Below are 144,179 nucleotides of genomic sequence, written 5' to 3' on the forward strand. Positions count from 1 at the left end.
AATCAAATAATTATAAAAATAAATAAATATAATATTAATTAAATAATATCATATAGGTGAAAATACGTTGATAACTTATTGAATTATAAGATTATGTTGATTACAAAAATACAAATTAAGTGTCATTAGCTTTTTTACATATTTTTCTTACAGTTATCTCAAACTTCTGGCTATTATTATAGAAAATGTCATAGATAAATTTATAAAATGCCAATCTTAAATATAACATTTTAAAATGTATTATTCATACGGATAATGAATCTGCAGAAAAAAAGACAAAAAAAAATACACTTCAAAAAATGTTTACGAATTTTTCGATTTCCGTATTACAATTATTGAGATAAGTATCGGTTCAAACAGACCTGTTCTATTTTCTATTCTTCGATTTCAGTACAATTATAATATTTTCAATATTGCAACTTGCAAGACGTATACTCTTGGACCATCCAAAACAATAAAAAAATCTCACGAGACCACATATAGTGTTTGATTACAATTTATATTATTTGTAATATTACATTATTAATTTTTATACGCATTATATATTATTTATTGGTAAATTTTTTTTATATACTCCAATATGTTATGTATAGTCCAAAATGCCTTAAATGATTAAAATGCATCATGTATAATGTTATTATAATATTCTACGTACGTAATATTATTATGTACATGACAGTGCTAAATTGTATGAAATGTTACCGATAACCCAACAATTATTTAGATAAGATAATATAAAGAATAGATGACACTTAAAATATTTATCTGTATAATAGATAAAATATAACTAGGTTAAGTTAGGTAAAAAATATTGATTGCAACTTGCAATTGTTATTTTAACTTTTTATGCTATATAAAAAAGGAACATATTATGCATTTACTATAACATAATTCTTTGTCATTTAAAGCTTTTAATAACATCTAATAGTTTTGATATTAATTAAGTTGAGTGACATCAAAACCTCCAAATTAATCCAAAATAGGTTCAACTCAATAATAAATTCAAATATTGAGGCATATTGTTTTCAATAAGTTTGTAAACTTTACTATTAAATATTTATACACTATAAATGCGTATAAAATAACTTTTCAAATTAGACTGATATTATATTTATTTTATTTTACATAGTGTGTATTATAAGTATCTGGTTTGTGTATATAATATTAAGATAAATATTTACTGAAACAACATTATATATTATAAATTCAACTGTATTTCACAATTAATTTCTTTGAATTAATTTTATGATTATTTGTTTGAATAAATATAAAAGGGTAAGTTACCAAAAAAGGTTTTAGTCATTTAGATATTTTTGAATTTTAAGCATAATAAATTTGAGTGATATAAAATTATAAATATGGGTTTCAATTTCCCCAGACATAAAAGATACACAATTTTATTCACATTTCGTATATTTACAAATATATTTTTTACATATTTATATACCTAGTATGAAATTCATACTTAATATAAATTAAATATTGCTAGACCTCTTGAAATTTGAAATTTTGAATTATCCAACGAGGTTTTAGAAAATCAAAACTTGTGACAAATGATTCTTTTTTATTTACAAGAATTTTCAAATCATCCTTGATCAAACTTTTAAAGTTCCAAAGTTCATTAACCAGTTAAACAAGAATCCATGGGTTGACTAGTAATCTGAAAAATAACTTTTTTAAGTTTCTGACTTATGTTCAGTATAGATGGACAGAAAAGGATTTGGAATAACATTAGAAGCACAAATTACCATTATATTGAGTTATTTAGTATACATTGTATTTTTTTTTTATCACTACACTACTATTACACACAACTTACTGCTGTATTGTACAAAATGAAAACAATTGAGAATGAACAATAAAACACATAAAGAACTCAAATAACATACAAATAAATATGTTACAAGTAATAAATTAGAAAAATACTCCCCCGCTTAACAAAATAAAATAAATAATATTGAAGATCTTGTCACAAATAGATTATCTAAATAATTTATCCCTGATATCAATTTTGTTTAAATATACACATAAATAGATGCTTAGGATTATTTTTATCCAGATAAGATGAGAATATAAATATTATTATCTAAATAAATTATGTTTAGATACAATTATCTAGATAATGCGCACAGCACTATACAGATTGCAGTACGCGTGATACACCACACGTCGTCCGCACTCGGTGCAGGGTTCTAGTGTTGAGCCATACGTGTATGTATGGACGGTGTGTAAGCATTATTCCAGCCTTAATCCGAGCGCGTGTGGAATTAGCGAATACTGGAATCTAAACATTTGAACGATCGTCGATTTATATATATTTATTATAATGCCATTTTAATCTGCGGCGGGAAACAGGGTATCGTGACTAAAGTTTGGTGACTGGGACATGGACCTGCGCACGAACAAACACTAACGCGGCTTAATGCGTTTATTTTTAAAAGGGGTGAAGTTATTTTTTTACGAGCTTTATTATTTACACAGATAAAATATAATTTCTTTGGAGCTGGCCACCTATAATCAAAAATTTTAGTTCGAGTTTTCATAGCATTTATAGTGACTAGCATTTATAACTTATATCATTTTTTTTTTAAATTAGAATTTACTAGAAGTGGCTAATTTTATTATTTTAAGTATCTAAGGATACTTAAAACGAACTGGGCGTTAAAAATATATACATATTTTATAATTTTGTGTTTGCAATTCGGATATAAACTAATCAATCGATTAAGTTTACAACTAAATTATTTTAAAACCTAAGTCCTTTTTGATTTTGTTTTTAAAAAAATAGATGTTTAGATTTTTTCACATTTACTAACGCTAAAAATCCGAATAAAAACTTTGATTTCCGATGTACTCGTATATATTATTTGGAAATCCTTTAGTGTACCTAAATAATTAGTTATATAGCTATAATATTTATTTTAAAATGTATGAGCCAGCTTAACCTTACCGAATTAAATTAATAATATTACTATCGTAATTCGTAAAACTCATTATGAACCAATGTAATTCGATTTTATGATACCAAAAATACGTTGTATAAATATGATAATAGAAGCATTTATGTGGAAAATTAAGTATTAATATTTCACGACCGAATACACAAAATTGTTTAACTAAATCCAACAACATGATAAGGCGGTTTTTCGTGTGGCAAGAACGTTTTAACATTCCGGTTAACTGATATACCAAAGCTTGTCATCTAAACAATCAAAGCAAAAGGCTTTTTTTATACGTATATACACAAACGTATATGTATAATAGAAAGTGAAAACGATTGATATTAAGCTTATCATGGGTGTGACAAATCAGTTAGCTAACACAATTCATATCATATTGTTAACCCCGACGTGATTTCGTCTTTGTCCACTCTTTTTGTCTCATTGTTGTGTTTGTCAAAGGTCAGGTGTGTTAAGTAGCGATAGGAATACGTATACTTTACGTTCTATATCAATGAGAGGAAACTTCAAACTAACATTCACCATACTTTCCGAAGATCTGCAGTCACAAATAAAATCAAAGTCCACCATCCGTATTTTCATTATCATTCGTGCCAACCAATTCTTGACGATTAGGTTCTTCGACACTAACCTACCACCAAGCATCACAGCTGCAGATCCAGAGGAGACTAAAGCGGGGTTTGGGTGATTTAAAAAAATATATTACATCTAAACATATCTATCATAAAATTGCAACCATACCTACTATCAAAAAATAATGTGAAAAAACACGTCTCGAAAGGACCTTAACATCCTGAAATATTGTTTAAATCTATACTTATCAATATAGTTTCGTATACCCATAATACGTAGCGACGAATTTAATGGCACCGTGATCATGTTTTTTGAAAATAAACTAAAATCGTCTTTGTTAAATTTGTGCTTGCCGTTTAATTATATAATAACGTGTATCTAGCATTGTTGTAAGCAAATTGGCGTTTATATTTTATGACTGAGGGTGAGTGATCGGGTGGTGGAAAACTAGCACCGAAGCACGAAAAACCTGACTACGTCCTCTGCACATCATACATAATATATAATAGTATATACGCATATGGATTTTGGTCGTCGTCTACCTACCATGGACCCTCCGTGGTAACAATAATACGCCCCGCATAAAACATTGATCCCTTTTCCGACTCCCCCGCAACGAGCGGCAGTGTGATTACGACGACCGAACAGTCAACTGCACGTGGTCCATATTGCTGCGGGAGAGGAACATCAAACATTTCAGCACACGTAATATCATAGCGCGGTCGGCGGGTTCGGAGACGTTTCAGTTCTTTTTCTTGTTTACCGGGTAATATAATATATACAAACTACACGCATACATACCTAATATTCATAATCAGTGCCGCAACTAGGTGTTTATCGGCGAGAGTGCGAGCGTATGTGCTTTAATGCGGCCCTGTCATTAAACATAATATTTTTAAACAATCCGTTTGGTATAGGCATATTATCAAAAAACACAGTTGGAAAAGGCACAAATATATCGGCAGATTTAATCGTTTACTCAATTTCGTTAATTTAAAATCGAACCAATCGGCCCGGTACGGTTTAATGGCACCACCGACGCCATCGGTAGTTGCGTCACTGATTATTATCATTGTACCTATATAGTAGCCCACAAGCAGAGAACACGAACGCAACGCGTTTTGTTTCGACGACTGCGGCTGCAACTGTTATTTTTGTTACGTTTTTTTTATTATTATTATTATTATACCTACTCACCATATTACACGTATCAGCGGATTCACTTTAGAAGAGTCTGTGCACACAGATCTGTATACGAAACCGTACAGCGTTTAACATTATGATGTACTCGACAATATATGAGCAATACCATAACTGAGCTCGCAATAATGATATACGTATACGGTGTATACCTAAGTATACGTTATAAATACACACGGTGACATTGTATATTATTATAGTCTTTGTATAATATCGACACGAGACAATCGTTATCTCGCTGTCTGTATGGTGAGAAAAAACAAATTATTATTATTTTACGGCGCATGAGATAGTAGGTATATTATGTTTTAAATTCTAACGATTCGGCATCGAATAATCACGGTGTGCTATATTATTATAATATGTGGTACGAAAACTATCACATCGTTAATATCTGTACTGCGGGTACAAAATGCGTTGATATATATATATATATATATATCATTTTGTAAAAACATTAGGTACTTTTAATATTACTTTCGCGTGAATAACATACATTTCTGTACGATATAAAATATGCAAGATTATATATTTTATTTAAGCTATATATTTATTATGACATTATAATGATTCAAACTCGAAAAAAATAGTTTGGACTAAAATAAATAACAAAGTGTGTTCAAAACTGTGTATTACAATACTACAACAGTTTTTGAATTATTTAATTTTGAAATTTTTGTAACTAAACATTATAAAAATCGATATGGAATATCTAAAGAGATTTAATTATACTAACGTCCGAGTTTCATATACATTTATTTATTTGATTCATAATAATTAATCAGTTTTTTATGTACTATTTTAATTTGTATTACTTCAAGTATTAAATGTAACAAACAATAATTAAATAAACAATAGAATATTACAAAACATTATTGTGTTATATACTATGTATGTATGATCCATCTATGTAATATAATTTTTTTTTTCATCCGTAATAACTATAATAATATAAAATCATGGCAAGATGAGATCTTTTGATTCCTAACGTGGTGAAATGCGATTACAATAATACGACCTTTTTTATGTATAAACAGCACTCAGGTAAAATGCGGGTCGAGTATTGTAAGTGAATACTAAGCCGTGGATGTGCCTATAAAATATGTATAGGACGTGGGTCAGGTGTTGTAAGTGCGAAACTGCCGTGCCGAGGTAAAACACAGGTAGATGGATTTTCGTCCAGTCAACGATACCGAATGTCGTTATAATATAATAAATCTTAATATACCTAACCTGGTATAATATGTATTATTATATATTATACAGGGTTATTCAAAATTGATGTTACAACCATTATAATATTATGTCTGATCAAAAATAATAGGTTCCCATTTAAATTTCTAAAGTTTACCCCTCAAAACCCCTATAAAATATTTAAAAAAATTATAAAATGTACAAATTATTTTAGATGTTTCTAAATTTAAAAAACTTTCGTATCATAAATTTTTTTCTATTTTGAATATCAATGTGTTAAAATGACTGTAACATAAATTTTGAATCACTCTGTATATATGTACCTATATTAGGTGAATACAAAAAAATATATTTTATTTTTGGGACTTAATATAAATGTGAAAAACACGTTTGGACAAATACATAAAGATAAAATATATCAACAGATTAAAAAATTAATGATAGGATCATATACGCGTTTGGAACTTTTTGTATTTTTTGAGTACCGTTTTCCATTTTTCACACATTTGCCAATCATGTAATAAGTATACCGTGTGGTTTAGTTAAAAAGTTAAAAGTGTATATAGGCAGATACGTAACTGTAGAATAACAAGAAAAAAAAACGATTTTGGTCTTGTAACGTATCTTACGTATCACACAATTTTTTGTAGTCACCAAATTTTATGCAATATTATTTAATGTTTCTACTTATGGTTATAATTATTTACTAACCACCGAAATTTAAGTGGGGCTACTATTGAATTTTACAATAAAATGTGAGAACGTGAGATCTATATTAGGTATGTATAGATTAGACCCGATAACGCACTTATTAGTATTATCTATAGGTAATATTATTTTAACGTTACAATCACAATAAATGATTGAATTATTTAACACTGCCAACATTATTTTACAGTCCTAAGCTAGTGAAAAATGGAATGGTTATAAATTATGTTTATATTATTATCACCTATAATATAAATTGGTTCTAACGGGTTCAAATGCTATTAACAAAATGTAAAATTTAGTTCAAGCCGGTTCGTGTTTCGCAAAATCTTCTCATATAACTGAAACAGTGAAACTTTGTATTTTAAGCTTAATGTTGAAACGCTTGAAACCTTAATTTCTGTGTCAATTTCAAAACTTTTGCGATAGCTATACACTATATAAATTAGCTGCTAAATAAATTGGTCAGTTGATATTGTCCAATGTCAAATTATAGAACAAAAGTTAAAAAAAAACCGGGAAAAACAGTCTAATGGAAAAAAAGAATTAAGTCAACAAATACCTGAATTTAATGTTAACATAGTTATATTCAATTAAATTATTAAATGCTTGTTATGTGATTTTATTATATAGGTTTCTACTTATAATTTATTATAAATAAGTTGTAATCGTTTGTTTGAAGACTACAAATATATTTTATTTTTAAATAACTTATATAATATATCGGGTCTTGCATAAATATACCATTAAAATCCTAATGACATTTTGAAAGTTTTTAAGCTGTTTGATTACTTCTCCTTGCTTATTAAATCTTATTTATGTTCAATTTTTTTTATTATTATTATGAGTTAAATAAATTCGTGAAGACATTTTATTTAATTTTTTTTTTTAATATCAATATGGTTTCTGTATTGAATTTTGTTTACCCACTGTTTTATACTTAACAAAATTCGTTTATTGTTGTGATGGTAATTAATCACTATATTTATGACGTTTTTGAATCGTGTATCGAGCGAACATGCCGAGTATAACGCAGCCGGTTTTCCTTGTGTTTCATGTGCGTTTCTAACAGCTATAATGTTTCCACAGCTGTCTCGCGTTTGGTTATTTATTTAAAAAACATGACGTCTTGCGTTCAAACCTACAGCAATAACTATTATCGCGCACCAGTGTATAGCACTATAGCGTAGTCTTTACGGCTCTTTAAATTCAATAATAGTATCGACGGTGATGCTGGATTGCGTAATATTTAAAAACAAAACGAATTATCAATAATATCGGTCCGTCAATGTCATAGTGTTTGTCTAACCATTATTGTATACGTCGCAAACCTATAAAATCTAATATTTTGGCATAGGTATATCTGCATACTAGCTGTGTATTTGTCAACAAAAGTTCTTCGTTTTTATTTATTAAAAAAAAAAAAATCAACGTTTAATTAGATGATATATTATATTGGGTATAATAATTTATATAGGTACGTCAAAATGATACGAACTCGAACTGAAATCATGCAATAAGTTTAATAATTTTGTACTGAAACTCCAAGCTTCTATGGTAGTTCGGTCTTCTTCGATAACTTTAAAACTAAAATAAAAAATAATCTATAGTAAGTGATTGAAGTACATAAGCGTGTTATTAATTCACTGGTTTTACTAAAAAACAAACGCATAACAAACTTATAAAACGCAAACTTTAAAATTGACATAGTTCAATTTTATTTATCTCTAGGTATTGTCCGATCTATGTTATATTTCCAAAATAAAATAAACAATCATTGTAATAAAAAAATATTACAAATAATACCGAAGTAATCATATACCTCAAAAGCAGGAATTAGGATATTCAAAGTAGCTGCAACTAGGCTTGAGCTTGGGGAAATAGTGAGTAAAGCCATCAAAATACTTCCATAATATGTCCTCACATATATACTTATACAGTTATACATTGAATACAATAAGTCATGAAAAATGTAACAACTGACAAGTGTATATAATTAATAACTAATGACTGACTAATTTTTATTATTAGTATTCATTACATATATACCTTTTTCATGATATCATCTGTTAGTTTATTTTTATTTAACAGAGTATCAATTTTAAAATGTTTTATAATATAATTTATATAGAAGCTTATATATATTTAGTTGTATTTTAAGCTCTTATTTATGCTTTTTTAGGCTTAGGACTGGCAGAGTATCACATTTACTGTCATGTTTTAACAAGTTTTCCCTTATGAAGCAATCTACCTACCTTTAATTAAACATTAACTTTTAAAGCATATAATATAGTGTACTCGTATAATTCTACTTTAATTTCCATCATCAAACATAATATAATATCTCCCATTAATTTAAGATACAATATATTTTCTAGCGATGTTTGTCGCATATGATTTAAAGTTGTTTTTACTGAAGAATAAACTGGAATTCCGGTCATTAAATTTAAACTATGATTTATTAAAAGTGTAAACTCATATCTCAAGAAAATGAGCTGGAGAATATGTTGAATTTGAATCGTTAATATTGTATGTATAAAAATCAGGCATACAACTCGATTGCATCCAATAAAAAATCGTACGTAATTTTACCTTAATTTAAATTTTGAGGTGCAATTTGAATGCAGCCATCCAGTAATAATGATACTTATAAACGTATAAACTTTTAAACATTAGAGTAGGTTTACCTATGTAAAACTGGCAACATTTTTCTATAATATATACATATTATTGTTATTAAATGATATTATATTATGTATAACGTTTAAATTTGATACTCGAGTAGATCGAAATAAATTGATCACAAATGGCACTCCAAAACAATGCAGTCGTCATAAAACCCATAATTTCGTTGACGACGCGGCGTATATAAAAACCTACAGCGCAAAAACCTAGTAGGTATATATATATATATATATGGAGTAGTTTGAGACGATATTTCGCGTTTAAAATTTCATTTCGCGCTCACGGTAACGTTCTGAGAATTTATATCTGTCGTTGTACGAATGCGACGTCTGCATGGTATAACGCTGCAGGGAGGAACAAGGGAATAGTCGTTTTACTCGCTGTGTGAGTGTGCCCTTCACGCGATTACCCGAAACAATGAAATAACTTCAGCAGTATACAGTGTACCTAGTAGGAAAATAATATAATATTATTATGTTCCACTCGGATAAATCATTTCGTTTTCCGCCTCGTATTCTCCGTTTTCCCGTCCGAACAAACGTCTATCTAGACGCGCCCGTATAGTTCTAACCGAAAGACCGCACACGGTTATTTTTTATGCGATATCATATTATGGTATACCTATATTCTTACTTCGATCTTCAACGAGATTGCCGCAGTTCCGGCGCGTAAATACGGATTTCGTCGGACGTCATCGAGCACTCGCTATGTACGATTAATCGTTCTCCGAGAAATATTTATTTTACTCTCGTTCCAATAATCTGTACTTATCTGAATTTGGAGGGGACACATATTCTTATTATTCTTACACTGCATATCGATCATCGTTGAATGCCGTCGATCATGTTTGTTTTCGTTTATTGTTCACCGACGACCGAGCGCCGTACCATAAATGATTCGCACCGTTTCCCGTGAACAGCTTAGTTGTGTGTATATAATTTATATATTATATAGGCACAATAATAGTGATAATTATATATTAATATATTATAAATATCGTCGGGGCGCGTCCAAATAAAAGTAAAAGTAACAAAATTTTAAAATTTAGTTTTCATCATTAATCCGATATTGTGAAATAGCAAAATATATCCTATTATAAACTATAATACATTGACGCACTGATTAAATACAATTTATATGCAACACCGATTTACAAGACAGAATATATGGTTCACCGGACTGGTTGCGGTCACTATATCAAACAAGTTTATTTTAATTTTAATAAAAGTGAATAAAAATGTATATAATTATTATTCCATAAAAATGGAAATATTCGTAAAATATTAATAGTTACACACAGTATATTGTCATATGGTATGCAAATTTATAATGCACATTTACAACACTATAATATGAATTATATTTTTAATTCATATATTATATTACGTAGAAATATAGTATTTAAAATAATGTAGTGTTTTTCGGGAGGTGGGGGAGTGTAACTGTGACTCTAGGGTGTGTGTTCGTTATATTTTTTTGGACTGGAAACGCAGTTATGTCCTTATAGCCTTCGCTTGATTTTTCACAATTCGAGCACTGCCTGCTGTACGTATATGCGCAAACGTCCGAACACTGCAACAATCCGCAATGGCACGTTCGGATGTCCGAAATCGGTTTTCGAGACTCTCCGTCCAACCCTCCTGCCCGGCAGTTGATATATCGCGGCCGTCACGAATTTGCTCTTAAACGGATTGACGGCGGCGGTCGACTGTGCGCGCGCCGAGCCGACTATACGTTTCGGGAGCGCGTTTCGTCGTGCGAATATTTCGGTTTTACGCGCGCGACACGTTCGGCGCACACCACTCGACGAAATACATTAGCACCGGATATATATATATATAATAATAATATACGGACAGTGGTCGTATAATTCATCACCTATTGTACTAACGCACGCACACACACACACACACACACACACACACACACACACGTGCGCGCATAAAGGCATATTATATATTATCGTAATACAAAATATAAAACGGAGAACGCGCTGTGAAAATGTGCCGCCGGTCGGCGGGCATCACGCGACGAAATTCTTCGCGTATATATAGGTTACCCGCCGTTATACACATATTATACATTATAAAATAACGTGTGTACGGTTGGCAAAATTTTTCGATTCCCAGACTTAATTTAAAATTTATTTCATTTTATTCTTTTTTTTTTTTTTTTGCGAGCGCGGCGACAGCCGGTATAATATTTTTCCTTTACGCGTCGCCGACGTTCTGGCTGTACAATAATAGTAATAATAATATTAAACTAACGCACCGCGACGGAATCCCACGAGCATATTATTATTATTATATTATTACGACCGTCATCGCTGCCGGTCGTCGTCGTCAGTGGTCGCCGTTGCTGTTGGTCGGTGGTCGTACCACTACCTCCCCTCCCCGCCCACGCCACAGTCGTTCTACCCGACAGGAGAAACGATTTCCCCCGGTCGTCACACAACGGTATCGTTATTATTATAATACTCCTGTGACAGAGGACGAGGGTTTTCACGGGAGGGCCGTCGTCACGGGCGGCGAGACATCGGATGTCGCGCGGACGATATCAAAATCCGAACACGTAGGCACACGCGCTCGCTTGTCACGACGCGAATAAGTTTATAATAACGTACGGGGAGATGGTAATCCGCCGCGGTAGATGTAAAGGAGAAGAGAGAAAAACCGAAACGGTAAAAAAGGCGTCTTTAATTGAACGAGCCGCGGAGAACTGTCGTCGGTTTTCGGTCGTCTAAACGGAGTATTCAAATTTCCCCGTTGATCGCGCGGTCGGAATAACAAAAACCGCGAACAACAATGCGCACCGAACTCAACACAGTATTAATATAACTATGTCGTATGAAATTATTATATGTGCCTCCTTGTGTGTATACCTATCTACAATTGTGCCTACGTACGTATAGGACATCAAAGACTTATATCTAATATGACCTCTTTGTTTTCCGGGTTTACTGCGGGCCAACTCGGAAGATCGGCGTCTACGATAGACGAAGTGAGCACACCGCTAGCGTTATTAATATAATAATAATAATGCATATTATATTATAATGTGATGTGAAAAGCGGCAGTTGTGTCTGAAAAATTATGATAAATGAACCAAAATCCCATCGCGCAGTCGACGTCAACATAATATAATAATATTGTGATAATATTGTTCGCTATTGGACATATATTATTTCGTACAAATGTAACGTAGTAGTATGATCTGATCATTTCTCGTTCCGCGCGGTAGGGCGCAATAATATTTGTGTATTTTTTTTTTTTAAGTTGAGAACCACGCTTCCAGGTGTAAAATGTTTTCACGAGACTTACCCCTACGCAGCATCGTCTATTGAAATAATCAAAAATACAGCAATCATGGCACTCGCATAGACGACTAGGGACAGCCTACCCTAGTGTATAAGCATGGATACCAAGAACCCCTAGTTTTTCGTACTAGGCATTACACAATATAATTTGTTAATTTTTTTATTAACATTTTCTTTATGGTATTTTCTTGGGGTGATCGCCGACCACTGTCCGTCAACCTAGACTTCACGTAATTCCTTTTTAGAAGCCGGCTTGAGCTGCCACTCTAGATTTCACGTTCTGGGGAGTCCCCTTCAAAAGCCGGCCGGAGCCTGTCACACTAATACAAGGTCCCTTATCGATTGGTTATCTCTCTCCCTGATCCTCTTCAATTCTTCTTTGATTGGAATTTGTTGTTATCTCCTTAACAGACTGTAGAAGATCCCAAACGAGTCGTCGGTGGAGTCTTGCAAAAGTCATCTCTTGTTTTTTTCATGGGTGAATATTAGTGTGAATATTGACATCAATATTAAACATTTTGGGTATTCGATTCAGGGAAAATGTTTTTTGTAAGACATACACGAGAATTTAAAGGTACATACTATATAATAATATAAATAATATTATACGCACTACCTACAATACCTATATCTACCTATACATAATTTATTATTTTGAGGCCACCCCACACGGGCATGTTCAGTGGAGCCCATTATCTTATCGAAGAATAAATCAAAATAATCATAATAATATGCTATGTGCGTTTCAATATTTTCGTCAAGTTTTTCCAAACTAATCTAATTTTCAGATGTAATAATTACATTTTGGCACAAAATATACATGGACAATTTACGAGAGTTTATTTGGGTAGAAACAAAAGCTCGTTTCAAACTCTGGCTGTTCTATTATGATGAAATATTGTATGTTAAAACGATTTATGAAAATGTTTTACAAGAGGGATAATTTTTTCGTGTTTTTTTGCGTTGTTTTAGTATTTCCACATCAATACGAACAACAATTGTGCCTTCTACCACACATATTCATGGAAACCAGTTAATATTCACGCGGGGATGCAGATAAAAATAAATAGGTAAGCTTAATCAAAAATTAAAAGTTAAGGAAAGTCACTTTTACGAAATAAACTCGAATCATTAAGTTTAAAAACGGGATAAATTTACAATACCATTGTTAATGAGTCATGACGAATGACAATTATTTTGAATTGATACTAAACAAAATATATATTAGTATATAATATATTTTTATTTATACGTTATTATTATAATAATTATAAAATATTTATGATAAATTATAATATAATAATTCTGCATGACGTATCAATATAATTTTATAAGAAATTTATTTACGAAATAAAATTGTATTTCAAAGCAATAATTAATTAATCACAGCATCTACATTTATTTAACTTTCAGTTTATAGTTTTATAAGTTAGTATTGATATGATAAACAAATATCAATTTTCAATAATATAATGATATTATATTATTTTCATATTATGAAAAATTTTCTAAAATAAAATATATTTTGATAATACGTATAACATAATATTGAAAAAATATTTATAATTTGCAAATTTTTCAAAATATGATAGGATTTGTTTCCTAGAATTAATATATTCGTGCCTACATATTTGAACCATCAATCAGATCGATTTCAACAAGATATCTATAGAAATATTTTTATACGGCAATGCTAAGATATTGTTCTTTAAATGCATTATTTGTGACGATACCATAAGAAAAAAAAATGTATTATTTACTTATACGCTCCCTAACGTATAATAATAATCAGATTCGTGTCATAATATTATAATATAATGTGAACAAAAACAAACATATCAACCATATCGTAAATAATTATAAGAATAAATTGTCAACCGTAGTATACTGATATACGTAATGTTTGTATTCACTCATTCACTCTAATAAAGCGAATTTAAGGCCAATGAAAATGTTTTTATTTATTCCACGCTCGCTCATTATTGTCCGGTACCAAGTTGATTTCTTAGGAAAAAAAAGTAGTAAGTAATGCGTAATATTCTCACAAATTCTTTTTTTTTTTTTATCTATTTTCAATAATATTATATAATAATTACAGTGTTGTGGTACGAACAAATGTCATATTACGCATTCACGTGCATTTTATACAATAATCCGACTAATAGGTATTAATCATTTTTTTGTGATTTTTAAAATAAAAATATTTTTTTTTAATTTGAGATATTTATGACGAAAATCTGAATTATTAAAAATCTATCATAATGATGTGCTTGGTTTTCTAATAGTTTTTAAATTGCCTCTTATAGTTTGTATTTAAAATATACCTATCATATATCAATTCTATATCTTAGAATAGCATTAAATGTTTTAAAAATGCACTGGTTAGTGGTTACCTCACGTTTGGGTTAAAATAATTAAAGGTAAGCAAGAAAATGTAAATAATTATATCAATTTAAGTTAATTGAACACAATTTCGTTAAGTTAGTAGTAAATAGTAAAAAAATTAATAAATTTAACTTGTAAAGTTTAAAGTAATAAAGTTAATATGATAAAAAAAGTTAATTTAGCTACTTAATTAAACTTTGGAAAATGAATCTATTTTTTAATTAATACGTAGATCACATAAAATGTATTGCTATCAATGCTATCTATGTACAATATTATTATTTATCAAGAAACATAATATTTTAAGTTAAAATTATAATACTATAATAATATTAAATTTTTTATAGGTTATGTATACAGTAACTACTATAATGTTTAAAACAATTGTAATCAATAATTTAAAAAATAAATTTTCAATAACATTTCTATTTGACTTAATGGATTATTTTTAAATTAACTCAAAAAAAAAACTATTTTAACAGTTAATTAAATTAATTATAAGTCGTTGAGTTAGTTGTAAAATTGACTAGGTAAATTCATTTTCTTTAACTTTTTAACTATTCAATGCCAACTTTGAAAAAATAATAACTATAGATTACTGTAAAACGAGTTTAGCTGGTCGAATGTACTAGCCTGTATACATATACATATTATACTTAATGTTTAGTCTTATCGGAGTTTTCTGTAATAATTCGTAACGTGAGTGCAGTGTGCCAGTGTGTGTCGTAGTAATATCAATTTAAAACCATCAGAAACATTGTCTGACCATATTTATACACACACACACACTTACACATAATATATATATATATATATATATATATATATATATATAAATAATATATTGTGTTCGGAAATGTGTATACGATTTTAACAAATCGATTAAAACTGTCGTATTGTACGCGGCAGCGGACATTGCAATTGAAAATTTACGACTGCGCACGTATATTATTATTATCTATATCAATAACAGTCGTACATAATTGTAGAACATCGTCGTCATAATTTATATGAAACGCTCACAATTCCTCTTCTAAAACAATATTGCGCCATCATCATCGCTGTCGCGCGTCTCCGCCACACCGGCTGCGGACTTCCGCTCTGTTTTTCACGACGACCCACAGCCGACGACCATTCACGCGGTCAGCGAGTCGTGGATGGCGCAGATCAACGGAACGCAACGCCCAACGCTATAATACATATATACAATATACATATTATAATATATTTTAATATTGTAAATAATAAAAAAAAAAAAAATCACCTTATCTCGCCAGTGTTGTGTACAATATTTTTACATCAATAATACAGTGTTATTATAGGCCGGCGAAGCGTGTCGCCCGCGCGCATTGCAGTCCGTCACTCTCCGTCATCTCGCGATCTGTCGCGTTCGTTATCAGTCCGCGGACGACTCTGCTTGCGTGGTGTGTATGATCGGCACTCGGCGAAAAAACAAACGAACGATTTCGGTCCGCACTCGACTGCCGCTGTCGCGCGCGTTGTACCCGTACTCGACTCGGCCGACGGAGAGCGCGTGCACGCGCCAATCCAACCACCTGTGACGACGACTTACGAAATAATATTATGCACATATTGCCCAGGTAACGTAAAATATACGTAATTATTCAAAACAGTATTGTATGCCGTCCCTTGTGCCTTGCGCCCATCGGTCTGAAGTGGGAGACGGTAGTCGTCGAACATTTTTAGAGGAGAACGCTCTCGCCGACGACGGAAAACGTCTCTCACACACATAATATATATATATGTGCGCGACTTGTACGTCATATAATAATTTTATTATATAATGCACATACGCAAACGACCGTCATCCGCGGACCTGTAAAGTAGAGATTAGCGCAGACCTAACATTAATATATATTATTATTATTGAATAGTAACGGACACCTGTCTGAAATATATTCGCATTCGCTGACAACGATATCGCGGCACTCTCGAACCAGTTCCGTACCCTTGTGGCCTCATCCTATGACTCGTCCATCTCTACACTTATAATATTACAGTATTGCAGTACTGTACGTCGATAGTTTTTATTTTGCGTTTTTTTTTTTCAGTCTGATTGAATCGAAAACGCGTCCAAAGAGGACCGACACGTGTACGATGGTTTTGACGTGCATGATTCGTGCATAACGTCTATTTCTATAGGTACCTATATAATATTATGCAAAATAACCACTATGATATCACAATAATATTTCATGCGGAATATTATGTCGTATTCGCGAACGCGCACGATATCCCTATCGTAATCGATTAACCGCGTTTTACACTTAAAAATGGTTTAAATTTTAGTAATACGTGCTTATTGATTAATAACAACACGAACGTAGGTGGGTCATAGGTTTGTACGGAAACTGAGCGTTTGGCTTAAAATATTTAGGTATAATACGCGATGTACAGGTCGCTTTTGAATGTACGCGCACTGCAGTAACGAACTATATAATAAAATAAACACCAGCCGGTCTTAAGTATACACAGTATACACACGCCGTTTTGAAAAGGCAAGCACACACGGCGATGAGAGTGTAATATATTTTCGTGTAAAATGTCTTCTTTAATTACACAACATCATGTTTAACTACGCACGCGCAGTGGACGGGAAAAGATTACAAAAGGAATTATGCGGATCGTAAAAATTATTTCCATAGTAAACTTACTTGGAATATTGTGTTAAACAGCAACAATCGCTATAAAATATCAAAATATCTCACTCTTTCTGTCTGTTTTTCTGTTTCTCTCTCTACACATACAAAGACGTTTTATTGTGCTCTCAAATAATTATATAACAATATTATCATTTTATGGATAAAATTAACTATGAGATTAATGTTTTTATTTTTAAGTAGCTACCTCATCGACTGTAATAGAAATTCCGATTATGCTATATAGTGACATAGGTATATTTTTATAAAAATATATTTATTTATTTTATGCGATAAAACGCCCGTTTTTTTTACCAGATTTTAATAATATGTCGCTATTGTAAGTGAAGGATTAAACGGCTTTTTTTAAATCAAAAACTAAAAACTAATCTAATTTTGTTTAGCATTTCGTCAACCCCATCGCGATTTTTGACATACATATTAAAATAATATTATATAATAACGTTATGAATAAATAGCATTAACGGATTTATGGACGAAGCGAGTAGGTAGCATATTTTAAAAATGATCCTGTTGTATAAGCTTGAGCGGTGTTCTTCTACTCTATTTTTTTTTCGGACGACTGAGTATTAAAAATGTCGGAAAGGTTTAGCGGCTATAACCGATTATTGCTGCTGCTGCTGCTGCTGCTGCTGCTGCGTTCTCGACGAATTACGTTAATTAAATTTGACAGTCGCATAGTATTGTACGGAAACCTCATTAGGTCTCTACGGCTTTTCGAGCGTCTATGTACACACACATATTATATTTACGTAGCCTAAATACGCCCAATCCGAAGCTTGAAAGCGTAGTCCTAATCCATACATGATTATATATCTATATATTATTTAGGCTACATAGTATTATTATGTTATTTTAACCGGTACTTTGGCCTGGATTGGACGAAGCCAAATAATTCGCAAAGTTGTGTCTTCGGTGGAGCGAAGAAACTTTTCTCCGGTGCTACGCGTCCACCAGATTAATGCTATTTATATTATGTAATATTTATATAAATACACACTGCTTTAATCGGATTTCGAGTTTTATGATATAATATATGTATATATATATATTGTATAATATTTTGTTCAACATAAGACACAAATTTGGGCAAACGCAGTGACATTTTCGTTGGGTGAAAAAAAACCATAACGAGGTTGATCCTGCGTTTATGTAATAACTTATGAGTAGTTATAACTTATATTTTATAAGAAATAACTAATGGGTATTATAATAATATACTCAATAACAAGTCAAAATACTATGTTTTACATTTATCATTTTTTTTGTCGTCACGAAAACAACGTCATTATTTTACAAATAACTCGTGTAGTCGTTTGCGAGTGTTTTATAAATAAACCCTAGGTATTGTTGTTATTATATTATATTGTTCATATTCGTTGGACATATAATATAATTTAATTTTCTTTTGTTTAAAAAATATCGTAAAATCGTTCTAATCGTTTTACACGCCATATAATCATTGTTTGAACGTTAAAATTATCAAATTAAAATTCGTTACAAACAGTCATCGTTATAAAAACCGATAGTATATACCTATTTTATTTATTGTTTTATTTTTTAATAAAAATAAACCGTGTCAGAAGAACAATACTACTACTACTTATTATATAGGTTTAATTTTCACGCTTTATAAACAGTTTTATACATTTATTTCGCAACCATTCCCGTCGAACTTATACCTTTATGATATTTAAATATGTTAAAGTAGACGAAAACAAAATAAAATCACTTTAACGCGCATTATAAGATTATTTTATTGTTTTAATTTAGTGATAATCTAATATTATACACAGTTAAAAACTTATTGGTTAAATTTGATTACACAATTTCTAGTTTCACAAAAAAAAAAAAATCTCCAATCATCAATAAACTACAAAAAACATGACATTTCGTCGGAATAACCTACGTATAAAAAAACATTAACATAACCCATACATTTTTTAAATTTGATCATAAATGTCAAACTGTCATAAAAACTCATTAAAACGTATGAACACAAAATTAATCACATCATACTGTAGTTACCTATATATTATTATAGATAAAGACTACAGTGTCTACAGTGTGATACGATATGTTGTTTTGTATTTGTAGTTTCGTTTTTTTATTTTTGGTCAGTGTTAAATGTTTTTGCTCATTTAAAACATTACTGTGGAATTGTGCAACATTTTTGAATAGTTTTATCATTAATTAAATGCATATAAAAATATTTAATTAACTGTTTTATTATTATTCTGTATAATATATTATTATGTTTTATTCATATTATTTATATTATTGGCCGCAACTCGTGGTAAACGTTTTCGTGGACATTCGTTTATCATCACTACCATCAACTGTGCGCCTATATATTTATATATAATGCAGTTGAAAAAACAACGGACGTTTCGGACCCTTATTATATATTATATTATATACATATAGATTTATCGTTCGGAAACGTCTCCGCATTCCGATATTGTCGGCCGGGATCATGACTTCAATGACGATAGTATAGTAATAATATGACCCACGCACGTATACTTGAAGAACCCGTCTCGTCGCACTATATATACTATATAGGTATACGTATATTGTATGTCGCGGGGAGTTTTTGTGTCGTCTCAGGAAGTCGTTAAGCGCCCAGAACGCCAGTGGGCTAAACGATAACGGGTCTTCGGCAAAAATTCGGACGAATTCGGAAATCGTTAGATAGGGGAAAAAAATCACCGCCCCTACATCACCCGCACCGCCGCCGACGAAACAAAATAAAATAAGAAGTGTACTGTATATAATATGCGGACACAACGAAGAAGCGGGAAAAGTTTTATAGTCGGTAATGGGAAAAAATAACTATATAGACGCGGAGGAAAATATATATATTATATATTATATTATATAAACTGTGCGGATCCGTCGTCCGATTTCGAATATAATTGATAGCTTTTTCCGGACTTTATTTCTTGCTGTATATTAAATGTGTACAATATTTGAGTCTGTTCTAGAGAGACTGAGAGAAAAGAATAAGTAAAATTTTTACCATCGAACAATGACGGTTTTCCGATTTGAAAAATAATAATAACAATAAGCGACACCCTCCACCACCGACGTTTAATAATGACCCGACAGTGCGCGACTCCGCTGCTGCAGTACCCTTATACATAATATTATATAGTTGATGGCGAACACGAGGGCGATAATATTTTTGTAATCGACTTACGCGCCCCCGCTACCACCGCCGCCGGCCAGTTTAGCATGACAATACCGACGTTAACGACGAATGACTGAATGAGACGCGATATTGAAAACTGACGTGACTCTATTGAAAAGTGAACTGAATTGAATGAACACTATATTATATATTATTATTATACGCGTGCAATTTATAATCGCATTATTCCAGTAGCCGTACAGTTACAATATATATTTATAAACATAATATATATATAGTGTTTAGGTAGGTACCTAGGTACACTCTATAATTATTACAAATAAAGCTCGCGGAGACGTTTTCAATATGACGTAGTTTCATTTTCCCTTCGAAGTGGAAATTTATTTCCAAGTTCACAAGACTATATCTACAGCTGATTTCCCAAGAGTCATTTGGATGATACAATATTTGCTTGTCATTTGTTCTACACTGAAAAAAAATTGAAGAAAAAAAAGTATTACATTTTCTACGAAACTTTCGATGTTTTCGAATATAGGTTTTAACTTGTATTATATAATACATTATATAAGTACTTTTACAATAGTTTATATCGGCACGTGTTCAATCGATATACGTATTTAATTTGAGACTTGGATCGCAATTTGAGTGACGAATAAAACCATTAAAATCATGAATTTTAAAATCAAAAATATTATAAAGTACATTGAAATCGCCATTTACGATAATTTGGGAGTTTTTTGTGAGAGGGGTGTAGATAATTTTTTTTAGCACGATTCAGTGGAGATCATTCCCTCTCTATCTTTTCCAAAATCGTATTATTATATAGAAATTCAATTTATTACAGTGCATAAAAAAACCTAGTTTGTTTGAAGACAGCATTATTAACTAAAAATTAAAATTTAGGAAACAACAGTTTTTTTCCAGAAAATGTGGAAGAAATTGATTAATTTAAACACTATACATTTCTGAGGAAACCTAAAGTTTTCGGAAACTAAAAAAAAATGTATGCTTAAAATAATTTAAAAGATCCCAAAAAATCCAAAATATATACGAAGAAACAATACGTTATTTTAAATTAAAATTATTTTTAGCTATAGATTAAGCTATAATGTATTAACTACAATAAGGTACTAATTCACTTGAAATAGTTTTAGTGTCGAAAATAAAGACAACAATTGAACTTTGATGATGCGCTATAATTTTTAGTACAGTACAATACAATACAGTAGTTGGAATCATTTTTTTTTTTTTTTAAATTATCTATCAAAATAGAAAATATAATAAAATAGTATACATATATGTACTGTACTTCCCGTATAGTAAAATGCCGAATGTATCGATATAATTAGTATAAAATTATATTATACAATTTTTTTATTAGATACAATATTAGAGTTAATCAATATTTTGTTCTAAAACTATCGTTATTAAGCCGGTTATTTCACTGGTAGGGCGTCATAGGTCGATCGACAAACTATTTCCTTTGAAGTTTACCGAATTTTTGTCAATTAGGATTGTTTTTTCAATCGATCAATGTCAAACTGCTGTATACTACCTTTATATATTTGTGTAATTATTTTTTAATTTTAACTTGTTGATAATGTTAAAATAATAATAATATATTTTTCAGCAAATTTCTTAATTTTTCTGGAAATACCAAATTTTTCTTTTATCGACGGATATTTAGATATGTACTTTAAATAATATTAACTGTGGCAATTATGGTAACCATGCTTAAGCATAAAATATTTATTTATTGTTACATTTTTTTTTTAATCACGTAAAAATACAAAATATATTGGCATAATTGTATCCATCAAACGCCAATTCGGTAATGAGAGGTGTTTGGGTGAGTTGGCCTATACCTCCTTTCTGTAAATACTTCATTCTGGACACGTCTTAGTGGCGGAAACATTTTAATTCCCTTGCGGTGTCCACTCTAGAGAGGTTTATCTAATAACTATATATTCATATAAAGCTGGAAACTACTTACCAAAATATAATATTACGATACTATACAATTTTTGATTGTATGACTTATTGACTGGGATACAATAATACTTGACCTGTCGAGTGACAACTGTATCCAGAATAAATATAATTGTGAGGGACAATATTATAATGGTCTCGGTGAACGGGTTTTTGAATAGAAATACTGTAGCGGACTACCATGACGAGTAGTTTCGAAAAACATAACAAATATATTGCTTTCGGCTGAGCGAAAATAATAACGCAATTTCAAGGAGTATCAACAATTTTTTTTGATATTATTATCAGTATATGAATATTATATAAGATCTATGTGCATATTGCTTTGTTATGTAGCATCAGCGAATGAACTTAAAAAAGTCATCACAAAGGTTTTCATTTGAAATATCGTAGATATATTATATTAGTATTCCTTGAAACTATAAAATTATTAGACCATTATTTTTCAATCTGAAAATTGATTTTTTTATAGTATATATATTTTTGAAATAGACGTGAACGATATTTCATCGATTTTAAAGCAATTATTATTATCAATTTATTATTGTAAAATTATCAAATACGCTAATTCGTTGTGCACAATTCATCATTAGTATTAAATACAAGTATTATTTTATATAATATTAATAAATACATTTTTTGCTCAAAATTAAATTTTCAGTGGTAATTAATATTATATTTGAAACTGGTTTTGTTATTTAATATTGTATTTGTGTTTTTGTTTTCTTTCTTTTTGTACTGTCATAATTTAATATTACTAAAATAATTGTCACTAATTAGTAATTATTATAAAAGCTAATCGAATAAAAAAATAAAAAAGTAAATATGTTATAACGTTTAATCAGAGTTTTTCAATCTCAGTTTAAAATCTCCTGCAGCCTTGTATTATGAAATACAAAATAAGTACTTAATATCTATATTATTTTTCATATTCAATTATCTATATTGATGGTAGTTCAAGAAATATAGTATTATAAAGTGGCAAATATAATATTTTATTTTAAGATTAATTATAAAGTTTTCTTTTAAATAAATTATTATTATAATAATTGGCTATTTGTTAAAATAAATCTGCATATTGAGAACGCCATAATTATTTGTGATGTAAGAGACTCAATTTTAAGTGCTTTTTTTTGCGTTTTTTTTATAATAAATTACCATTATTCGTTACTGTATTAAATAGACGGGGTAATATTTTGGTAAACTGAAGATTAATTATTTCGAATTATTATTGAAAACCATTTGAACTGACGACACTCGTTACACAAACGCATTTATTTAGTTTATAAATAGTATTTCTTATGAAATAAAAATAAATATTTATTAACTTTCGACAGCCAATATGGGAAATTTGCAACCAATAAATTATACGCCTTTGTGGGATTTGTTATAGGTACACTAATTTATTTACTCTATATGCTAACTGTAGTGCAACTACACTTTTATAAATACAATTAATAATTCAGATGTCAAATTTTAGTTATAGACTTATAGATGTTTAAAATAAAATATTTGTACACAAAATACAAATACAAATATTTACTATAACTTTTTAAAATTGCTTAAATCGTAGTTAATATTTAATTACTATTTAAGATTTACAAAGTTTTCGAATCTATATCAAGATCTCCATTTTTGTAATTTTCTATTTTGTGCAATACGAGTATTTAATTTGTATTATAACTAACTAACAAATTATTTGTACGAATGATGTTTATACATATATATGTTTTAAATTTATTGATTTATAGAACATAATATTATAAGTATTGTACAGTGCATTAGTTGATTAATTAATGTGTATTTATTATTTGTTAAAGATATTGACACACAAATTAAATACATAGAGGTTGACACTCAAAACAATATGAAGTAAAAAAATAAATTTTAAGTACAATTTAAATGAATAACACGAGTTTCGTATAACATTAATGACAAATATAAAGATTTGAAAAGGGTGAGTCTAAATCGGCTATCTCCATACAGCAACTATGGAGTTCATTATCTTCATTATAAGTAGCAGATCTAAAAATATTGAATAGAACCGATTGGAGTGTAGAATGATGAAAATGTGGAATACGAATGAACTTTTACAAGGACTTGAGATAAAAGAGGCAGGGACTGAGGATCAGTTTTATTGTTCAGAAGGTTATTCAGAAAATTTATACTGGCTGCATATTAGTAATCTAGCATCAACTAAATAGTTTAGAATCTAATAATATTTAGATAATGTTTACAATTTTGTGTAATAAGGTTGGGTTATCCTTTAATATTGTTGATTAAAAACTTTTAGGTCGTTCTACTATATTTCTATTAGTTATTAATAATATTTTATTTTTGTCTATGTGGATTTCAATAAGGATTTATAATTTTTTATGTTACATCGTAAGACTTCTGATCTCACATTTATTTCAACGTTTGTAAAGTGTTACGTGTTCTTGGCTCCATTAGACGCCACTTATAGAATTTAAATATCCTCAAGTGTGTTTCCGCGCTTTTATTGTTTGGTCACCGTAAACTAAAGGATTGTTAAGACTAATCAATAGAGTACAGAATCATTTCTTCGGTTTTGCCGGGTACTTTTTTAAAATATGTTTCCCAACTTGGCTACAAATACAGGTTTATAAATGAGGTAGTTATTGGTTTCGGGACATTATAGCTGTCATTTGCAAGGTATTCAGTCATCATTTCATTTAGAGGTTGATAGGTCGCATTGATTCAATGCATTTTTTTTTTACTACCTAGCATCCGGAACTTTAGGAATATTAAATTCACCTCTTGTATAACGGCAAATTATTGATAATTTATTAGATCTAGTGTAAATATGTATTTAAAAATATAGACCGTATCATCACAGAGCCCGTTGCGCAGCGGGTCGTTTCAAAATCGTACAAATTTGATTAATAACACGTGATCGTAATTAGTTTTATATTTTGAAGGGCTCTTTTCGCTCCATCACAATAACGGTCTTCATTTGATCTTAATTCTTTCGATTTAATTAGGTCACACAACGCACACGCGCACACGCTGACAAAATGCACAGAAAGCTGTAGTAATTAATATAGCAGTTCCACATACGATGTGATAATATTACTCGTGGAGCTCATATGGGTAGGTCGGATTAGGATTAGACATGACTTCACAGATAAGGTTTACGCGACTTGCCGCGATTCTCGAAAGTCGTATATAATGACGGTGGTAACCTACAACACGACGGCGGACGACCATAACGTTGCCGAAAATTGTCAATTATTTTACCCGTGTGTATTATTGTTATTGCGGACATGACTGCGCAGAGTCGGCCTGAGTTAGTGCGGACGCGCGTGATGCCAAACCGTATTATAATCTGCATATAGGTCGAGGAGCACGCGTCGTCGCGGGGCCCGGGAAAACAATTTATTTCGAAAGACGTTTGAGAAAACATATTACACAACACGCCGCTTCGCCCGCAACCCCCGACCATCCGACGGCAGCCGACACTCCGCGGCAACCCACCCACTCCGGCAAACAGGCCCCAGGACCGTATATTTCACCGACAACCGATTGGATAGTGCGCCTTTTCCCGTATATCCGTACGCGCGTACATATACACACACACGACGGGTTTTCTCTTTATTCACTTTTTTCTTTCTTCCTTTCTTTCTATTATTATTATTATTTTTTATATATATATATTATTATTTTCTCCTCTATCGCTTGCATATATATATCGGTTACTGCTGCTGCATTTATATATATATATGTGTGTGTGTGTATTCGTTCCGCCACTGCCACGCGGCGATATATTTACGGCAGCTTTTCACGACCACGCTTTTTTCTCTCCATAAATCTTTATTCTACATTTTCTGTGCCGAGTACACTCGTGTGTGTGTGTGTGTGTGTGTGTGTGTGTGTGTGCTCCGTTTCTTTTTACCATGTTTATACCGACAACGACGACCGCCGCCAATACCGATACTATAAAGAACCGCGGGACGTGGCGTAGAAGCATTTGGATTATTGAAATCCGACGACTGAGCACACGGCTGTTAAAATTCCACAATTTCTATGTAACTATTCACCCCGATCGAAAGCCGTTTAAATTTTTTTATAATTTTCCGAAATTCTAGTTCTGTAATCATATATATGTATATAAATACTTCAATATCTGTATTGTCGATTCACAATAATGGGAGTCATAAAACATTACAATGTAAATGAAGCACGCTTTGATCTAAAAAAATCTTTTTTATTATTATTATTATTATAATCAGTTCACGGTATATTTGGCCATTGAATGTAATATTATATTAAATTATCAATATTTTTATGTAGAGTAAAATATCTATATAGTAATATTTAAGCATATAATATAGTCTTATAGATTACATATAGTTAATAATAGTAACATCGATTAAAAGTAATACATCTGAGAATATAGAAACCAAAATAAAATAACATCATATTATATATAATAATATAATAGAGCTTTTGTATCGTGTTGATTCACGTGTTAGCATTACATTTGGCTGATTAGATGTGTTTCCAATAACAATCATTTGTTTGGAACCGGGTTAATGTTTTAGCTAGATTTTCGAAGATTCAATGAAATTATCGGTACCAGAGTATATTATATTTAATGTTATTTCTTTTTTGCCTTAATAGTATTGTGTGCAATATTGTACAAAAATGATACTTGTGATATGTTATGACTTTATGAGCTATTCAAATTTATGAACTACTATCTTGATAATATTATTATGTTCACTAAACATAAATTAACTTTATCACATTTCCATGATAACATTGTATTACCTATATGAAATAACAGAAAATTATTAAGTACGTATTATTAATGAGCGAAATTATGACTATATTATGCACCAAAATAAATATATCGTTAATAATCATAATTAATAAATAAACATTAATAACATAAATCATTGAAATATTATAAAATTGTGTTTAAAACTACTATAGAACTACCACTTAGTTTGGAAAAATATATATAACACATTTTTTTTACTACCTGTTATAATGTTATCATAAACATATTTTTCTATTTTAAAGTGTATTCTACCATACTTTTATATAACACTCAACAAAGTCTAAGCATAAAATCACAAGCCACGTAGATCATTCCAAAATAAAAAAAACTTGTTCAATACCTATCGATAACTTTTGTCAGTTTCGGCTTTAGGTACGCAGTACACCGTCAATCAAAAAAGTAGCACACTATCATGTTCATGACGTATATTTCTTTGGGTAGGTAATAAACAAAAACTAGAAGTAAATATATATGTTTTTTTTTTAATTGTGAGTCAATATTATTATTATAATGAAATACTAACAAATGCGATCGTATAATTAAAATAAGACTGGATTAACATTATAATATATTTTGAATAAATCATAAAATTTTAAGCTTTATTGATAGGAATAATAAACATTTTTAAACAGACATTAGGTAAGCTTAAAAACTTTATATTCTTTGCTTGTACGTTCAACCCTGGCTTTTAGGCCTATATTTAGGTCTTAAAATGTATCTATTTAATATTTAAAAGATTTGGAATTAGTCCAAAATACATTTTTGAAAAGAATAGCTTATTATGTCACGAATTCACCTATATCTAATAATTCCTTTATAAGCATTAAATTCTCAATAATTGGTTTGGATTCAATAAATCTAAGAAAACGACATTCTAATATTTATGTTATAATTCTTTTTATCTATTAAATACCCAAAATCTGAGTTATTCGATTTACCTAATCATTGTTTAGTAATTTTTTTTTTTTTGTATTTATTGTCAATAAATTGACCTTATTTCTTAATCATATTATATTTAAAGCGCTTCCGCTAGTTCAATTTACTAAATAAATATAATTTTATATTACGTCATAGTTCAGATTTTTAAATTACGAATTATTCACTGGTCTTTCATTTTAAGATAATATTATTTGTATTTTGTATGACCAATTATAATTTAGTAACACCTTGAAATGATATAAACTATAATTTTTTTCATCATAAATTTGTTCAAAAATAATCTCACAGTTTTATTAATTTTACGTTCGTTTACACACCCGAATCAGTAGTCAAACAAAGACAATTGTATAAGTATTTGCTATATCAATAATCATTAACAAGTTCATTATTATTGTGGACTGTATAAGAAAAAAAAAATTAAAATCGAATCCGTTTATTTAGCGTAAAAAATATGTTCAATTGTTTAAGTTCAACTTTATACAATCAAAAAGAAAGTTAGAGGAGATTCGTTTATTATTTTGTTTTACTATAATTACGTCATTTTGTTTTACACGTCTAATGGCAATGCAATTTATGAATCGTTAAATTATACGTTACATCTCGATGAATATAAATGTATACTGAACATTGTACAGTTTTTATATACACAAAAATAACAGTCGGAAAAAATGTTATTATTTTTAAATAACGTAAACTGTAAGTAAAATTTAATGAACGCGTTCAGTTTCGAAGAAAAGTTGAAAACAAAAACTTTCGTTGTTCCAGCTGCACTCGACAAACGACATTTTGTTGTTAAATTTGTATTTCATAAGGAGTCAAATAACAAAATGACATGCTTTTGAATAATTTCATTAAAATGAAGAATTATTTCATATGTAGGTACCTATGTTATGAATATAAATAAAGAAATATCATTATTTATTTGATCAATTTACTTTACTATGGCCGGCTTACTAACATGTATTTTAATGAGATATTCCATATTTCTATTAATATAAAACGATTAATATTTTAACATTTACACATAAATATTTTAAAATAAATGATAACTTAGTTATTAATTCGTTTTTTGTCAGTAAAATATCATATACAAAGGTACACAATAATTTATTTAAATCATGTTCAATGTGTACCTATTCATGGTTACCGAAATGCCGTTATTTATGTTATTTATGTTACTTAATATTTTAATATTAATATATTGCAATATTCTAATTTTGTACTATATAATATAGTTATGCTTATTTCACAAAAATAAATGTTTCGGCACGCGATTGAACTCAATTATTTAAGGATAATTGTTTAAATTTATAGAGAAACTGTAATCCTCAAAGAAGTTAATCCAATTTAAGGTTGTTTTATGACCTGTTTCGTTTACTTAAATGAATTTTCATCAAGTCAGTTTCTTCGAATAAACGATCAAAGTTTCCGGTTTTTATGTAGATTAATAAAATCTAGTTATATAAATAACAAAGTTTCTAAAACAAATTATCTTAACTGGATTGAATTATTAATATAAGGGTGGCAATGAGTTTCGATATAATAAAATATAATTTATACGAATAAACAAAAATATATGAAAACAAAAAAGCTATCGATAATTTTTGCAAAATCAAAATTATAAATTCAATGTTTTAATAATTAATATAGTGTCCAGCTAGTATCATAATTATTATAATGCAACTAATTTAAAAGTGTATAATTAATAAAATAAAATTGTATTAAATATGTATAACTATTAATATTTATATTAATTATAAGTAATATAATTTATTTTTGTATACCTATGATATTTTTTGGTATATATTTTAACCAAAACAAAAAAAAAAGGGGAAATTAGTAACTGCTCTTCTGTACAGTTGTAAGTGTCGAGTGTATCTCGTCATTGAGTAAGTTACAGACTACAGCAATGTATTTTTATCTCAATATAATTCAATAATAATTCATTGCATAGGTCCGAAAAACTGTAATGTGAGAAGACGGTTCATCTGCATGTATTATAGTGATACAAGTATATTTTATAATATATCTATTTTGCTATTAAAGTATTTTAATTAATTTTTTGAAAAAATTACTTCTGAAAATGCCGTATTGTGTGTACGCAATATAACAATACATGTAAAAGTTTCAAGTCCCCACTAATAAGATATTTAAATGTCAACAAAATAACCAAAATTCTTCGTTTAAACATATAGTTTAATCTAAACTTGAACTTAAACTGTCTATAAAAAAAAATATGTTTATGTTTTTTAGATTTTTTGGTCTCAGTATGAACTATTGATGAGGAAATTTGTATTAAATATTTTAGTTTTACCTATACAAATTGAATATCTTATACGTTTTTAACTACAAAATAATTTTGCATATTTATATAATTTGTATGGATTTGTCAAAATGTTTACTTAAAATGATTTTAAAAAAAACATTGTTGTACTTATGTATTTTTGATATTTTTAAAATGGTTTATGATCAATTTATGAAAAAACTTATATTAAATTGTCAAGCATTTTGTCGGAGTGAAAAATGTATTGAAATCAGAATCTAAAATTATACATTATAACAATATTATAACTGTATTATGTTTCAACACGGACCATTTTCAGAAGAATTTGTAAAATATGTGTACAGCATAAAACATAATATCTAACTAATTATGTTCATACATTATTTGACATATATTATAAAATATATCATTAAACGTGAGTCCGTGAATAAGTATTATGACGAACATAATATTGTAGAATCATAACAAATAATATCTATTTAACTGAAAATGTTGGTTCAACAGAAATAAGTATAATATATCGTTAACTTGAAATATGATAACATATTATTTTCGTCACAGGTTATTAAATGTTTGATAATAATAATTTTATTATATTAAAACTATATAAAGAAAAATATAGTTAATTTGTTTTTTGATAAATAGCCAATACACCATTGTTACAATATAAAATAAATCAAAGAAAGAATAATGATTGTTTTTATTTTTAGTCCAATCGATTTAAACAATTTAGATACTAATGGTGTTTGTTTGAAAAACATTGTAATTTCGTAGTTCTATCATATTTTGAAAGTTTAAGAAGTATACATCGAATAGGTAGGTACTTTTATTTTTAAATACTATTTAAAAATTAATGTTGGTATAATAATAAACTAGGAAAAAAATTGAGTACAGTAAATTATTACTAAATTTTAATGTCGTACTTCATAACATGTATTCATTATTGTAAACAATATTATATTACTTAATATTATGCTAAAAACCATAATTAACCTAAAACTCTTCAAGGAGTACCAATATAGGCAATATACATGCACTATTATAATAATTTTTTCATTTCTTGCAATTTATTTATTTAAAAATTTTAATTTCAGTAACGTGTTTGATTTAAATATTTATTAAATTGAACTATATATAACGCTATAGAAATTACTATTGAATAGCGGTTTAATATTATACAATATATTTATATTTTTAGTTAGATACATTAGGGTACTATATTTTATTACATTTATTTATAAAACTAATTTATTACCGTTGTTGCTTTGATTTTATTTATATTGAAATATAAAACAAAAACATCTGAGCATTAAGTAGATAAGATTATAGTGATTTACCAATAATGCTTAACCATCAATCTCTATTTTTACCTTTACTAATAAATGTATTCAAATTTGGGTTATTCTATTTTTAATTATTTATATTCTTCATACCTTTAAGCAATACCTAGTAGTAGTTCAACCTTTTTATCTATAAATTAAAATTAATATCTATACCATAAATAATAATGTTATTTAGATGATTTCTTTTAAAAATGTTTATACATATAATTACTAAATCAAATTTTAAAATAAATAGTTCTGAGTAATTAATTCTTTAATTATGATTTAGTTAGTTATTATTCCATTAAATTGTATTAACCAATTAAAATAATAAATTGTCTGAATAATTCGGCATAAGAATAAAAAAAATTAAATATATGTAGTATTATATATTTTAATAATAATTTTGATGGATTAATATTAATTACTATAATTTTAAAATCACCATAACATCAATATCTCCAAAACATTTTAAATCTATTACCTAATATTCTTTGTGCACAAAGTTAAATGACTCGCAACAACAATTTGTTTAAATTTTGATCTAGATATATTATTATTTTATAAAATTATACAAAATAACTTGATTAACAGTTTAAAATAAAAAATATAGTTTTCATTAAAAAAAAAAATAAGACGCTTATTTTCAGATGATATGGAAAATCTCTTATTTGAAAGTTCCTTAAGTTAACTTAAAAATTCTAAAACTTGAAAAAAATTGGGGTAAAATATTCATGATGAATAACCCTGTATTTCATAGTTTTCGGACACAATAGTGGTATGAAAAGGAAGTTAACCATTGGTTATACTTAATTAAGTATAGTTAATTTAATTAAAAAACTAATGTGTACCTATCCATTATAATTATAATCCTTATTTTTTTTCTGAAACTTAGTTTAGCTAATCTACATAATATTTTCATATTATTTATTAATGTCTCACTAAAACAATACTTGAATAAATATAATTATATTGTAGTTATTTATTTACATATTATTTTAAATTAACTTTAATAATCTAGGTTTCGTGTAATTCATATAAAATATTTTGGCTCTATATTTTTTTTTTAAAACTCGAAACGCTCTAAATTATTACCGATAATTAATTTTTGTATCTATTGACTTAAAATAATTATTTGTGAAAAAGATTTGAACTTTTTATGATATTTTAATATTAATTAAAAACTTTGAAAAGTAAAGTTAAATCAGATGTTATTTCATATTAGGCACAAACGCTTAAGCCTATAATTTTCAAGAAATATGAAATATTCATGATGTCTTTACTTTAATATATCTTCTTTGATAGTCTACCCTTCTCTTTCTATTATTTTTTCCGATTCTAATTCTCTTCTGCACAAGTTTCCGCCATTAACACAACAGTTTCCTCTATTACAATATCTTTATGTGTATTTTTTTTTTACTTTATATAATTAAAAATGCATTAATTCATTGTTTATAAATATTAGTAGTATAAATTTCGCATTACAGAGGTACAAATGTACAATAGTAATAAAAATAGAAGTAAATTCTCTAAAATAATAATTTTTAATTTCTATTAATGAAATCAAGGGTATTGCATACTATATTTAATAAAATTTAACGTTTTATTTTCAATTTCTTTTTTAAAATAAATTCAATAAAAAGCGATTTAAGTAAGTGGCTACTCATAAATATAATATATGCGTATATATTTTTAAAAATTCCTACAAACGTTATAGTAGATTAACCTAACCCAATTATTTTTATCGCAAATTTTAATTTAATTTAATATAACTACCCAATTGTCCCAATTAATTTTTAATCCATTTTTTTTTTGCTGTGTATAAAAAACAATATAAAAAATATTTAAAATTCAAATATAAATCTGTCAAGTTCTGATATTAAAATCAATGTTTTGGTAATAATATATACCTATAAAAAAAATGTTTAGTTATATGCACGATATATTTTTTAACATTATAATTTGAATGCATAAATTGTAAAATATTTTCAAATAACTACTTTTCTAGTATATTTGTTTTAATATTAAGATGATAAAAAAATTTAGAAATGTAAATTATAAAAAATATTATAAGCCTTGAAATTATCAAAAATTATTATCCTTACTTTAAATGTCAATTAATAGAACAAAAAAAAATAATACAAAAATGTCAATGCCAAAAAAACAATTGAAAAGTTTGTTGTTGTTTTTTAAAGTATTGTTGTTCTTTTTCTTTTATTTAAATAACACATATTATTCTATTACTTTGAAGTGACTAGTGGCTCGTATTTACGTGAATAAGATAAGGTATTAATTAAATAAGTATCTGTGTTAACCATAAAGTGAATAGAATATGGTGACTGGTGACTAACTGAAGTATTAAGTACCTTGATTTAATATACACGTATAATTTCAACTTTATTAGTTTAATATTGTTCTCATTTAAAAAATCATTATAAATCAAGTATGATAAAATTGATTGATAGTATTTTGTTTTATTTTGACCAGAAAATCTTCAAACCAATCTTAATAGGTAATCTATGTATTGTTCTTTTCACTAAATATTTACCATGCATTAAAGCTTCAGATAGGCAGTCATTTTATATAGCATCATTATCGCATTGTCTAATTGTCTGTAAACATTATTTATTTTATTTTTAATTTTTTTTTGTTTTTAGTTTAAATTTGTTTCAAGAAATTAAAGATTTAGTTGACATTTGAGAATCGTTTAGTTTATTTTGTGATATTAAAATAGAAGTTGACTTATACATCCGGATCAAAAATTACTTGACGTTCTTGTCACATATTATTAAACATTAGAAATATTATATTTGGATGATTTCCGTCCAAAAAGTAATACAATACGTTATAATAATAAATGTTCCGGAAATTATTCTATGAAACATCAAATAGTCGTACTAAATAATACTCAATACCTTTTATTAATCCGACTGTAAACTGTATTCATAGTACTACACAAGTGCTTTTATATTTTTAGCAACTTATAATTAAATAACTTATAATTCCAAACACGAAAAACCAACATCAAAAACTTGATTTTATATAAAATATGTATTATTGTTTAAAAAAATGTAAACTGTTACTCAACCTTTACATGTTTTGACATGCATGTCTACATGTTAATATTTACTTAGAAATCGTATGCTCAATTTACTTTATATTTATATTACAATCACTAAAGTGATGGATGTAATTTACAAATCTTCTTCCCTTTCATTAGGCATAATTTAGATCTGTTTGTTGTTTCAAACACAAAAATACATTAAATACAAAAATACTAGGACATAATATATTAGAGCTCCGGAGAGATATAGAGATATTTCTATTATAGAGGAGTCCTGTATTATTTTAGTTGTTATCCCTCTAATTATCTCCGTAATTAACCGAGTTTTAAATACTTATAAATTGGTATAGCTATTTGTATTTTTTTTTTATGTTCTATTATAATCTTGTCTATTATTTTTTCAAATAATAAATATATACCTACATATTCAGCCAGTTAGAAATTTAGATCCCACTTAATTTGATAACCGTAGAAAATATTTCTATCGATATAATGAAAGTTTAGTAAGTTATTGGACATTTAAATATGTAGCCATTTAGGAACGAAAACACTTTAAATTATTAATCACGAAGTTTTTTTTTATGTTTTTTAAGAAACTTTTGGTGTCAATATAAAAAAATGTTATAATGTATACGGCGGAGTTTAAATAAATAGGTACTTTTACATGAATGTACATATTTAAAATAACGTATGCTAGTTTCACTTATTGTATTTATAACAATAATTAAACTTATTTAAATTATTTATTACTTCTAAACTAAATTTAAGTATTAAATGTTATACTGTTTTAGTGATATCAATTAAGTAATAACATTTATTATGTACTTAGTGCGTCTCAATAGAATTTATTGTTTGGTAAGTATTAATTTAATCACATATTCACGTGGTTTCCACATGTAATATTGAACTTTAAAATATATAATTAGATTGATCATTGAGTTGGTGATTACTTATAAAATATTTTAGTAATTAATTGTCATTGTATCCCTTTCCTTGTATATTATGTTAAAGTGTAATGACAACAGGTAAAAAGAATAAATGAAGTACTCAGAAATTGAGAAGCATATCTAAAAAAAATGATTCGTTATTAATACGAGTGTCTTCTAACTAGCCGAACAACTAGAAAATAATTATATACAAATATATTAAAATTAAGATTTCTTTTTACTCAGAAAGTTATGTTTTATCACATAAATTACCAATTACAATACAAGAAAATATAAAAAAAAAGTAACAGTTTTTAGATAAATACTTATTTTAAAACTATACTGACTTGTTAGTTCAAATTTAACATCTAGCTTATAATTAATTAATAGCCGAGAAAATAATATATTTTTGTCATGAAAATATCATCGAGCTATTTAAAATTTAAATCACAAGCAAAAGTTATGTTTAACGCCAGTAAACTAATTTTAAAAATTATTTCGACGTAAAATGGATTAATTATCGTAATTAAAACATCCATTATAATAATAATAAAAAATGAATACATTTGTATACAACATAATATAATTATTTTATATTTAATGGATTCCGTGTTTCAGACGAATCGCGAATAGTTGACCTAATTTTAAAGTAATAACTGTGACGTAGATACAAGCATTATTATTCTTAAGAAATGCTTGTAGGAAAATATAATGAGTTAACACTGAACGAGATTACAGTAAAACAAGTAAAAAAAATTAAATTTTGTATTGCATCATAATATTATTTTTTTAGAATTATTATAAAAAAAACTATCACATAGATATGCATTTTTAATTACTTATTATTTACGCTTTTAGTATCACTCACCATCAATGTTAAAAGTGTACTTAAATGGCCATCGTATATTATAGGTGGGCATTACGCGTAAATCAATATTATAATATCATGTGTATTTTTGATGCACATAACACATATTATATAACTGTAATTGGTAAAAGCTACTCAATATAAGTGTCTAAATCAAAATATTTTGACAGACGCTTAAACAAAGACGGTCATCGTTACAATCGAAATGGTTTTCGTGTGTGCGCTCGTATGTCCCGTTAGGTTTTACAATTTGCAAAACGATATCTCTGCAGATGCGAAGGAGGCGGCTGCAAGGAGGAGTGACGAGTCGCCGAAAACAATAAACCACCAAACGCATTACACTGTTGATGGCGACATGTCAAAATATCCCGCCTAAAACTTTGACCGCTATTAAAAAAAAACAAAAAAAAATTTTGATTATAAACAAGTAAAATATTCGTACTTTATGTAAAATGATATAATATGTTAATCGTTACATTAATAATGGTAACGTTTTTTTGTATCGCGAGCTAACTGATTTTACTTTATTCAGATAATTAACTGTTATAAAATAGATTTTTTTTGAACATCTTAAAATAATTAGTAGTAAACACCTGTTATATAAATGGGAGTTATTGACCTAAAATAGTATTACTACTATATTTTAAATAATCAAAAATATTATTCAGTCTAAAATTTTACTAAATACTATTTTTTGCATTGTTATCGTGATTATAATTTTTCGTGAAATATTTTCCTAGGTAAATAATTTAGTTTTAGGATATTATCTTAACGCGGGTATTACGGCTGATATATTTTGATATCATCACTTTAGATACCAGATACATCATTATTGTTATGATTATGATATACATTATTGTACAATATTCACAATTTATATGCACACGCGCGCGCGCGCGCCCGCGGTCGATTAGTCTGGAAATATTATTAATCGTCTCCGTCCGGTGAAAAATCTTTACTGCCCGTGAGAAACCGAACTGAATTCGGCGGAGGCCGTGTGACGTTCGTTTAAATGATGAAAAAAAGCGCATGAAACAAAAAAAAAAAAAAAAACGATTATTATCGGACGAAAGGATACGATAACCGTGCGGCGAGCGTATCTGTTGTGTGCGCGGTGTACACATTCATAATATGCCAACGTCCTCGTCGTGTGATCGTGTATATGTGTGGTGTGTGTGTGTGTCTTGGACGGGAGCGATTTTCGAGCATTTTTTTCTCTTACAGCCTGCCTTCAATTTATTTCACATTATCTTAATGATACTGCCGACTCGGGCCCGAGAAGGTTTTGTGAGTTTTTTCTTCTCGTATTTTTCCCCGCTATGTGATTATAACGCCGGTGTCTGCTGCCGCTGACACCTCCTCCCCCCCTTGCCCACCCCGTAAACCGGTTCACTGGTAGTTCGTCTCCACCCCGACGACGAGTGTCGAAGACATCGCCGTCATTAGGCGCTACAAATGCGACGAGTGAAGGCGCGGACCCTTAAAATATTTCCTCGTCGGGCGGACGTACGAAAAAAGGCGGTCGATGAGAGCGTATATAATGACGCGAAATCCAAAGAATTTACATAGAAAAAATACATTACTCCACCGCGGCCAACTGGCCCCCGTAAAGCGTATAATATTTATAAATCTCACATAATATTATAATAATTATTATAGTGTGACGGGACATTAAAATATATAATATATTTAACGATTCGGACTCCAAAGCGAGTCTAACGACAACACTATTACGATAGAGAAGCTGCTACATCCGTGTTTGTTTTAATTTTTCAGAAAGACTCAATTTGATTGATAAATCATAGCTATAAAATGTATATTAAAATATCAATTAATTAAAATGGTTCGTACTTCGATAAAACTCAAAAAGAAACAAACTATTTTCGTATAGGCAAATCATAGGTAGGTTTAATATAATATAATACATATATGTTATTATTTGAACTTTTAAACGAGTTATCCTACAGCAGTCATCAATCATTGACTATATCATTATATATAATATTATTATGTTTATGAATGTTACACGATTGTATAAAATATTTTCAATAGTTTTTTTTGGTATAATTCTAATATTTTTTATTACAAATATACATATAACTTCTCTGTCATATAATGGCATAATAATAAAATAAATTATTCACAAATGTTTATTTTATAGGTGTAGTTATACTTACGAGCACGACATAACTGTAACGGTAAACTCGGTTACGTCCTACGCAGTTTGGCGCAGGTGACAACACAACACGGTCGTTTCGTATACGGATCGTTTTTCTACATCCGAGTAAACGAATATTAAATTTATTCGATTTCAAAATACACCTTTTTGCCCACGTCCCGTCACGTTTATTTCGACCCCGGGTGGTTTGTAGAAACGAAAATAAGCCCTGTGTAGAATTTAAGGCGAAAAAGTGCTAAAATCCTCTACGAACCATGTTTGTGCATGAAAATTGTTCTTAAAAAAATAATACATATATAATATATATAAATATACATATGATATATATGTACCTACGCACGAAAAGATGAATGGACAATTAATTATCCTCATTATACTTAAGGACTAAACATTTCGAATAACCGTACGTCTAGTTACGACCTTGCAAGATGTGTGGTTGGGTTAGGTTAAGTTAGGTGTGAATATTATAATATAATTGTTTGATTGTTTGTGTACTTACAAATACTATGAAAAACACTTAAAGAAACTTTGTCGGATGCCTGTGGTTATAAATTATAATGTGATAAATAAATTAGTCATCGTTACATTATACATAAACAATTTTTTTCGATATTTGCTATAAATCTACTTAGCTATATCAAAAAAAAAAAAGACACGAAATTGTTTATGCAAATACTTGATGATATATTATCTAAGAATGTAAATAGTGTAAATAAAAAGAACAATATTCGTTATATTATTATAAAATTATTATTAATAAAGATGTTGTTTTTCGTTATACTAAATATATTAAAATTATCTTAATTTTTTAGATATTTTGTATGTATAAATAATCGAACATAGTTTATAAAACATAAAGTCTAGATTTGGGAAGCCGGAAATTGAACACCATTACACTATACATTTTTTTATAATCTTATGATACAAATGTTATAACTTTTAAGACAAATTGCCCATCTACATACTATATCAGCTGGCCCGGCTGGGTCATAAATGTCATCAAGTCTAAAATTAAATAACATCATATGTTTGAATGTTTGTGATTAATTGTCATTTTTACAACATACCATTTAATAATTCCATAAACCACGTTCACCATAATTTACGTCGTATAGGCGTTTAGCTTAAGTATCAATGCCTGCTTAGACAGTTGCTATATTATTATTTATTTATTTATTTATTAATATTACCTATTTCGTTATAAATAAAACAAAATGTGTCAATATCTGTGTTACAAATTAAGGTATTGCATTATTATAACATTTACACAAAGCAATATTTGGAAATCTTTATATTACATAGACTTTGTTTTTTAAATTAATTACTTTTAAAGTGGAAATGACAAACGTAAAAAGTCCTAAGTAAAAATTTTAGGAGGGTTTTTCATTATTATGATCTTTCTAATTAGAATTATCATTCAAATACCACGTCCATTATAAAAAAAAAAACCCCAACTCACTCACTTACTTAAACAATTTAGACTCTTTTGGTTTCATAACCATTTCATTTCGTTCATTCGTTGACGTAATTATTACGAAAAAAGTTTTTCGCTTTCTCGATTCTTAATCGTGAATTTAAAAAAAAAAATGTTTAAAATTAATAAGACGAAAAATACCACATTTTTATAAAAACTTTGTGACTTTTGGTGTACTATTACTTTTAAAAAAAAAATACAAGAGTAGAGAAACTGGCGATATTTAATATTATTTATGTAAACATACTACCTATATATTATAAATTATAATAATACACAAAAAGAAAATCTTTCTTATGTTCAATGTTCATAATATAAAACAATGACCTTAAGAGCTGGAAAAAATACTGATGTGTAATGGTCGGCATAGCAGCGCTAAAGTGTGTAGGGCACTATAACCCAACTTTATTGGTTTCCACAAAGTAGACTTTAGAAGACCACTTAAATGTCAGGGACGTAATTCGTAGTTTACTCTAAAATGCTAAATCACGAATAACGACTAGTTTATTTTTAACTCGAGTAAGTGAAAACACATTTAGACTGCTGTTTTTTAATGTTTTATGTCTGTAGCCAACAAATTACCAGTTTTCTTACTTTAATTTATTTTAGAATTTATTTCATTCTTATGAATATTATTACTTCATAAATTATGCGTGATTTATGTGATATTGTATATGATATTGTAACAATAATACGTCTATAGAACATTATAATATTAGATATACATTACATATAATAGTATAGTTATATTATTATAAAGGTAAACTCTTGACGTTTTTATAAATGTATTTTTTTGATAATTTTATTAAACTACTCATTATTGAACAACAGAATATTTTTGCAAAAAGTGTTTTTTTTTTTTTATATATATCGTTTTAATATTTGAAGATTTTTGGTTATATGTATTTAAACTTTAGATTAGTGGAATTAAGTGCATCAGAAATACCCCACAAAACATTTGTCTTATATTTTATTCTCAGAAAAATTTTGCTTTGGTATATGAAATTAAAAAAATAAATCGTAGCTGCTACTTGATATTTTTACTGTTGCACAGAAAAACATTGAATCATATTAAATGTTTTTAAAATAATTATGATTAAAGAAAATATATAAATATTATCTATGAATTACTATGGTAATGTAATTATCGGTTGCTATTTAGGAAAAGCTATTTAAGAAGTATAACGCTAAATTACAACGTTATAACTACTGTAATATTCATTTTATATTTATTATCGGTTGTCGTGGCAACTGTAACAGTCATAAATAAAAATATTGTCTGTATTTTTAGCCAAAAAACATATAATATGTTAAAATTCTGTCTTACAATAACATAAACTTACAAATTAAAACAATAAAAAAATAGTAAAATACAAGTATAATAGGTATTTTATCAAAAATGTTGTTTTTTAATGACTTCAAAGAACAAATTATCTAAAAATATAATTTCGACAACGTTAAGACTTCAAAAAAATGAATATTTACTTTTTAACAATCACCCTCCATAACAATACCAATAGTATTCTGAGTTTAATTTTTTTTTCTAAACTTTAAATCCAATGAATTAAAAAGCGTCTTACAGATATAGTAGATACGGAGTCATTTCAAAAACTTTTTGAAGATAAAAAACGTTTTTTGTTTCGTAAGTAGGTACACGCCTTGTATTCTATAGGAGGTAGGTATGATAATTTATATAAAATATAGTTTATAATGATATATTGTCGTAGGTTTATGTAGCATGGACATGTATATAGGAATATTCGGAATTATAAGACAATATGAATGAACGTTCATTATTGTGGATAAGGCTACTTTACAATGGGTTCATTAAAACATATATATTGACCCGCAGTAACAGTATTATATAGTTTACGAACAGTGGGTATGTATATTATGTATAATATTGACTCAGAACAAATAGCGACGGATATTATGCATATATATAATATATATATTGGAACAACGTGGGGGTGATCCGTCGCTAAAGGAATATTTACAATCAATCGATAATACCGAGCGATTCGTTTGCTTGCATAATATATACCACATATATTATACCTAATTAATGATTATATAAGTTATAACTGCAATAATTATGTTATGCATGCGAATGACACAACGTTTAAAAAAGTATTGTTCTAGACCGTTTACGGATTAGCGTGGATATATACTTATATAAATAATATATTATTATGTTTACAATGTATCATACGTACTTCAACAGGGTTTCTTTTATTCACCGATAAATAAAAAATTCACAATAATCACGAACGATTGTGAGTTATACCTGTACACATGATGTATGGCTTAATTGAGGAAAACTTCTTAGGGATACAACAAATAATATATATAGTATACACCTTTTGCTCATTAAGATAAGTAATCCTTATTCCCATTCAACTCAATTTTTTTTTTTTACTACAGAATAGCGCTCAAATTTATTTTTAATTAACTTTAATAATTCTTTCCCATTTAATAATAACATACACGCAAAGGTTGTTAATCTTAATCCTATAGTCATTCATACTTTATACTCTATACAAATCATTAAATAAAATCAATACATATTGAAAACATTATTTTTTGAATAATTATTGTACATTTAAAAAATATATATATTTTTCAAATTTAATTTAACATAAATCAATAAAATTCGAATGTTCATTGTTTGGTAATACATTGACGAAATAATAATGAAAAGAATAATATTCTAATTTCTAATATGGATATATTTAGGGTTCGTAGACTAATATATATACACAAAACTGTTTTATATCATATTATTTTTAACTGTTCAAAAATAGCTGGAACGAAATCAAAACGATAACGTGACTATACACTCTAGTAAAATATCTGGGGAAATGTATGTTAAGTTTACCTCTCCCTCCAATTTGGGAAAGAGATTCAAAATCTTCACCGATATTTTACAATAGTTAATAATTGTGAGATTTCACGTACGCGGGGGAAGTACCTTCTTTACCACAATTACGCGCCACTGAGATATAACATTTTATATGGTAATAGTGTAATACTACAAAAGCATTCAGTTTAATATCGTCCGCTGTCCGTTACTCTGCACTCAGGTATAATACCGCGGTCGTGGTCACCACCGAAAATTACATACATGACATCCGACATTTTTCTGCGCTCTTCGGGACGACCACCGAATGCATAATTTAACGAAGGATCATCGTGTATATAATATACGACGAAATATAATATAGGTGCATTATTATGTAGACCAGGGGCATACTTATACTGTCTGACCACGTAATCGCTTGACAAAGTTAAACAAACCACATCATGATATACTGTCTATATTCACATAATGTATACCGACCGAAATTTTCATTTTACATGCGCAAAACGATAACACGAAAACAAAAAGAATAACACCGTAAAACATTGTCGAGATCTGTACGATTAACTATATCATGACAGTCGTTCGATTTTCTGCTGCTATTATAAAATATATGTGGTACATATATAATAAATATATTGTTTCATATGTATATATCGTACAAATAAAAATAAATCCACTAACCTTGAAACTTTTATTCATGCAGAACCTTATCTATCAGTATAGTTAAAAGTTATTTGAGTTGTCGAGTAGATCCATTGGAGTTATATTCTTATCAAGTCACGAATTCCGAAAAACAACATAAATATGTAATAATAATATATAAATGTATAATAACGTACTATACCTACAACTTTCTATACACGGGAAATGCATTGTTTTTTCTGTCTGTTCGATAGCCATAGTTATGGCTATTTCTTTTATGAACGTATTACAAACTTAAAGATACAAATGCAATGCATTTCCTTCAAGTTTTGTTCCGTCATAAGCCCGAAAACTCTCTCGGTTTTCAATAATATTTTTTTTCTAATACATAATTTTATCAGTCATCAATATTATCAAGTAATATACAAAAGCTAAAAGAGAGGTGGAATTATCGAATACAATTTATGCCACATATTATACAATATAATAATTAACAATAAATAGTAAACGTGTAGTGGATATAACGGATGCGCACAGAACGATAAAATATAGTTCTATTATTTTTATAATAAATTAAAGTTATTTTATAAACCATGTTTCAAACTTTAAGTTTCATACTCGACGGTCGATCCTCGTATTATAGTTTTGACGGAATAAATAGAAGGTGAAATCGAGCAAATACTCTCTGTGCAGGTAGTGAAATCAATACACATTTTTGTCAATGCAAAGACCCGTAAAACCAATGGAAACCCAAAAATTCAGAACCGTTCTGTTTCAGTTAAATAAGAACCGAAACATTTAATTAATAATTGATTTGCGAGGTATAAAAAATTAATGTACGTTTTAATGGATTATTATGAATAAAGAATAATATTATAGAACCAGCTGGTGAAAATGCAAAATTAAAATTTAAAATGGTCGTTAAATATTTGTTTGATAAAAATGATTTTCATTGTTGGTAATATAAATACCTATACATATGTACTTTTCTTACTAACAGAATATTACCATATTTTTATCGTTTTAAAAATGTTTCAAAACTGCGTTAATAGCAAAATTTGATTAAAAACGTTTTCTGAATAACATTATATAATGGGATCGTATTAAAATTGGTTTATCAGTCGTTCGCAGCGCGAGTGCTTAGGTAGGGGGAGGGCATAAGGAGCCTTGGGATATCGTAGCGATGAATCAAAATTACTAGTGTCTACAATGGTTTAATAAAAGGAAATTGGGACCACAAAATAACCACGAACTATAAAATCTGATGACTAATCAATAAGGGAATTTTTATGTGACCTACCGAACTGCATACGAAATAATGAACGGATAGGATGAGAATAATAATATACGAAATAAGATGATGAGGTCAATGCGTCTACGGTACATACATAATGTATACGAACAAAAGATACACTAATAATATAATAAATTTTCAACAATAACGTCGTTCTATCGTATCTAAAGTACAAAATAGTCGCAGAATAAAATATCGAAATCCAATAGAATATTCTTTAGTGGAGTTTGGATTTAGAGTTGCTTTGTGCGCTGTGCATCACTTTCTGTTCATGTCCAATGTACTTAATTTATATTATTATACTTAAATTAAATATTTGTTAGATTATTTTTGTCATTGCCTGAAATTATTATAAAAACTTTAAAAAATGCAGATGTTAATGAAAATAATTTTAACGTTTTATAGGGATTATTATATTTAAGTACATTCATTTTATTTTGGAAAGATAATTAATTTTAATTATTGAATTAATATATAAAAATAAATTCGTGTTTATTAAATGTATGAATGGTCTGAAATGGATATGTATATGAACTGGTTAAAATTAAATATACCACCCCCTCTAAATAAAAAATAAAATACAATGATAAAACAATAATATTATTTTAAATTAGTTATTAGTTATTACTGTTGTTTAACTAAACACATAACTATTTTTTTTTTTTTTTAATTGCTTCAGGAACTTGATTTTACGACCGGTTATACTAACATGTTGACGTCGTTTTGTCAATGCTTAAGCGCATTTAATTAAAATAATTATTTTACTAACGGCGTTTTAGTGAAAATAAATTGAAGAGTCACTGAAAGCCATTCATATTTATTCTAAAGTGTTTTCGTGATTAATGTCAGAAACTGGTTGCTGAGAATGTTTTGTTGACTAAATGTGGTGAAATATAGTTCCGACTTGACCGTTTTTCATTATCGTTTCGTTAATGGTGTTTTTGTGTGCCTATTTTGTACGTTTAATGCGATATAATCTAGTGCCTACCTATTATTTGTGGACGTCGCGTTTACTCCTACATTTAAACCGTTGCCAACCAGCAAATTATTACATTTACAATAATATTGTATAGGTATATACTATATATCCAATATGTCGAGTACACCCAATCCGCCAAAGATTCTAAGAGTTTTCCTCGGCGTCGCATTGCCAAGTGATAATAAATCTAATCGTAACGAAACCCATATATTGACAATATAATAAAACACATCGGTTGACCGGTATAATTCAACTCGCCCGATAAAAAGAAAAAAACGAATAAAACGGCGTTTGGTGTGATTATTAAAAAACGGCGATTTAGTTTTACTATTGCGTCGTCGCACTTGAACGGATGCGAAAAATTAATTATTGTGTTATTCTATTTTCATTGAAAAAAAAACAATACAAAACAAAATGCATTACAAACAATACAGAAAAATATCCTCGTTACTCTCTCACACACACACACACACACACACACACACGCACACACACGTGTAGGTGTACTCGCACTATATGCACTATATATGCAAATAACTGGAATAGTGTTGCGAGACTATTCTGGATTCAGTAATTTCCATTATGTATTATTTAAATGGACGTCGAAGTTTTGTGGATACGTTGAACCCATCGCCGCGGCGGCGACTCTCGCGAGAAACAAACATTCGATAAACTCTTTGCAGTTACACATTATTATTACGCTAACGACGTGATACGAGTGTGTATACACCGCATAATATACATACGGCTGATGTGTTGCGGAGACTGTACAGGTTCGGCCGTGCGTTGCCGTATATATTTCGGTATACATTATATTATTATTATTATGTGTGCGCAGCCTCTAACCTTGGCATGCGAGTAACTCGGCGTGAGGCCACACAGCCACGAAATCCGTCTAACCGACACAATGCCATTCAATTTAAAACACATAACATTATTTATCGTAAACTATACGGTTTTAAATTAATTGATTAGCTCCAACGGACCGGTGCAATTAATATAAAATAACGACGGCGGCGCGGCGTAGCAGTTACACGCACGTGAAACGGCCAATCGAAAATACCTACCTATTTTATTGTGGGTACCCATATAGTATAAAAGTTATAAAATTATAATAATATAGTGATCGAATATTTTCGATGTACGTCCTATTCGTTTTACGTTTTTTAATGCGTATTATTATTGTCGACAACTAGCAACAGACGATTATAGAGAGGTAATAAAATACCTACTAATAAATATTAGTAATTACATTGTAACGGCTTGTACCTATTCATAGAGTTTACTAACTATGTATATATATATATACAAAGGAAACCGAATCTATTATAAATAAATTATAGTACGCATTGTATAGTTAGCTTTCATACACATAACTTTATATAGGGGTTTTTAATTGAAAGCGCTATATGGATTTTAAGGTATGGATTTCACCGAATAGTATTATACTTATACATACACATAATACATACCAGTTTCCAACACGAATATTAATGTTAGTTAGGTTATAATATCTGTTTTCTATTTGGACAAAAATAGTTGTTGTTGCTGGTTGTTTTAAATAATATTTAAATAAATACTGAAATTAATGGTAGGTACTGAAGTGTAGTAATAACTTAACTCTAAATTAAAAAAAAAAGAAAAAAAAGGTATATATGCAATAACAATAAATATTATGATGTTTATGGTATATCTCAATTATCATTACACGTGTGTTTACAAGTAACAGTATAATATTTAAATGTTGTATAAATATAATTTAAGGATTTAAATAAAAATATTATTAAAAAAAAATGTATGGTGTGAAAAATATCGATTTTGCTTCTTCGTGATGAGGATGGGTGTTACGTCTTACGCTTATATAATAATATTAATAACAGGAATATTATACAAATATAGGTCCTAACAACAATATTTTTCATTGTCAATTATTGTTTCAAATTTAATTCGTGATGATTAGTTTCTATTACAATGAATTGCCTTACGATGAGTCTTAATCTATCTATATATTAATGATATATATTCTTATACACAACGGTCAACCGTGTAATGTAAATAATTATTGTTAATGAAAGACATCGTATAAATATTTATCATATAATTTTAAAAAAAATTCTCACTTCAATAGTAAAGATAACTTGAAAAAAGAAGAAAAAAATTTTGACTTTGGAACATAGCTTACAACTTTGTATACGTTTTATACATAATTTTCTTTATATTAGTTAGTTTTTTGTTTAAACACTATATACTAAAAAATATATTGGTAGATCTCGACACGTGACTATAATAACAGTTAACATAATATTATTACTAATGAACGAAGAATAAAAGAAAACGCGATCACATTTAATTTTTTTTCTCGTATCTCTATTCTTCTTTCTTTTTTTTTTAATCAAAGTTTAATATATATAATAATTATTTTTTTAATTTTTCGAACGCGCGGACGTGATAAATTACCCAGCAAGTTTCAATTCCCTCTCCGCGCGCAGTTCTCACTCAATCTCCGAATGTGCCAACGGCGTAAATCAACAGTTAATTACCCGCGTTGTTGTTTTTCCACGACTAACGGCAGCCACCCCGTTTTATGACGCCGTCTAATCCATCATGTCACGGGATATCCGTCTGCACCACTCGTCGCCACTGTCGCCACCGTCCTTTCCCCACCCCTTCCCGCACACACACAAACACACCCGAATTATTACAAATGAAATTGTCCATTCGAGTTAAGGGAGACGAACACGAGTGACGCACGAGACGGTGTCTGCACGCCGATGCCCTTATTATACGGCCATTATTGTCATCGTAATAATAATTTTTTTTAACGCTTGTCTATATCATGTTGTACGATAAATCAATGGGATTTGTCCGTCAGGGTGATCGTGTTCGAGAGTTTTTCGTAAAAAGCTCGTGCGATAAAAATCAGATCCCCAGGAAATGTAGCGAGTCTTTCAAACGGAGAAAAGAATAAAAAAAAAGATCAAGTGAACATATATATATAAGAAAAATATATGCACTCTCGTTTTGCACTAAACGGCTTAATATAGGTATTGTATTTATGACTACGCGGGTTATAGATTTATGCGTGTGTATAGGTACTTTACATACTGCAGAAGGATTTAATCATGCTCATTCAATTTTTCGTTTAATAGTGAATGTATCCAAAATCTGATAAATTATTTTCAGAAAAAAGGGGGGGGGGGGGTTCTCATTTGGAAACAAAATTTCGTATCTCCATCAGACACTTTGTAATAAATAGTACACGGAAATTCTCTGCAATAATTTAATCTCTGATGTCTATAAGTATATTTAAATATTACGAAAATCAGATGATTAGAAAAACTGCACGATTGAAAAAAGGGGTGGTAAGCATGCTCGGTGAATCATCCCTTATATTATATACTGTGAGGGATTATGTTTTTTTTCGATATATTATACGTATGTCGTATAATACTCGTATACGCACAAGACATAACCGTTTGTTCAAAGTGGATCGCGATGCATTCATTATAATATAGTGTACAATGCATCTGTGAAATATATGGTTCAAATGGGAGAACGTGAATATTATAATATATACGTTTATTGATACAGTTATCGGCTTTTGTAAACAACGTAATTTATCGTGTATATGCGCACATATTTTGTTCGGTTATAAGTCATAACGTACAGTGGAATTGCGGACAGACGACGTAGATTAATAATAAGACGGCGACGTTTAAATGCACGCCAATTCATAAATTGCGTGCGTTTCATAAAAATAAATAAATAATAATAATAATATAAATAAAACTGAGCGAGAAAAAAACAAACCAAATAGATTAGTGTGGCGCCGGTTGTTCGCGTCTCGCGATCGATAGCGGAGACTACGGTCAGTCAATTATTGCTTTCGAATGGTAAACGCGCGAAATTTACACGATGTCAATAAATTTGAGAGCATTCGATGCAATTTGATCAATCGATCAATTTACGGAAAATCGCTGATAACGTTCAACAGTATAACGTGAATTCATTGATAAATGCGTCGAAATCGGCTACCGTCGGACTTAAATAGATGTTGGATAACTCTGTAGATGGGCTAGGGAGAAATAATGAAGTCGGATAAGAATAAAAACAAACATTAAATATTATTTATAATAATAATAATAAAATAACGGTTGCACATATAGTTATAGCAAACACGTTTAGATATATTTTAAACATTTATTTCGATATAAAATCTAAGCAATTTATTGAATTAAAAAGTCGTTGTCATGGAAATAATATGTTTCCTCCGAAACAAAGATAACGCTAGACATTGTTTAAATTTTCGATCGCATCACCCACAAGGAATGTGATGATTAAAATACAATATTGGATTACAAACCGGAATTCTAAAACTAATAATCGCAAAATTAATTCCTCGGTAAAAAAAAAATAATAATAAATATATTCCGTTAACCAATGTCGCTATTATATACATGGGTAACCCCGGGGGCCATGTGGATTTTTAAATTTAATATAAACACAGGTTGATTTATCTAATACAGGAACCTAACTATTACACATATTATTAGTTATTAGTTATTACAATAAACATTATACGTACTATAATATTATTACATACTATTGAATAGATCTACGTATCGTGTTAAAATTCTTATTAGGCAGATATTAACTATTTACTTTGTATTTTTAAAACAAAATAGATCTGAGAACATACTTATAGGTTATAAGATTAAAACTCTTCTGGCCCCTATGAATTCGTCACTGCATCAGTCAACGATTTATAAAATACTGTATACGAACTCAATATGCGTTTTGAATAAGAATTTTAATATTTAAAACAACTTACTATTCGTTATAGAAATAAATATGATCATGGTGTTCGAAAATGTTCGTCAACAAATTAATAATTAAACCGTTTAGGGACTGAACATAGTATAGTACATAAATAAGTGCTTGTATATTCCCATGACAATAGTATTTGAGAAATAAGTTAGTTGAAAATATGTTTGAGACATATAAAATATACGCTAATAATATATTATAATATAATACAATCTGAGGTATCTTTAACAATATTTTTATCGTATTTTTTTCCACTTTAAATTGCATATTACATTTTAAAACGAAAACCTGAGCAATTGAGTACACTCGGATTTACGTATACAGATCATTATGTGGGAATCGACCTAACAGTCTTGTGATAAATTACAAAATCCCCTTAATAAATTATTTAAACAAACGGAATAAATAAAAAGAAACTGAACTAAATTTCGACGAAGGAGGAATGAGACAAACGCATAAAATAGAAATGTGTGACCATTTGCATTCATTTACATACACTCAGAGAGACGAATTGTTGTGGAAATGGTAAATTGTACATGCGCAAAATCGTGTGCATGTTTGTGGTCAATTGTACGTTTCTGCTAACCTACTGGATGAGTGCCAAATTAATTAAACTGACAGAAAATTAGAATAAATCCATATTAAACGCGAGGTAATGACAAAAGAAAGTCGGTGAACGAATTCGAAACTTTTGACGACCTCAAAAGTTGCCATATTATTATGATTTTACAACGCGTATAGTATAATATTATAAGGCCGTTTTATGTTTTTTTTTTTTAATTCACAATAAGTTCATCGACTTTGCACGATTTGTTAATTACTTTATATCGTTTCATTCGCAGCAAATATATTTCTTTCGTACAATATAATAATTAATGTGATGCGAAGAGAGAAAAACGTTCAATCGACCATTAATATAAATTTCCTTATCGCATTTTATTCGGTAGCGTGTTATTTAGGTTGGTTTGTCGACTCTCCTATTATCTCGATGTAGGATTATCTAATTGGCTTTTAATGTGTCACTCAGACCGAGCTGTGACTATTAAAGTCTCCGATTTTAATGTATACTTACGGTACGGCGCGTCGGTATGACGATAGTCGTTACCACGGAGTAGGTACCAAACCTGTACTTCTTCAGGCACGAAAAAAAAAACATAATACTTCCAAACCGTAAATTATAACGTAGTAGTGTACTATGACAACAATCACGAACCGAAAAACTAAAGACAACAAAACGTCTCCGGGACACAATGAGACTCTGTGTACACAAGTTACGCGCGTTCGCTTATTAAATATATAATATTTAAATATGGTTCGAGAAGTAAAAGTCATGATGTCGCTGCATGCGAACATGACTAAACGTGGGAGCGGAACCGTGTTTCCTTAATGGACATTATAAGCGTATATACTGTACCTGCGTATATATGTATATCGGCACGTTAAATGAAAACAAAATAATATGTAATGCGTATAAAGAGGCTATATATGACTAAATGACTATATAGTTACAAATAAGTGTGTATGTGACGTTATGATATTAGGTATATTGATGTGCGCACGTGCATTATTGTTCAGTGAAATGTAAACATTTTTTTTTGTGCGAGATTATTTTATTGATCGATATCTACGTACAAATTATAACGATTAAGAGAAATATCAAAGTGTGTTCAGTCGAATGTTCTATTTTATTTGTACGGTATGGAAATTAAAATAGTTTTAATATTATGCTCGTTTAACGAGGCCGCCATTGCATTTTCAACAGTATTGTTATGACCTGTTATGTGGAATAACAATTTAAGCGCCTACCTCATATATCAATCTATCATAAATCCGGTTGATGAAAAAAATAATAACAATAATTGTAATAGTAAATATATACAGTATGTGCCTAGAATATGTAATACTTCGGTACTTATGCTGATATGATCATAACAATACAATGTTAGTTTAATAATGCCGGGAACTTCTCTTTAGAAATATACGTAAAATCCACTCGCGGGTTTTTGGCTCGACGTTTACGACTGACGACTGTATGTAGTTTTATTGTTACGAGAGGCCCGAGAACCGTATAATTACAATTAATTGTTTTATTAAAACAACAGTCGTAATTCGTAACATCGAAAAGGCGGACGGCCTAGGTACATTTATGATAAAGGTGCGTATTTGCTACCACACTTGACGTTATTGTTCGTGCCGTGTGCATGTTTATTTTTTTTTACGGTCGATTCGAATACGAATGGTATCGTGATTAAAATAACCGTCGAACGGTGAATAAAATGATTCGTATTATGCAGACAAAACGCAAATGCGTAACCTTAAAAGCAATTGTAAATGTTTCGAATGCAGACGTCATCCCCCATTCACGTAATAACATAATATTATTAAATTGTACAATATTATATTATAGTATTATGACATAGATTATGTAAAACGCAAAGTTAGATTAGAAAAGCAAAATTTTTCTCTTTTAACTTAAGTAACAAGCTTAAATGGGGAGAGTAATGCATATTATCGAATGAATTATATTTTATTTGTTCAAAGGTACCTACTTTAAATAGCATATAAAATTATTATACAAGTCGAACAATGGGTATTCAGTATTCACATCTGCAGACGATAAAATATTATAACATATTTCAATATTTGATTAGAAAGAATACCAACGGGTTCGTTAATATTCAAATAATTTCGTGCAACGAACATAAATGAGTAATTTCGATTCAACCAGACGCCTTGAAATACATTGCGAATTCGACACTATACATATATAGATTATAGGTTTAAAGGTATAGATATAAAGCTTAATAGGGTAGGTCTGAACCGCATTTCGTTATATTCTACCCACTCGATCGACTGACGTTCGTTGTACGTACAAAAGCGAATTATAATCAAAGACGAAAACATGAAAACAAAACTTCCACCGTGTAGGACGCATATCTCTCGACCGCAAGATGAAAAGAAAACGCTACCCCTTGACGTTGTTTGAACGCGCGATACCGCGCTGTTGATAAAATAAAAAAATAAAAATAGTAAAAATAAAAAAAACATCAAACGCCGTATACCTCTCTACCCATTGTACCCGCCGAAAAACCGTTCTATAAGCATGCGTACATATGTTTATATAATAATAATAATATGTATACGCTCTGCATATTATTATTGTTCGACGGCTTTGTTTAATTACCCGGTGGCCGGCATCGCGTTTTAAAGGGACGATCCTGAATACAATTTATTGTTATAATTATTATTATTATTATTATTATTGACGGTTTAAATTAAAAAAAAACGGAAAAAATACGATTATATAACAGTTGGGAAAAATTTCGCCAGTAGCATTTTGTCGGACGCACTATGTAATTTTTATTTTTTGTGTCTACGATGACGCGTGCACGAGAGAGAAAGACAGATATGCATTATTATTATTATACACGAACATATGATAATCAAGAATTCCATTGTTCCGTCGGTCGTTAATTTTATACTGCATCAATTATACTTGAATCGGATGGGACAGACGAAAAGGAAAGAAAAAAACCACCAAAGTTTTAAGTATGCGTTTATAGTTTCAACGAGTTTTGCGTGGATCAAAAAACGCCGAGCCAGACCGTGAAAAAACAATACGACATACACACGCACACGAACACGTTTATTATATAAATGATTTTAGTACGGCAATATTAATTAATCTTTTCTTTTTGTTCCATTTCAATTAATGCTTATTGTTTGTTTGTTTTTTTTTGGTCCAAAAAATAAATATATACCTATTAAAATCGTGATCATACATAATATATATGATATATATTGACCATAAAAAAATCGTTTTATTGTTCCAGAAACATTCTATCCAAATACATTCGATACGTAAAAAAAAACACAAATTCATTTGGCGTTAAAAAACAATAACAACGCTTTTTAACATCAAAGGTTCACTACCGTTTTTTATAGATATTATTACGCAATGCAGATTTTAGAAAATAGAAATGTTTGTTGAAACTTATATTTACATTAATGGTAATTTTATGTTTAAAATAGTGTATTACAGTAATTATTTAATCATTTAACATTAACCTATAACAGATTTTTGAATAAATTAAAACTGAAAGTATGCATCAATTGTTACAAGTATATACATATACACGTAATTGTATAAACGTATAATGTTCTAATTAATAACTCTAGTATATTTTATTATTATAATTATTATTATTATTATTTTTTTGGTAATTATACAATTTTAATGACAGTTTATTTGTAATAATGACTGGTAGTTGTTTTAAAGTGATAATTAGTCCACATTGTACTTACTCTTTCATTACTTTTGATTTAGGCTATCGGCGTCAGTCTTATTTTCAAACCAAACCTATACATTAGTCAAAACGTTACACAAATTTATTCAACTACGAAAACCTGAGATATAAAGGACGCACATCATATATTTTGCCCGTGAGTATTAAAAATTAATCATTTATTTACTTAAGTAATGAAACGAATATTTAAACCTAATTATTATCTTTAAAATAATAGAAATATGTATTTTTCAAATCTTATTTTAAAAACAATAATTCGTATTTTTTAAATATCAATTCAGATCACATTATAATTAAATTAATAAATAAAAACTTATATTTATCATTGTCTCTATCTGTGTATAGGTACTTAATATTTAAAAAAATGTAGTTTTTTATTTATAGACTATAGTGTTTAGTAATATAATTTATATTATTTTACTAGACATTTCGATTAGCTTTAGCATACAATTTTCTATTTGTATTTCATTATTAATTACTTATTTTTATGAATTTAATCCGTTTGTACTTTATAGTACTTCCCACAGTTCTATAGAGTATATGAAAATTATAACACTACATAATATTAGGGATGTCTGTTAGTATAAAACTGATAATACATGATAATACTGTATACCCTTCTTTCTACTACCTTTTTCTATACACCGATAAATAGTTGTACTATTATAAGCTTAAGTCATCACTATAAATTATTAATTTTTTATAATTATGTTAAAAATGTTGATCTCCATCAAACCAAGTACAGATCGAAAATGTTTAATTGATACTTTATTTTTTAATTGTTGTATTAGTTCGTTTATCATTATTAATTGTTGTCATTGTGATATATTGTTTATCTGAATGATGATCGTTTCTTCTTATAAACTAAATGTTCACCTTTTTTGTGTTATTCTTGAAATAAATAGATAAAATAAAAGATCAAACACATACACAACATTTACCATTTTACATTGAATAACTTATGCGTAAGATTTTATATAAAAAATTCAACATCGATTAGTTATTAAAGAGTTAAATAAATATACAGTTACCTATGCATAATAAAAAAATAAAACATAGTCTTTAGTATTTGAAAGCTGAGAGAATATTATCAATGGTTATTTTTTAGTGTTAGGAATAGTAGACCAAATTAGCAGGGCATCACTCATTATTTCAAAATCTATTTAAGTTTTTTAAAAATTTTATTATTTTTTATCATAATAAATTTTGTTTTACTTTTTTGAATGAAAAAATAAATGTTTAATTTCATATTCCTAAGCAGATTATTTTTGGGAGTATTTTGGACATTTTGGTACATAAAAATTGAAATTTGAATTAGTAGTTTATATGTTATAAGTATTTAAAATTTGGTCTGAGGAATAGTAGAACAAAATACTGCGTGGTATCCCCGAATCACTCCGTTTCGCACACTAAAACTTATAATTCTTATAACTCATACCTCTTTAACTACTAGTTCGAATTTTGATTCTTATGTAAAAACACAACGATAAAAAAAATATTAAGAACCGTTTTTTTTTTTTTTTTAAATTTGTTTTTCCAACTTGAAATTATGTAAAAACAATATTTTCAAAAACGTTGATAGATCTTAAAATAATGAATGTTGTTTGATAAGAATCACGTCGTATTGTTATACGGTAGTTAAATAATACATTTTAGAAAAGATTTTTTGTTTCAATATTCCACACTATAATAATACTAGGTTTCTCATAAAAGTTCTTACAGTAGTTTAAAAATGTTGAAAATACATCATATTATGCTCATTATTTTTTGTATAACTCAGCAGTAAGTACATGAAGTTCAAATTTTAACCACAAATATCAAAGTCAGGAAATTTTCAAATTGTTTTAATCTAATCTTTTTTTTTTTTTTATGGATTTTAATTATGCTTTTAACAGTGTTAACAGTAAATTCATTACAATTGATTTTGAAATGATTTTTTACAGTTTATACACATAAATTATATTGTATACTCAGCGCTACTTGTTTAAGATGTTTTAAATTTCCATGAAAATGTTTCATGTAGAAAATAATTTAGTTTTAATAATGCAATTATTTTCTTGATGCATAGTCCGTAATCTTTTAAAAATCATGATATATGATACATCGTTCACGTATGTATAATATACATAATACATTGTGTTACAATATTTTTATTGTAACATTATCTCCGATATTTTTTTGTTTTCAGATTATAATTTTAATTATTATCATTCAGTAGTCATATTTTATAGTGACTCAAAGAAAATACTATAGTATAATAAAGTATATAATACAAAGCTACTTGAATAGATGAAATGCAATATAATATATATTAGTATTGTTATTTGTTATATAGGCATATAATATTTCTCACATAAATTTAAAACGTAAAAGTCATTCAGTAATTTCACTGTTCAGTGTATATTTTTCACGTGGCTAGTCTAAACTACTCATACAAATTTGACGAACATGTATTTAACATATGATATATTTTTTCTCTGGATTCAAAATATTATAACATTCGCCGTATAATTCACGTAATACGATTTTAATTTGACAATCATAATAGTAATTTGTTTTCTCGCCGTAAATATTTTTTGAAAAAGCACTATATATGATATTATGGTTGGATTAACTTTAGGGTTGCTATATACGCACATTCAATTACATAATCGATTTAACATATAAATATATTTTTGTGATAGTCTGGTCTACTTACCTATAGTTTCGTGAGATAATTTCGATGGCACTCATCAGCGAGTCTTTTTAATCAATTTATATTATACAGGAAATAACGTCGACTTTGGTGGCGGCACGGAACACCTTTAACACACCAGTTTGAGGGTGTGAGCGGTCAAAAACTCGAAACGTTCCGACCCGCGAGTTCGGAGATCTAATGGGAAATACTAACGACCGTGAACTCTAATGATAATGACATTTTCGGTCCCATCATAGGCCCTTGATCCACGCTAATGGTGCTACAGAAGAGCCACATGTTATGAAATGTCCAAAACCCTTAGAAACGCCGCGTACTCGTAAAGTCATTATTATGATTATTATTATTGTTATTACGGTTGTGTTTATAGTAAATTATTGTTGGTAGCGTTTATGGGGAAAAAAAGACAGATGTATACACACACACACATATAATATATTATATTGTATGTATAAACGCACATACAAGCACGATAGTGTGTGTATATATGTAATACGGACGCGCAATTACAATGTCATTAGCATTTGGCCACTGTTCATCATGATTTATACAACGAATTGTACAGTAGAACTGACGTAACCCTAAAAACATCGGGTTTAACGCGCGCCCGGAGGTCTTTAAATACGACAAAACGAGTTTCCGGGATGAGTTCTAAAGACCTTTTTAATTCACAAATTGTTTAAGCCGTTGTTCTAAAATTAAATTATGTAACGTATCAATGTTTCTAACCACACGGGAATTCTTATGATTTTTATACTAGTATAATATTATGTATTTATGTATTCTTAAGACATGCAATCGTTTACCGAAATTCTTGATTAAAAATATCATGTATGATGTAATGTATACTTTTTTACAATTTATCTCATTATTTTCGCGTCATTCCGATAGTTGTACCGGTTAACAGTCTCGACATATTTAAATATATTTTATTTTCAATTTCCGTTAGGATTTTAGGAAGTCATTTTTCTTACTTTTCACGTACATAAGTTATTAATTTTGAAATAAATTTATAATAAAACGTACTAATACATTTGAAGATTTTCAATCATACGGTTTTTAAATGGGACTTAGCACTGAGCACAGAAGAGAAACTCCTGCTAAGCAACTGATCTATCTTTAATAGAACGACTGGAATTCTGAACTTGTACAATGCACGTGGTTGATTGCTATTAGTGTAGTGAATGGGTGAGAAGTGGGAAGGATCGGTTTCGGATGAATCAGCATACACATACACAGAGCGACCGGCGACCTTTCGAATTTACCGCGCCGGCGACATCCGTTGCTGTGGCGGCGGAAGTTGCAAAAGTCACGAGCCAGTGTAAACGCAATATAATAACTCCATTAAAACCTAATCATCACGACGACGGCCAGCAGTACGACGACGTGGCGAGTAAGCCACGCACAAAACCTTTATATTATATCGATGGCCGGGACCAAGGCGAAATTATGCAAATCGAGTTTGTGATGCGAGTTTTGTGACACGAGACGAGGGGTGAGGCCGAGAGAATATAAACACAGACCACTGACGGGGTTTAGTAGAAATATGTCGGGCGAAAAGTTTACCCGAACGGGACTGTATACACGTGTACTAGAATAATTCCCACCGCCGCGAAGTCACCGCGCCCGTCAAAAGATATTTCAAAAGGTGTGGTGCACGGGTGGGCAATGACCGAGTGCGGTCGTTTCTCGTGTTCGACAAGGCGCGCACGACGATTGCACTGTGTCATAATTTGATATTATTATGCGTTTTCGTCGCTTTTTACAAGCTCCTCCGACGAATGTGCTCAATATGCAAATCTCGTCGATAGCACAATGTAACAGCACACGGTCGCATATTACATATAGATACAATGCAAAACAGTATAAGATAATATATTATATACAGGGTGATTCACCAACCGTGTTCTCACTTCTCAATCGCCTTTTTATCCTTTAATAATACACCTATTCGAAATAAGTGTTTATTGGAAATGTTTTATTTATCGCCTGTTATTATGATACAATCTTCTTTCTTTTTTGATAATTTTGATATATTTAAATCGAAATTTTTAAACAAGTAGTTTTCAAGTATTAAATATTAATAAAGGTATTTTGTATATAGGAATAAGAATAATAACTCATAAGATCATTAATCATGATCTTTTATCGAATAAAAATATAGTATGTAATACTTAATTTTTATAAATTATTATAAAATGCTAATATTAATTACCATTATCATAAAACCAACATAAAAAGTTCTCATAATATCTTAAACCCTATTATTTTTAGTACATGAAAATTAATCAATTACTACTGGTTTGAATTTCGTTATAGGTATATATATACAGGAAAAAATGGTTATCATTTGAAATATATATTTTTGTATCGTTACAGGACATTCCTTAACGGCATACAAAATGTAAGTATTTAAAAATACGTTCTTTAAATACACTAAAAAATTTGAAAATTAGAATATGGATAAATGTATAATTAAATAAAAATAGATTAATAGGACAAGGGAAGTAAATCATCATATTATATTATATAAGCACGTTCGATAATATATTCAATTTATTATTTTAATATGCATAAGTAATATGAATTTAATTACATCTTCTGATAGGATTAAACTATCGTTGTTTATTTTACATCAATACCCATGTTGATACTTTTGGGACCGATTCATGTACCTACAGTTTTTTTTCTTCATTTTTATAACAATTTATATTCGCCGTGTCCAATAGAATTCAATAATCATCCACGTTCTTAAATGCAATTTATGTCAATACTAAGTACCTACCTAAATAGCTCTAATTTACAACAACTATTCAGTTTTAGACTCATATAATACAAGCTTTTAAACTGTATAGATTTTCAATATTTGATTTTATTGTTGTAAAAAAAAAAATGCTTTTCTCCAATCGTCATGGCCTATAGTCTGTATACACAATAGCGCGAACTTTGTAAATTAAACATTTTACATACTATGCGATTTGCTTTGCTCAATTGCCAAAAATATGCCAAATGGAATGTAATTCGTTCGTATGTCCAATACTTTGACTAATTACTAATTAACATCAAAATATCCGTATTGTGGGTAATATGATTGTGTCACAGCAGTGAGTTATGCTCATTAATATAGTACTTGTATCGACTGCTAATTAAACATACATACGCCGTGCCAAATGAATATCGTTGAGTTTTAAAAGCGACACTAAATCGCACATTAATATCTCGCTTTGGATGCATGATGTGTATACGAGTTTGATAATCGGATTATGTCAAGTAGGTAAATTCTTGCTGAATAATTATTAATATTTTTATCTATTATGCGTGTTCACTTGAATCAAAAACGCAATACAATTATAGTTATAAATTATTATTGCCTTCTATTTATGAACTGTGAAAGTATAAATACATTTTTCATTTTTGTAATGATCTTGGTGGCCAGTGAACGAATGATTAAATTATATATTATAGATATTAAAAAATATTTAATAAGACAACGAAAATATCAATGTATTGAAAAAATAACGTTATTCGATATGTATACATCTACATGATTAATTTTTTTCTCAAATCTATCTCCACAATCGATAATATTGGAAAAATAGTTTGGCAATTTATTTCGTATTACTTAGCTGTAAAATATATAACCAACATTTTGAACATCATTTGAAAGTTTATGGTATAGTTAAAAAAAAAATGTTATGCTAGAGAAGTAAATGGTTCCAGAACGTTATCACTTATCAGTTATCACTTATCATACACGAGCATGGAGACGAGTATAAACACTACAACACTGTACAAAAATAATTATCTTAGATTATTGTATTTATTATTCATTATTATCTATTCCATTGCTTCTAAATTTAAAATAAGTTGTTGTCATGTTCATGTGCTTTGGTGATGGATTTGTGCAAAACGCGTGTCCAACTAAGCTTTTGAATCATATCCGCACTTTTAGTAATTGTTACCATTTTAATGTTATTTTAATCTAGTAGTTTGTAGATATAAATTAATATCGAATATATTCAACTTAAATATTATACTTGTCTTATATCTTAGAATACTTCAGTCGTATATACAAATTGTACTATGTATTTATTCAATCCAGACACTTGGATGGAATAATCACGGTTTCATTTAAAATATGATGAAATACCTTAACATTAAATTTACATTGAGATAGGTATCACGTATTACTACTTAAAAGTGAAGTATACTCAAGATACGAAATTAAGTAATTATTAAGTAATTGTACTATACATTTTGTGACACATGAATTATTAATATTAAGATCCGTTTTCTTTCTTTAAGTTGCATAAATATCTGTTTAAAATTTAATTGATTCGCAAAATGTAACAAACATAATAAATATATAAATGATAGCTAAATATAAAATTGTCTATATGTTAGATTCTTCGTAACATTTCGCTTTCATAGTTACGATGATACTATAGATCGGACGATTCATTTAACATAAAAAAACTCATTATTTTAGAAAACACTAAGTTTTTGGTAATATTTCTTTTACATAATTTTATGTTAAAAAAATAATATAGTTTTTGCTATTTATTATCGTTATCATTTTTTAAGTTTCTATTACTCTTTTGAATAAAAAAATACATTTTTAATTTAATTATTTCAAAGCAAAATATTACTTGGAGTATTCCGATCTATAAAAGATTATAAACAATGTTTAGACAAATGTAGAATTAGACCAACATTTTGTGAGGTACTCCTATAACATTCCGCTCCTTTGATTTAAACTTTAAACTATACTTGTCTAAATCTGATTTTTATAGATCAAGTATTCTAAACTTTGCTTTGAAATACAGAATTAAAAATGCATGATCTAATTTAAAAAGGGAAAAAAAAAATATATTTGTTTAGATTAGTGATGTTTTTTAACGATTTAAAATTATGTAAAAATAATATTTATTAAAAATACAAAAATATTTATTAAAAATTTACAATAATAAACATTTATTAAAAATGTTATAAAAGTAAATGAATATTGTACACATAGAAGTAATATATAATAGTGTCTTCATACTGATTATCCGATATTATCCTCAATAGCTTGTACAGTGAATATATGTGACATCAGTAGTTAGGTACCTACATAATTAATAACTAAACTCAATATAATATGTTTTCGATTTTTCGAATGTATATATTTTATTATGTATGATAAATGATAAATCAATTTTGATGGAAATTATTTATACCTGAAGGTAATCTAACCGATAAATATAAAAAAGTGAGTACATTGATCCTAAAACACAAATTTTGTTTTAAGCACAACTATTCCACGTCCCTAAAATTTAGTGGGTGACGGGTAGCTTAGAATCATTATATATATGTGTCATACCCACTATAGAAATATGATAAACACATAATAAGTTTTTTTTTACAACCTTTGCAAGATTCCTTAAAATATGTTTGCTGTACGAAATAATTTATCGATGTACCATAAATTTTAAACATAGATATAGACATCACTGCAGTAACACAATTTGCAATGATATTATGAGTAATGTGACAGTAATGTTTGTATTATGTATGAATCAGTTCAAAAACAATACAATGAACAATATGCTAAATACTAATCCATTCGTTTTGGTTAGACCTGAATGGATTGTTACTGAATAGGAGTCTAAGTTTTGATTAATACTCTGCGCCAAAATGGAGTGCTCGTATGAAGAGTGCATTCTGCTGAATACGAATGTGTTAATACAGTAAGCTTTAAATCGAAGGGGGTACACAATTAGATTGTATTTTCATAGCCGTTTGATACTTTGATTAATGATTTGGTACCTATACACTACAGTCTACACATAATGTGACTTCCTAGTTTCGAAAATATAGGATACAGGCGCATATTGTTGTTTCCGCTGAGTTTTAGTAGCGGAAAATTTACAAGTTACGAGGTTTGAGGCAAGAATAATTAACTCCCGATATTATTATACTATTGATAATATAGTTTTACAATTGAAAGTTCAATTATCTTGGAAGTTAGCCTCTGATAGATGATCCAGAAATGCGCTATTGAACGTTATTGTAAAAACTAACAAATATAATATACTTAAATGGTGTCGATAACTAAAATTAGAATGTTTAATTCTAATTTCAATACTTATATTAAAGTGTGTACTTATTCTCCGTTTGAATGACATAAATACTATTATACGACACTACACTTGAATTTTAATCGCTTTTCGGTTACCGATATTAAAAAATAGAAATCATAAAAATAAACCTTTAAATGTGGGTATTTATTTGACCAACAAACGGTTTTACGGATATCTGTAGTTAAGACTTAAGTTGATGGTGGTTGGGCGTACAATAATCCCAGTTATTCCACGGGTACTCTGAACTTCGATAAAGTTACAAGGCACACCATTGTACGACAAAAACGATTACAATTTGCTTTTTGTTCAAGGGTCATGAGTTCATTGCGTGTTACTAGACTACTCGAAATACTGTATAATGTTACTTATATACAGGATGATTCACCAACTATGCTTACCCCTATTTTTTTCAATAATGTAGTTATTTGAAAATTGATGTTAAAAATTTTTAAATATACCTAATTACCATATTTTCAAATTTATTTTTTATACTACTTAAGGTGATAATACAAAACAATTTGTAATCTTTTTTAATGTTAATTATTTGGTAAATAATTTTTTTGAATATTTTTATACTTTATCTAAATCAAAATTTAAACGAGTAGTTTTTAGTTATTAAAATGTTTGTACTAAGGATAATAGTCTTCAAAAATAGTTTTATGAAACAATATAGACGTCATATTATCTGATCTAATATTTTTTATCCTTTGACCATTAATTGATTAAGTACTAACATTTTCATATTACCATTGTTCACATGTATTACAAATCCTTTAACATCATATGGATCAATTATCCTTCATACAACACAATTAAATAACTCAAGGACTTATCGTTCGAATTTGATCAATATACGTTTATATTATCTAAAAAATTATCTGTTAAATAATTTACAGTAAAAAATTGGGGTTCATATTTGAAAAACAGAAGAGTTTGATAAACAGACGTTTGTACCACTACAGGACACTCGTTAAGTAATAGAAAAAATATGTCAAATATTTTAAAATGATAAATTCTTTATGTGTAGGTATTAAAAAAAAAATCCATAACAAATTTTAAAATAACTACTCGTACATTATTGAAAGAATAAAAAGAGTCGAGAACACGTCTTGGTGAACCGCCCTATACACACGCATGGACAGTAACTGAGCGGTGGTATTGGTGGTGGATTAACGTTGCAAAAACATAGTCGTAGAGACAGTGTTAACTATACACTAAAACCGGAAAACGAAGCAAAACTACTACCGTAGACATAGGTTTTTTGAAACGCTGTCGTTTGTACGCAACCGACCAACGCCAAGTTTGCGCGTGACGACGACGCCTGCCGCCGCGGTATCGCCTCCCGTGCGCGGTTGTCACACAAATAACAGATATTTTGCACGGTCGCGCGTGTCAACGAGAGAAAAACAATTGGTGCGACGACACACAGCAATAAATTCTTCTTGCCTAGCTGCTATTGGCACGTGTTTTAACAACGCGCACGACGGTAAAGTCGATGGCTTATCGACGAAAATTATTATTCCCATGCAATTTGTTCCGGAACAATCGACCCCGAAGGCCCGAACAATATTACGGTGCGTGTACGTATCAAAGCGCAAACAGGTAATACAATAAATAGCGGTAGAGGTATAGACCGCGCGTGTGCTCATAGTCGGCGAATCGGTGTGATCAGACGTGAACTGTTTAGTACTATTCAACATCAATCGTCGTCATTAACTATATATACGATTCGAAATGGGATAAGACCGCCGTCGACCGTTGAGCATTATAAACATAATATACTAAACGAGAAACGATCGAAACTCTAAACGTATTAGACACACGCCGCGACGGCTATTGTTTTCGACGATTTTATAGATAAAACGGATTCTGTAAGAGAACGAGAACTTTGCATGTCACAGCCTATTATAACACGATACGTATAATTATATATTATACACTCGCGCGCCCGTATATATATATATGTATGTATACGTATAATATTTATTATGATATAAAAAGCCAATATTTCAAGACTATATGGTTTGGTATTTATTTGACGAAATAAAGTATAAGTTGTCACTACTATTTTAATGATACAATCTGCTTGCGTATAGAGTTAATTAACATTTATATTTCACGTGCCTTGAATTTTGTTCGACAATTAATATTCTTTTGATATCTCCACGCGGTGTGTTTTCGTTTCGTATTATAACCACTGGGGAATGGATGATGAGATGTGGTGATGCTAAATAATATTATGCGCGTACACGGCTCTGCGGTGTGTGTACGGAAAACGGATAAAATTCATTACGGTCAACGGACTTGACGGTCGATTTTTAGTGTCTTTGGCCGACAAAACGACATTTCTGGCTAACTATACACGCACTACAATGCGGAGTACAGGCAAAACACACGTCAACGACACACGCTTTGAAGATTTATGCTAATACAATAAACTAGTTTTAATTACATAGTTATCTGGCCGCGGTTCAAGTAGAATTCGCTGCATCTAGACACGCGGCGGTGTGTTATGTTGGGCCGTTTGAATGGGCGCCAAGAACAGGGGTAAATCATCGTTCTTCCTTTCGTTTGATAGACAACTCTAACACCGTAATAAATATCGATCGTTGTCGTACGAGATATTATTATTATTATTATAATACCCACGCGCAAAACGAGTGGCGTTCCCTCCGACCTAACCTCGTTTTTCGTCTTAAACCATCCCGAATTGTCGTTTTACGTCACGAAGATTGTAAAGTTTTACTAATAACAGACATCTATATACACGGTAAACGGTATAATTTAATGTGAAAACTACACAATTACTAGCGATCGGCTCCAATCATTATATTATAATACACCGTCACCACTGACAGGTTTAATAATATTATACGCAATTGACTACAGTTTTCATCTGGTACTGAGGTACATCATAAGTATAAATATAATGCATAACTGCCAAAGTATAGGTAAACGTGTGTAGAGTAACTGCTTAAATATATAAATAGGTATATTATGTATAATTGTTAATTTAGATATATTTAACTGAAAGTTCCATCCGTCTTTTCAATAAATTATTTATTTATTTTTTGATATTTTTGCTATGAAAAATGTAATGTAGTTACTTTTCGATGTCTCAATATTGATCATATCGTCCATTAGAAACTAAAAATAAATAGTAATATACTACAATAAACAATTGCAGTGACTCAATGGGTACTCAACAAGAACTTTCTGGTCTCGGAGTAAAATTTAATTTGATTTTGTAATTCGTAGTACTTTTTAAGCGTATATTATTATTATTAAATTATATATGTATAATATATATCCCAAGAGTCAACCCCAATCGTACCATCATGTTGATTTTTATAACATAGTCAATAGTAAGTCGTCGTATGTCCGCATTTGTACATTATACTTTATAAAACACAATCAACAAATAACCACATGTAAAATGTACACGCATAATGGTATAAAAAGGGTAAAAAATGACCTGTACCAGTGAAGAAATGTCTTTTATGAATAAAAATGATCGGAGTTAAAATGTCCATCTATACCGATTGAGTGTTTATAGATTATTTTAAAGATTATACACACGAGGAGTATAAAATCGAATATCTCAGAAAACACTATTATCAATTATTACGAACACAATATTCGAGGAGAAGCTTGCGGCGATATATTATAATATGAAACGTTTATTATTTAACAAACATTTCTTTATTTAGCTTAATCCCACATAAATCACGAGATGGATTTAAGGGTAACTGGACGTTTATATTAAACCCGACTAATAAATTATCATGGCTCACGATCGAAACAACTCTGTCAAACGGTTAATAAATTAATACAAAATAAATAATAATTTATCAGTTATGAGTTTATGATATATTTTATACATTTATGAACTTTTCGCCGGATATATTATATATGTATATGTATCATTTCCGACAATGATTTAGTTAAATAAGTTTAACCAAATATAATATAGCTTAAAAGTAGGTATACAATATTATAATTTAGATTTAATTGTACTTTAAATTTTATAAAAATATAAAATATAATAAATTTGGAAAGTATTGTAAGATATATTATAACAATAATGTAGTTATACAATTAAATTACAAAAATCTAAATTGTATCTATAGTTGAACGTGCTCGACGAATACGGGGCGTATACATTAAATCTTTACGGTAGTGATTCGTTTGAAGCGATTTTAATGATTTTATCGTCCACCTACTAAAATTGTAACTGACAACTATACTCTATAAATATATCTATTTAATTAAGGTAATGCATCTGCACTGTTAGAACTGTTAGAAGGTCAATCCTAACTCTTACCGCTACGAGTCTTTACATAATATTTGTCAATCTTAATTTTCATTATCAAACCGTTGAAAAAAAATAATAAAATATGTAACTTATAATGAACTTACGTTTGTATTTCCCTCTTTTACAATGCGCTATCGCGGTTCCATGATAGTATACATTTCCAACTAATACAATTTGGAAATTTATATACCATAATATAATTATCAAAATAAGTTAAAATACTTAAAACTAATAACTATAAGTTAACAAGCATAAATATTATACACAATGACTAACCAGTAACCGTGATACTAATAAAATATACATAATATAATATAATGTAGTTGCGGAGCGTTCCTATAGTTATCATTTCTATTGTCGTGCACAGCCACTTTAGATAACCCAAAAATTTCTTTGTAGGATTTTAAATAATTCCAGATAATAACTGCAGCTGGTATATTTTTATGTTTTTTGTGCGGTATAATGTCGATAAATCGATATAAATATAAAATCAATAAAAGTTTTGATAAACACCATCGACCATCACCTTGCTAGTTGCATTTCATAATATTATTGTATCACCGCAATAACGAGTTGAGTCATAGTTAATCATAGCGATTGACAGAATATTGTTCTACGGCAAGCTCAAGGTAATCGTTCTATAATATTTAACTGGTTCGTTAAAGTCGAGTTTATGAAAAAATAAATAATGATAATAATATAATAATTGCGTTATAAACGCAGTTGAAAAATGCTTTACATCTAAAACACTCGTAGACGATTTTCTTACATAATCGTTGTGCGTAACCGAAAACAGAATGGTTTCTCAACGTGCGTGGAAATAAAAACGGATGATTTTAATGTAAAAAAAGCGACTGTGAATGTTTTTGAGACGAATAATAAAAAAATAACTAAACTAAAATAACAACGTCTGTACGCGGAGAAAACCCTATAGTCGTTAGAAAATCCACAGGACGTTCGACAAGATTTCGTTAGTTATATTATCATCGGGTTCCTCGCAGTCCGCACATACGGTTCGTACATAAATCAACCCCTCGACCTCATTGCGTTTCCCACACCCCGTCGAGACGCTTTCTTATTCGGCGGCGGCGGTGTGATTACTTTCTTTCCGCGAGACTGCGGCAAATATTCGTTATTTTCCTCAGAGAGGTCTGATGTTGTTGCCCTATATATATATATATATATATATGTGTGTGTTTGTGTGTGTGTGTATATACATACAATATACATATATCAGTGTGTCCTTTCGTTGATGGTTTCATTTCGTTGAAAGCTTCCCCGCCACCAATCCTATCCACCACCGGTCTTTCTCTGACACTCTCAAACACACACACACACACAACTGATCATGCTATGTGTTTGTATGTGTCACACGAGAACACGACGTGCAGACGTCGTTATTGGAAGGGGTAGTTTTATTGCTCGCGTAGTTTTGATGCGTGCCACGAGGACTCGTCATCGGTTCGTTTCACCCCATTTTACGAAATTTGCTCATCATCCTTATCAAATCAAAACGCACACGCCACTCTCGTCATATATACCACATGCGTATACGGCATACTATTGTATTGGCCGAAATTCAACAACAACTATTTATCTTATTATTTAATTTGTATCATGTTATTATTTTCTATTACTATCTGGTTTTCTCATTATTCCAAGTTCGCACTAGTCCGCCTAGTCTCGTCGTGCACTCGTGCCTAGTCGTGTCACCTGCAAGACGCAGCTTTTCTTCTAACGTTATAATTTGTATAAGTATAAAACCGATACATCTAAATTTCAAGACCGTCGTTAGTCTTTTCTGACTTAAGGCTTTAATCGTCATTAGAGTGATTAGCGAGTCTGATTCGAAATATTTGTATGATTTCAATAACGCAAAATTTTGCGTTAACGACTTTTTTTCTAAATTTATAACACTCTGACGTTCAGGCATACGCGCAGTCATCAACTTCCCGAAATGAACACATGTTTGTCTAGAGAGCGGAGATGATGAATAGATCACTGGAAATGTATGCATTGTATTATTATATTTGTACTGAATGCTGTCATGAAACATTGTGTGATAATATCTATTAATTATTTCTCATATCTGTTGCACATGTCTCTCAAAATTTTAAAGTCACTTATTATTGTCTTACTGAAATAATAATTACAAAAATAACATGAAGCTTGAAATTTCGGTCACCAGATGTAACTTATTATAAGCGATGAGAAATTAGAACACAAGTTAATACAGTTTATATTAATGCTATCATAACTTTATGAGCATTTTTATTATTTAACACCAGGTAGATATCAGGTGAAAGGATTATCCATAATTTGTAATAATCAGCTGTTTTCTTAGTATAATAGTAATGTAAATTAATCTAATATAGGTGTTTACCTATTGCAAAAAATGTTGTAAATATTATTACATCTGACTATTATTTAATTATTATCTAATCGAATAATACCTACCATGTAAAAAACAAATTAATGATAACGTTTGCACATGTTGACAAGCTATTATTATGTATCAAAAATATTTATGATTTTAAATTTAAAAAAAGACTATTTTTCTTGATTGGTGGCATTTTCAGACAGAGATAAATGAGATTGCAGTATATTTTACAATATCTTTCAAGTGTTTTGCTAAACTATTTTTAAGTGTACTATAAAAAAATATCAGCATAGTATTTTTATCACTATGAGTTTGGAATAATCAATATTTAAATGTAAAACTAATTAGCAATTATTTATATAAATATATTGAAATCTGTATAGTATGTAATAATCTCAACATTTTTTTCTAAGTCAACATAACTTATTTGTACTTAACTTCTTTTATGCCATTAAAAATAAATAACATATCATATTATTATTAATTAACTCATATCAATATATGACGTAGATACAACGTAGTGCAATTGTAATATATCAATGTAGAAAAAACAATTATTTTTTAAATAAAATATTTAAAGTGTATCTACTTAATTCGTAAAATAACTAATATAACGCAGTGAAGTTTAGAATGGATTAACGTTTAGCATTATATTTTTTTATTATAATATATTATACAATTTTATATATTTGTGATTTTAAAAATTTCAAAAAAAACATGTTTGCATGTCAAATAAATTATTTTTTGTTTTTTCAATTCATTGATACTAGCAGACAACAATTCATCACCACGAAACATAAAATTATTAAAAAATGAATAATCATAGTTAACACACGTGAATCACGTGACGGTATAATAATTAAATTATTATGTTTGTATTATAACTTATAATCTTAAAAATAAATTTATTTAAGTATTTAAAGTTGCATTATGAACAACATTTAATAGGCAATTGACAAAACAAACTACTATATTAAAACTTGCAATAATTATTTGTTTGACATACAAAAATATAAAAATACTTTTTATACATTATAATATTATTTCATGCTATTTATATAGAAATAGAAAAAAATATATAATAATTTCCATGTGTAGAAATTGAATTGAATTATCAATTCTAATAAGTAATAAATTTACCAAAGATCGTAAAAAATAATTACAAATAATAAAATAAAAATGAATGAAACTGCTGATCATAACTAACGCAGCACGCAATAATATGTATTTTGTATTTTTTTTGTTAAGACTATATAAATTAAGCATATTATAAATATTTATAAATATTATCAAGTAATAATTCAACGAGTTACGATATAGTTTATTAAAATCACGAGAAATGATGTTATCTGAAACCCATGAAATACTAGTTTTGACTGTTATGATAAATAAAGTAATTTCATTTATACAGTTAAAATAATAATAATAATAATAAGATTGATCACCGTTAACATAAACAATAATAAAATAATTTAAATAAAGTGGTATACAGTGCTCTTCTATATTAAACCTAGTTTTCAAATATTCATATAGTTACATATCATATTTCAGAGGTTAGGTTTTAGGTTTTTTTCCCAGAATGAGTAATCCGTATAGATTAAAAATATCAGAGTTATATATCCTGTTGAAAAATTAAAGTTTCAACATTCGTGTTACGTGATAAGATCAATACTAACTGTGTATTATTACAACGAAGCGCTGATAAACTTAACACCGGTTCGGTGTAATATCTAAGTATACGTATGTAATATGACGGAAAATGTGTAACCAAATCATTCTTTGGACTGTATTCTATTACTAGACAGTACTTTTAAATGAAAAAAAAAACTCGTTCGCAGTGCCAGTCGTATTCCGAATAATTAAACATTCCTATTATTTTCCCATGTACTACGAGTATTATTAATATTAGGTATATGACTCTCATCCGTGGTACTTGATATTTTATACACGCCGCGTAATATTTTCTGTGATTTTTGTGTTTTACTCGCGAGGTTAGGTTAGGTGCATAATGTATAGAATGTAACGACTTCGGCACGATCCGCTTGAACAGGAGTCTACCGCTGTTATATAGTATTGTATTACGACGATCGTATAACACCGTATAGTCGGATCGTTGGTCGGAAAAAAGGTCCGTTTTCGAGTGTCGCGTCTGTTTTTCCTCCGATCGCATACCAATTAGGTGTATAGGTATTACAATATAATATTCAGTTCAGTCGTGACTCCGTCCGTACACCTACTTCGCGCGATCCGGCGGTTTGTCCGCCCGCAAACGCCTCTCCGCACACAACAATAAATAATAACATTATACCTACACGTTTGTCGGCGCTGACCGCGCACATACCTACCCGTAACATATTATTGTATACGCGACACGCCGACCGCTTCGATATATTATTATTATTATTATTATTATTATATTGGTTTCAAACTGTTTACACGAGGGACCGGCTCGACGTGTGTGGGCGACGACGAAAGTCTCCGAGCGCGTTAACGGCGGCGGCCGCGTCCGTGTAAATATTTATAATACGAGTCTCGTAAAGCCTCGTACGAGCACTACACCCTCGAGTAGGACACCGTTCGCGGTGTGGTTCTTCTCCGGCCCGAGTTTGTATATATTAATATATTAATGTGTATTTGGTTAAACGCGACGGCGATGGGCCTATACCGATCCCGTGCGGGACAACAGGGCGAACGATGGCGTGCGCATTGTGTATATTATTATTATTATTATTATTATTATTATGTGTATGTCTGCGCGGAACACGGCGGACGACGACGACGACGTGACGGCCTAGTCAAAACACCACCGGGTGAGAATGAATTATGAGCTGACAAAAGACGTATAATAATATTATATATACAATATTATATATTATTATTGTTGTATATACGAGTGGTATACAGTGCTGCTGTAATATACGTTTATATAGTGCACGTCCGCGCATTAAAACCCGAATAGATCATTCAACAAGTCCGGACGACACTGACTGCGTAAACATCGCATTAATTAAATCACATTATTTTTAGAGTTCTCGCGGGGCTTGACGAACAGGCGGCCGGCCAGCAGCAGCCGCGCGGGGGAGGGGGCACCGGATCTTCTCATCTCGGGCGGCCAGACGTCGAGTCACGTGGAGCGCGCGGCGTAGATGGGCTGCTCTGGACGGAAAACGGATCTTTTCGATTCGTCTTGCCACACACGAGCACGTGCGTCCGAAGCAATAGCCGCGGACGACTGAGCCGAGCGCACTATATGCCCGTTGTAGTGCGTGCGTTGCGTGTGCACGGCATGATATTATTATATATTATATGATAAAAAATACACACGATATTATGATAATAATATTGTATTATACATTATATACGTATTATAATATATTGTCGACCGAAGTGAAAGAAAAACGTCCGTCGTCGGCCGGCCGAGAATTCGAAATATATCACTGTGAATAATATTATAATAGCAATATATAATGCGACACGACGCAATACAAAGATTCTGATACGAAGCTGTTGTAATTTATACGCATACACAATGCACACGTCGGTGTAACAACGGATTAACACGGACGACAAAATGTTCGGTGACAAAACGACCGCATATAGCGACGACGACAACTTTTAATGTTCCGTTTTTCTTTTCCCTTTTTTTTTCCTCCGTCACGTTAAAACTTATCGTCGACCCACGTAACACCCGTGTTAAGTTCATAGAAATATTGTCAACGAAATGTTGAATTGTGTCTAACGCATTAGTCACCTACAACCATCGCACACACTACCTAGAGGATTTTGTAATTGTTTTTTTTCTTGTGTGTTTTTAAAAACGTTAAAGTCGTACTTTATTTAAATGGATAATTATAAGACCACAAAGCCAAACAATAAACATAATACTATGCATGTACGGTTATAAATAATCATTATTATATTATATAATATATTTATTACTTAGGGTATGTTTTTTCGTTTCAACAAACAATCAATTATAAAATTAATGATCCAAAAAGTATTTAAACGTGCAAGTATTTAATTGTTATGAGATTTCGGTTGGATAATCCGAATACTTATATTATAAAGATTAATAAGTTGTAAGATATTACATTTCGTCAATTAGATCGAACAACAAGGGTTGTTTAATCAATTAAATCATTTAAATGCTAATATATTAGTGTGATAAACTGGTAAACATGCAAAATATATTGTATTATATTATTGTATTATAATGTATAATATGTATATCATTTTTTTTTCTCAATAATTTTAAATATTAAATTAGTTATTAATTGTTTCTTAACCATAGATAATAGGTAACATAGGATTTACAGCCGGCCATATCGTTGTATTTTATTATTTGTAAAAACATGTTCCATTCACTAATTTCTTTGATATAGAATTGTAAACAATAGTCATTTTGTAACTTGTCAAGTTATTGTTCATGTAGTACGTTCAAACACAGCTAGTAAATATTTCTATTTATGTAGACTCGTCTTGACAGATGGTTAATAATAATAATTATAATCATCACTAGAAACATTAATTAAATTAAATATATTACAATTAATAATTTATACAAATATTTAATTATTAAGTATGGTTTGATTTGAATACGGTAAATACACTCAAGTTAAACACATAGAAATTATACTTGTCTTCATTATTGATAAAATTCTTTATTAACGTACTTGGTCTTTATTTAATTGTGTTATTTTAATCAAAATCTAAATAATAATAAAATACATACTTGATAATATATATATAACATATTATGTAACTTGATTTACTCAAAAATAGTTGAGGTATGTATATTGTATAACGTGATCATAATTTGTTTTACTCGAAACGGAACACTTGTAAATTTTAATAGGAAAACCATAATATGTTTTGTGTAAAATTACAACACTAGAAATATAGTAAAACACAGTGCGTTTTAATTATAAAAAAACATTAATTTTTTATTTAAAATGACTAAACAAAAACACTGACAAATGTTAAAAAGAAAAACTTGATTATAGTAGGTACTCAATATTCAAATTAATATGTACCTATATAATAAAGTAATAAATATATAATACTAGAAAATGTATAACTTGTAATTTTCACAGACAACAGAAGCTAATAAATGTTAGGTTATTGACAAATACAAATGAATATTATGTAGGTAGGCGTTAAGAAATCCGTAAAGGATTTATTTTTGTAAGGTTTTCAAATTTGTATGTAATATGTAGGTTCAACAATAATGTTGAACCTACATATTCTAACCGTTCAGTACACCACAGTGTAATATTCCTTTGAATACCACTTCATTTATAAAAACAAAAATAGTCCCTATGAACAAAAAGTAAATTACTAATTTATTGCTATCATATTAAAATTAATATAATATCATATTTAATCAATGTGCGCATTTATTATTATATTACCTATAACTAATTTAATAATATAGCGTTTTTCTAAGAAGATTATAATACTAGTATAATTCTATTTTATTATTTATATTTGCTATAAATCTAAAATAATATTATATTACTGTAATATTACTAATTACCAATTTTTATTATGCCTTTACGTAAGGTCTGTATGACTGTATATGGATTATGCTAAATAGGATAATATTATGATATCAACGTCTATAAATCATGTTATGTAAGATGCATTCTTTGCAATCTTACATTAGAGATAAATTTATAAAAGGCACAGAAAAATCTATGAATTATTTATTAAACACCAAATAATTTTTTGATGAATAAAAATAGTTATTATTGAATTAAACCAAAATATTGTGGCAGTTGTAATAACATTATTGTAGTTTCATATAACCCAATAACACAATCTAAATCATATTGATATCACTTATTAGTAATCAATAAGTTTTTCACACGATTAAAACAGGATATAGGTACTCATAACTCATTAAATATGATATTCATGACACGATAATCATAGTAATTCGTCAATTTATTAATATTTGTATAAATTGTTTAATAATTAATAATATCGTATAATATAGTTAACTGTACCAATTAAATTTATGTTATGTAAATGTTACAATAGTTTTCGCTTGTAGATAGCGATATTGAATCGTTACCATGATCACTGTTTACAGTATTCCAAGAGTACACATCATTACAATAGTCTGCTAAAATATGATATAATATTATTTTTTTTTTAATATTATAATTTATATGATTTATAAAAACTATAGAATTGTTTTTTTTTTTGTGGCCATCTTGAATTTTTTTAATCATAATAATATTTAAAAAACATTACATTTTTTTTAGGTTTTTGTTAATGATTATAAAAACATTTACCGTTTGACTATTGTTTATTACCATTTAAATATTTAATAGGTAGTGCCTGTTGGTTAATTTAAATTTTTTCTTAAAAATATTAGAATATTTAATTTTTTTTTTTTTCATATTAGTTAGGTACTTTATAGGTACTTTACCTATTAAAGTTCGTTAATATTTTAATGTATATTATAATATATTTATTTTATTTTATTCTATTATTTATAATTATTATAATTATTAAAATATTATATTAACATACTTTTATATAATAGTTGATGACATTTATCACGGTTGATATGATAATAAATTAGCAGTGCATATTATAATGATATCTGATAAACCATCGAGTATGATATATTATTGAAAAAAATATTTATATGATTTTAATCAATATCACTGACAACTTGACTAATACGAACTGAATAGGTTTTGATCAGGTTGTGTATAATTATTTTGATTAATAATATTTAACAGATCTCTATCATCAAAAACAAGATGTATAGGAAAGTACTAATAGGATAAGATACTTATTTTTTGATTATCTAAAATTAATTCAAACCACTCGAAAATAAATTAAAATAATGTTTATTTTTACTTTAAAGTATTATTGTTTTATTACAGCTGTAGTACACAATTAATGATATATATATATATATAACTGTAATAATGCAATTCATAGGTATACATTTAATTTAATCTATTTGAAAATTTTAGATAAAATATTTCACTTCTACATATAATATAAAATGGTGAGGCATCATGTTCTCATTTAATAGTACCTATTCATCAAAAGTTACTCTTTGGATATTTTCAATAAACCGTTGGTGACCAAGTACCTACGTTTGTTGTACGTTATTAAACACGCAAAATTTATAATATTTCGTCGCAGTTCAATAATGAGTAAGTTTTATAATTCATTAATTTAAATATAATGTAATTAATTATAATGATTTATTATTCTAGATTTTTATTTATACGCGGTTAATTAGTAAATTACCTAATAATTTTCATATTATACATACCATAACTAGTTATATATAATCATGTACTCGTTAAATATTATTTATCAAACGTCGTACGTCGTACTCATAAAAGTTTTACTTGTCATAATTATCATAGTTTAACATAATAAAAGTGGTTCAGGGGAAAATATCTTGTAGTTGCAGATTCATTAGATATATTTTTTTCATTTGTAATATTGTTTTAATTTAATTTTCTCGAGAGTATATTTTGAGATGGCAATATAGCAAGTATAGATAATTTTTTTAAAGTTAAATTTTAAATTAACATACTGAAGCATTTTCAAAAAAATTCTATTGCCTGATATTTTGTGTTTAAAATAAATAAATAGTTATTTATAGAGCAATGAGCAATTTAAATAAAACAGATATAAATATACGTGGGAACTTTTTATTTCAACCATTATAGTTATTCTTATGTATAGTTTTTCGAACAATCAGTTAATTCACGACAATTTTGAATTCAACTACCTAATACAAATGTGTGATAATGATAAATCGTTTAAAATTTATCAATAAGCCAAAATACTTTAAAGTTAAGATTCGTTGAGAGCAATTTTTTATCTAAAATACCGAAAGCATAAATCTTTAAGAAATAACAATGAAGTTCAAGTTATTAATTATTTATAATTTAATAACTGCGAATTTCAATTAAGTTGAATTAAAATTCGGTTTAGTTTTTGAATGTATTAAATACAACATGACAGTATTAAATTTTAATACCTTGATAAGAAATATATGAATAATGTAAAGTGTGACACGTGATTAATATTATGTTATCAACACTTCACATGCCATTTGGATAGATTTAAACTTGAAAGCGACTACACTGTCATACAGTATATAATCGTACACATTTTCAGAAACGTGTTATAGTTCAGACAACGTATTAATAACAAACGCGTGTCACGTTAGCGCGTTTGTTCAATAATATTCTTTTTTGAAGAAAATAATATTCTGATTTTAAAGTATAATTTCAATTTATCAAAAAAAAAAAATGATCGTCAATGGAGTCACAGGTAAAAACCCGTCAACGGAATAATATCGCTGTTCCGTGTAGTTAGAATTGAATGGTCTTACGAACGCGGAAAAAATGCTTTTAAACATAATATTTTAAGCGAATCGGAAGTGCGCGACTTATTGGTACTAATCGTTTGTTTGTTTGTTTTTTTTACTCTACAGACGCCAAGACCGAGATGATGGACCGTCAACCAGAAATCAACACGCAGCGGCACGTGTACCAAGTGGACGCGCTGTCGGCCAACAACAACATTCCGGCCGAGGCGACCCGGCGGCCGGCCGCTAAGAAACCGCACAAGAAAAAACGCACCTGCGCCGACTACGTGAAGAAGACCATACCGTCCATTGACTGGCTGTTCCTCAACTACCGCTGGTCGAAGGACTTCGCGGAGGACACGATGGCCGGCATCGCGGTGGCCGTGCTGAACATCCCGCAGGGCATGGCCTACTCCATCCTGGGCAACGTCGAGCCGACCGTCGGCCTGTACATGGCCGTGTTTCCCGTGCTGGTGTACAGCCTGTTGGGCACGTCCCGTCACATATCGCTGGGCGTGCTGTCCGTCCTGTGCCTGATGACCGGCAAGGTGGTGACGACGTACGCGACCGACGGCGCCGAGGACGACCCCACGCTCGGTTACTCGGCCATCCAAGTGGCCACCGCGGTCACGATGGTGGCCGGACTCGTTCAGCTGGTCATGTACGTGTTCCGGCTCGGACTGCTGTGCACAGTGCTGTCCGAGACGCTGGTCAGCGGCTTCACCGCGTCCGTGGCCGTCATCGTGCTCACGTCGCAGCTGAAGGAGCTGCTCGGCGTGGACGTGGCACGGCGGCACGGCATGATGCAGGTGCCGAACACGTTCTACGATTTCGCCGACCGTTTCCACACCATCAACTGGGCGACCACCGCGGTGTCCATCACCACCGTCACCATTCTATTGGTGTACAACAAGTACCTGAAGGAGAGGATCAACAGCAGGCTGTGCATGCCACTGCCGATCGAACTGATCGTCACGGTCTTCGCCACCGTCCTGTTCCAAGTTACCACTATCGCCCAGGACTATAACATGGTCCAGGTAAGCATCGCTTGACTGCTTCTTTATTCACGTGTGGCCGTATAACAAATCAATAAACAACGTTTTTTTGTCCGTTTTTCTATCTATTCCCAAACCGGTCAATGACGACCAGCACTTTATACGTTTATCAACGAGTACGCTTTTTTTCGCATTTTATTAGAATTCGAGTATCACTCGGTCAAAAATAAATATATAATTATACAGGCCTTTTTTAAAACATTAATAAAAAAAAATACATACAATGAATTAGGAACTATATAATATATTATCGTTAATATTTGAATTAAACGAGATCTCAATTATATAATATTAATTTTGTACAAATACATAATTCGTATGATTTTTCAAGCCCTTAACTATATAGGGTATATATACCCCGTGAGCTGACCTTAGTTAAATCTGATTATATTATCAATTATCACAATGATATTATTATCCATCAATAACAATGTAAATTCATTAAAAAAAAATAGGTATACATCTTTGTTTTGACGTTATGACCGATAACCATAATATTCAAAACAGTACTCGTGTCGTTCGAAACGTAACTACGTTAAACTAAAACCCGTGGCCGACTCACTTCTATAAAACTTTACACGTGACGTTTAAAGTTTAAACACGTGATAAATTATTTATCGTTCGATTGCATTGCAGATGGGTGAAATCAAAGCGGGTCTGCCGGCGTTCGAAGTGCCGCCCGTCAAACTGTTCTCGGCCGTGTTCGTGGACGCCTGCGTCATCGCACTGGTCGCTTACTCCATCACCATGTCGCTGGCGCTGCTCGTGTCGGAGAAACTCAAATACCCGTTGGACACCAACCAGGAGCTGCTGGCCCAGGGCCTGGGCAACGTGGTCGGTTCGTTCTTCTCGTGCCTGCCCAGCGGCGCGTCACCGTCGCGCAGCGCCTCACAGCAGACGGTCGGCGGCAAGACCCAGATGGCCAGCATCGTGTCCGCGGCCATCATAGTGGTCGTACTGCTCTGGATCGGCGTCGTCTTCGAACCGCTGCCCAGGTGCGTGCTGTCCAGCATCATCGTGGTGGCGCTCAAGGGGCTCCTCATGCAGGTGCTCAACTTCCCGGAAATATGGCGCAAGTCCAAGACCGACGGCACCGTGTGGATAGTTACGTACCTGACCGTCATAATACTGGACATCGACTCCGGACTGCTGATCGGCGTGGTCGTGTCACTGCTGTTCGTGTTCGTCAAGGGCGTGCTTAACGAAGTGCACGTGCTCGGCCGGTTACCGAACACCGACCTGTACGTCCGGCTGGACCTGTACGGCGACGCCGTCGAAATACCCGACGTCAAGATCGTCCGGTACGCCGGTAGCCTGAACGTGATCAACAGGTACATGTTCAAGAGAAAGCTGATCGAGGTGACGAGGGACGACGACGCGACCGTGACCGTGACCGTGGTCGACGGCAAGAACCCAACCGGAGGCCGGCGTCCCGCTCAGTGCGTGGTCGTCGATATGGCCGCCCTCCAGTACGCGGACGCGGCCGGCGCGAAAATGCTGTCCGAATCGATCGAATCGCTCGTGTCCGACGGGTTCAACGTGTATCTGGCCGCCGTACCCGACAGCTCGTTGGAGTTTATCCGCGGCAGTAACGGCGTGAAAGCGGTGCGATTCTTCCCGACCGTGCACGATGCGGTCGTCTACCACCAGTGCAGTAGCAAAAAAATCCAAGACTCGATGTATGACACACAACCGTCCAAGACTCCGAATGGATTGTAAACGCACTTGCGAAGTGCACATATTTTTTTCCATTGAAAAATCGTAAATAAATGTTTATTTTTTTAAACTGTAACATTTAAATATTCAACATATAGGTATAAAGCAAAAAATATTTTTTTGTAATTTTATGCTGAAATCAACAATGCAAGTTTTTAAACTTTTTTTTTTTTTGGTGCCATGTATTCGTAACTACCTACCTATTATTTTTTTATATAAATATCTATTAGTTAGGATAAATACATACGTATTATTATTAAAATGATATTAATAATTTTAGTATACAATTATTTTTTTACTTTATTATAATATTAGAAAATTGTTTTGTAATTAATATAAAGAATTAATGTTTATTATTGCTAGATAGTTTAAGTTGTAATGTATATTATCTTTTTTAAATAAAATGTTTTGTAACTTGTATGTTATAAGTAACGCGTAAAGTTATTATTACCGAAAATCACTATAAATTACAAATAGTCCCATATACGAAAAAGTACATATGAAAATTAAGTACGGTATTTATATTATTATAATGCAATTGATGAATTGTATTAAGTTGTCAACATATAGTTTCTGTAATATAACTGTACATTAATTATTTTAAATATTATTAGGACCAATTTGTTAAAATTACTATTATAGTTTATGAAAATTATACATAATATTTTATATATACATATATACATTTATTCTATGTACAAAAATGATGCGTTTTAAGGTTTTTATAATGCAATAAAAATAAAAAGTACTTTGTAATAATTATTCGAAAAATTAATAATTTTAAGTGAAACTACATCATTACATTATTTTGACCGTTTCTTAGTGCTTAGGGCAATAGCTCTATATGATACAATTGTGACAATACATCTTCATATTATTATCATTTATCCTCATGGTGACAGTGTAATTTAATAAATTAATAACTGTAGGTGTTTTACCAAATATTTATATTAGCATTTTATAAGCAATATATAATTTTTTAAATATATTGGCTTTGTTTGTGCTACTTAAAGTTTTAGTTTTGACTTTATTTTTTTTACCGTTTATGTTAATACAATATTTGTTTGTGAGTAAAAGTCTTGGAAATTTAATAAAAGGTTATTCATAAATTGTTTTTAAAGCAGAAACTAAAAATATAAGCATTACTTACGGAATTTGTAATGGTTTTTTATGAACATTTTAAGTTTTAATGTTGACAACATTATATATTTAAACGAAAAATAACGATTTTATATTTTTTTATTGTGATGAAATTTTATTCATATATACACTTGAAATTGTTCACCATTGTCAATTAAGTATGTTTATTATTATTTAAATATTGTATAAAATGGTATAATAACAATCATTATATAATATTTAAGATTTGTTTGGGCAAAAATTAATCAATTCAACCTGCTACGATTTGACTACCTAATAAAAATAAATTTCTAATCGTAATGTAAATAATACGTAATAAAAGTCTTTAGAAATATAGGATGACAGGCCGTTTTCACTTGAAATAAATAATTTTTCATGTGTAATAATCGTTGAATAAAAATTTAACACATCTATTACAGTGACCTATTTAATAACAGGATTCAATGAAGACCTACAACTGTACACAGAGAAGCGATTTTTCTAGGTGTTATTATTCAGATATTTACATGCAACTATTATTATTATCATCTATTATTTACAATACTGAATCTTCAAAACACGTATCACTGGTATCGCAATGTAAATAACGGTTCAAAAATAATATTATTATTTCTAGTTTCTATTTTAATGAAATATGCTGTAGATACCTATACAACACGAAAACACAAAAATATTGCACAACAATTGTTGTGACTATTAATTGCACGGTCGATTGAATGTTGTGGTATTTTGCTTATGCAAAATTTAAATGTGCAAAAGAGGTGCTAAATCCAATGACCAAAGTGGACAGGACAATACGCCCAGTACGGGACGCGGGTTCAGGCTAGGGCAGAAGGGCCGTTTGTGAAATTAGAAAACAGTAATTTGTTTTGTTGTGCGCAGTAATAACTGTCGACGAAACAGCGTTATAGGAATGCGGTGGCCTGCGTATATAGCACGACCCCATGTGTATGTGTGTTATGCAGGCGTATATATGCAGAAACCTCCCCATAAATAAACAACCAGCTCGTATACCTATTAAACTTACTCCTGCAAAATGTTAGTAACAAAAAAAAAAATATGCATATATATACATGTGTATGCGTGTGTATCTATATAAACTTTGGCACCCATATATACGTAGCTACCCCGAGTATATTTTTTACATGCAATATTTTTACAGAAACAGAGAAATATTTCTAGCAACGCATTCTGTTTCGCTGAACATTATTGCAATACTCGTACATAAATAATAAACCAATTATCTTATTAAAAGAAAAAAAGAATTACAAATAAAATCTATTTTTTTTTTTTTTTATAATTATTAATGTCAAGATTTATTGTATCTATAATAAAATGTTTTGAAGAAAGTACATACTATGAAAATTATTATACTCTTCAATAATAAAATGTATATTTTCTTTTAAAAAAAGAAAAGTGTTTACTTATTATATGCAAAATAATTTATCCTTTTTTTCTTAATATATTTTTTTTAGCTAAATATATAAATTAGTAGTTGGTGATAAAAACTGGTGTAACAGATAATTTTTATGAATACAAATAGTTAATAATATTTAATACAAATAATTTAATTATAAGTATTATAACTGTTACTCTTTAACTGATTTGATTAATTATTGAAACTTTCAAGCATGCGAGTGGAACATTTTCCATATAAAAAATGTATTAAGAAATATATTGTAAGTTTTTAAAATATGATGAAAATACGACAATTTTATACGGCTATGCAGATTTTTTATAACTAATTTATAGTTGCTTCAAATTATATTTTTTTGTTTATGTAAACAATAGTTTAAAAATATATTTCATATTAATAAAAAAAATAGTTTATTTTCCTTATTTAAAAGTTTAATTTTTACATCATAATTAACACAGAAAAATATTTTTTTTTAACTGTTTGAAATGTTTATTGAATGTATTATTTAAAACTGGCAGTATTCCAATTTCATTAAAACCAAGAACTTATATTTTATAAATTAAAGTTTTTTCTAAAATTAGATAATGATAAAACGAACTTTTTATTTAAATTTTTCTACAAAAAATCAAAATTATTGTTTTCCGCTACAACAAAAATTTAAAAAAATATAATTATATAACTTACGTATTAAAATGATCAGATAAAATTTAGTTTAGTATAGATATGCTAAATCCACCAAAAGCTAAAAGTCAGTATAAAATAAGTAAAAACAATTGTGATTTAATAAATAAACACAATACGGCAGGGATAAGTACTAAAATAGGTATATTATTCTGAAAACAATATGAATAACCTATATGAATTGGCCTGCAACTTGTCCTTTACAAATATTAAAACAAACGGAAACCGTAAAAGCTGTTAAATGTTTTACTGATTTCATATAGCAGCGTTATTATAATTCTGTTTTTGTTTATTATACGTTTCGAAATAAACATTTACTATATTTTAATAAGTTTGGTACTTGAAAGTTTAAATAGTTTAATAATAAATTTATGAATAATTACAAACGGAGAAAACATTTGTATTAAATATTGGTTAATTCAAATAAATCATGTAGACAAATACATTTTAATTAAGTGAGTTCGACAACTTTTTTTTTTACTTTTTAATTATATTACCTTGTAGGGCCACACCCAGAAAAAATTTCGGGGGAAGGGGGAGTATACAAATCTTTGTAAGTGATGTATTAAATAATAATGAAATAAAGTTTGCGTAATTTTGCAAAAATTTCGTAATGAGGGGGTTTAAACTCTCAAAATCCCCCCCTAAGTTCGGCCTTGTTTCCTTGTATTATTATAATACGTTTATTAAATTAGTTTTAAAACTACTGATTTCATTTCATAGATACTGCAGTTTTTGTATGAGTTTAATGTGTTAAGATATACCCGAAACGGCTAAAATAACATAATATAAAAACAATTTTAACCAGTTTAATTCAAGTTAAAAAATAAAAATATAAAAACTGTAATGTATATTTTTAATAATAATTTGATTAATAATATGGATTAGGGAAACTAATTATTTATTTTGCTATGTTATAATTCCTCTACATTCGTAGCTTTGATCAAACCACTCAAACCAAAGTTCAAACAGTCAGAACTGACTTTATTTATAGAAGAAACAACAATGGATTTCGTACTGATCGTCATTATTCTACATATATTTCAAACAAATCGGTTTCAATATATTGTCAATCAATATATAATTTTATTTATTAGGAACTACAAATATGTAATACAAATTATAATTTATAAATTTCAATGCATACTGTAATACAATATTATACAATTATTTTTCAAAGCCAATATACTCGTATATTTGTTGATAATAAATTGAGTCCCGTGTCATTAGAATATCTTTGAGAAAAGTACGGATTAAATTTTTATTGAAAATGTTTTGTGATAAATAAAATATCGAATGTGTAGTGGATGGAAACATATTATCATTAAATGCATTAAGTAATTGCTCTTATTTCACAGTGTGACGATTTTATTATAGATTTTCATATATTTCTATATAATTTTCATCAGAAAATTTCATTAAAAGTTTAATCATTTTTACATTAACATTAACTTCTTCGGTATTGAAGTCAATACAAGTAAATTAAAACAAATACAAGTGAAACATAATTTGTAGCGCTCTCTCATTTAATAAAATGTGTATAACGTATATTTTATTAAATATATAATATTTGGATATAGATACTTAAAAACTCCAGTTACTATTCAACTGTAAAGTTAGGTTCTTGTAATTGTATATAATTTTCTTTAGTCGTAAACATTACAATTTTGTTTGGCTTATAAACCAATTGTATTAGTTGTTTATAGTTGTTTAAATATACTTTAAAATTGCATATTTACATACTACTATCGTTATTGCTATAAATGGATATATATTTGTGTTTTTATTTTATTTTCTACCAACACTTTCATCGTTCAGGTCTATCAATATGCAATAACTTTTGGTAGTATATGTGTAGTAATTATAATATAGTTATCATAGTATAGGTATAATAATATATACTTTATTTACTAAAAAAAAAAAAAAACATATTCTAAGTTATTTTATACTAACTATAATTTATTTACAAATAAATTGTTCATAATTGGCAAGATAAAAGAGCTATAAAATATGGTATATTATAATATACCACGAAATAATCGACATTTTAAGTTTTCAAACATACAAGCATTTGTGTTTCTCTGGCATTCTCTTCAACAGTGAGATACCTATTTAATGTTTATTTTTCGAGACAAGTGACGTTTAACTACAGAAATACTAAACAGTAGATATTATAAGTGCCTTTTTTAAAAGTACAAGTGATTGTTGTAAAAGTTATGTGCTTAGACCCCACTATTGTTGCTTATCACATATTTTAATTTTGACACGTATGACAGATTAAAAAAAAGTTATTTCCCTTTCTACCAGTTTTTTGTAGATATTTTTTCTTTTTTATACAGAATAAAGAGGTAGACTTAAAAACCTTTATAACCATTTCTAATTTTAAATATTGTTCTCAATAAAGTTTTCTATTTGATTTTTTGAAAACTAATATAAAAATATTATTATTATCAAAAGCTGTTTCTTGAATCAAAAGAATTCAATTTCTCAGGGTATTTAGAATTTAGATAACATAATATAAAATAGAAATATGAAATTACTTTATTTCTAAATTGTTTTTAAATAGCTTTAATACAAAATTTAAGAACAATTTCATTACAACTTTGATTTCCCGAAAACTAACAAAACTATCAATTATCATCTTTTTCCATTTGCTAATCGTAATATGTAGGCACCTAATTATAAAGTACGGACAAATTAAAAATTGAATTAATTATAGTTACTAAATGAATTGTTCAACTTGGCGAAGTGAGGTTATTATTATTCTAAATTTAAAAGCAAAAAAAAAAAATATGTACAAGCATAGTATTTAATTTGTTTATTTTGCATGAAATATTTTAAAAATTGAAAACGTCTGTGTAATAAGAATTTAAATGATTTATAAAAGAAGTTTAAATTGTATAAAACGAATCATAAATAAAATCTAAAATGTTTAATAATCAAAATATACACTTTTACTAAATATCAATATAAAAGAATATTTGTTTAAGTCATTCTATGGTAAAAAATAATACATTACAATTTTATTCTAAGGATGTTTTAAAACCGTTCTTTACCGCCAACTATTTTTTTACTTATTTTATAATACTTATTAAGTATTATTAGTTAAACTATAAATCAATCAATTGTCAATTTTATATACACATACAAGAATACCAGATGTCTTAGTTATTTGATATAGCCTTAGAGGTATAATATTATACATTTATCATTATCTTCTAATAAGGATATTATAATAAATAAAAATAATTTTAAACGTATTTATAGTTAATTTATTAATCAAAAGCATAGATACAGTTAATTATTTTTTATAGATGTAAGAAAATTTAACTTGTTCGGTCAATCAATATTATTCAAAATATATAATTTATACTCTATGCAATTTTTAATCTATAATATTTTTTATTTAATTCAAGCTTATTTATTTCTAACAACTATATCGTATTAAAACATTATATAAGTACAAATTATAAGCAATACATTTTTCTAATATATATAATTTAAATTATTTACCTACGTCATGATGATATAAATTACGTTTGGAATTATGATAAATGATGTATTTTAAAATTTATCTTTTTAATATCCATAGTTTCAATTAAGAAAAAGTAGCATTATTATACAAATAATGTTAATATAAATAACAATTATATCTAAATTAAAAAATCCTTGATTAATACTTAATTATATTTAACAGTTATCTACAATTTTAAATTATATATTAAAATCAATAATATTAACCAAATATAATATCCAAAATTATAAATACATTGTATTTATGACTTATTGCAAAGCTCTACATAATTGTTAGAACTAATATATTATAACCCTAATGTCTTCACCAACTAACTGTATTTAGTCAACTGATTTAAAAACTAAAATAATAGGATTTCTTTATCAATATATATATTTAAATGTTATTAAATAGAATGATTATTTATCAATTTTAAAATATTATATGAAAATTTTAAATATTAGTTAGGTAAGTAGGTTATAATGGAATTGGATTTTAGATTTTCGGGTCATTGATTTGTTGAGTAATGTAACCTTATTAACAATTATACTCAATATAAATCAATAGTTAAAAATATTAAATCCAATTACCTCTCTTATAATTAAACATCGAATTTTTCGTCACACAAGACTAAATGTCAATAAATTATATAATATTATGTTATATGAGATTGTTTACATTGATTTCTATTTATAGAAAAGAAACAATAACGCAATGTATGTTATTAATTATTATTTTAAACATACTCTTATCAAATATAATATTAAAACCGTTACACAAGTTTTCACTTGATTATATTGGTAGATTTTTTTTTTACATATAAACGCCCCATTTTTAGTAACATAAAAAACTATTCGGTGCAGTTTCCTTTGCGGAAGCTTTGTCTTGAGACTTGTGTTTAAGAAAATAGTAATACAATAATAATGAAAAATATAGGGTGAAAACTCTTTTCGAGAACAGGTAATTACTAGCAAACGATTTCGGGGGGGGGGGGACAAACAATCATGGATTATATCCATGTCCTTTTCATTCGTGCCAAAATCGGCTCTTGTGATCCTATTACCTATTATGCCTGGACGGTTGACGTTCCTATTATGGTGCAATGTTACCAAAAGAATATGGGGGGTCGTCGCCGCCTAGTTTCGTATTACTCCACAAAAAAAACCCGTAACCGGTTCAGTACTTTTTTTTATACTCATTCCCCATACGTGTATGTGTGTCTAACTATAATATTATGTACATTATATACTCATATCAAGGTAATACTCATTGTCCGTTAAATTGTTTTTGACAAACTACATAATAGGGCGCTCGTTTGATAACTTCGTTGTCGAGATCGCAAAAATCAACATTGATCCCGTGTGGTTTTTTTTACTGCGAAACTGTATAATATAAGCATCACAGTTCTGTCGTTGCTTTTAAAATTTTCTATTTTCAAGACAAATAAAATGTAGTAAAATTCTTGTCCACGCGTTATAGGTATACGATTACACTGTTCACACATCAATGGATTATGTTATAAGACCATTTTATGGTAACTAGTAAATAGCTAATATATTATATCAATGGTATTGTGAAAGCATGCATTGTATCTACCTCTATTAAATAATAGATTTTTAATTACACTCTATCAACAATCACTATAACCCACAATATCCTACATACGATACGTATGTGCACGCACACACGTGTTCGTGTAAGTCTTGTTCTTTGGCGCTACCATTATTTTCAATCAGCACAACACAATATATACGATCTACGTTGATGTTGTTATGGTTTAGTGTTCTCGATTTGTATTCTAATTAGAATAATAAGTCAAACATTGTTGGTTGGTGGTAATTTTAAAACAATAATATCCTATATATAGGTTTTAAACATTTACTAAAAGTGATTAAAATAGTATGTTTAATTTATTTCTCAGGAATGAACAGGAAAAATGGGGAGGAATTAATGGTACATTGTCTCAAACGCCAAATACGAGTATATATTTTAATTGTTTTATAAAAATATATTTGATGTTTTTACCTCTTTTTCTACAATAATACAATATAGTAGCTATATTATGCTTTATTGAAACTTTTATAGTTAATTTTAAATTTAACTTACTTAAACTTTCTGTACGTTTTAAAATATATTTTATTGTTATAATAATAATAATATAATAATTATTATAAGCAAATAAATATTTTATTCACATAATTTCATAAACAAATTTTTAATTAAATCATTAAGCAGTAAGTTTTCTAGAGAAAATATTCATACAATACATTTATTTATTAGTTGTATAAACATACAAAACCTACTGTAAGCTACTATAGGTTTTCTGCTAATTTTGTCATCATACACATTTTTTTTTTATCATCTATTAAGTAGACTTATGTCAACAGTTGGACGATGAAACGGTTGGATCTACTCTTTGAAGTTTGAATAGTTAATTGACGACTATAGATATAGTTAACAGAGATATTGAACTATATCGGATTATTTACTTATAAGTTATGTAATATAATACAAGATAATATGTTTGGTTAGTAATCGAAATTTACTAATTACATAATAGGTATACATTATGACTTACGCGAATCTTATTTCTGATGTAAATTTATCGAACCATTCTGAACTAATTCATATGGTTATCATATTTTAAAAGTTACTTTTTATCTTGTGTCAGGACAGAAATATACTATTATTTACACAATTAAATAAGAAAAAGGGAGAAAACAGTATATTTTATAAAGTACTATATTATAGTAACATCACAAGTAGCGTATCATTGATTATAGTATTATACATAAATGTTCTCGGAAAGTTATGAAAAGGAAATAATATTTGATTTGACGACATAATATTGTTAAAGAATATTTACATAATTACGTTTATAATGTATAGCTTGAGGCCCGGAAATACGTCCAATAAATACTTATGAGATATGAGTTTTTAAATAATTTATTCTACGTTTAAAATAAATGTATATTTATTGTATAAAAAGTACCCGCCATGAGTATTTTTTGATTAATTAAAAATATTTTTAGTGATTAAACGTTTTCAATAATTGTTTTCTTATAAACTCCACACGTACGATTAATCATTTGGAACCGTAAAACTTAATTAGATATTATTTATCTATTTGAATAATAAAGATGTTTTTCTAATAGTAACGTTTTTCTATAAATACGTTATTAAAATCTACTATCAACCATCGTGATGTTTAAAGATCTTTGAATATACACCATTACACCATACAAAATAAAGGTGAGCAATTAGATACCACTCTGGTATAGAGTAGGCATATCATTGGATCACTTTAATTGATGTGTTGAATTTAAATTCAACGATATATCATTATTCACTATAATCGAAAAACGATTCTGAGCGGAGACGGTTAGCCAGCCTATATCACTAAGTAAATTATTTCATGATATTATGTTTTTTGATATTACTATTAAGGGAAATTGATTTAATTTTTTGCCAGAAACATTGCATTATTATATTATTAATATTTAATTATCATAACGATGTATATTTATAACATATAAAATTATTGTTACAAACTTTTGAGTCAATATAATTTTATCGTAAAACAGCTTTAATAAGTTTATGCTATAAATACGTAATATCTTAAAATGAATCTATATATTTAAATACACATTATGTAATAGCAATACATTATCGCTTTATTCAAAATATATTTTTTTCATTATTTTAAGAAAATTAATTTTATCCAATCCTTGAAATGATTTATATTTTATAGTTTAAATTTTAATTTTAATAAAAATTGTATTTTTATATATTACAATATACAGTAATTATTTAAACATAATTGTAATGTATAATTATTTAATAGAATATAGTTAATATTTAAGTTACAAAGATTAATATTTTGAATTTTAATAATTATTTTAAATCATATTTAAATATATATATATACAATATAATGCTCACTAAACGATTTCTAAGATACTGCATGAATTCAACCAACCCGTTTAACAACTCTATTATCACTTATTTAGATAATTGTTATGTCTCTTATTCAAATGTTATTTAAATTGAATTTTCGTCAGACAAGTAGCATATTTTTACTTGACTGTTAATGATCAAGGATTATTATTGACGACACAGTACGCGTTAATTCATGTGGAAAATTTCTTAAATAAAATGTCTTCCTTCTTCACGTAAAAATATTTAATTATAATTTAATCAGCATTCAGCAGACTACACCGTTGTTTTATTGGGAAACCAAATATTTCATCCAAACTAATAAAATGCAGTATGATTAATTTATATTTATCTTCTCTTCGCAACATCATTGGCAATCAGCAGTAATGAAGAATCGTCCATTTTTCTATTGCGGTATAATAATATATTGGACAAATGTATATACACTATCAAGATATTCATCTGACAAGTTATTAAATAACTGGTATCGCTCGAGGGAAACTGATATGGTATAAAAAAAATAATAAAAACATGAAGTGGCAATTATATAAACTAATAATATTTACTGTTATTTATTAGTATTATTTACACTACAATTAACGAAAATGTAGAATATTTTATTTATTTAAAATTATTGGTATAATGTAATAAATAATAACAGAACGTGCCACGATGGTGGTCTTTTCTCATAGCTTACATTACGAAGAACTAGAAATCCCGGTAGCTCATGCATTTATAAAAATTAAATTTGATTATAAACATTGAAATAATTGAAATAGCTTGAATATCAAATCTGTAAAAGAAAATATATTACGTAAAGCTAGTTTTTCAATGAAATTATAAGTGTAAAAATGGTAAAATTCCTTGAAATGGTTTCGTTTTAAAAATATAAATAACATAGGAATAACAATGATATACATATCATCAAAAAATAATAAAAATAAATTAAAAAATAAATAAATATTTAAATATCCTGGACATAAAAAAATCATCGATTCAAAATATCAATTATTGATAAGATTTCTGATCTATTAATGTGATTTCTGAATCTTTTGTAAAATTCTAATAATTTAAAAAAGCCTCCACTGAGAAATTACTGACCACAGAAAATATTATCGCTTCTAACCAAAATTTATGTGAAACGCATAGCATAATGTTGGTGTAAACGTCGTATTCATTAAAGCAGTCAAGCATACTTATAGGTTGATCGTCGTTCATCAACAATAATTATGTTATTTAAGATTCAAAGTATCTTACATTAATAATAATTTGCATATAGAGTACAGAAATATGATAAAAAAGAGGAGGAAGTTTAACAGACTGACGCTATTAGTAGATGTATGTATTCGGTATTCTCTGTAGGTGCCTATATCGCAGACAACTGTTGTACATGTTGTGTTATTTAACTGTCGTTATATCTACCGACGTCCGACGGTTGCACCCGGGTGGTAGGGGTATACAATAATGACATGGTTAACTAAATTATAAATCATTGTTTTTTATTGTCTCTATCTAAAACATGACGAGTTTATACTCGTGTATTGGAATAATAAAATTAAATTTTATCCAAACCTATTAACTATTTGAACTGAACGTGTTTGTACTTATATTTTTTTCTTAATTTTTATTATCACTTAAAAATAAATTATCCCTATTTTTTTATTTTTTGCTTTATAATTAAAAATCATCGAGTTCGAATAGCAACCACTTGGGTTATTCTAAAACATTTCATTTTTTTTTTCATATTTGTTTTTTTCCTGTCTCTATCCCTCTCTTGTCTTTTATATATTATTCTAACCCATGGCTTTCGGGTATTTGAATTTCAATAAGTCTTGAACATAAATTATCATCAATACAAAACATAAAATATCATATATATATATACACTTGTCGGGTGTGCGCGTGATCTGAACGTACAAGACTCCAGGTTATTTGTTTATCATAAAGATGTAAAATGTACCTAATGTTATTGTTCACCAAGGCAATTTACAGTACAATTGATTCACTTCTACGCTCATAATGAAATATTGTAGACCATGAACCATGGTAGTCCAACTACCTATTCACCATAATTATTTGTTGTTATATTACTATTATATCGTAATATGAAATAAAAATATATATATTATTAAACTGTATAAATGACACAATTAGACACCTAATTATTTATTAATAAAATGTATTGAGTCATTGATACTATGTAAAGTTATATGATTACTTCGACAAATTATATGTGTACTTATAGATTATTTTAAATATGTTTTATTAGATATATTTTTTTATTTTTAAACTGAATCTTTTTATAATGCCTACTTTTTCAACCACATCAACAAATAGCCCAATTGCTTATTACAGATTAATAATTTATTCTAATGAGATTTTTTAATTACCTCAAGTGCTAAATTTCGGTGTTGTTAATGATTATTTTTTTTTATAAATATGATACATATAACTATATAAGTATATAGCATATAATAATGTACGTTATTTATTTTGAATAGCCAATCTATTATTTTTAATCATTTTCAGTGTAGTATATAATATAAGATACAATATTATAATATTCTAAAAATGTATACAACACATTGTTTTTATGAATATTATTTTATAATGTATTTATTTAATTTGATATCTTTATTAACCAATTATGCAACAGCTTATAACATGACGAATGTTTCCTGAAATACAGTTTTGTGTGGCAAATTTGATATAATTTGTACAGTGGTATAATGTTTTAATTAAAAAAAATCAGATATACCTAACTGAAATATTTAAAAATTATATAATATTCATTTTCAATTAAAATTCGATTACACTAACGATGCAATTTATTCACTATAGTATTTTATTTCATATGATTTTTCTGGGAAATTGGTATAGAGATAATATTATGATGAGCTGAATCTATTTATTCTATTATTCTATATACAATTTAACTACCTAATAAATAACTGGTTGGTTTAAATAAATTGTTATTACAAGAACCAGTTTTGTTCCAAATACGATAAAAACGTTTAAATAAATATTTACACGGGCAAATTAATTAACTGATTGTGAATAATTATTCTGTAGAAAATCTGAAACACAATATTCCACTCTAGACATTATTAAATATCAAAAATTCATAAAAAATAAAATAAAATAAATGTATTTTCAAAATAATATAAATTCTCTTAACCAGTCTTGAATTTAATTAAACAAAACAATTATGGTTATAATGGTCGGTTAATCATTATTGTTTGATAGCTATATATAATAAAGACAAAATAATAAAATAATAAATAAATAATTTGTTTTTTGTATGTGATGTATGTATGCCTCTCAATATGTTGATAATTTAATTATGAAATATTTAATATTTTTATATTATGGTTACAAATTACTATTTCTTAGTTATCGATTGCAATTGTTTATATATTAAGTCATTAAGATATAAACGCCTTCATGAAAAATCATAATTTAAAATTGAAAATAATTATGATTTCATATTAAAACATAATACAATTCACTAATTGTACCTCACATAGTAAATTGAAAATACTTATCTAGACTAATTTAATACTAGTATTTATTTAAGGTATTGCTACTTGTAATTTTATTAGGTTAATTAAGGTTATTAGGTAACACTTTTTTAGAATATATATTATCTATATTATTATGTATTTACAACTTAAAATTGTATTACTGAGATTTATAGGTTAATATTACTAAATTTAATTCACTTATTGGTATTATATAATATTATATAAACATAGAGAAGCTTGAAAACTATAAAAATTAATTCGACTTCATTCAAAGTTACTAAATCAATAAGCATTTTACTCTGTCAATACGATAACTTGTGGCTACATTAGAGCTATACATTAGCTCTGTGTGCTAGTCTACAGCTGCAGAGGATTTGCCGAGAGTCTGAGACGCAACCATATGAGTGTCAACAATCTAACTTTAAACTTAAATAAATGAAAGTAGATACATCCAAATTTATTAGTAATATCATATAATTTCAAGTAAAATTCAATGTCCAAAGAAAATTTTGTTAACTATAACAAATTTACAACTGTAAAATGTTGCCTTCTATACATGAAATATTGGAATGGATCGGTCGTAAAAAAAATTGTCCGTCTTGAAAAATATCAGTTTTTAAATTAAAAATTCTATAGATTGCCTTAAAAAGGAAGAAACATAAATAATAATAAATCTTAGAATGATAAATTATGTTATAAATTTATATACTCACAAAGCTAGTCTTTTAACTTGTATGTTGGTTTTTTATCGACCGCATGAATGTGTAAGATGTAATTTTTATTACCTACAAATTAAATTCAAACCGATTAAAATAAGAATTGTACATTAGATAGTAAAACCAGCTGGATTTTACTATCCAATATCTTAAATGTATACCTACATTCAAATTCAAATTCAATTTAATAATTAATGTCTCTTTAAACTACATTTTATAATTGTTATATATTATGTAAAATGTAAATGTATATTATATAAATTCATGGTTACATATATTTCAAATGATTTGTAGTATCATTAATATTTGACATTGACCTAACATCTAACATTATTACAAGTAATAAAAATATTCATACATTTATAACTAAGTATATAAAAGTGTTGATAGGAGTTTTATTTTCTTTGAGTTTAAATACGCATATTAAATTTAAGCCGAGAATTTTTAAAAGATGTTAGAATATTTAAATGTTAAAGTTCGATAAATTAATGCATATTTTGCATGAAATATACTATTTTAACACTTTATTTATTGTTGTACATGATTAATAAATATTTATTCATATTTAAAGCTCAAAGTTTTATAATTATATATACTATATATAAATAAAAAAAATGTTCTTATTAAATATGCAATTATAAGCTTATGAATATATTATTATAATATAATATTTAAGTTTAAAATATACCTACCTTAACATTATGAATTAAATTTATTATACAATATTTCATTGAAATAAATAACGTGATATGCTTTGAAATTTAAAATAGTCTTGATTTTGTTTAAAAATATAATATTAAATACACAATATGTTTGAATTATAATAAATTAATTTTTTATAATAGGTGTTAAGTTTTATAATTTTATAATTTAACTCTTACCTAATTCAGTTTATTTGGAAATGAAGACCAAATCATAAAATAAATATTCATAACTTCTAGATAAGTTGTACATGATATTATGGTTGTATAGTATAACCAATTATTTAAAGAATATACATTAATATGATTCTAAAATACACATTTATCATAAAAGTATATTATATTATATACTTTTTAATAAACACAAATTATAAAACATCATATATCTATACTTACAGTTTTTATTTTGACTATAACTATATTATTGGTTTTACTAATTCTAGTAAATATATGTATGGTTAATATTTATAATTTATATAATTTGACTAGCAGTATTATACACTCAAAGTTGTATACCTACTATAAATAATAAAAAAATATAACTGGAAAGTGAGTCTCGTGAGATACTCGTGGACAGTGGAAAACCACGCTCACTAATCAAGACACGTTTTTCGATCGTGATCTCAAATTAATATTACATTTTACAACGTAAGCGATGTGTGAATAAAAACAATAAAAAAATTTTCCTTCAAGAAATAATAATTCCGTGAGAAATAATAAATAGGGTGCTTTGGTTTTTTTTTAATTATAATATCATAACACAAATTGTATTAAAATCGTTAAATTTTCCATGTATAAATTAACATAAAAATACATTTTATTAACACACCAAATATACTGATTAATTTCGTGCACACTGATATCTTATAGATACTATTTTGAGAATAGAAAAAAATATTATAGAAATATCTTATAATATACAGTATTCAAATTTCACAGTTTGTGGTATAAAATTCATCGTTTAATGAATAATGATAATTAATTATCATCATTAATGTGATGAATGCAGTAAAATATAGCAGAACTTAATATAATTTACCTATGTCAAGGCGCTACCAACACGGTAACACATGATGGTATATAGGTTTTATCATCATCACAGGACCTTTTTAATTTTTTTATAAACTAAAATACAAGCATCTATCATATTTATAATTTATTAATTAAGATAACTATACATAAACTATAATTTTATAAAAATTATATTAATTATTAAAATTAAATTAACAAAAATGTATTAATATTTAATATTGTTTTATTTTATATAACCTGAAGAGGGTCCAGAACCCATGAACCCCCTACCCCATAAATACGTTATTACCCCAAGAATAATACTTGGATTTTTGGAAAATATTACTGACACAATCATAATATTTGAAATGCAACAAACGTTTATTAAAATAATTATATAATTAAGAAGTAGTGATTTGGTGAAAAAAGACTCGAATCCCAGTTTGTGCTTAATTAAGTACATTTAATATTTATTTTATTTTCCGTAATTCTCTTTAAGTCTGAAACGTCGTTGAAAAACCAAACATGAATATATAAAATTTGAATTGTAAATGCATGACCACTAGAAACACATATTTAACCCATCCGTTACCCAATCTAATAAAGTATCTTTACATTTTTCTACATCCCTGACTATATTTTCACCCAAATCATACACTATACAATAGGCAAAAATAGTAAACGGAAATTAAAAAATGTTTAAGTATCATTACTATAATATTATGTTTATGGCGGAGCGATAAAAGTTTCGTGAAGAACTGTTAGCGTATGTACGTTTTAGTGTTTACAAGTATTTACTATTTAGCGATTGTTTAAATGTGTAAAGAACAAAACTGTTAATTTTGTTAACACTTGACCAATTCGTTATTATATTTACTATACAGTTTCTAACAACACAATAATACATGCACCAAATGCTTTTCTCTTTTATAGTTCTGTTTCAGCACGAAAGCGTGTTAAAAACACCACAGAAATGATATTACTATATTTTCTTCTCGACATAACACCTCGCCGGTTCACGTTTATCGTCATGATGTTTTCTCAACATCCCTCAATAAGCTACAACTCTTGGAAGATATTTAAACGAATTCGGGATAAAAACGTATCAGTATTTATTTCTGGCCTACGCGACAGTAATAAAGTACTACTGCAAAATCATCGTGAACTTCAAATGTAATCTATTTTAATCCGTAATATATATACAATAAAACCATAATATTACTAATACATCACGCGATACTATATTATTATATACTTGTCATTTAACTGTTCAAATAAAAATCTTAAAATATATATAGCTACAGTGACACTCATAGAATTTATCTTTATACAAACAAATTACGTAAAGCATCACATTTTTGTTTAACACGAACAAAGATCATCTCTGTTTGTAGCCCGTGTGTGGGTTGTTAAAGTCAGATCGTGTAAATGAGTCGACTTAAATGATGGCATACAACTGCTTTTCGTCACCGTTACATTACGAGAGAGCGCGTATAAATTTATGAGCACTTTGGGAAATGAAGAAAAAAACGCTTAAAACCGAAAGATATATCACTGAGGTCTGAGAACTTGGCCTGCGTGAAATAATGGGTATGAAAAATATTAGACACTGTCAAAAAATATATATACATAGCCCCAGAACTTACACTACCATTGAATTAATGTTATGTCTTAACATATTGTATGTGGCTAATATTCAATAGTTAATAGTTATTGTTAGAGCTGTAAAAACGTATTTTATTTATTATACTGTATAAAACCATGTAGTACCTTGCGATATCAACAATTTAGTATAGATTATACAATGAATGACAAATTTTAAAATGGTTTAATAATTTTGGAAAAAAATTTAAAACTACAAGACTTCAAAAATTATTTTAGAATCGATATTTATATTTTAAGTTATAGTTTTAAAATCTTAATATACCTAGAAGGCTAGAAATAATTTCAATTTAAAATAATGTAATTATAATTCACAGTAAATTATATTCTTGAATATCAAATCAATTTTCTTAGGTTTTTTTTTATACCGATGATACAAAATAGTTAATCATACCGTGTTAAATACCTTCCTTATGCACCTCTATTACAATATTTTATACTACTGTATAAAATAAACTCACATCTCTAATTATTGTAGATGCATAAAATTATGTATTATTTTATAAAATATATCTTCTGATTTATAACCTATTTTATTGTTTTTGTTTTATAAATTATTCTGCGATTTATGTTTATTTTAGATTCAGAGCAAAATGAGTGGTGTCTATATACTATAATATACATTGAATCGGCTAATAATAAATGGTTTATATTATCTTTAATACTATTTTATTAAAAATTGCATAAAATAAAAAATTGTAATTTGACTAACTTGTTTGATTTATATATCTATAATGATATTTCAGTGGTTTTACCCACTATTATACGCCAATATAATGTATTCTTTCTAAAATGTTTAATTTTATACTTTTAAGTAAGAAATTAAAATGAGATAAAGATTTTTAACTTATAACTATATATTATTCTATACATAATTAAAAATTCTCAAACGATTTATAGTTTATAGTTTGAACTAAGGTGACATTGTGTGTTTTCACAGATTTTGAGTGTTATTATATTTCTTTTAATATGATTTATCACATAAAATTACTCATGCTATATTAATATAACTATATTCAATAAATGTTGATAATCGTAACTCATAAATTTTGTTTACGAGCACTTAAAACTTTAGAAACGTCCAATAAACAGTATACCCTTTATAGTCAACTGAGCTCTGTTTAGAATCGTTTTTAAAATATACGATGATGTATCATTACATTAAAATAAATTATAAGGATTAATAACATACTCCTAATCTGTACCAAGCTGAGCGTAAAGAGACAAGTGTCCACCACGGTTTCTTTGTCCTGTCTACCTTTTCAATGTAATATAATATTAGGAAATGATTAAAATAGATTGCCAAAAATAATGAAATAAAACTAAAATATTAATTAACAAACATTTTTTTTTTTATTCAGATGATATTTTTATATATTGTATAACAGATACTACTCTTTACTAATGAAAAAAACATTAATCTAAAAAAAATAAATAAGAATAAAAATTAAACAATGAATCATGTAACATTTAAAAATTAAAAAAAAAAGTATCCCGGGCTTTTGATTTTTAAAAAGAACCAATAAATTGTACTTTGTAGAATATTTTAATTACTTGAATAAATTTACTAGAACAAATAAACTTTTTTGTTGATAAAATTAATTTGTATCCAACCAACTATAAGATTTATTATTACTTTTTATTATCAAAGAACAATAAGAGTACTTTTGAGTTTCGAGTTTTCAAACAATGTTTATGATGATTAATAAACAATTCAAAATATTCTTAAAATAGTAAGAATACAAAGTGCATACGAATTTAGGATAGTATTGTGGAACACCTGACATATTAATTCAATAATGTCAGACAATTAATTGGGTATAGAAATAGCAATATATTTTACATTTCACTATTTTATTTTTATTTTATTTATACCTATTTCGGATGCTATTTTAAACTACTAGAATGGTAAATTTATACTTCTTAAAAATACGTTCTGGGGTTAACTACTAATCTATGTTGATATTTTGGACTATTCAATAGTATTTTATACTCTAAAAATGTATTTTTCAAAGAAAATGTTTAAAAACAATTAATTAAATTATAAAACTAAAAGTTTAATTTTTGATTCGTTATCCTAAAACAAAATAAACTAAATAAAAACTTTAAAGCAAGTCAGCACTTGTAGCTATATTAATTATTTGTTTTTAGAATTAATGTATAGAGAAATGTCGAAATCAATAACGAGATTGTAAACCGTTCAACGAGATGTTATTAAAGGACCAAAAATGAATCAACGAAATCCATTGTTCTTAAATTGAAGGCCAAATAGAGAAGTCTGCAGGAAAAATAATTTATAATGCAGTATACGAGTATAAAAGTTCTTTTAAGTACAAGTGTATAATACTTAATATACTGCTGCAGCGAGTATAATAACCATAAAACATAAACGAGAACACAATATGTTTGTCTTACTCGACGGCCATCGGCCAGAAAACTATTGTTGTTTATTGTCTTGTTCTAACTGATAAGTTTTGCTACGGCTGAGGAGATCTCCTAAAAAGACTTTTTATTGGTCGTTTTGCGTTGCGGAGGTTATACTTTGTGATGGGTGTTTTAACAATAGACGCGTAAATAAAAAAAAAAAACGTAAAACGCGAAAAACTTTTTTGTGACGTTGCCAAATTGTTACGAGATATATACCGGCTTATGTGTGAGCTATATAGTCGAACACTTAGGCCGATACGTATATACTATCATCGTTTTTGGGACGGTTTCGGATGACTTTCGGAGCGTCGTCGGAAAGTGTTTTCTGTCGAAAAACATCACATAGCGGCGGAACTGCGCTGCCGATGACGCGTTTCGCGGAAACCGAATCACACCGGCGGCACGCGGCTACTCCGCGCGGGGAAATGGCTATATTATGTAAAAAAAAAAAAAACGTCAAGTACGGGCCTACCACTCGCCGTCGCACGCCTACGCACGACGTATCCAGCTGGTTCCTAGTCATAACATGTACGCGCATTACTATAATATATATTATTATATTAGATCGTTCGCCGATGACGACTTCTGCAGAGCAGTTGGGCCTCGTCCAACGCGCGCAATTTTAATCGCAGTGGCCGACGGGTCGACGCGGCGTTAATTGCACGAGACTGCCAACTATATATACATATACGACCGCGCGTACAATGATATGATATAATATACAGCACGACGCACGCACAGTGCAATACGTATATAATAATAATACGACGAGATCGAGAGAGATGCTGTTCGAGTCTTTTTTTTCACCGTACAAATGTCTCCAATAATATTATTATCCTCCGTCTCCGCCGACGTTTCGTTCTCGTTCGCCGCGCACCGGGGTGGCGCACGCATACAGCGAATATTATATTATAATAATAATACAATATCAACGTCTTCGTAGTGCGCCAATAATTTACACGATACGCTCGTGTGTGCGCGTGTAGGTCCGTCCGTCTCCAAGTCCGCCGCCGCCGCGCGCCGTCCTCGCGGGTTTTTTTTCCGAGCCGTTCGTTTTCTTTTTCCCGGTCGTCCGGCTTCTTCGCATAATATCCGTCGCTGCCGCCGCCGTGTAAACCGTTGCCGTTTTTTTAAATACGATCCCGAACGGCTATAATAATAATAATAATATGTACCTACGTATACACACACCCGTCGCTTTTGGCGTCCGACGACGGCTGCCTCGTGTAGGTATTCCGCACGCAAGCAGCCGTCCGTAAGCTCCCATATTTATTACAATGGTAATACGTATTATAATATTATATGCACACGACACGACGACGCAACGGAAGCGCTGTTGCCCGTGATATATAAACGGCGAAACTATTATGAAAATATTGGTCCCCGTGCCAGCAGTGACGCAGAAAACATTCCCGTAAGATCGCAAACCGCAGTTGTCCTATAGTAGTAGATAATACAAATTCGATTCGACTCTAAAATATTATAAATTTTAACCAGAGCTCTCGGATCTCGTTGTCGACCTTAATAATTCGTTATACATTTATTCATAATAGACATTCTATTATAATTTTCAAACCTACGATAAAATATGAACACAGCTCGATTCGCCTTAAAATAAAAATAGTAAAAATGTCTTTAAATTTTTTACTTTTATATATGATCATTCAAGAACTTTAAAAAATTTAATGTGACCAATTTGATTGTTGATCTGCAATCTATCCATTGAGATGATATTTTATAAATATAAATTACCTATATGGAATTTTTTTAGTAGGTTCTATAAATAAAACAAAAAATATTCTATAACATAAACATGATGGAAAGTTATACATTCGTCTATTTTAAATACATTTACAATTATAATATAAAATAAAAATATTATCTTTATTTAGACAGTATTGGATTTTATATTGATGTAACTTCTGCTATATTTATCATGTATAATTGTAAACAGTTTAATGTTTATTTTAATATTATGTACCTAATTATTATGAAAGATAAAAATGTAAAGACCGTTATATCGTTAATCATAGTGTCTAAGTTTTTATAAAGTTTATATTAAAACAAACATAAATTATATAAATAATTATTAGCTAAAGTTTAAAACTGAATAAGAAAAGTTGGAATATACTACAGACACTGTTCATACTGTTTATAATATACAGTATAAGAATTATTCTAAGAAACTTAAAATAGTTTAAAAATTATTCTACATATTACGAGCTATTATGTTTAAAAATGTCAAATATTTTGATACATAAGTTTTATATTCATTAATTTATTGTAAGCACCTACGTAATATAATTTAAAATTAGTGTTTTTACAAATAATTTTGTACCAAATCCTATAAACTTTTATATGCAAAGGAAATTATATTATAATAGTTTATTTGTATAAAATGTATTAAATTAAATTTTATATTTTACATTTGCTATAGACTAAAATTATAATTTGATAATAAACAATAAACAAATAAAAATAAAATTCTCATGACTTGTCAGCTGTAACAATTTCTATTATAAATAATAATAACTGATAATATACTTAAGCTTTTTTACATCTTAAGTTAGAAAATTGTATTATCACTGTTGGTACGTCATTTACACAGATCGAATAGGCCATCTTCTGCCGGACAATAAATCTCCGAGACATGGGTAATTGAAGTCTGCATCCTATTGGCGTATCGTAATCTTTATATATCCATTTTTTTCATTTGACATTTTTTTTATATCTGATAGCCGTGTAATATACGGCATTATTGTTGATTTGATATCGCTAAAGTTTTTTATTATCATGCCATCATTCAATAATTTTTAAAATCCGTAATATTCGATGTCATAAGTGACCAAGTTTCTATAATCGTAGTACCATCTAACAACTACAAAAAGTTAGTCTGTATTCGTTTATATTTAGATCATATTTGATCTCTTAATACTGGTACATTATAACTTTTATTAAATAATGTTCTTTGGTAAAAAAAATAATATTAATTCGGTCTGTTGATTTATTTCAAAGCAAAGTGATGTAATCTAAAGATATTAAAATAATTTCTGTAGATCTCATCAAAGCCTAACAATGTATTTATTAAGTAAGTTATGTTCAATTTAAAGATAACAAAGCTAAAAAACAGAATTAATTAATTTTTTTTAAATATGTTAGTGACATTACAATAAAGTTTAAAAGTCATGTAATTAGTTATTTTATGAAAATATTAAAATTAAAATAATATGTTTGTAAAATGATAATGTTTATACTATCATAAATATTTAACTTTTGATGCAAACTGTAATAATGTCACATGCGATGTCTCTTATTTTACAGTAACCAAGCGTTCCAATCGCGTGCTGAGTTAATTTTACCAACTAATCTAGTAAATGGTACCCACAGCATAATAATAAACTACATCCCAAATAATATAATGGCTGAATTTTTGCTCTAATAAAAGAATAATTAACTAGGTAAATAAAAGATTATAAATTTATCATAGGTGAATAAGGTTAGTTTAACCTTTAACATATAGTTTTATAATTCTATATTTCCCTTTGGAGGTTAAAAAAAAATTGTATTGACTGTAAAAATGTTTCTTGTGTTATATATAGATTTTTTTTATCCATTTATATAAGTATAGTTAAGCTTTCTGATAACTTTTAAAATTGCTATTAATTGCTAATTATATTTGTGTAAAATAATGAGTTTGTAATAAAAACTATTAAAGAGTTATACGAGTAAATGAGATCTAAAAAGTAACAATATTAAAACTAAAATTAATTTTAAATGAATAAAGAATTTGGTTATTATTCTTAGTGTAAACTATAATCAGTGCATTCATTTAAAATAGTTTCAAGATTTTATTATTGTAATTCGGATTTTTGTGTGTATATCTAATTCATTTTTAACGAATTAACTGTTTTAGTGAATAAAGAAAATAATTTAAATAATTTAAATTCATTGGGAGTTAAATACATATTCTAATAGCCTATTATAATAATAGGTATATAGATAAAAATAACAATGTATAAATATAATTACTATACTATTTATTATAAGTACTGATGTTAATGTAATATTTCATATTAATTAATAGTCATTTTAAAAATATTAAAATTAAATTTCTTTCTCCTACATTGTTTAACAATTCTAACAATTATTGATGTAATAATGTATTTTTTTTCAAGTACGATGCTATATATAATTTATACCAGTGCCGTAGCCAGGAGGAAGGGGCTTCCAGGCTCAACCACCCCCCCCCCCCCAAATTGTCAGACGACAATAATTTAATTAATTTAATTACCATTTGTGATGATAAAGCAACGCCGCTATTATCACACTTACTTGATCTTGATTTGATAATATAATACAGTGCAAATTTGATTTGTTGTCATAATTGACCACATGATCATCAAATAATAATTGTTCTTTTCTATATTATTATTTTTTTTGCTTGTATTTTGTATTATTTTATGTACTTTCTTTGTCCGACTGGCCGATATTACTAAAACTAAATAAATAATTAAAAATATGTTGTTATTATTGCTATATTGTAAACCATATAGTGTTGAAATATAAAATATTCGTCGTGTACCTACCTAATATCTGCCAATTGATTTCCGGTATTGTTACAAAGACCACACATCGAATAATTCTTTAGAAAGTGAACTCGCTTCTTTTGACGTTAATCTTTCATTAATATATTATACGCGTAATCGAAATAAATCATGCAAGATAATATTATGATCGATTGCAGAATCACACCGGTCTCGAACCATTATGAAAAAAATCGCAAAACACTAAGACCACGAAGATTTCGGAAAGCTCGGAATTCTCGGGTTTAATCGCTAAGCCATACTTTAGATCGATGCCCAACATAAAAATAATGACGTCTGGCGGCGATGGCGATTCAGATGAACCGTAACAGAAACCTAGCTGACGCGTCACTCCAATATCGTTCATCGCCAGTCCTGCTGACCAATTTCGCAGGACCGCAGATGCAGCGAATGATCACGATCGTAAATGCTGCTGTGATGGCGCCAGCCGTAGAAGCTAAATCGCCGGTTCCCTCGTCGTCGTCGTTACGCCAGCATTCTGATGATAATACGCAAATGGATGTGGTAAGTTCCGTTGAAATCACTGCAGGTCCTCCAGTTAGGCGTTGTGTTTCATTGCCGAATATTTCGATAAGCGTGGCACCTATCGAAATAGAAATTCAAATGGTCGACGATTCGTATAACGTGGCATATAGTAATAGTTAAAAATAAACGCAGATCTTTTTGGAAACGGACAAAAAGGTTTTTCCGACGTTTAATTTGCTGCTGCGCTCAATAAATATACGGCGTAGCTTATTAGAATGTTATATTTGTACCTATTTTAATATACATATAGTTTATACAGCTATATTCAGTGTACTAAAAATTATGTTTGACGTAAATAAAGTTTTTTGTTAAGTTATTTAATTGTTTATTATTTTATATTTTTTTTTTTATTTTATTGTAAAATTAGTTTATATACAGCTTGTGAAAATTGAGCATAATATATTGTAGATAGATCATAGATACTTTTGTATTTTTTTTTTTGTACCTAACTGGTTTAAAACTTAAACTAAAACTAACCTGTAGGTAGTTTATGACAACATGGTAACGCTCTCGGACTCTCCGTGTAGCACACATTTATAGAATGACCCCAACCATGAGACATATAAATATCAAGGCACCAGTGAGAGTAATAACATTTAAATTATTATTAAAAACCCAGTTTGTGGGTTTATTAGAAAAAGTAATACTTAGAAATTTATTAATATTTAAGGAAAGGCCGTTTTGTAAGCACCCGTTGTTATAGCTTATTAAATCACTCTGGGGATTTGTAAAAGATTTGATAATTTTAATTTTAACGAGTATTGACAAAATTAAAAGTTCAACGTTTATAAGAAGTTCTGTAACCAAATATTTTTTAAATTGCTAAAAGAACAATTTATGTGAAATTTTTGTACCATTTATTATATACTCACCAAAAACGAACAATGATTTTTTTTATTAAAAACAAAAATATTTACATCAAATTTCTAATACATTTCGAGTTACCAACACAAATGGGTCGAATTTTGGATCAGTTTTCAAACACTGTAGCATCACGTGGAAAATGGCCGCATCGTGCACGGTCGGATGAATTGCAAGGGTTTTCCACACCGTTATTATTACAACGGATATTATACTCAAACGAGCCGCCGAGCACGGTGGTAATGTGTATAGTACGTCAGTCTGACTCGAGCGACTCGATCGACTCAGACAGCAATTTCACGTTAGCCATACTGGTGTGCCGCAGCCACGTCGAGGACCATGACACGAGGCCCATCGGTCACGTTTTAGCCATCGACCGCGGTCACAGACCCGTCGTCGTCGTCCCTCGTCGCCTCAATCAAACGCCTTTTAACCTCTTGAACGTGTTGATCACGTTCGGGCTACCGGACGATCTTGACGTCAGTTATTTCGGCGGCGCAGCCGAACAGGTCCAGCCATCACACGTTTAAGTCGGTGTCCGGTAATCCGCCGAGCACGTTAACTTTGTTCAACGCGCCCTTGACGAACAGCAGCGATACGATCGCGACGACTAGCAGTCGTCATATTTTCGGAAAGTTCAACACCTGCATCAGGAGCCATCTGAGTGCAACACGATGATGCTGTACAGCACGCACTTGCAGGGCAACAGTTCGAAGGCGACGCCGGTCCAAACAGCATCATGACCACTACGATGGCCGTGGATACGATGCTAGCGGCCTTCGGCTAGAAGGCACTGCGCCACGTCGACGTTCCGCTGGGCAGACACGAGAAGAACTGACCGACGACGGCCCAGGTCCTTTGACCATGCAGCAGCTCTTGGTTGGCGTCCAACGGGTACTTGAGTTTTTCCGACACGAGCAGCGCCCGCGACATGGTGCAGATCGTCAAGCGTCCACTAACACGGCCGAGAACAGTTTGACGGGTGGCACACCCGATTTTCTACTTCATCTATTTCATTAAGAGTTGTTCTTATAATAAAATGCAACGTAGGCACTTATAACGTTTTAACTTATTATTATAAAATATTGAAAAAAATTAATTTTAATGAGTTCTTGTTGTTATTTACTACAATATTCAATATTAACATTCAGTTTTTATAACAAAAATGTATTGTTAAAACAATTTAAATACATGACGAGTGACAACTATACTCGTAATGGACCAGGAATAACTATTAAAAGATTTTTATTTTATAATATGAAGCCATGAAGGAAGCATTTTATTTGTTTGTGTCCATTACTTTTATTTGGGTTTATAAATATGAAATGAATTATTAACTGTGCTACTTTTAATTGTATACATAAAACAATATATTATCATAATTTAGTTTTTATTTAAAAATTTTGTTACAGTGTGTATAAGAAATATCTGAGTACGAACAGTACGACGTACGCGCGGTAACCTTGCCGGTCCCCACGGCAATAAATTGTGGCATGTTGGAAGGGCGATAACAAACAAGTACCATGATTTATGTTATAAACATGAACATACTTGTGTTTTTTTTTTATGAATTTTAACAAATTGAGAATTAATTAATTTTGTTACCCCGTAAATGTTTACGACATGGGAAAAGTGATAATTTGTGTAATCCTCTAATTCTAAATAAAAATAAACCAAAAGTTTTACATTTATTGTTATAACTTTAATTTTTATAGTATTAATTTTTAATTAACAATCACCAAATATGAGAATACGATAGAAATGTTTAGGTGGTATTATTTTATTAAAACACACAAATACTTCTTAAATGTATTATTATAATACTACATTCTTTTGTATTTACATTATGTTCTACAACATTTTTTTGTAAAGCGATTCAAATAAGTAATCCCTTCTGAGCTACGAATACAATAATTGACCAATTACAAAACTAATAACTAATGAATGTACGTACTATAAAAGGTAGATAACCCATCGACCATAAGAAACCATTAATTGTTTACTGATTAATAACATTGAAAGATGACAAATAATGAAGTAACTATATTATTTACATTTTATGTATGAATCATATTCTGAAAATTATTAATCACCAACAATCATAACATTTAAAAATATTAGTTTAATTCAATAATATATTATATTGTTATTCATCAGCATTCAGCAATGATGAATGTGTCATGCTGATACCTTGAGTGTAATGTGGTATAATTTGAATATAACATTATTTACAACTATTCACGACATCCTGATTAACTTAATCCATATGGTACGCGCGGCAAAATAAAAGTTACTGTTTAGATAGTTATTAATTTATTATATTGTATAGATTTAAAGCAAACACAAATTTATCAAATTTTATTATTATAATCTTATTAGTTATTAGTCAGTTGTATCTTCGCAATTATGTATTTATGAAGTAATAAAATCATATTTAAATGATAGGTAATAAATTTTGAATATATAGGTAGAAAATATTATATTATTAATGAGTGGTTAGGTATTTAAAAATATACTAAGTATGTTTACATACTTATTTATGAATTAATATCTTAATTTGAGGTTACATCGAATGTTTTGGTTTTGTGTAGTATAGAGTTCCGAGATTCAAAAATTACAATTTATTCAATTACTTCAAGATATCTTCTAGATATTTTATTCTTATTTTTCAATAAAATACATATCAATACCCGCGATACGTCTGTATCTGTCTAGCGTCTACACATATTAATATATAATTGAGTAGGTACCTAGTTACTTATTCATTCAGTTCATTTAGTTAAATATTAAAATATGATCTAAATTTTCAAAAACATATTTATATTTTATGCATGACTTACTTTACTGAATATGTTGGTTGGTCGATGTCAGTTTCTGCATAGTCAGCGATCGTTATAAATATGTTACCCGATTTTGGCAAATTAAATATTATACCTATATATTTTACTAAATTATGTTATAAGGAAACTGTCTACTATGATTTGTTTATGAAGAAGTATATATTTTTAGGGTCAGAATAACTAACGACCCACAAAATTATATAAGAATGGAGTACAATATTAATGAAGTAATTATGCTAACATATAACCATATAACTATATAAGCACATAATCTCGTCGATGATACTTGGTATAAAGACGGTAAAAAATTAATTTTTCTGAAAAACAAAATTATTATTCTTATAAGGTATTTTTTTTATGTATGCACTTATTTTATGTAAATCTATTTGTAGTGATTTAATGGATTGGAAATACCCAAATAATATAATATCTTAATATGCTTGCTACATTAATATTTTTATTATGATATTTTAAACTTTTATTAACTAAAATTCTTTAAATTTATTCAACAAATTTTAATGTTCAATACTTGCTTAAATTAACAAACTATAAGGATTATAATAATAGTTTTTTTTAAATTAAAAAGTATACTTCAAATAATAAGTAATTCTTACACATTTTTTTGTTGTGATAGATTATATTATTATCCTCAAAATTTATATTTGTGTTTATTATTTTCCGTTTGTGACCATGACCATATATTTAAGTTCACCGATAAAAAATAGAAACTTTAAAAGTCATTGCTATAATATAATATGTTAGTTAGTAATATATAAATATATTATATTATAATATAGGTATATTATACTTGGTTAACCACCTAGGTAACTTAGGTATTGTAATATTATATAATATTATGTACTTCGTCGAAGTTCGTTGCAGCTAGAGCAGTCGCGCAGTGGTAATAAATGTTTTCAATAGGAAAATTAGTCAAATGGACTTACCAAAATGGATGGGTTGGAGCTGACAAAACGATAACTCAATACTTTAATAGACACGTCTAGTGTCGAAGAACGGTTAGATAAGTTGATATTCTTGTTTGTATTTGTATTTTTTATTTTCTCTCCAATCCCAACCTTTCCCTCCCCGGGCAGGTCACACTAAACAAACACCACATCGCTGGAATAATTTATTAATTATACTTTAAGGTATATAGAAGCGATTGGTTCGAGGAAATAATTTATTCGGAGTTTTGTATTCACCGCATTCATGCGGGTCCCAAACCAATAAACCATTATAATATTGTAGCTATATCGCCTATATCCACTATGCTAACAACTAATACTAACTAGACCGACCAGGGGGACAACAACCACGATACAGTGGCATATTTATGATTATGACACGCGGGCACAGAAGTCGGCGTGCCGTTAGTATAATTCAAACAAGAAAAGTCAATTACCGAATGACGACGACGTGCGTTTGTTTGAACGTATATTAGTTGTATTTAAATTTTCGGTTCCGTTTGTATGTTTATAATAATATATTTTGTATGCAGATAAAAGAGTTTAACACGCGAGCACGTCGATAGTTGTTTTTTACTTTTGTTACTTATTATATAATAATATGTCCAGCCATATTTGTACTATTTATTGATATAGATAACTATAAAATGTACCTACGTCCTACATATATTATAATATTTACAATCCAACGTGTAGAAATTAATAACAATATATTATAATAATATGCATACGGTGAACATACTAAATAGTGTAGGTACATATACAGTATATTATCATTATACTCATATTATATAGGCACGTTTATGGTAATTATTGGTAAAGTAGTGGTCGTCGCGCCCCGGGTTATCTATCTGTCGATACTCGGTTAGTGTGGAATTCTGATTAATGTACTTGCAATAAATAAGTTTTCGGCTCGGGAACTTGTCAAAGAGTTTAATAGTTTTTAATTAAAATAAAAATACAAAACATCGATCGGTTAATCGGTTAATGTCATATAATACTTATAATAACCGTATTAATGTATTATATATATATTTATATATATATGTATTTATGAGGACATAATATCATTATTTGTATTTTGTGCTAAATATTGGTTTTTATGAGCACACGCATAGCGATAAAGTAAAATGTATCATTATTATGCAAGATATGATATGTTTTACTTTATTATTTGAAATACAATATACTGCGTCGTATAAAGTATTATACCGTAACTCATAAGTAAGAGGTACTTGCTTAAAACTTATATTGAAAATACAATAGCTAAAAATTATAATATAATGATATTATATACATTAATACATTTTGTAAACGAATATCATTTATACGCTTATAGGAGTAACCTGCGGTATTTGGATTTGATATGAATTTCTATAGCTATTAAAAATAAATACCTATTATGTTGAACTCTCAAAAAACTGAATATAACCGAATCAAAATGTACCTATAAGAACCATAATTATTTATTTATTTATTTTATTTATTTACGAGCGAGATCATTTTTTACATAACTTGTATTAAAAGTAATTAATAATATATTATTATACATATTAAAATAGTTATTTCCAAGTTATATAATATAATGAAACTATTAAATATTATAGAAAATATATTATAATAATGAATTATTTTCATTTAAATATGATAATTTTAAAAGTACTGTTATAATGCCATGAAAATAAATACAATTACGTATAGTATAACATCTAAAATACATAGTTATTTTAGTTTAACAATATTTCAAGTTGTATGCAAATCGTTTTAATCCCACAAAATTAGTACACTATTACTTAGATGATATGAATTTGGATTAAATTTTGGTACACTCGGTATAGACTACAAATAGTATTGTAATATACGACATTACAACATGAATGAATACAAAACAATATAAATACATATATACAGTATATGTATTATTGTCAATAATTGGGTTAATATAATAAAAAAAAAAAAAACATAAATTTAACATAAAATTAAAGTTTTAATGACAAAGGTCGAAGAATCGAATTTATATTAGTTAGAGCGAAAAATATATTTTGCCTCGCGGCGCTGACGTGGGTAGTTACGCTACTACTGTTCAAATCTGTTGTAGCAATGTAACATGGGTGTAATTTGTGGGATCCATATTCCATGGTTGTGTATTTTCGTCCCATATAAATGCTCTTTATAGTTTATACTTTACAAATTTGTTGTTAAAAATTGATAGATGCTTTTCTAATACAAATAATAATATTTTAATGGTTTTTAGATATTTTTTTAAAATAATTTCTAAACGGCTATAAATATATTTATTTAATATATCAAGTAATATTTATACCAAATATTTTGAATCATCTTTTGTATTTTCTTTCGCTTAATCATATTTAATTTAGAAATAATAAATTGGTCTTTTTACAATGCACGTACCTTAACCTACTTATTTTCATTTTTATTAAAAAAAAAACGACCAATTGTATTAAAATTTATACTAATATTTTATTATAATTTTAAATTTGAAAGTACCTATTTTGCGAACGGCTCTGATTATAGTTGGTTAGTGAATATAGTGATGAATATTTTTACATTTCGGGTAAAATTCTGAAACGACACCCGGCTTGAATTATAGAAAAGCAGCTACATATACAGGTCATTGCCCATCGGCTCATAGTAATAATTCGTATCTACAAATAATAGTATAGGTATATTATATAATTTTAAGCACATTCCAAATAATAATAAGACGAAGAACCCACGGCATTGTGTATAGACAATTATTACAATTACGCGGAAACCAGAAAACCCGAATCTAGAAAGCTTTCTCAAAATGTATAACAGGCAATTTCAAAGTGTTAATAGGTATACCCACTATCATCACGTTGTAGATATATAGATGAGTGTAATTTTAATGAAAAATCTGGCAGTGCTGAAGAAACCCCCTATTTTTTAGCTATAGTATTATAATAATTATATATGATAATATTATGATCATGAAAAAATTAGCAACTTCACCCCCACGCCAGCATTCAATTAGCATATAATATTAAATAATAGCTTTATACAATATTGTACATTAGATACCTATACTTACTTAGATAAGTATTTAATATAAAATTTGAACTAATTATTAACCTTATAATATATCGTATATAATACGAGGGTGCTAATTATTTCAAAAGTGGGGGTGTGGATACTATAACTATTAAGCACGATTCATTTTTCCTAAATTTCAGACTATGGTGATATTAATATTCAATAATAACATTTAACCACGCTTCAGGTTTCTAGTAATGCAACCTGCAAAAATGCTCGTAAATACTAAAAATAAATGAATAAATAAATAAAATTTACTACGTAAAAAAAATGGATATACTAAGGGTAAAAGTAATTAGTTAATAAACTATAATATTAGAAAGGTACATGAAATCACATTATCTTTCCTTTTTCAAATTAAACTACGATCAGGGGCGTGCCTAGAAATTTTTTATCTTGACAATAATCAAAGCTTTAAGTTTTTGATTGTAAACATTTTCGTCACTCCGATGAATGTATTGGTTTTACAATGCCTTTGTGTGTGTGTGTTTACAGACAATTACGTATTATTATTTTCTATACACAACGCAGAGTCGTAAATAAGGGCGGGTGGGAGGGATAGATCGTCTCCAGAGCCTTATTTTACTAATATTTTACAATATTTATAATTTAATAGTAGTCCAACTATTATATTATAAATAATAATGATCGTGTCATTGTAATACCTTAACGGAACAAAATATATTACATTATAATTTATAATTTAGTATTAATCTGTAACGTACCCATTTAGGTGTGTACCGTTTTAAAAGTTACAATCATTCCCAAAAACTATAAAATAAATTACCAATTTATAAAAGTAAAATAAAATACATTTTTTTATGACGTTGTGTTCGTATTGAAATATGCTGCGCTATCTGTTGGAAAAAACTATTCAATTTTACATTTGTCCCACACACGGATACATGATTAATCGTGTGGATAGATCGAAGACAGAATTTTCAGCCCGCGATCGAGCAAACGTTGTTTCGTCTTATATTATATATATATTTTTTTTATCATACTTTGAATCGTTATCAACCAGTGACCACAACTCGCGGTTGGTCTGCTGTCCGAGAGGCGCTCGTCTACCGGTCGTCGTCCTATAAAAATAATAAATATTAAATAAAAAATCAACTAAAAGTCTAAAACACTAAGATTTCACGATCTACCGTACGATACAGTCGACAAAAATAAAATATGTCCGCGCTACAAACGGCGCTTCGACGAACGACGGCCGTGATGATGCCTAGTGGTTTCCATCATCCCGTCCGGGTTTGGTGTTCGACCAAAGCTATCCCTACGGGTGAGTTAATATTAAATAGGTATTATTAATTAATTTATCTCCTTAAGAATCGGAATTGGCGACCCGAGGCAAAGTGATGTGACTACGGTTGTAGATCGACGGCTTGTGCCGTTTGAAACTGGTTCGCCCATTAATTTCGTAGCGATAATTTTTTGGTCTAAAATTCACGTTAATTATACACAGATATTTTTATTGCAGACGGAAAGTTCAGGGTCTTGGACTTGAAGAAAAAAGCATTTGTGCCACATGCTAAGAAGAAGTACAATAAGACCATCACTTTACCGCCCAGGTAACATAATAATGTTAACAGTTATTTATCGAATTGTGTTTAAATAAAAGAAAAAATATAAATGTCAATTACATTAATCATTTGATTATTTCAGAGCTTTGAGTATGCCTGTCGATCAAGAGTGGTCTAATGTATGGCCTGGTCCTAGAACATTTCATCCAGCTAGTGTACCATTGGCAGTACGACAAGGATATGATCAGAAAAGAGCATCACCAGGAAAATATGGAAATGCTGAGCTAATGAAAATTCCAAATTTCCTACATCTTACACCACCTGCAGTAAAAAAACATTGCAGTGCTTTAAAACAGTTTTGTACCGAATGGCCCAAAGGTTTAGAAACTGATGAAGATTGTGATAAACATTTTCCAATGACAACAATAACAACAGATTACTGTCATTCATCACCGACGATTAAAGATCCAAAAGCTAGAATAGTTACATTCAAAGTATGTAGCGATTATTGCCATTTTTACTGGAGTGTTTTTGGTGATAATACCACTCGAACCAGGCTTTTTTTTTTATTTTACAATATTTATAACATACTGAAATCAGAAAATGAGATTTACCGCACTTGGGTTATAAATTTGTTAATACCGTGAAACCTCACAATAGCAGATCATTTCTTGAGGACGCGGAAATTTTCATTACTTTTCAATGTAAAAACCTTCTAATAGTGGACACTTATATTTAAAAAAAAAAATATAGGAATAACAGAAACTTTTATGCATAACCAGTATTTGACAAAATTGATTTTCTTTTTTTTAGTATATTTCATAAACGAATCACCGTAAATACTTGAAATTTTAACAATATTTTTATAATAGCATTTCTAACAGATAAAATAATTATTTAGATTTTTCTTTTTTTAGCTATTTATAGACACTTAAGATTTTCAATCTTTTTTCTTTAAATGTTGATAACATTTTTTTTGGCTGAAGATGCTTGATAATTGAATATAACATTAAATGTTGTCCATTTACTAAAATTTCATATAAAATGATATAACGATAAATTGAGCACATCCATTACAATGGTCCACTTGACACTTGCACCCCTTTTTTATAATTTATTATTTCTTTAAAAGGAAACTGGGTATGTTGTATTGATGTTATATTTTAAAAATTAAAAGATTTACCGCTCTTAATAGCGGACTTTCAGTTTTTTCCACTATTCAGAGATTTCCTTAAAAATTGTTCAATTTTATGATGATTTAATTAATTTTTATTTTGGCTATTATTCACATTTACCCAATACATATTTCATATAATCTTCTGTCTTGAACTACTAAAAATGTTCTCACTCGATGTACTTTTCAAAAAAAGTACTTATGGTATAGGTACAGTAAAAATAAAATAAATTTAAAATGTTCTTAGTCATATATGTGACTAATGTGTCAATAAATGTATGATTATTGCTTTGTGTTTACTAGATCAAACTAAGCACGTTTAATTTAGATAAACATGCAAGAGACAAAATGATCAGATTGGTTGGAGACAGATATGATGAAGAGTCTGATATACTCACTATTGTTACTGATCGTTGTCCAACAAGGAAACAAAACTATGATTATGGAGTTTACGTGCTCACAGCCCTGTATCACGAATCTAATGTAAGATATATTTGTAATACTTTAAAATGCTTATAAAAAACCATAGGTCCTAAATCCTAAATTTTGTATGACTGATTTTTATTACAGACCTTCGAGGAATGGGAACGACTAAAACAAGAAGCAGATATGGAACATTATATTTGGGAAAACAATCCATCAAAAAAAGCCTATGTTACATTAACTCGATGGCCACAGAAGATTTCTGATGATGATGTAAAATCACATTCTATTGAAGACGATACAGTGGGACAGAAATACAAAGAAGCTGTTACAGAATTATTAAACAATGGTAAAACTAACATTTATTCAAAAGGTTGAACATATTTAATAAAATATCTTATTTTATAGGCGAAGATACATACACTTTGAATAAATACAAAGAGGCTGTACTTGCGGTGTTATTACCTCAAAATATACAGTCTTAGAAAATTATAAATTAGATATTTGTTATTTTGTACAATAAAATTAATTTTGTTCAGACTTGACTTCATCTTCTTCTACTTCATTTTCTTCTTTGATCACTATTGGTAATCTATCGCCCCATTTACTTGATCGCGCACACCAATAAGGAATCCTGTGAAATAAAAAAAAACAAATTCAATATTAAAATACAAATATGATAATAAAACAAATAATATGATACAAGAACAGTGGGTTCATTAATTTATTATTAACTTGTTCTTAATAAAATTTAATTACAATTACCTCACCATACCACTACCATTACCTCATTGTATGTCCCATACAAAGAATTAAATAAATAGGAGCATTTAGATATTATATAATGATATATTAATATAAAAAGTATTTAAGTGCTACAGACAGTTTAATAGAACTCTCGCGTAGAGTCTCCATCTTACAAATGTATAACATAACAAATTTGCATCTAGCAGTTCCAATTTTGAGTAGTAAGCTTTAAAAATAAAGTAAATATTGTTAAACTCATTAGTAGCTCATAGTACTTTCTAATAGGGTTTTTTCACAATATTTTTAATTTGTAAACGAATTATGGGAAATATTTTATATACTCATAACAGTAATAACTACTTAATCGAGAAAGCCAACACCAAAACATATATAATATGCTAACCAATAACTTTGATAATGGATTAATTCACTTTAATATTAAAACTAACAACACAAAATTGGTTCTACTAAACACAAATTTATTATATTTGTAAGACGGATTAAACATCCTATTAAATAGGTATTACTATGATATAATTAAAAATAATTATTTTATTTCAAATATTTAAATAGTATGATTTGAGAGGACGTCATATCCATCTAATGAACATAAAACATAACAAATTTGCGTTCAGCAGAATCAATTAACATGAATATTAGAGTCAATTTACTTATTATCAAACGTAATAATATTATCTAGGGCATTTGATAGGATTTTATTGATATTTTAATTTTTAAGTGAGTTATAGTTAAGTAAAATACTAAAACTTTAAAATTCTTATAAGTCATAACTCACTTTAAAATTAAAGTATCAATAAAAGCCTACCTATGAAACGCCCTAGATAATATTAATATATTATTGCCTATAATTTTGATAATAGGTAAATTGACTCTAACATTAAAGCTAACAGTATAAAATTGAATCCACTTTGAATCCCGCTGAACGTAATTTGCTGTTATACGTTCGTAAGACGGAGACAACATGCTATGCGGAAATGACGTCGTCTTAAAATATAGAAGACCATAGCAGGTGCATAAATGCTTAATTCTTAAAATATATTTCTTAAATAGTTAAAAATGTTTTTTGTTGATATCAAAATGTGGTTATATGATGTCATGATGTCCTCTGAAGTCTGAAAAGTACGATACAAGCGGTAACAAAACCCACTAATACCCAACATAAATAAGATTATTAAATGTGCAAAAACACTCAAATTTGGTTAAAAATGTTACATACATTTTTGAATTTCAGTTGCACTTATTATTATTGAGTAGGCTCTAACAAATTATGAAACAAATTACTACTAATTTTTTAATAATCAGATTTTTTACGAAATATGCAAATTCTTGATGTTCCTAGTCCTGATTATAAATATATTTATAAATTGATGCCATCACGGTATCTAAATACTATGATTTATAACCAAATATACGTATTAGTTTGAGACTTTAGCATATATTATAGTACTAAAATTACTAAAATTACTAAATGTATAACGGAGTGCTTAATTTAATCAATTAATTATTTTTACCCACCAACCTACACGAAATTTATAGCCTTATGGGGTAGTTCAAAACACGTGATGCCGTAGGATTTAGCGTAATACCAGTTCGTCTCTGAATAAATATTATATTTATTTTATGGAAATAATGATAATTTATTTAATTGAAATCAAATTTATCCAATTGGTGAGCTCGATAAACGACTTTTGATACCAGGAATTTATGCGGATGTGTATGGCTTAGAATTAGAGTTTAGTCGTTTCTATAACACGCATGTGACACGTAAAATGATTTTTAGTACCCGGAATTCATGGAAAGTCGGCTGCCGTCTTACTGCATTCCAACACCTTCCCTTATGAATTCCTAGTACCAAAAATCGTTTTTACAGACCAAAATCTGGCCAGTGTGTGATCATTTTTTTAAAATAGTAATCGTGATTCGTGAACGACCCTTGTCCAGTGTTGGAGTAACCATGTTGGTGGTGATATATGTTTAGTAGCCTATCAACAATGCTGTGCTATTTTACTAAAAAAAAATTTGTTTTATTCAAATACCCAATTAAAAATTTGATAATAATTAAATAAACGTATTTAATTTTATATATTTTTTTTTGCATATTTCATAATATTGTTTTTATTTGCAGTAAAAATATTGTTCCAACGCATGCGTTGTTTGCAAACAACAATTTTAATATCATAATTATTAAGTTCTATTTGTTTACTAATTTAAAACATAAACATGTTAAGCCGCGTCCAGACCAAAGAAATATTTGTCGGAAACACATGTTTTCGACTTTGTCGTCGACAATGTTTCCGATTTCTGCTCATAAGCGGTAACATAAATATTTGTCGACGACAATGTTGGAAATAAATGTTGCTGACAAGTTGTTCTTGGTGTGGACGCAGCTTTAAAGTAACAGTAGATTATAATGATTATATTATTATAACGTGAAAACATTCAAAAATACAAACGAACACATTAAACGGTAAAATGTAAAACGGTACATTTTTTGGCACTAAGAAAAAGAATAATTCATTATTATAATTAGGGTTTGGACTTTATATCACTGAAAAGTATTCAAATATGTGTTATAATATGCCTTAAAAACCCTCCAAAAAGCAAAAAAAAAAAATGTAAATCAAAATTGTATTAAAATTATCTTTTGCTGACAGTTTATTTTATCTTTATGTAAAAAATAGCAAAATACAATTTTATATTTGGAATCTCTATATAATATATAAAACAAATTTATAGATTATTTTGCTATTTTTATCCATATCACATAATAATTAGCAAATGCTGTGAAATCTGAACAAGGATTATAATTTTGATTAGTTTAATTTTTTAAATTTATGCAAATATAAAATGTGTTAATTAGTAGGTCTATATTAGTAAGCAATAATTATTTAATACATTTAATTTAACAAACATGATAGAAATAGCATGGTATTCAAATTTAATTTTTCTAGCTTTTAAATTAGAACATTTTTTTAATAATATTTATTTCTGAACTAATTAATACTCTACATACAATGAAGTTATGAAGGAAATTCTAATCTCGAGTTTCTTAGATAATTTTTATTTCAAAAAAAAATACCTTTATGCCATTACTATCCTCAGGTACAACAATAATACAAGCCTCAAGGTTTACTAACAATGTTAGCATTTTGTTATAAATTGTGAAAATATTGTTCAGTATAAAAAAATATATTTCTTGACATATACTAACATTTTTGGGTATAATTATTTTCTTCAGTGATAACATTTGGCCAGTTAAATCCTAACTAATATTGTCTATAAAAGTTAATATAAAGCTTTAAGTTTTCTTAAACAATTCATTTCCACAAGCTATATATAATAACAAAATAAAATGTCGTACAAACACAGCATGATTGAAATCAAGTTTTAAGTTGTATTAAAAAAGTATAAATCACAAGAAAATTACATAGTTTTAGAAGTTTCATTCATAGAACATAGTCTTCTATTTCCGTTCAAGTCATAACTATTATTGTAAATGTATTAATAGAAAAAAAATAATGAATAAGCATATCTTTTATAAAAAAATGTATCAATCCTACATTTTCACTAAAAACATGTTAATTATAAAATATTAAGCATTCATACGACTATATAAAAAAGGCCACATAAAAAGCTTGGGAGGCCATATGACTGACTGTGGGTTCCGGGGAAATCTTGTGATACTAATTAGTGATTATACAACTAAACTTTTTACCCTATATATTTATTGTGCCTACCATCAAACCTTTACATTTTTCATAGCTGGTTTGATAAAGGTTTATACAATTTTTGATTATCTAAGTTATTTCCTAATTTAAAAAAAAATATATTTAAAACAATTTTTTAATATAACAATTTAACAAATCGCATTATTTTAAAATCTGATATTCTAATGTTCTAATATTTTAAATTAATATATCATAATTAATAATCTATTAAATTATAGAATTTAGATTACATACTTTCCGTTTTTAGAAGCAGTGAATATAATTTCTTGCAGTTTACCACTGCTTGTGCACATTCGACATATGGAATGCTTTGAACGTATTAAAACTGGTCTCACTATACGTGGCCACTGTTCGTCTGTTTTTGGCCTCTCTCCTATAATGATTAATAAATGTCAATTAAAATGGTATTTGGCAAACTAAGTTGAGAAATATTTACTAGCCTTTTTTTATGATAACATATGAAAAATGTTCTCGTTTGATAACAGATTGTTGAGCTATCTTTGGTGTAAAATAAGACACTTCAAAATTACAAGGTGTGTCATCACTATCGTAACGCGGACAAGAATGTTCATGAGGACACTATAACAAATAAAATGATTAATTATTGTTAGAAATTTTAAATCTTATAATAATTATAACTATTATTATCATACCGGTGAAAATACATGACTTTTTGTATTGTTATGTGAAGATACTTCTAGAAGAAGGTCTCTGGCTTCATTTATCAAACTGAATCCAGCCCTCGTTCCAATTTCAATGAGTACAATATATTTTTTAGTCTTGTTCCATAAATTTAAAAGTGTCTCAAACCGAGTTTTAATATCTGGTAGTTCAAACATGGTGTAAGCAGATACGACAAGATCAAACTTCAACTGAGGACAAAAAAAATTACACAAGCAATTATTATTTTTAAACATAAAATTAATGTAGGTAATATAATATAGTCCATACATTTGGTGAAGCTGGTAAAAATTGTCTGTAAAACAGACCTTTAGGCAATATATCCTCATTATTTGGATTACCCTCTTGCAAAATAAGTTTTGCCAGATCATTCATAGTCGATGAAGTGTCCACACAATAATATTCTTTTAATGAGTTTCCCCAGAAATTTTTTGCATTTCTATAAATATTTTAGAGAACCAGAATAAAACAATTAAGTCTAAAGAAAGCTCTAAGTTAATGTCAGCGTAACATTAGCTGTCTTTATTTTTCAAATACTTAAATCATTCTTTGCATTTTTACTGAAAGGAGCAACTATATAACCTATTACCATATTTACTAAAAAGGTATTAAACTAATGTCTAATTTGTTTATTCTTTCAATATTTCAGTTATAATCACCTGAAGTTATTCTAACAAATATTGAAAAAATTATAAATAAGGCTATACATTAAGACCTTCTAAGTAAATAATTTAATATATTGTACTTACCTATTTTCTGCTGGTTGGCTACTAAATGAATTTTTTTATAAGCAGTATAAGCAGTATATGATAGATAGACAATAAAATATGTTACGCTGACGTCTTCCTTAGTAAAAAAAGTAAAGGAAACATACAAGGTAACTGTACCAATACCAGAACCAAAATCAAAAAGGGACTCTGGTGTAAAATTTGGATCTCTCTGTTGTAATTCACTAAATATTGTTTTCACAACATTATATTCTGGAGCAATACGAGACAGCAGATACTGATGGCATACATGTTTATTATTGTAATCAATTGGTCTCCAATTGTACGTCCTTTGCGCAACAAGTCTTTCTACACGGTTGTTTATGAATCTTTCAAATTTTATTTGTTGCTCTTCACTCATGTTTTCATTGTAATCTGAAACCCCACATTTATTCTTTATAATTAATATAGAAAATAAATAATAGTGAAACTGTTTTATAAATATATATTAATATAAAATATTATGTATCATACCATGGGTTAATAATAATACTATACTCGTTGTAAACATTACATTTCAAAGAGTATTGAAAAGAAACTTTAAATACTTTATATTTAGCAATCTATAACTAATAAAAGTAATTAATACCTAACAGATAACATTTTTTTGTATGATAAGTTTCTACCAATTTTATACAATTTAATATTTATACGGAATATTTTTTATTATTTTCAGCAATTCTGATGAATTCACTTAATGTAGATATTCAAAAGTGGAATTTACTGTTTTATTTAATAAACTAGGATTGTAGAATTAAAATTATATCTACAACTTACTGGACAAATACTGGAAATTAAAATAAAATATGTAATATAAATTACTAATAATATATTATAAGATAAATAATATTTTCATTTACTCAAAATGTACATACATTTTTTTTCCAATTCAACTCTGTTTTGCTGCTTTTTTTCCATTAATTCTCTTTGTTCTACAGGACTGTGTCTGCTGTATAGATAGTTTAACAGTAGCTGTCCATCACTCATCACATTTTTCAATTGTCCACCAGCTAAAATAAAACGTAGCAATAGGAGATCCTCCTCAATTATATATTTAAAAAAAAAAAAAATTGGGACATAATGCTATATTATGTGTGTATTAAATGTTCTAACCTTTGATAGTTTTTAGGACAGTATTAGTCAAGTCATCTGGAAAAGGTTTGGCGTTGAGGGAACATCTTCCAGGATGTTTCCTAGCTTTGATTTCTTCACGTAATACCATCTGACGTACATCTTCATTGAAAATTGTAGTCAATTTCGTTTTGGTGGCGTACTAAAAACAGTAAAAACGCAAATAAAATTAAAACGAAAAAAAAGTCGACGTCAAGTCATTAGGGGACTACAGAGTCGTTTTAAATGCTAACATAGTATGATTATTATTTGTAAATCGTTTGTACTTACGGATCTCTTGAAAAAAGCTACGCAGCAACTGGACATCGTGTACCGGGAAGTTCGTGAATTTTTCAAAATTAAGGTTTCCTGCGCGCTGCATGAAATGCTTATCAGTTATCAACCGGCGGCAGTGTTAACGTTTTATCAGCGGCCCCTTCGCGGCGGCGTTTCTCCTCCACGGCTTTTGTTCTTTCCTTAATTTTGATTTCCAATCATTTATCAACATTCCCATTCACGACAACTTATATCGATTGGAGTTTACGCGAGTCGCAAACGGCGGGCAATTCAATTGGCTTTGTAATCGTTCTGGAAACTTATAATTTTGAGTGTCCGGATCCGCGGGCACGCGATTACAGTCGGATCACGAGAGGTAAAGCAAAAAGATGAAATTCGCCGAGCATTTGGCCGCTCACATCACACCCGAGTGGAGAAAACAATACATCAGTTATGAAGTAGGTCAAAATGTTTTTAACAATACATACGAGAATATAATATGTTATGATGTACAACAGTATTACTTGTTTAAAATAATATTTTTTGTGATATTTTACGTATTTATAATCTGTTGCGTTTTGCAGGAGATGAAGGAAATGTTGTACGCTGCTATCGAACAGGTGCCAGCGCCCGAACAAGTGGACCCTGATTCGCTTTCACGATATTATGCCAAATTTGATGAAAAATTTTTCAGTTTTTGTGACAAAGAACTGGCTAAAATCAACACGTTCTATTCAGGTTTCGAACAGCATTTATGATTTCGTTTGACACCTTCCTCTGTGTGTGTTTACCCCAATAATAAAGTTGACTCGATTCCCATCACTTGAAACCTGCTGCTATATTCATCAATTCACATCATAATATTATATCACTTGTGCATGTTACGGTTGCATGTACATTAGAATAGTGTGTGAGGGTGTACCAATTAACACTCTTCCAACTACACAGTATAGTTTTGTGTTCATACAGTGTGCCATATGTACATTCATATTATATGTTTCACCTAATATTGTGAACTAGTACCGATTTACCATGCACAAGTTAGAATTTATTATTTTTCAATTTTAGAGTATAATATTTTTTATACAATCTCTATTAATTGAACTGGATTATTTATTATTTTTACCAAATAAATAATGACTATTCATTATTAAATTATATAATTTTACTAACTAATTATATAATAGTAAAATACATATACCTAGCACTTACGTATCTTTACAGTTAAATAACTTATATAAAAAATTAACCTAAAAGCATATTTCAGTATTTTAGTTACAATTATATCTATTCATAGTTCCTAGTTATAATTTTATAGTATGTTATTATGTTGAATTTATTAAGTTTCTAAAAGTAAATATTAAAATTTATAGATTTTTTGTTGTTGTATTTTTATATATTTATATTTAATATAATTATTCAATTGTTATTTTTATTAGTTATTCATGAATTTATTTTAGTATAATTAATCATTAAATTTTCACAAAAGTCTGATACACAAATATAGTATTTTTATTGAGTTTTAATTTAAATTTGTATTCATTATTTTATATTTAATTACTTATTTTAAATTACTTGTGCACCGTAAATTATTTTTAATATTTAATTCAACATATTAATAGCATACCCATTAAAACTTTTCATCTATCTCTAATTTACTCTTACCAAAAATCATATACCTAAATTACTCGCAAAATCTAATAACCTATAATAAATACATTAATTATTATTCATATTATGTATTGATTATCGATACAAAATGTAACACAAGAACAAGATAGAATATATCTGTTTAATATTATATTTTTAAATTGCATCAAAAACAGTAAAACAATGAAAGTTAATTTAAGTTCATGATAAATTAATAACTTACATATTGAAAGAAGCACTTAATTATCACATTCTTCAAAATTTTGTTATAGAATGTGTTTATATTTTTCAAATCCTTTTGTTATGATTAGTAATTTATTATCAACATTTAGTTTGAGAAACAACAATAATAACATCCCCTTATTTCTTAACTATCTACAGTGTTACACGTACATATTATGAAACGTAAGTAATAATTTGTTAAAAGTTCCTGAATTCTTACAGTTCATTATGCTCAAATTTTTATTATGCTGATTATTTATAAAAAAAAAAAAGTATGTTACTACTACTTACTATTTATAAATTAATGAATGCACATGTGATACAGCTATAGCTGAGAGTCAATGTTTACAATTTGTGTTTTAAAAATTTAATTTTTATTAACTAAAACAATAAATTGAACATCAAAAGTTTAAATTACACTTTTAAAGTATAATTTGGTAATTATGTAAAAATAACATTGGTATAATTTCCATCTTTTTGGTTTTTCACCTTGACTAGAATTGATTGACCTCATACTAATTTTAAAATTGAAGACTTAATACTAATTATAAGATATATCCACAGTAATTAGCATCCAGTTATATTTATATTAGTTATAGAGAACTCATACCCATTTTATTTGAAACATTCTAATAGAATGTAGAAGGATTTATGTTGAAATATTTAAATAGGAAGGTAGGTAAGTAATAATTTCTGTATATTAGTACCCACCTACCTACCACATAAAATAATATTAACGATATGATAAGTATTATTAGAATGTACCAAATAGGTATTAAAACTTAAAACAGTTTTATTCTATTGCGTTTTGTTGTTTTAGGCACCTAACTAATAACTATACATTATATCTATATACTTATACGAGTAAATGATTAATGATTTCACTGATCAGATTTTTAGTGTCTTATCAAATATTTTTAGATTCTGAGTGATAATAACGTATTAATTTTAAACTAATTTTGATCTCTTTATATATAATAGGTACCTAGGCATTTAATTATATTCGAGCTAATATACTCATCAATTGTCCATAAAAATTAATCAATATCGAAAATACATAAGTACAATTTTTATAGACATAAAAAATGTAAATATATTTTTTTGTAAGAGAAATTACAATCTTTACAAAATGATATAATAATAAGCATATATAAAGAGAATAGAAAAAAAAATTACAAGATTACTAAACTTGTTTAAGAAGTTACTCAGTAGTAACACTTGGGAGTATATAATATTTTAAAAAATTAATTCAGCAGTTTTATTTTTAATAAAAAATAAATTAACTATTAAGTAGTAGGTGCCTAGGAGTATAAATTAATTATTATATATCCAGGGTATCTAAAAAAATAGATGAGGCTGATTCACGTCTTTGCAGCTCAGAATAATTTATTATTGAATTAGAATTTAACACAACCATTACAGGCTAAATTAATTTACCTATTCAATGGTCTCAATGACGAGGTTTTAACCAACTAGATATACATAAAAGCGATTTCTCCGATTTTTAAACAAATAGTAATTTATAATTTAAGGCAAATGGTTGTAAGTTACTTACAAGTTAAAGGTATACAAAATATTAAAAGTTAAATAACTAAGTAAGTAGGTAACTACTAAACATACTGGCACTTTATTAATATAAAAATTACCTACAACACGTAGCCCTAAACGTTTGTAAGTACATTATCTAATTAATCAATAGCAAAAAAATGTATGCCACTAACAATAATATGTCGTTAGCCAATACGGAATTTGTTTATATATGTTTGTAAATATTCACATAAGTTAGGTACTTAAGTCTTAAAGATACAGCAGTAGGTAATTATATATGTATTATAGTATAGAATTGTGGATATGAAAATACATTGTTAATAAGAGGTACCTACATTGGCTACATTATTTGTAGTTTAATCGTTATAATTAAATATTAAAATACGCATCAATGCATTATTATTGATGATTATAGTAGAATTGTTCAATAACGGATGATGAAAATTCAATGTATCATAGAAATTGTCTTTGTCAAACATGAATTAAACTTAATCAGTTCTTTTTCCATCAAATTTAATTGTTTGATTATTATATATTGAAACATATATATATTTTATCTAATAGTACCTATAATAACTAATGACTTTTATGTTACATTGTTACGTAATACGTTTACAAATAAATGAGTGTAATTATGATCTACATAATATTCTTATGATAGGTAGGTATTTGACCTGGGAAATAAAAAAGCCAAACAAAATATCAAAAGGGACGCAGAAGTTTTATGGTAGGTACCTACTTAATTTGCGATTTGTGTCCTAGTTGATTTAAATGTGATTAATAAAAGTGGCGGGATAAAATACCTATTTTTAAATTAATTAATATATTAACAAGTACTGCATACTACATAGGTTATAGTTTATAAGATAGGTATATGGTATATAATATGTATATTGTAGGTATATAATCTTGTGGAATTAGGTACATATATATAGTAGGTATAAGCAGGTAGGTAATTTTAACGAAGTATGTTTGCCACGAATATTTTCAATAGGTTATTAAAAATTATAATACAATTTTCATATTTAATATAGCAGTATAGCACCACTTGAGATATAGATCTACTATAAAGTCTTTACAAGACACTATAATATTAATTTTCAAAAGCCTTATTAACATGGATAGTATAAATTAAAAATAATTTTTATTCTTGTTAAAGACAATTCATTAGTATTAGTTGTAAATAATATTATATAATGGTGTATTGATGTGTCTATTACTAAATAAGTATGAAATAAATAGTTGCCCTCCTTTCGAATAATAATAATATAAAATATACAATCCATACAAAATTATTATTATAATTAATTGTTGTTTAGATAGGTAGGTATATTTTAACGAGCGGATTTCAATCTTAATAATTGTTATTTATGATTATTATTATATTATGTGCGTTCAATTTAATAAAATATGTACACAGAGGTCTTTATACAATAAACATATTATAACGTGTCGTGTATGAGAGTATATTTCATAATAGGAACTAATAAAATAGGTAATCATATTACGGCGTGGAGTTTTAAACAAATCGTCTAAAAATGGAAATGAAAATATTATTTTGTTCTGTTACCTAGTTGTTTATTTGAAAAACAACTATACCCAGATAGAACATAGAACAAACGTTTTTTTAACGTAAATGGATATAGCCAAATTAAGAATATAAAAATTGATATAAATATGTAATAAGTATGTATGTGATTCTCCAAATCTCCATACAAAATATATTTTACAAATATATATTTAAATACTTACCCGAACTCCGAAGTATTGTGCAACATATAATATGGGTAATGATAATATGTTAAATACCATTTCAACATCTAAAATTACCCTTTAAAGTTTGATCTTTGATGTATATATACATATATGCACCTATATAATTATTCACGAGGAATGATTTTAATGCCAGCTTTTGCTATGCAACTGGCAAGAATTAATTTAATGTTGTTTTTTTCTTGAGACCGATTTTTGGCAAACAAACTTATTCGGTCGCACTCAAGTATAACATAAATAATAAATATATATAAATAATATAATATAAAATATATAATAATATTTAAATTAAAAAGAACCACTATATTAATGAAAATACCATAATAAATTTGATGACCGAAATAATATATTATGTTATAATAACATAATAATAATATGGAGAAAACACAAATCGTTGCCAATACATTTCAACGTACCAGCTACCTATTCATATATTATGGTTATCTACAGAACATGCCTTCTTGCCAAGATTTTCCAGTAATTTTTTTTTATTACTAAAATAGGAATAAAGATCACAAAAATCTATTTTAATTCCATTTATTCGAAATCAACATAAAGCGCATATACGTACTTACAGCAGAAATTATACTATATAATACACATAAAATAATAACTAAGCGTAGAACAACAGTAATATGTATACAAAACAAATTGTTTTAACTACGTTCTATTAATCTATAATGCATCAATATAACATGCTATACTGCTATAGCAATATAATATGTGATTTATTATAAATTAATAATAATTGGTATAAGCACTATTTTTTTTATTTTTCGAGAGGGGGGTCACTATAAATTGCCCACAAATATACATTCTATTTTTTGGATTATGTTCAAAATTCAAAAGCCTATATTCAGAACTGGGTTCATCTTCGTGAATAGCTATCATTAATTAGTTACAAACACTGTATTTTTAGAAATAATATAATAACTACAATAACAGATTGAGTGACAAAATGCTAGATATAGTAGGTACCAGTAGTTAGATAAAACATTAAAATTATTTAAGAATTATTTATAAAATATTTTTTAGAGCTTATTTTTTATCTAAACTAATTAATTTTGTTAGATTTTTGATAATATTTGTTTTTGTATTTATTGAGTAATTGTACTTCTACATTTGATATAATAAACAAAATAACATTTTAAACGTTGCGATTTGATAGCGATCTGGTTCCATTTAGAAATCATACATACATTTCTTTTAAAATAATAATATTATATTATATAGCAATGACATCAGTAGTGTTTGACCGGATAACGTGTAAAACCAGGGAAATCGCTCAACTGTATGCTTTTATAATAGTTGATGTACATATGAGTAGGTTATTGCGTATGATTAAATTTGATTTGATTATAAATTATTTTATATTATGACGAAAAAACAATTCTGTGCTGAGAATGTCGAAGATGGTCTATCTAGGTATACAAACGTCAACATTTGAAATTCAAACTCTCAAGTAATACCGGCAAATTTGACTAAACATAATTTTTTTTATTTTTTAACTTGTATGGAAAATTTTATATTGGCTTCTCAAACCTTATAGCCATTAAGTATAAAAATTAAAAGTTAAATGAATTCCCAACTACAAAATAGCTTGTAAATTTTTGTAATTTTATGGAACTTCATCAAAATGTAATAATTTTTTTATTTATTATTTTGAACTGTACTAAGATATTTCTACTTTTACTAAAATCAATTTTTTATTATAATTTTCCCTCTTAGTTGAAAATTTTAGAATTTTTATCCACTGTAAAAAATGTCTTTATACACAAAACATATTGAGAGACCAATACATTCATCGCTCTACTCAGAATCTAAAGTTATAAGTACTAAAATAGTTTTTTGACTAGAAATTTCGAAATTTATCTAAACTTGATTTAATTACAATATATATTATTTACATGGTGATTGGTGGTGCTGTATCAATTATAATATATTGAATTAGTTTAGAGGCGGTTAAATACAACAAATTGATAAATCAAACTTTTCGTTAAATAAATTATGCACACGATCTTTGTCGCCATTCTACCTTATAGGTATTATTATATTACTATCTTCTATAGTCTATAGCATAGTTTCGTATTTGCAATGTTGTAGAAAAATTGGCAGAAGCAACCAGAAAATTTGCCAACCTCCAGAGTGACCTGAGAGAGGCTCAAGATGACAAAATCAAACCTAAAGACGCTAGCGGTAATTTGAAGCCGGTAAAACGAAAAATTCTTCGAAAAAACACCACGACGCGTAAGACTCAAGAACTGAAGTTAGCTTTCAGTGAATTCTATCTGAGTTTGATTCTACTGCAGAACTACCAAAATTTAAATTACACCGGCTTCCGGAAGATTATGAAAAAACACGACAAGGTACATGCAGACCAATGTAAATTATTTTTTATGACTGTATATTTACACCAATCGACGTTATGATTATGTATTTTGTTTTACATAATATTATACTAATTAGAGATTTTTACCTACTTGGATTACCAACTTATGCCAGTATCAATCAATTTCAATCCCCGCAAGCGTATTCTTCTCGTAGTAAACATAATAATTCTGTTTGAATCAGATTTGACTTTGTACGTGTAACGTGGCGACTGCGGACACGACGATTAATATAAATTATCAACTAATAATAAATATACAGTTTAATTTTTTTTGCGTCTTTAAAATGTTATCGTTTTTGAAAAACTAGCTATTACTAAACTACTAAACATTATTCTCGTACACACTTATGAACTCTTGTCCTATACAGTTGTACACTATTATTATTTAAACCAGCTATTTGTTCAATCATTGCTGTAAAATTAAACGGGCTGTTTTCACTTAAACTGTATTATAATAATAATATATTATTACAGCGACCAACTATATGATATGCACTATGTTATTATTATATTATGTGAACAAATGGTGGTTTGTGTAATAATATTATAGAGAAAAACTTAAAATGTATAATTTATATACTATGTAAATGGTTACATGAAAAATCAAAATGCATTTTTGATCTCTCTTAGACTTTTGAAAAATAATATTTTAATTTTAATTGAATATTTAAGTAACCCCACGTAGCTACAAAAATATTATTAAAGTATTGTATTGTAATTATATAACAAATAAATGAAGCGTGATGTTTTTACAGCACGAATAACTTATTTTTCGAGTAAATATTATACCTTTGATAATATATAGTAGGCATACCTAATTTATATTAGATTTTTTATTTTTCATGACACAAAGTCGATAAACCTTCTTATTCTTATAAGTATATTATGCGTAGTTTAGATAACCTATTGTTGGCCTATTACACTCGCGTTACAGCACATACAAACGCGATCTGGTCTTTGGAATTGTTTTATTTTTTTAAATTTTAAAGTCCGCTGTTACATTAGCTGTTAAAATGAATATAGTACCTATATCAAAGAAATATATTATGTTTTCATACCTAGACAGTTGAAAAGAAAATTTTATTTCCCTTACAATATAAATAAAAGTAATAAATAATAAACAAAATTAATTAAAATATGCATTAGTATTATTATTTTGCATTTCGCGCATAATATGCATGTATAATTTAAGTAGATTTAGGTACCTATATAATAAACTAAATAATAATTAATAATTTATACATTTTATGTCTTAAAAATATTTCAAAAGAATTAATAACCAATTGTATGACATAATTACTTCTATAAAACCAATTTAAGATTTAATTATATATCAAATTTTATTTTATTAACATGTACAACTGTGAAAGTATGAAATGTTTTCAGTATTTTAACGTCAAAAATTATATTATACCTATTTGTGTGTCGTTCGTTTAAGTTACTGGGTTCGGAAGGCGGTTCCGGAGGTCGGTGGAGATCGGAAGTAGTGGAAAACGCCCATTTCTACTGCAACAAAGACATCGACCGGTTGATAAGCGAAACCGAGGCTACCGTAACACAGGGTCTGGAAGGAGGAGACCGACAAAGGGCCATGAAGAGACTGCGAGTGCCACCACTCGGCGAACAGCAATCACCTTGGATCACGTTCAAGGTCGGCCTATTTTCCGGCGCTTTTGTCGTCATGCTGCTCGCGGTTGTCATCACCGGTGAGTGAATTAAAGAAATGTAGCATCTACCTACAAGCTTATACACACAAAATACCGTGAAAATGTATAATATTATGTAGGGTATTCTCTCTATATATTTACTATACATTTATAAAGTATTCGTGTTAAACTATTAAATAAAAATATTTATTATGAATCAATGTGGTGAAATATCTCGATAATAAATGTGCAATTAAGTCTTTTAGTCTGTTGACAATATCATTATTTATTATTTATAATAATACAATTTACAGTGCCATAGCTGAGGGGGGGGGCTTCTGGGCTTAAGCTCACTCCCCTCCCCACGAAATGTCTGACGACATTAATTTGATTGATTTTATTACCGTTTGTGGTGATAAAGCAACGCCGAACTTATCACACTTAATTGATCTTGATTTGATAATATGTATAATTATATGAATTATCTTGTCAGAAATACAGTGCAAACTTAATTTGCTGTCATAATTGGCCATCAAAAATTAACCCCCCCACCCCGAAAAAAATTTCTGGCTTCGGCACTAACAACTTGTATCACAACTAGAATTGTAAATTGTATATACATTAACCGAAATCCACTTGGGTAGGAAAATTCATAACTTGCACTTGTGTCCAATCTAGTATAAGTCCCTTATACTAAAGGTATCTGATTGGCCCAGTTAGAAAACAATTTCTAGTCACCATTTATCGTTGATTCGTAGGCATCGCTCATAGTAACGAGAACACGGACTGGCGGGTCATGGTCAGACTCTACCGGGGCCCGCTGCTGCTGGTCATATTCCTATTTCTGATGGGCATAAACGTTTACTGCTGGCGTTCGTCGGGCGTCAACCACGTGCTCATCTTCGAGTTAGACCCAAGAAATCATCTTACCGAGCAGCACATTATGGAGTTAGCTACCGTCTTCGGTCTGGTGTGGGCCGGCTCGGCGCTGATATTCCTGTATAGCGAGGCGCTACACATACCACCGTACATAAATCCGCTGATCCTGGCTGTGCTCATGATTGCGTTCCTGTTCAATCCCACCAAGACATTACGGCATGATGCCCGTTTCTGGGTGCTGCGTGTGGCGGTAAGCTATACTCTGTAGTTTTATATGTATTATACATAATAGGTTGGTCTTTTTTTGTTTATGCTTTTTTATCGTTTCCACTCTAAAAAAAAAAAAAAATGGTTTAATTATACTAAAGAAAGGTACGAAAAAAAATTCAAACCATTTGATTATTTGTACTGATTTTGTGTTGTAAATGCTCTGGAATTTTCAAAAACAACATTTTTGGAAATCATTATATTTTTTAAATAATCATTATAGTTTAAGAAAAAAAATTTCACCATACTATGATAATACCATAGTTTAACAAATAGGTACTAATTCTTTTATAAATATTAGAGCTTTTTAAAATAATTGGACTTTGGTTGTCAAAAAATTACAATATTAAAAATTTTATACTTATCACTTCGACCAACAATAACTGGGTTTTAAAAATAACCATATGAAAAATAAATACATGCTCGTGTTTTATTACGACGTAGGTACGCATACTGTTCGCTCCGTTCTTCTACGTGGGTTTCGCGGACTTTTGGCTGGCCGATCAATTGACTAGCTTGGTGCCTGCGTTGCTAGACTTTCAGTACCTCGTGTGTTTCTATTTGACCAACGACAAATGGATGTCAAATAAAAGTAACGGACTTTGCTCACGAATATTACATATTTATATTAGTATAATTAAAATTCGTTACTAAAAAATAAAAACATATTCCTATTATAATAATATTTGTATAACTTATAGTATTATGTAGACTGTATAGTGTATAAAGTAGTTTCCGGTAAACATGTCCAAATTAATATACTAATTATTAGTATTTTATTATTATTATTTATTCTATTATTAGTAACTAATAGAATAATTTACTTCGAAATAGATAATAATATGTTTAGAGTGAATGCTTAGTAATATGGTAATGACGAAAGATCAGTTACAAACATTTTCATTGAAATTTTGTCTATTTTAAGAAATTATAAATAATCAAGAAATACCTATAGACATTTTATGTACCTAAATATATATTTTTTTTTTTACAGTTTGTTGATTTGCGCGTTGTAATTTATGTTTAGACATATTTACAAAAATTCATAGATTACCTATTATACATCATATAGGAAGCAATTCGAAACTTAACACACCTTTATCTCGTGTCTTATATTATATACAGCAATCGATATAGACGGCAGCAAGTGCGTGGAACGTGTGTGGCTATTGCGGCCATTCGTCGCGTGTCTTCCTGCATGGTTTCGATTCATGCAGTGCCTGAGACGGTATCGGGATTCACGGGAAGCGTTTCCTCACCTGGCAAACGCTGCCAAGTACGCAACTACCTTCTTCGTGATAACATTCTCATTTTTAAACCTCCAATACGCAAGTAAGATGTATTCCTTAACGTAGACGTTACGTCGATGACAGATAATAATAATATTATGTACTTTTTAATATAGTACATTGTGAAATTTTAAAGATAAAAATTAAAAACTCAATTTTTTGCCATAATTGCAAAACTTAGAAATAGGTTGCCTTTTAAAAGCCAACAATTATTAGTATATTTGGCAATATAAGATGAATTTACATTTTTCTCCGAAAGAATTTCAAAACGATTTAATACCTTTTGAAAAAATAATTAGTACTGTTCATTTTTAAAATAATAATCGTATATGTTATGTTCTGAGAAGAAGCTCAAAAACGTTAGCATAGTGGTTTTTTAAAATCGTATTTAAGAAAAAAACATTTTATTTAATCTGTTCGTTACAAGTGCTTATAAGACGTATTATTCCCTCTACAATGTATTGTAATATGTTTAATATATAATAATTTTATTATTGGTTAAACATGTAATTAACAGTTGTTAATTTTTTTTTATTCATATATTATAGAGAATAACCCCAAAGAAGACTCAAGTGTTTTCTTCTACCTGTGGATATCAGCATCCATATTTAGTTCCCTATATTCTTATATTTGGGATATCAAAATGGATTGGGGACTTTTTGATCGGAACGCCGGTGAGAATAGATTCCTCCGTGAAGAAATCGTATACTCGTCAACGGTAAGTAATACTTAACAAGTGTCAATTTTATAATGTTCACAGTTAACGGATTTAAAGTTATGTTTGTGAAAATACGAGTTTCAGTAGGTCTGTATTTTTGATAATGCTTTTTTTTTTGTGTTGTACTAAATAATTTGTATCATATGATCGTATGTAAACTATATATCGTATAGTTTTGGTATTATAAAAAAGTTACGAGTCAGTCAGTATTCACAGTAAATTTTTATTTAATTACATTTACATGAATTTTTGGTGACACATGTAACATTATCAAAAAAAATACCTTATTTCTAATTTATATTAATTATTATAATAATAATATAATCTATAAACAAAGGTAACCATTTCTATAAACAAAAAAATAATTTGTTTTCGTGAACCAAAACCTAATGTATGTGTGAGTCACCACATAACAGCATATTATAAGGGTTGAAAAATCTAAAAACACCACTGGATTTTTAAGGAATTTATTGATATAACTTTTATTGAAGTAGGTCAAATAGTTTTTGAGATTAGCCGAGAAAATGCGCATATTTATATTTAAAAATCAAAAAATAACGGAAATATTTATTGCTGTAAGACCAATAAAATATGTTCAACTAAACAATTATAAACGAAACTCTAGCCTTAGAATCTAGAATAAATACGATGGCAGGTATTTAAATTATGTACATTTTTGCAAATGGATATCGTCATTATACCTACTTGTTTAATTGCACTGAAGTTTTTCCACAAAATACGCCATATATTTGTATATTAAAATTAATTAATGTATTAATGCGTGTTTCTCAGTGTTAGTAAACATATAGTGTAATACCCATACCTACACTGTTTGTATTAATGAGTACTTTTGCCTTTTGGTTGTACAAGATAGAACATTATTAACCGATAATGAACATAATTTTAAATAAATAATGGTTTTACGTAATTGTTGAAAATTCCAATTTATTTAAGTCAATAAATACAACACTGTACGACAATTCCAATAAAACTAAGTTCTAAACAAAATGTGTATCTATATCTATTATACATAGACTAATGACTTAGTGGTACGTACCATATATAAAGGATTCTCGATGGAGAGGGTCAGAGCAATATCATAATGAGCTAAGAAAAGTATATTATAGTTCATTACAATTTTTTTTTAGTGACTAAAAATTATATAATATCATTATGAGGTTTATTTTTGATAACGGTTTTAATCAAAGGGCTGTGGATATTTTATACTGCCAAATACTCTTTCCCGTTTCAATGTCCCCTATAAATTGATTTGTAACGTAACATTCATATTTTTGTTTGTAATCGATCAATATTTGTATGCAAATTAGATAACAATGTAATTACTATTATGTCAAGATCTCGGTCACGTTTAACGAAAGTCTTATCGTTAAACGAGTATTTACATTTTATAGCGGCCTAATATGTATTATATTTTATTTTCAGGCATTTTACTACATCGCGATAGTCGAAGATTTTGTCTTACGTTTCGGTTGGGCGCTGTCAATGTCTCTAACCGAAATGGGCTATGTTCATGGTGACTTAATGGTATCCATTTTGTCGCCTCTTGAAGTAATGAGGTTAGTTTATCGTGTTGTGACATGTATAAGTTGTATAAAATAAGTATTTTAACTGTTTCAAATGTTGTTTACAGTTGAATATTATTGTAATTATAATTAACTGACGTATTCCGAAACAGTTTAAAGACCATTACAATTTCTTTTAACGGTAAAACCGATTTTGTGAATACATACACATATCTCAAGTTCCGTAGTAATCTATTAACTTAAAACGTGATTAATTAATGAAGTGCCTCATGATTGATATAATTATATATAACTCATCTACTTATAGACTATAGGATATTAAGAGTATTTAATGGCAATTGAAATTATTTTGAAATTATTAGATGTTATTTGAGTTTCTTATTTATTACGTTGAAGTCCGATGTACCGCACAAAATTATATTAGAGTAATTTTTTTTTAAATAAACAACACGTATCTGCGAATATTAACTGTTGAGATATCATTCATATTATTTTAAATCAATAGAATCATTCAATCGAAATATTAAAATGTATTTATTATAAATTTCCAAGGTAAAATGTATTGTACTCGTACTTTTTCATTAATTTCTGTTTAAAACACTTAATATTAATAATTAATGAAATTATACAATATATCATACAAGTGTTTTGGCCTTGAATACGTGCATTGTGTATTTTTGCTTATAATGAATAATTGCCTTTTAAAGTCCAAAATCAAAAGATAAGTATTTAGTTTCACTTTATGTTCCGAAATAATTGATATTTTTATTATATATCATTATTACTATATTTACTATCTTGCATTGAAATAAATATAAGAGTAGGCACTTACTACTGAGATTACAAGGTAAAAAAAAAAGTTAATTAATAAATAAAGATAATTAAATACAATAAAAATAGGGAGAATTTATTTTTAGGATCTCAAATCATAGACAGATATTATATTATATATTATATTACAAAACTTGTATTCATTTAATTATATCTAATATTGTTATTTATAATATTTATAATATATTATTGGTTAAATACTTGAATGTATACTCTATAAGTTTATAATATGGCTGAAAAGAAGAAAGCCATCATTAACACGGACAATTATTTTAGCCAGTAAAAAATTAATCGTTCAATAAATTATAATTTAATTTAATCCGTGAAATTAATTGAGTACATACAAATATCCCATATTGTTTAAATATTTTACAGTAGATTTTAATATTGTTAGAGTACTATTTTGAGCAGTATATATTACATAATAAATACTAAGTAGGATTAAAAGACAAAATGCTTACTCGTTTCATTTAAAATATTTATTTTAACAAAAAAAATATTATTAAAGTAGCTTATTATTTCTTAGCACGCTGCAGTTAATATAATATCAATGCGTATGTATTTATTTAATATTCACAGATAAATGCTTAAAATGTTTAAAACATAATTATATAGTATTTATTGTACATTTGATTGCTTAAATTAAATAAATGTATGTATTTTTTGATTTGTCGATACGTGAAACCTCTTTTAGGTAGGTAGGTAATATGAAATTTAATTATATATGTTTAATTTGTTTACAAATAGGTAAACTACTAGTACCAGTAGTAGCTATCTACCTACCTACACGTCAAGAAATAAAATTTACCATTTATTTCATATACATATTTTTTTGCATTTTTATGTGTCTCTAGAGCAATTAAAAGTATAAATTATGATGAATCTGTAAAAATTAAATTACTAGGTAATAATATATTTCCTACTCATTATTTTTAAGCATTTGTATAGTCATCGTGGTTATAATAAATTACATGTATTTTTATTTTTCAACTGCTTTATCCGACACTATGATTTTAACATATTATAGGAAACTGTTAGAGTTTTATTTTTTATTTAACAATATGCCTATACTTGCTCATTTATTAATTGTATTTCATTACTTTATTAAAAATGTTGTGGTTATACATCGATCGTTGTAATCATGCTATACCTAATTGTGTATGTATAGTACCTACATTATAACAATAATTTTCCAAAACAAAATCACGTCGTAGTTAAAGAATTGACGTTTAAAAAAACATCGATTAGACGCGTGTTACTGCAAAAATTAGCAATACCGATAAAAATAATTAAAAAAAAACCACAATACAATATATAATTGGTATTTAGGTACTATACCCACGCATAATATTGCACAATGGATTGTTTATATGAAAAATATAAACAATAAAATCTCCTCTAACGGAAAATTGCAAATAGCAGACGTTCTTCAGAAAATAAAATACAAACTTTTTACAAGATAAATCATCTGAATAGTGGATACAATTCCGAATATTGTATATAATTTTAATAATTCGAAAGTATCTCACTAGAGATTTCACTATAATATAATATTGTAAAATATCATGTCTTTTCACTAAATACCTATATCTACTAAATGATAATAAACATTTATCGTATGCATATTATGAATTAATGAATTATCACTTGCTACCTATTATTATAGATACCTATATAATACATTATATATTTATATTTCTCTATGTTATATGCACTCACAGAAGATTCGTCTGGAATTTTTTCCGACTAGAAAACGAACACCTGAACAACTGCGGCCGGTTCCGGGCCGTTAGGGATATTTCGGTAGCACCCATCGACAGCTCCGATCAAACTCACATATTGCGGCTAATGGACGAACCGCTGACACCACACGATCTGAACAGAAACCGGAGAAACAAGATGACCGGTGGTGGTGGTATCGGCAAAAAGATACCGAACCTCACGTTCCAGCCCAGTCGGTCGGTTGACGAACAGGCTTCACTCATCTTGGCTAGCTTGGGCACACGCTGAACTGCCCGAACCAACGATACGACTTAGCGCCACCCTCCCAGAAACAACATTTTAGAAAAAAAACATAGGTCGTGTACTCTGTATTAATTATGACGTTCTATTATTATCGATCCAAATGATCTATAAAGAACAGATTTATCGAAGTGCCAGAGTAGATTCCTTATAATATAAGTCGTTTATATAAAAAAATGTCATCTGGTGCCGCTCCCCTCGTACTGAGTATAACTCTAAGTGTCAATTTTTATTTTTATTTTCTACGCACCATAATGTATTATTAACTTCATTTCGATGTATTCCTAGCACTATTCATATTATTAAATTTTAAGCAACGGATATTCCGTGAAAATAAGATTAATCTCAGTATCACCCTCCCTTGTTGTAATTAAGTAGGGTTTCCTTTTTTTTACCCACCTATTTTATTATTATATTTCATCATAGAGTTAACGATTTTTTATTACTATACAATTTTAAGATGCCAATAATGTAACACGGATCAAAAAAGAAAAAAATCTAATTATCATATGATAAATCAAACGTTTAATTGTAATTTAATTATTAACTATGTTCTCGTATATTCGTATATTTAAAAGACGTATTCGTATCTTAAATTATTAAAAGTATTACACTATTGAAAAATTAAGTATAAAATAACATTGAATTGAATTTTTTTCATTAAAATATATAAATTATTAGAAAATAACTAAAAAACATAAATAATTTAAAATAAGACAATACATCAAAGATGCATATAATAAAAAATGAATCATTTTTATCTTAAATATACTATTTTTTCTAGATAAAATACACAGATATGTTATTTCTATATTTTGTATTCTTAGTTTTAAAAATTAAATTTTTTTCTTTTTAATTTTGTTATTTTAGTAAAAAAAATAACCAAATTTTGTCAATTTTCAAACCAAAATATTTTCGATAAATTTATATTTATTGAAAAAAGTGAGAAATTGTAAAAAAAAACTGTATAAAGTATAAATTTACATTATTATTGACTTAATAATAGGTATTTCTATTGTGGCAAGCATATATAGTAAATACGATAATGTTTTATTGCGAAATTAAAAATCTGTTAGGTAAATATTAATAAATA

At 28.4% G+C, this 144,179-nt stretch overlaps 4 protein-coding genes and 1 long non-coding RNA gene across 9 annotated transcripts; 3 read left to right on the forward strand and 2 right to left on the reverse strand.

Moving 5' to 3' along the window:
- Positions 1–4,178: 4,178 nt before the first annotated feature.
- LOC132931748 (pendrin-like) lies at positions 4,179–83,274 on the forward strand. 5 transcript variants are annotated; one of them, XM_060997725.1, is made up of 6 exons: positions 4,179–4,299; positions 13,609–13,706; positions 55,638–55,753; positions 78,125–78,310; positions 79,612–80,522; positions 81,177–83,274. In XM_060997725.1, the coding sequence occupies exons 4-6, from the start codon at positions 78,307–78,309 to the stop codon at positions 82,257–82,259; spliced, it is 1,998 nt and encodes a 665-aa protein (XP_060853708.1). In that variant the 5' UTR covers positions 4,179–4,299; positions 13,609–13,706; positions 55,638–55,753; positions 78,125–78,306; the 3' UTR covers positions 82,260–83,274. The 5 variants fall into 5 exon arrangements, with proteins under 5 accessions (XP_060853708.1, XP_060853710.1, XP_060853707.1 ...); XM_060997727.1 differs by lacking the exon at positions 78,125–78,310; XM_060997724.1 differs by lacking the exons at positions 4,179–4,299; positions 13,609–13,706 and adding an exon at positions 16,483–16,622.
- Positions 36,946–69,026, reverse strand: LOC132931749 (uncharacterized). Its single transcript, XR_009662776.1, has 2 exons — positions 68,854–69,026; positions 36,946–37,439 (listed from the first exon to the last, which is right to left on the reverse strand). It is a non-coding gene; the product is annotated as an uncharacterized LOC132931749 (long non-coding RNA).
- A 33,596-nt stretch (positions 83,275–116,870) lies between the features above and the next one.
- LOC132921250 (small ribosomal subunit protein mS35) lies at positions 116,871–119,523 on the forward strand. The gene is made up of 6 exons (XM_060984173.1): positions 116,871–117,140; positions 117,339–117,429; positions 117,524–117,875; positions 118,859–119,038; positions 119,126–119,327; positions 119,387–119,523. Exons 1-6 carry the CDS (start codon positions 117,035–117,037, stop codon positions 119,461–119,463), a joined length of 1,008 nt encoding a protein of 335 aa, XP_060840156.1. The 5' UTR covers positions 116,871–117,034; the 3' UTR covers positions 119,464–119,523.
- LOC132921243 (methyltransferase-like protein 17, mitochondrial) lies at positions 119,315–126,469 on the reverse strand. Its single transcript, XM_060984161.1, has 9 exons — positions 126,324–126,469; positions 126,036–126,195; positions 125,798–125,932; positions 125,030–125,297; positions 124,426–124,594; positions 124,128–124,346; positions 123,915–124,053; positions 123,709–123,847; positions 119,315–119,612 (listed from the first exon to the last, which is right to left on the reverse strand). Exons 1-9 carry the CDS (start codon positions 126,357–126,359, stop codon positions 119,504–119,506), a joined length of 1,374 nt encoding a protein of 457 aa, XP_060840144.1. The 5' UTR covers positions 126,360–126,469; the 3' UTR covers positions 119,315–119,503.
- A 57-nt stretch (positions 126,470–126,526) lies between these two features.
- LOC132921238 (solute carrier family 53 member 1-like) lies at positions 126,527–143,220 on the forward strand. Its single transcript, XM_060984147.1, has 10 exons — positions 126,527–126,766; positions 126,893–127,046; positions 133,605–133,867; positions 135,329–135,596; positions 136,295–136,665; positions 137,127–137,274; positions 137,808–138,014; positions 138,520–138,689; positions 140,133–140,266; positions 142,786–143,220. The coding sequence occupies exons 1-10, from the start codon at positions 126,698–126,700 to the stop codon at positions 143,072–143,074; spliced, it is 2,073 nt and encodes a 690-aa protein (XP_060840130.1). The 5' UTR covers positions 126,527–126,697; the 3' UTR covers positions 143,075–143,220.
- Positions 143,221–144,179: the final 959 nt, after the last annotated feature.

Source organism: Rhopalosiphum padi, chromosome 1 (assembly GCF_020882245.1).
Source record: "Rhopalosiphum padi isolate XX-2018 chromosome 1, ASM2088224v1, whole genome shotgun sequence".
NCBI lineage: Eukaryota > Metazoa > Arthropoda > Insecta > Hemiptera > Aphididae > Rhopalosiphum > Rhopalosiphum padi.

What these genes read in the sequence shown, in the direction of transcription:
- LOC132931748 (XM_060997723.1), top strand. Translation starts at nt 79,427, where the DNA reads ATGATCGTCAATGGAGTCACAG. An exon ending in GATCGTCAATGGAGTCACAG is followed by an intron (nt 79,449 to 79,611) that starts GTAAAAACCCGT and finishes TTTACTCTACAG; the next exon opens with ACGCCAAGACCGAGATGATG. An exon ending in AGGACTATAACATGGTCCAG is followed by an intron (nt 80,523 to 81,176) that starts GTAAGCATCGCT and finishes ATTGCATTGCAG; the next exon opens with ATGGGTGAAATCAAAGCGGG.
- LOC132921250 (XM_060984173.1), top strand. Translation starts at nt 117,035, where the DNA reads ATGTCCGCGCTACAAACGGCGCTTCGACGAACGACGGCCGTGATGATG. An exon ending in GACCAAAGCTATCCCTACGG is followed by an intron (nt 117,141 to 117,338) that starts GTGAGTTAATAT and finishes TTTTTATTGCAG; the next exon opens with ACGGAAAGTTCAGGGTCTTG. An exon ending in TACAGAATTATTAAACAATG is followed by an intron (nt 119,328 to 119,386) that starts GTAAAACTAACA and finishes CTTATTTTATAG; the next exon opens with GCGAAGATACATACACTTTG.
- LOC132921243 (XM_060984161.1), bottom strand. Translation starts at nt 126,359, where the DNA reads ATGTCCAGTTGCTGCGTAGCTTTTTTCAAGAGATCC. An exon ending in TTTTACCAGCTTCACCAAAT is followed by an intron (nt 124,347 to 124,425) that starts GTATGGACTATA and finishes TTTTGTCCTCAG; the next exon opens with TTGAAGTTTGATCTTGTCGT. An exon ending in ACTGCTTCTAAAAACGGAAA is followed by an intron (nt 119,613 to 123,708) that starts GTATGTAATCTA and finishes TTTATTTCACAG; the next exon opens with GATTCCTTATTGGTGTGCGC.
- LOC132921238 (XM_060984147.1), top strand. Translation starts at nt 126,698, where the DNA reads ATGAAATTCGCCGAGCATTTGGCCGCTCACATCACACCCGAGTGGAGA. An exon ending in AACAATACATCAGTTATGAA is followed by an intron (nt 126,767 to 126,892) that starts GTAGGTCAAAAT and finishes TGCGTTTTGCAG; the next exon opens with GAGATGAAGGAAATGTTGTA. An exon ending in AAATCGTATACTCGTCAACG is followed by an intron (nt 138,690 to 140,132) that starts GTAAGTAATACT and finishes TTTTATTTTCAG; the next exon opens with GCATTTTACTACATCGCGAT.